Source organism: Triticum urartu, chromosome 5, assembly GCF_003073215.2.
Source record: "Triticum urartu cultivar G1812 chromosome 5, Tu2.1, whole genome shotgun sequence".
NCBI classification, from domain to species: Eukaryota; Viridiplantae; Streptophyta; class Magnoliopsida; order Poales; family Poaceae; genus Triticum; species Triticum urartu.
Window position 1 is genome coordinate 19,318,248 of NC_053026.1, and position 121,896 is coordinate 19,440,143.

The following is a 121,896-nucleotide window of genomic DNA, read 5'->3' on the forward strand; positions in this document are numbered from 1 at the left end:
GAGGCAAACCATGTGGGGCCTACCTTAGAGGCAAGGCTCTAGACACTGGAGTACTTTTGATGTGTCCCGTCAACTCGTAGAACGAGGAGAAGCTTGCTTAGTACGCTGTCTCCCCCGCCCACGGGCGCGGTGGATCGTAGGATGAGGTGAAGCTTGCTTACTACGCCTTATGCCCGCTCCCTCGCCCACGCGCGCGGTGGCTCACAGGATGAGGAGAAAAATTTACTAGTACTCCCTCCATTTACTCCTCGTCCCTACTACCTTGGTTAGAGAGATTATCATATTGTTTGGAATATATATGTCCTTTAGTAGATTTCAATATGAATTACTAGTACATACTCCAAACACTGATGTATATAGACGTATATTAGAGTGTAGATTCACTCATTTTGCTCCGTATGTAGTCCATATTGAAACGGATGTAATAGTACCCACTCTCCCTCGCCCCTCGACCCTCGCCACGTGGTGGACGTGCAGCAATTCATTCGGTCTCATATAGCCAGAACGATATATACTGCAGTACTATTATTGCTCGACTTCCCGAAGAGGCGAAGAGCCAATCGCAAGGTTAATAGTTTGGAGATGCCAAGCGCAAGGTTTATAGGAGAACGAGTAGTAGGTGCCGCGTCATTTATAGATAAAGTTTTTCTTCTTCAGTGGCACGTACGCAATATAAATAGGTTCATATGGAGAGAAAAGGAAACCGCTCCACTATATACATAGGCAGGACGAGCCTACACGGTTGCTTGCTGGGGTTGCTCTCTTCAGTTTTCACACTCTCGCACAAAACCACTGTGGCCACATCTCTAACATCCCGGCGGATCACGTCCGCCGGGGGAAGGGGTGGATGCTTAGTGTAGATGCGGTCGCCGTCGCCGACGGCGAAAACCCACTGTCGGCACGTCCCGATCAGGGGTCCCTGCCATTCTCTCTCACAAAGCCGGCGAGGTTGCCTTCGTCCATTGCTCACTGTCGCGACGTGGGTAGTTGCCTCCTCCCGCCGCCCTCCTCTAGGTTGAGCTACGTCCCGACATCCCTCAGGTACAACTCCCTTTACAGCCGGCTTGCACCACTGCTCTAGCTGCCCACATCACTCCATGTGGATATTTCTCTACTTCTTTGCCCCACACATACCTCTACTAACTTCTACGTACTGTATTTGTGATGATTTTATGTCTCATCAACTAGTCCCAGTAATCTTATTCTAATCACGCTTCTTCAATTTCTTTGCCACATGGATGCTCATCTCGATTTTGGTGAAACTGCACAAAATGATCCGATGGTCAAAGGGTTGCAAACTTCATTTCTTAGGAAGCGCCGATGTTGCCAGCAAATTAAAGCCTAGTTAGGGTTTACGGTTCAAGGGCTAGGGACTGCATGGATCGTTTTTTCTATAGCTGTCCTGTTTCAATGGCTAGGGACTGCATGAGTAGTAGTAGTAGTACTGTACGTCTTACGCCCGCTCCCTCGCCCATGGGCGCGGTTGCTCACAGGAAGAGGAGAAAATTTTACTACTCCCTCCGTTTACTCCTCGTCCCTACTACCTTGGTTAGAGAGATTATCATATTGTTTGGAGTATATATGTCCTTTAGTAGATTTCAATATGAACTACTAGTACATACTCCAAACACTGATGTATTGTGACGCCCCCGTTTTAATCGTACACTAATCATACATGCAAACGTGTACGATCAAGATCAGGGACTCACGGAAAGATATCACAACACAACTCTACAAATAAAATAAGTCATACAAGCATCATATTACAAGCCAGGGGCCTCGAGGGCTCGAATACAAGAGCTCGATCATAGACGAGTCAGCGGAAGCAACAATATCTGAGTACAGACATAAGTTAAACAAGTTTGCCTTAAGAAGGCTAGCACAAACGGGGATACAGATCGAAAGAGGCGCAGGCCTCCTGCCTGGGATCCTCCTAAACTACTCCTGGTCGTCGTCAGTGGGCAGCACGTAGTAGTAGGCACCTCCGGTGTAGTAGGAGTCGTCGTCGACGGTGGCGTCTGGCTCCTGGGCTCCAACATCTGGTTGCGACAACCAGGTAGAAGGGATAGGGGGAAAAGAGGGAGAAAGCAACCGTGAGTACTCATCCAAAGTACTCGCAAGCAAGGAGCTACACTACATATGCATGGGTATATGTGTAAAGGTCATATCGGTGGACTGAACTGCAGAATGCCAGAATAAGAGGGGATAGCTAATCCTGTCGAAGACTACGCTTCTGGCAGCCTCCGTCTTGCAGCATGTAGAAGAGAGTAGACTGAAGTCCTCCAAGTAGCATCGCATAGCATAACCCTAACCGATGATCCTCCCCTCGTTGCCCTGCGAGAGAGCGATCACCGGTTGTATCTGGCACTTGGAAGGGTGTGTTTTATTAAGTATCAGGTTCTAGTTGTCATAAGGTCAAGGTACAACTCCAAGTCGTCCTGTTACCGAAGATCACGGCTATTCAAATAGATTAACTTCCCTGCAGGGGTGCACCACATACCCCAACACGCTTGATCCCATTTGGCCGGACACACTTTCCTGGGTCATGCCCGGCCTCGGAAGATCAACACGTCGCAGCCCCACCTAGGCACAACAGAGAGGTCAGCACGCCAGTCTAAACCTAAGCGCACAGGGGTCTGGGCCCATCGCCCTTAGCACACCTGCACGTTGCGAACACGGCCGGAAGCATAACTAGCCCCCTTAATACAAGAGCAAGCTTACGTTCCAATCCGGCGCGCGCCACTCAGTCGCTGACGTCACGAAGGCTTCGGCTGATACCACGACGCCGGGATACCCATAACTACTCCCGCGTAGATGGTTAGTGCGTATAGACCAAATGGCCAAACTCAGATCAAATACCCAGATCTCGTTAAGCGTGTTAAGTATCCGCGAACGCCGACCAGGGCTAGGCCCACCTCTCTCCTAGGTGGTCGGAACCTGCCCTGTCGCTCCGCCTCAAAGATCCACTCGCGGGTGCTCCTACGAGCCGACCCGTCTTTAATCACCACATGTATCATGTATAAAGTAAATAGTATATACCCGTGATCACCTCCCGAGTGATCACGGCCCGATAGTATAGCACAGCAGACGGACAAGAATGTAGGGCCACAGATGAAAAAACTAGCATCCTATACTAAGCAAGTAGGGTTGCAGGTAAAGGTATCAACAGTATTAGCAAGGACAGGCTATGCATCAGGATAGGAATAACGAAAACAGTAACATGCTACACTACTCTAATGCAAGCAGTATAGAGGAGAGTAGGCGATATCTGGTGATCAAGGGGGGGCTTGCCTGGTTGCTCTGGCAAGAGAGAAGGGTCGTCAACTCCGTAGTCGTACTGGGTAGCAGCGGCGTCGGTCTCGATGTCTAGCGAGAGAAGAGGGGGAAGAAACAATAAATATAATGCAAACAAATGCATGACGTTGCATGACATGACAAGTATCGGTGCTAGGGGTGCCCTAACGCGGTATGAGGTGATACCGGTAAAGGGGGGAAACATCCGTAAAAGTATTCTCGGTGTTTCGCGTTTTCGGGCAGAGGATCCGGAGGGGGAAAGTTGCGAGTTGGGTATGTTAGGGGTGTGTGGCGGACGAACGGGCTGCCTTTCCGGCTTCGTCTCGTCGTTCTGAGCAACTTTCATGTAGAAAGTATTTTCATCTGAGTTACGGTTTATTTTATATTAATTTTAAAGTTTTAATTCATTTTCTGAATTTTCTGGAATTGTTTAAATTGAATTGAAGACAGAATGTGCATTTGTTACCTAGTGTTACGCTAGCCTATGTGTATGACAGTGGGACCCGAGGGGCTGGTCAACCATTTTACTTTGACTGGTCAAAAGGTGAGGTACGACCCACATGTCATAGGCATCTAAATTAAATTAGTGTCTAGATTAGAATGGGGCCACATGTCATAGGCTAATAGGCTAATCTAGCACTGATAGTAGTACTAACTAAACAGCAGAATTAATCCTAGGACTAATCTAGCTAATTAAATTAGACCTAAATAGTTTGGGCCGGCCGCACACACACTCACACACACATGCACTCACACGGCACACTCACACACACCACGCTGCATACACACACAGCACACAACACACAATGCTAGATGTTCTGTTTTCTGTTATCAGAAGATAGCATTTTGTGATTTTCATAGGACTTAAACCATGCATCAAATGTATTTGGTTCAGTGGGATAAAATGGAGTTTGTCAAGTATACTACCTTCCTATATTTTTTTTAGTACTGTTAACAATTGTTTTGGCAGAGTTTAGTGGCTGTCAAAAGGGTTACTCATCGTAGAATTAGAAAAGCTAGCCAGCGCTACAGTAACTGAATGTTACTGTAGCAGCAGCAGCAGCACACGCAGAGCAGCAGTTGTAGGCAGCGAGCAGCAAGGGAGCGACGCGAAAGGGAGAGGCCCGGCGACGAGGAGCGGGATGCGGCGGAGCCGAGGCGAGCGAGGTCAGTGGCGGGTCGGACACGACGAGCGGCGACGGCGCGTGCGCGACGGGAGCAACAACAGCAGGCGAGGCAGGCCGGCGCGGCATGTGGTGCAAGTGGCCGCCGAGGGGTACGGGCAGTTGGGGCGCGGCAGGGGGCAACAGAGCCGAGGGGCGCGCGACGTGCGTCGACGAGGCAAGCAGCCGGGAGGGAAGGCGCAGGGCAAGTGCGGTGGCTGCGGGCGTGCCTGCATACAAGAGGGCGGCAGGGCGCGCGACCTGGGGGGGGTCATGGGCGCGGCCGACGCAGGTGGCGTGCGGGGCCGCTAGGACGCGAGCGGAGCGCGGGCATGGGGAGGGAGCGGTGGCCGGAGTCAGGCGCGACAACGGCGGCGGTCAGAGGGCGGAACTCGACGGATCGGCGACTACGGGGCACACGAGCTTCCCTGGGTCCCCAGGAGCTCGTCGGCGGGATGAAACGGAGAGGGGGAAGGAAGCGGAGGCGCACCGCGAGCCTGTAGTTGTGCTAGCGTGGGCTCGGGGTAGGCGCGGGGTAGCCGGAATCGATGGCGATGGCGGTGGCGGCCGAGGAGGAAGAAGTTGGTGCGGGCATCGACGAGGTGGCCTCCCGTCTCCGATCCAGTGGCGAGGTAGACGAAGAAGACGTCGGCGGAGCTGATGGACACGGTGGTGCGGTGCGATGAGGAAGGTGGCCTCGGCTACCCAACGACCACGGCCATGGGAGCGTTCGGATGGGGCGGATCTGATGAGGGAGGAGAGAGGCCGAGAGGGAGCGCGAGGTGGAGTGGGGAGGAGAACCCGAGGAGGCGCGGGCGTGGCGTTCTTATCCGCCCGCCGTCGACGACGAGGTGGTCGGGTGGGGACGTGCCCCTGTTCCGACCCTGGTCAAGGGAACAGGCAAGGGAACGGCAGGGGGCGGGCCGGCTGGGCCGGTGTGGGCTGGCCGGCTGGGCCGTTGGCCCAGTTGGCCCGGGGGTTTTCCCTATCCCCCCCTTTTTTTTGTTTTAGTCTTTGTTTTTATTTATTTTCTTTTTTTTGCTTTCTATTATAGTTTCATTCATTTTAGTTTTATAAAATACCAAGTTAGCAGCTAAATTAGTATCTTTAATATAGGCCATTACCAAACCTGGTTTGGACCGAAATTAAGTTAGTTTAATATTTTCATAATATAAAAAGTAATTAAATTGTTATTTCAGCCACCGTTTCTATTTAGTTTATGGAATTTAAACATTTTGATAAAGGTTGGCTACACCACCAAAGTTAGTTAGGGATTATTTGCCATATCATGAACATTTTAGTTTTCATGTTTGAGAAGTTTAGAGTTCCACTTGTTATTTGAATTTGAATGGGACTTGATTCACCGCGAGACTAACAACAGTGACCGTGGTGATGTGGCATCATTAGTAAAGGGTTACTGTAGCTTAACTATCCGGGCGTCACATGTATATAGACGTATTTTAGAGTGTAGATTCACTCATTTTGCTCCGTATGTAGCATAAAGTTGAGACACTTATTTTGGAACGGAGGGAGTACATATTTGCTATGATCTGTCAATCATTGAGATGCAATAGCATGCATGTTAGTCTCCTTTGTATTTGATGAAATGTTGCAACGGGCAACCTTGGACGCAAGATACATGCAACATAAATTGGAAGCTTCATAGCATTGTACTATCCCGCTGATAAATTACAGTACATACTATACAAGTAGTACTATGTAAAGAGTTAGGTGTCGCACGGTGTCCAGAAAATATGGTGATAGTGTGAGGTGGGCCATGTAATCACTGAGCCTGCGTGTTTTCACTGCTCTTGCACTCCTCCGCCGTAAGAATGAAGAAAATTGTAATCTAGTAGTACCTCCTTTCGCCGAAAGCGTGGGACATCTAGCAGTCCTACCACCTCAGTTAAACCAATGAGCCGTAAAATCACATAGACCCAGCAGTAAGTTGAACGGACGAAGCAACCATCACTCTTGATTCCGCTTCTCCCTTCAACGCAGGCGCCAGTGAGAGGTCGCGTCCGCTCTGCCCGGGCATCAATGCGGCACCGATTCTTTGGAGCGGCTGACCGTTTCGGGCGGGAAGCGCGCGCGGGCGATGGAGGGTCTTTGGGTGGGCCATGCTGGTCAGGAGCGGGCGTGGCAGCTGTCCGCCTGTCCCTACCGGACGCCTGGAAATGAGAGGATGCACCAACTCTCCCGGCTAAAATCGTACACTACACACCATCTCTCTGTAGGAGTAGGTCGATCTGTCGCTCTCTCTAACACACACATGCTGTTAAACACACACACGCGCGCGCGCGCACACACACACACAGGTTCATGGAATAGGAAAATCGTGCGAGTGCGAAGCCACGGGAAGTGAGATACAAATGGAGTACGTACAAGAAGAGAAGAGGTATCTCTTAGTTGTTTGGATTAATTGTTGCGTTTAGAGACAGAAATCAGGGCTTTGATTGGAGGAATGGCCAGTCAAGTTTCTCCTCCTCCTCCAATCTGCTTGCACCTTGGTCCCGCTGCACCTTCTAACGAGACTTATTACACCTAGACAGAGGGAGTCGTACGAGATACGGTGGCACACTGACTTAGGTCGAATACAAGTGCCTAAAATTGTGTGCATGTTATAATAAGGATTCACTTAAAATAGTACGTGAGCGAACAGAGGGATCAATTGGACAGTGTTCCCGAGCAGTAGCGAGATGTGTGAGGTAAGATACACCGCTGGCGCTTTTAATTTTTCTTATTAATTTGTTTGTTTTACCCTCTGACTGGTGGGACCCAACGTACTATGTGGAGAGAGGTAAGGTGACTAAGGTTGCATTATTTCTGCACCACTGTGGATAGTCTTACCACCAAAGCTACATGACACGATTATGATTTAAATCCCAATGACTCCCACACACAAAAAAACACGGCATGGTTGTCACATGAATGTAGGAATTTATAAAAGGTTATTTTCCTCTCGTTGAACATAACAGGAGGGTCGTGTAGCTGGTTAGCCTCTTCGCTCATCAAACTTGAGGTCTCGGGTTCGATAACTACACTTGAGCATAATTCGTGCTAGGAGGATTCTTTGACTGGTTAAAATGGATGGATACGGATCTATACGATCTCGTAGTGACCGTATAATCACCTCATCACGTATAAGTTGCAGCCTCGGCGCTTGTTTTCTAGGGTTTGCACTCTTCACACTCTCTCCGGTATATATATACACGCTGGAGCCTCAGCGCTTGTAGTTTCTCTCTTCACACTCTCTCACCCTCTCCAGATCTAAACAAGACTTCGTTGGCCTCTCTCTCTCCCCTCACTGCTGGTCTGCTTGTAGTTGCTCTGTTCACACTCTCTCACCCTCTCCAGATCTAAACAACACTTCGTTGGCCTCTCTCTCTCTCTCCCCTCACTGCTGGCCAAAGAGCCGTCCGCTGGGAAGGGAAGGAGGCTTAACGCCGTCGCCGTCGGCGAGGGAGGGAATCCACTACCGGCACAGCTATTCACTTTCACCTAGTGGCGGCGCGGGAGGGCCTCCGACCCCTTCTTCTTCGCCGCCGTACATAATGTGGGTCGAACGGCCTCTGGTCGCCCACCGAACCACACCCCAAGAACCTTAAGGTATAATTAACTTATTCCACATGCATTGCTCTAGTTGCATGTGGGCTTTTTCCGCTTCTGCACTCGAATCTAGGTGTTGGATCAAACAGGAAAGTAGTGGGGAAAGTTGTATACCATGAATCTAGGACGTGGTTCAAAGAGGAAAGGAATGGGGGGAAGTAGTGAGAAAAGTTGTATAGCATGAATCTAGGACGTGGTTCAAAAAGGAAAGGAAGGGGGAAAGTTGTATCGCATGAATCTAAGACGTGGTTCAAAGAGGACATGAATGGGGGAAAGTAGTGGGGAAAGTTGTATAGTATGAATCTAGGACGTGGTTCACAGACGAAAGGAAGTGGTGAAAGTACTAGTACAGACTGGCTATCCAGCACCTATGTTGGTCGAAAAGGGAAAACAATGACAAACGCAGTACGCACATCTGTAACGAACTGATCTTTTGTTTTGGGGGACAAGGATGTAGAGTTTGAGCAGGACTAGATTTGCTGCGCTCACATAGGGAAAGGTGTCTAAAGATAACAAAACTGGGACCAACACAAATATGCTCCTTGGTTGTTTGTTCTTTGTTGCAACATACTATGCATCACCCCAGTACATCGGTAGATGCACATGGTGCTGGTGCGTCCACTGTCTCGTGCAACTCTTTAGTTGTTGTTAATCTCAGGCCATGTTTGGTTAAAAACTCTCTAGACCCTACCTGCTTGGTTCCAGGGACTAAACATGGACTAGAGGTTATTAAATGACATGCTAAAAGACCATGTTACCCCTAGTAGTGAACTAATAGAGACAAGGTGCGATGCGTGGCAGGGGCAACTGTTGGAAAAAGTCCCAAAAAGACTCCCTCGGGGTCTTCTTTATTTAGTCCCAAATGCCCACTTTTAGTCCCTAAAAGTCCCTCCTGTTTGGTTTAGATGGGACTGACATGGAGTTTTTTTAGTCCCTCCACCAAAATGTCCCTGTAAACAAACACCCTCTAATAATGCCGCTGGAAAATTGATGCAATGCCATAGTTAAAAGCAAATTACATGTTTAACGAATTTTATTGTTAATATAATCTCTCAGTTAATATTAATCAATGCCACCGTTTGAGAAATGCTACTGTCTTGCTTTCTTTCTCATTTAGATAAGGTAGATGCTTCTTTTTGTTGGTTTCTGTGTCATCCACCGTTATTGACCACTAGTTGTTTCCTTTGTACCTCTGTGTAAACAGGGTTATCTACTTCACCTCGTTGCCATTGTGACCTTTTGTTGCACTGCACAAAACACTTTTGTTTTAAGAGTGTTTTGTGCAGTTCAACCAAAATGTCACACCGACAATGTTGCTTGATTGCTTGATCTTAGTGGAACTGCACAAGAGGAGATCTTACTTCCTATCCGTGTTGGCAAATTTGGTTCAGATCTTCTTCTTGTGAGTTGTTTGAATTCCGCGTCATGAGAGGTCAGTACTAGCCTTCTTTCACATGATTCTGCAGTGTGCTTTCATATGTTGTGCTACTTGTACGGTAATGTCCCTTGATTTTAGTGAACTGCACAAATGGAGCCAAGACTTCCAATCTGTATATGCACCGTAATATCCCATTGAGCTAAGATAAGGGTATTTCACAACTGCTGGCCTGTATTTTGCCACTTTCATCAGAAAATTAATGTCATTGTTTAGTGCTATACTTGTGCAACCTAATTGACATGCCAAATCTTACATTGAAGGCGAACCTTGTCTGTTATTGAACCAAGTGATGAAGGGGAAGAACAAGCGGAGGAAAAACAAAAATCAACTCCTAGTGTTGTAAATAAGCACTGGAACTGTGATGACACAAGTAATGATATAGTTTTGCATCTTAATTTATTGCTATGGATGGAACGAGCAATTGTTTTGCCACTGATTTGATGCCACTCTTAATGTAATACGTAATTATCTCTACTTGTGCAAACAGGGATCTTCTTTGAAGATACCATATATTTTAGTGGAACTGCACAAGAAGATGTTGGAAACATTAATCTAATCGAGGAGTATATAGTAAGCATGGCCACCACAGTAGATAGCAACAGATGGTTCCGGAGAAGTGCTTCATCTGTATGCTCTACACAATAAGCCTCCTAACAAAGGTTGGTACTCGCCCACTGATTTCATCCATATGATTGAGCTTTGTCATCTCTATTGGTGTTGTGCTACTGTTTAGATGCTGTCATCAAAAAGTGGTATTGTCCTTGAGAAGTGCTTCATCTGTGTTGTTTTAAATATTTCTTTTCCATTTTTTCGAGCAAACAGGGATACTGGCATTTAGTTATCCTCTTGTCTTTGCACAACAGGATCATCATCCTCTGAAGAAGAAATGGAATACATGAAGTGACTAGTTCCGATTATTCCAGGATGAAGAAGCCATGTCTATCTTCTCATCAGAAGGAGCAGTTGAAGGATGGTTACATTACCCCCCACAAGACCAAACTAACTTCAGCTCAGAAGGACTGACAAATCTCCATTTTCTTGCTGTGATGCGCGAGTACAATGTTGTTCTAGGATTCTTTCCGGTGAGTTCCATTTTTGTAAAAGTGTGCTCTACATGGACCATGTAGGTGCCAGTTTAAACTATCAATTCATAGTACAGTTTGCTTTATACTAATCACTTTTTTTGTATTTGTGCAAACAGGGGTGCTCAGCTTGATTTCAATGGAAACTGCATAAAATGTTCATGAATACATCGAATCATTCATTTCCACCACAAGAAAGGAGGTGCCGAATTCGAAAAATGTTCACATTTTAGAAAAAAATTAGGAATTTGAAAAAATGTTCGCAATTTCAAACAAATATTTATGATTCCAAAAGAATTGTGCCCGATCTGGTCAAAACGGCTCAAGCCATCTCTTTCTCTCTCTCGCTCACTTACTCTCCTTCTCTTTCTCCGCTAAGCTTTGACGTTGCGCCGTCTACACTGCTCATCGCCTGTGCCATGCCCTGTTGGAAGGACAGGGAGGAGAGCACGGATGAGGATATCAACATGAGAGGCATAGACATGGAGTTTATCATAAGTTATTTCCTGCCCGTGGGTTAGGGTTCATTAGTTTTTCTTCTTTTTTTTGAATTGAGGTACAATTCGAATGCATTAGAAGGGTCCGTTGCATGATCTTGCTGGCAATGGTTGCAGGAGACCCTGATACCAATCCCGTGCCATCTTTCAGTGGTGCTGTTGTGGAATCGGCATTTAAGTGCATGATGCACCAGACGAGGCCCAACAAATGTGTAGTTTTTGAAGGAATTGACACTGGAAGAAGATTCTTTGGATGCGATGTGTAGGTGAGTTATCATGTAATTGGTTTTGCATTAGTGTCATTTATTTTCAGATGTAGCTTTGTTTGTGGCCCTGTAGTCATTGAACCTAGCACTGAAACTAGTATTATTTTCAGAGAACTATAAATTTGAGCAGGTAATTATGGCTATTTTTTAATTTGCATTAAGTAATATTTAGTGTGAAAATTGGTACTCAGTTTGCATGAAGGTGAATGAGTTAATGAATGACCAGTGAGCTAATTTACTACATAGTCAATGGCCACTACTTAGTATATATAGTAAGTACTGAGCTAGTGAATGAGCTCAAGTATTACTAAATTTGGTCACTGAGTTAATCTATAATATCTAAATAGTTCATCCCCATTATCCTATTTTTCTTGATATGCAGCCTATCCATCTCAGCAACCTTGCCACATCATCGGTTAGTTTTAATTATTTTGATCATGCAGCTCACCATGTCATCATTCTTTTTAGAAAAAATCGTGTGATTCTCTCGAAACCGAAGAGGCCTCTTTGGTCCGAAGAGTCAGTACCGATATAAAGAAGCCCAACAGAAGCCCAGCGCTTCATCTCTCCGCATCTCACTCTTCCCTCTACCATCGCAGAAGACAGGGCGGCGCAATCACCACCGGACAGTGCCCTGCAACCCGCAGCAGATTTGATGCAGGACGGCCACCGCCTCCGGCGACAAGGATTGAGGCCTCATGAGCGTCATCTCCCTCCCCGATTCAACCGCTCTTGCAAAGTCTCCGCGTGTGGCACTCATCTGGCACAATCCGCCTGTCCAGGATGAGCGGGGAACTGATACCTGTGTGGTTCTCATCATCTCTTGCCTCCCTTCCGGCAACGTTGTCTCCGGCTTCACTCACGGAGGCGGGTATCCATCCCTGTGTGATGGTGCTCGCATTATGGCAGGTTCACTGGTATTAAGTCAGGTGAGGAACTAACCTTCCACACACCTTTTTCTTCTTGGAAATTCAGAAATGGGAGGTTGGGTTATCATTTCCTTCCCTTCTTCTATAATCCGCAAGTCGTTGAGAAGTGATGGTTCTCCCGATCCTCCTTTCAGTGGTAAGGCAACCCTACTATATGTCTCTTTTTGGCTCTTATTTTTTTATGATACAGTTTTGTTTCCATGAATAGTTCATCTCCTTAATGCGGATATCTTAATTATGTTTGGCTCTGGGAGCAGGACGACGTAACCCAGTTCCATTGCTTCTTAACTTTAGATATTCACCTAACCATTAAAATCACAACTTCATGATTTTCTAGACCTGAAGGTAGTGTGCATCTTCTTCTATTATACATGCTTCATAGTACTAATTATAGCTGAAAAATATTGCTTTTCAGCAAGATTGTTTGAGTGCAATCTAAACCCTATTCGCAGTAGGCTGCTAGGCCACCAATCTACATACATTACAGTCTTTTTGTTTTTGCAACAGTTTATGAATTAATAATTCTGATATCAGTACCCTTCGGAGAAGGGATCATGGTTAGTTCACTGATGATAATAAAGGATTGTCTATGTTTTTGTTTGCAAGATTCCACATCTTTAGCTCTTTAATTTGCTATGTTAAACTAAAGTACATTTCATATTTGTAACACATCACTTTTTGTATTTATGTAGGATGGTGGAACTGGATGCAAAATTCTGTGTTGTGTTTATCATAAATTCAAAATACAAGCAACCGAAACAAACAAAGCACCATATTATTGTTTTGAACTTGCTAATTTCCTAAAGTTACTTTCCATTTTTCATATTAAACAGAGCATGACATAGAATCACACTTCTCCAACTTTTTTGTACTTATATGTGAGTCTCCCACTAGATTTTTTATGGTTTCTCAATTAGGCCCACTTCCAATTCGTGTTTTTTTATTACAGTTATGCTTACCAACAAGTTCTTGGTATTATTCTCTTAGAACATTTCATACCTTAAGAAATGGTTAACTAAACTTTATCAGTATGGCAGACAAGCTGGGAAACTTCATGATGCTATCAGCAATTCATTTTAAGCAAACATATATAGTTCTTAATTCGTGGTGATCTGAATGTGAATGATTTAAGGTACATGTTCCAAAATACCTTGCACTTACCTATGTTGTTTACATATGCTCATTTTATATTCATGCCCATATAACCACATCTCATCAAAATATATTGCATGCAATTCCCGCAGCAACGCGCAGGGTATCATCTAGTTTGTTAATGTGTAGATCCATCTTTGCTACCTAAATAGTATAGGATGAGCAAGTGAATGAGCTTATTGAGTAGTGCAAAATGAGCTAGTGGTAATATCTAATACACTATGCTCCCTATTTTTAGAATTGGGTCATCGATTTTGACTGGATCCATGATTTAAGGTGCTCTCTCTCTCTTCAATTCTCTCATTCAGTTGAGGTATTCAATTTTGGATTTGATTCATGAATTTGACTTGGTAAATGACTTCTCAAATTAATCGACAGCAACCATTATGTAAAAACACATCAGTACCATACACCCTCTCACCATCTAACAAAGAAGCGCCAGCACGTGCACTGTAGTACTGATATAGTACATGCGCCTACAAACTTCCCCACATATGGGTTGATTAGCATATAATACAGAATCACACTGCCGAAAAACCCACTAAAACATTACATTATAAAAAAGAAAACACATTCACTATCTTTCCCATGCTTCAAACCAATTTCTGTCGTTATGAAATCCCAACAACACAAACAGTGTAGCAAAGCATGCCCAACCCTTCTAGTTGATTATAAAGTGTGAAGTCTTATTTTCACTCGAAAATGCTTATTACTTTGAATGCTCTACAAGCTTAAATCATTGTGTCATTGTGCGGTCATTGCCTTGCTATGGAATCCGGAGTTTAGTTTCCCCCTCGGCATTGACATGAAGAAGCTGATCTTTTATGCAATTCGTTGCAAGTTAAACTAGGTATGATGCATGCTAGTTAGTTTGCTTTCCACTCAAGCGGTCGTGAGTATGGTATATAAAGGTAGCAAGGTAGTCATCTTCATATCTTAGAGCATCTCTAGCCAACCCCTTAAAAGGCGTTAGAGGAGCAAAAAATCAATTTTGAGCAGCTAAACCACACCTAACCGATCCTTTATCGGTGTTAGAGGATTAGACTTTTTACTATTCAGGTGCCCTGACTCTAAAAATATACTCGACCGCCCACTCAATTATAATTTCCTCCCTCCACCCCGCGTCGACGCCCTCCCTAGCATGCAGCGCATCTAGCGACCACACTTTGCCTCTGCCAATGCCATGTTGCCTCTGCCATCCTCAGAGGCGCTCGCCAGTTGTTGTTGTAGCTGGAATCCAGCTCTATCGTCGCCGCAGCCACAACAATCCCATCGCCGCAAGCATGCACCGCATCTTCGTCCTTTGAGCCCCTCTGTCTACTGCCGGCCACCACTAGCATCTTAGGCATCGGCTCAACGCCGCTGGCCGACCATGACATCTCCTTCGTCCTTCAAGTGTGACGGATTGTCTAGATGAGTTTCCATGTGCTTTTTCATCTCATTTTTCCTTTTGGCAATTGAACTGAACCTAGTCAATTCTAGTGTTAGTTGATATATGTTTTTTTCCTGAGTGACTACAGTTATTGTTAGTTGACTGAGAATTAGTTAATTCGAATTAGACCGAATGCTTGAAACAAAGGCTTGAGGAGATGATTACCCTGATGACTACAAAATATCTGCAGTACTGAAATATGAAAATTCATAAGAAGCCGATGGTCTTTCTCCTGCACGTTGCTAGAGAATGCCCTCTAATAAACTTTGATTCGATCTGGGAGAAGGTGGCACGCACCAAATATCCACATAAGTTTGTTCTTGTAGCAATATCCATAGAATATTGTATTAACACTATAAGCTCAATAAATTTATTTTGTTCTGGTGTTGATGCTCAATGAAGTTGGTGCATGATGATATCAAAATTACCGCTAAATTTGTCACCAAATACGTTATCATTTTTTCAAAAAGAAAAAGATGTTCACATAGACAAGTAGGCACTTATACCCATATAAACATCCACATCCACATCATATCCATATAAGCATCTACGATAAACTGAACCAATAGATCTTACTAAGCCACCACAAACACGGAAACACCTCATGGCACCTCGCCTAACACTAAGAAAAAAGTTCTGGTGCAAAAATATGCTAACTCTTGTTAGAGAAGTATATAGTTTCGAGATTCGGGCAGCGAGGGGAATCGAAGAAGGTATGTGGCACGAGGCTCTCATTGAATACTAAGAATGTTGCAGTTCTTGCAACACCGAAGGTGAAATCTCTGCAAATCACCCTCTTTTCTTTGAGATGGTACATCCGAGCCACCTCACAGTTGGGAGCTCCAATGAGAATGGCACCGTTCCCAACAGAGATGACCTTGCTCACTGATATTTCATGGTGGTAGTGAAATATGGGCATCGGGACATGGACCCGATGGCGCAGTGTCCATGTCTCGGCCTTGTAGTCTTGTAGGACCCATATGTCGAGGGACGTCAAGCTCTGCATAGCGGCGACCCTGAGCTCCCCATCGAGCTCAAACAAGGTCGTCCTCATGGTTTCATCTAGCGGTGGCCGCGACATGAGTCGGAATGTCTCAAAAGTCGTGTCGAATGCTAGCATCTTGCCGGTGCGGTTGGCTTGAGGGTGGTTAGAGAGCCAATGAAGGGTTCCACGATGAGCCACTGGAACCTCATAGCTAAGGTTTCCCGGGCTGGAAGGAGCTCGGCCAAGTCGACGCGGCAGGATGGCACCAGCTGAAAGGATGTAGTAGTAACGCTTCGTATCAGGGTCGAAGCTATTGTTATATTCTTCCGGGGCAATCTCAACAGCATGACATAAAAGGCGGTACTCGCCAGAGAAGCCGTGGAAGTAGAAGCCGCACTCGAAGACTGCGCAATAGGATTGCTGACGCAGCTCCGGCAGGTTGGTCCACTGCCTGGTAGTCGGGTTACAGATGACAAAGAAGCCATGATGTTGCGCCAGCACGAGCAAGCCGTCGAGAGAATACAACACATTGCGGACTTCGGCGGAGGGGGCGTAGTCGCAAAGAAAGCGATCCGTCAACTGCGCCGGGTCGTCGAGAGGGATGGCTTCCACCGCCCAGTGTGGGAGACTAGATTTGACGATCATCTCGAGTGGGCGGTTGGCGGCATGGGCGGCGAGGAAGGAACGGTCGACGGTGACACGCCGCCAGTCCTTGCAGACGGCACGGCAACGGAGCACGGAGACGGGAGGGAGGCGGACAAAGATGTGCACCAGAGCGTCGTCGCCTAGAGCGTGGATGCCTCCACCTGACATCTCCGTCGATTCTCCTCGATCTTGGAAGGGAAATAGCAGCAGCCTTTGCCTTTATTTCGAAGTCGTTGACAAGGATTCCTGATCCAGATCCCCGAGTCGAATCGGAGTTCCAACCCCTTCCGCCTCCCGTGCGATAAAACTGGAAGGACGTCCGATTCTGTCTAAACGTCGGATCGATCTGGCACGGTCAATTTCTGTTTCATCAGACGATCGAGAGCCTCCACCACTTTGCCGGCCCGTTATTCACGCTCCCTCCGGATGACTGTAGCCAGAATTCTTTCTTTATTTATGTATTTAATTTAAGGCGGCTGCTACAAATCAACCGGCTGATGAAATCAGCCGGGTCGCCAGCCATCCGATCTGTCTTATCTCAGCCTTTGAAAAACAGTCAACGCACATTCGATGTCCTCCTCCCCGCATCGCATCAGCCACCCCTGCTTCGATCATCGTCTAGGATGCCGTTGCAAAAGCATCACGGCTGCCGCCGGCAAAGCACTTTGCAACACCGAAGCCGCCGTCAGCCGCTGCATCGCAGTTCCAAGAGCCGCCGGTCCATTGGAGCGCTAGGAGTCGCCGGCGAGCGCTCCATTGGGGCACCGAGCTGCTGCTCTGCAACTTCGAGCTCGCCGACGAGAGTGCTGCAACGTCGCAATGGGAGATGCCGACGAAAGCTCCATTGGAGCACCGAGCGCTGCACTGCAGCTTCGAGAGCGCCGGCCGGTGAGATCCATTGGAGCGGCAAGCGCTGCAGCTTCGACAGACGCCGGCGGCAACACAACATCGGGAGGTGGCGGCGAGAGCTCCATTGCAGCACCGCAGCCGGCGAGCTCCACGGGGTCACAGCACCGCATGTGCTGCACTGAGAGCGCCGGCGAGCTCCATTGGAGCACCGAGCGCTGCACTGCAACTCGACAGCCCACCGACGAGTGCTGCAACGCAGCATCAAGAGCCGCCGGCGAGCGCTCCATTGCAGCACTACCGCTAACGAGCTCCACGGGGTCGCAACGCCGCTTGTGCTGCACTGCATCTCCGCCGCCGTTGCAAGATCCACGAGGACGCAGCTACCTCCGGCGGTGAGCGGCGCCCAACTCTGGCCTCCTGCTTCATGATGTGGCGCCGGCCTCAGGCCCTTTCTCTTGCTTGTGACGGTAGAGGAAAGGGGAAAAAGAGAAGGAGTGGGGGAGAAGGTGCGGAGACGAAGGAAAAGATAAGGCTTTGGCTGGTTGCGAGCGGTGTGTGGGGTCGGACATGTGGCGTGCGCTGTAGGTGGTTTGCGCGACGTGAAAATCATCCGGCTTAAAGAGAACGTTTTCCTTAATTTAATCTATCATGCCGTAGCCAGAATTTTCGATATGGTGGCAGGAACCATATCGAATTTTCGTTTTGTTTCTCTTTCCAGTTCTAACAAGATCCCACGGTTTCATCAAAAGAAAAAAGAGAAGCTTGGCAGGCACACCAACGCAATTCCAGTAGTGGAGCACACCACGACCGTCCAGACGTCGTCAGGAAGTCGATGCCCATGGACAAGAGCTGCTCAGCGACACACAGATACGTACCATGCTCGAGTCCTTCAGGTGCTATACCTAGCCATTGAGATCCGAATCACTGTAGTGGAGGTTATCGCCGACGCCTGCAGGCGACCATCGCCTTTGATTATGGACCGTGCTAAACGTTGTCATGCTTCAAAATCTAACATCAGTTTATCAACCGTGACAGTTGATTATTCTTTCTTTACTAAGAGCAACTCCGATAGCTCCCGTATCACAAAAAAAAAACTTTCATTTACAGAAAGTTAGGGCAAAAAAAGGCCTCCAACAGTCTCGTAAACCAGCAAAAAATTTACGGGATCCTCCGACTTCTAAGTTTACGGGAAGATGGTCTTTCTATATAATTTTAGGCCACTGTTACATGTAAACCGGCTGATGGCAGGGATTTTTAGACCGCCTTCCCAGCCGTTGATTTCCTTCGATTAGGGCCGCTTGATCTCTGGACCATCACTTCCATAGTTCCATCCCAAATACCGTTATACCTCTCTCCGGCGACGCCAACCAGCCATCGGATATATGCACAGCATCTTCGTTTCCGAGGTTGCGGCAGCCCCGTCACGGGCCATCTCACATGAAAACGCGACGAGCTCGCCATGCGCCTGGTTGCAACAATGCCGCTACTAGACCATCCTTGAAACACCGGCAATGCTCCACCACAACACCGGTGATGCTTCCTTGCAGCACCGGTGATGCTCCGACAGCTTGAACGATGCTAGCGGCAACGACGATGATCCGACAGCCCCGACAATGCTCCATCGCAGCATCGGTGATGCTCTGACGGCCCAAACAATGCTCCATTGCAGCAACGACGATGCTCCAATGGCCCCGACGATGCTCCGTCGCAGCACCGGTGATGCTCTGGTGGCCCGAACGATGTTCCATTGAAGCACCGGTGATGCTCCGACGGCCCCGATGATGCTCCGTCGCAGCACCGGTGATGCTCAGACGGCTCGAACGATGTTCCGCTGAAACAATGACGATGACGATGCTCTATCAGTGATGCTCCGACGGCTCAAAGACGCTCCATAACAACACCGGCGATGCTCCCCAAAGCTCATTAAAGCATGCCTCTTTACATGGCCGCGGACGTCAATGCCATCATGATATGCCTTGCCGTCATGGTTGTCGAAGCATTTGCTTCGTCGTGGTCATCAAAGCATTTGCGCAATCGTCGACGGTACTTGGTGGATTAGCTGGGGCATTGCTATTGGGGTGCATTTTCAAGATGCTCTTGGCGAATACTCCCTCCGTTCCAAAATACATGACTCAACTTTGTGCTAACTTTAGTATAAAGTTAGCACAAAGCTGAGTCATGTATTTTGAAACGGAGGGAGTAATATTTTCATCTTCTAGATTTTGTAAGTCACGGAATTTTCATAGGCCTATATGCCTAGCAAATACATTCTCACTTGTCAGATACATGTTCAACCATATTGAAGTTATTAGCTAGTCCACTGTACCCACTTCATGCCCCTTGTTTCTACTTGTCCTTTCATGTGCTGGTGTTGTTCTTCCTTTTCCCCCTTGTTTGGGAGTATTTTTCCCTTCGTAGTTTTCCACCGCATTTTAAGTTAACTTTCGGATTGGCCACCATATTTCTTAGGCGCACCAAAAATCTATTAGTTTCCTTACTAATTTTCTCAATAAACACTTATGACTAATTTAGGACAAATTAATCCAATTTTGGACATGTTGGGCCCGCTAATCAGGTCCACGTGGCACTAAAAGTCAACATAGACGGAGTTGACTGTTAAGTTAAAAGAAGGGGCCACCTGTCAGGGCCCAGTCCACAAATCTCGTCCACCTCCTCCCAGCCGAGCGGGACGCTGCCACCTCGCGCACGGTCCGCCGAATCCTCCGGCCGGGTGCGTCGCCGGCAGCCACGCCCCTTCTTGTCTTCTCATTCTCTCTCCCCCGCGCCTCCCCCTCACACCGTGCCAGTTCGCCCAACAGTTGCCGAGCAGAGGTGGCCACAGCTCAGCAGTAGCTCACGCTGCAGCAATAGATGGTCCCGCCATGGCCGGCTCTCGCCACCGCACCGGTAAGCTGCTGTGTCGGCCTTATCCAGCCAAGGAAGACCGTGCCACTGTCCCCCTCGCTTCCTGCTTCTGTGACGCGCTTGGCCGGTGTTGTGCTAGCCATGGCCGAGGTGTTGCGCGGCCGAAGCTTGATGGCGGCCATGGTGCCGTTTTTTGTGGCGGGGAGCAGGGGCACGGTAGGGTGTGGCCGTGGATGAAGCTACGGTCTTGCTCAGCTCCAAGAACCGTTGATGTTCGCCGGCAAGAACCGCCGGCCCTCTACGTGCAAGTTGTTTGAAGAAATGCCACATAAAGAAATATGGTAGCAAGCTCTAAAGGGTGGGTCCCACATCCAACTTGATGGTCAACTCTGTTTATGTTGACTTTTAGTGCCATGTGGACCTAACCAGCGGGCCCAACATGTCAGAAATTGGATTAATTTGTCCCAAATCGGTCATAAGTGTTTATTGAGAAAATTAGTAAGAAAACGGGTAGATTTTTGGGGCGACCAAGAAATTTGGTGGCAAATCCGAAAGTGAACTTAAAATGTGGTTTTTTGCAATTCACTCGGCTAAAGAACTTCAGTTATGTTTCATAGCTGCATTTTCTTTCTTTTTGCTTAAGATAGCAGCTGTTGCTGGCCAGTTATACTATGGGCAGAACATGTTGATAAATATTTTTTCTGACAATTTATATGAGTGAGCTCTAATATTTTCCTAGATATTTTACGTAGATGATAAATCTTTCCTTACTTACTGATATAAATTGTCTCTAATATGACAGATGTTGTGTAGCCTTACTCCATTTTCTTCTCTTTTTGAACTCCATTGTTTTTGCTCCTTGGTTCCTCAAAGTTCTCTGGCTCTTCAAGCTCGGCGCGTGTAACCACGCTTCTTGCTCTTCCTTCTGTTGCTGCCCTTATCGTCAGAATCAGGTTCAGACTCAGATTTGGATAACGAGGATGATGAAGACGTGTTATCCCTTCGGTGCCTTCTTTTCTTCTGCTTCGCGTTGCATCGATGCTTCCTATCATCCGAGTCCAATGGACTGTAGCTTGAACTACCGCTTTCAGAAGAATACTCAGAGCCACTCGATGATGATTTGGAGTCAGAGTCAGTGTCTGACACCGAAGCACGATGTTTTCTCTTACTCTTTACCTCCCTTCTCTCAGACTTCTCCTTCTGTTTTTCTCCCGTCAGCTTCCTTTCCTCCTCCATCTCCTTCTCAAGATCAGGGTTCACGAACCGAGAGGAAGCCGGCAGCGACACTTTCTTCTTCAGCCTGGGGTTCTTAAGCTGCTCAGTCCTCGAGGGCCGCGAGATGTAGACCCGTTCATTCTTGCACTCATACGTCCAGTGCCCGGGCTGGAAGCACTTCTGACATTGACAACCAGCGGAAGAAGTTGGTACTGCATTTCGCCTCACACCTAGCCTCACAGGCTGCTCCGTGCTCATCAGGTACATCTTCCTCTTGGCTTCCTTCCTCTCCTGCCAGTGGCTTGGCCCCTCTTCCTTCTGCCCATAGGCATTGACATTGCGGGCAGCAGCTTCCGCTGCACGTTCAGCTTGAGCCCTGCTCAATCCCTTAGCATTTGATAGGGCATGCGCCTTTATTCAGTCTGCCACGGCCTGGGAATTATTTCCAGACATCTTGATACACCCAACCCAAGAAGAAAAGGCTATATCCTGCATGGAAAACAAGCTCTATTGTTCAGTAGTGGAGTGATGTCCCAAAATAAAGATCCAGTTTGCAAAAATATCACACATACAGAGATTCAGACCCTCTTTTTTGTTGCAACTAAGTAAGTAGATATTCTACAGGAAATGAAAATTACATGCCATCAAGCACTGAAATATGCCATGATAATCCCCGCAAAAAAGCAATGATACCATGTTAAACTAAAGGAACAGAGTGGCAACTCAAGAGTATTCAGTAGCCAACACATTCAGAACTATATATATCAAAAGTCTTATTCCGTCTCTGCACCAATGTCCTTTGATGCACAGAAGTCTAACAAAACAACCCATTTGCATCGCACGACACAAAGACGAAGGACACAAACAAACAACAAAATACTTGTAAAACCACCTCTTGATTGGTAATGGTTATCAGAATGTAACACATATGAGCTATTTGCATGTTCCTTAAGCGACTATTTGCTGCACAATACTTACAAAACAACAAAGCCGACGACTGAAAACAAGAACTTGTATACTCCCTCCGTCCCAAAATTCTAAGACAAGAATTTTGGGATGGAGGGAGTATATAGTATACGCAACGGAATAAGTCAGTAACCAGTAACTTGGTGGGCACATAGGTTAAAATCGGACCTATGGAGATTTTAGGGCAACTTATCAATCTACTAGGATAAATACAAGTCAACTGACCAAACTCCTGTGACACAACTCCCAATCTACCACCGCCACGCCCCAATCCTGGGGCGGATCTAGATGAACAGTACTGTCCCGGAACGCCCAAAAATTGTGGAGTTGCGCGAGGTCTGATCAACTAATCTGCATGCCAAGAAACTCGTACCTCGAAAACCAATGCCCAGCTTGCCGACGGAGTGGAGACAGGAGCAGGGAGGCGATGAAGTGGAACAAGGACGTCGATGGCGGTGCGGCGACGAACGTCAAAAGTGAGGGGTGTGGCATCGACTGCGAGGAGGGAAGAGCGGTATCGAGACGGAGGCGGGCCACTCTTCGCAGGGGCTATGTCTCGCCCGTACGATTCCTAACAGGAATCGCCTACGGGCGAGCGAATCGGGCTGGCCCATTAGGGGGCAGCCTTTTGTAGGTCGCTCGCTGTGCTTCGGTTTTCTTCCTTTTTTGTCATTTTCTTTTGTTTTTTCATTTGTCGTTTTCTTCGGTTTTCTTTTGTTTGATCGGGCTATAAATTTTTTTAATACACATTAACATTTCTTTCAAATACATGATTTATCGGGTTTTTAACAGTTTTTTGGAATAAACAGTAACATGTTTTCCAAAATACACGTTGTACATTTTTAAGTGGAAATTAAAAATTCTAAACTCCATGATTTACGTTTGGAAACTTGTGAATGTCTTTCAAATGAATCAAGTACATGTTTATAATGGATATAAAGATTTTTTTAATCTACCGGAACTTTTTTTTACATTGTATAAATATTTTCGAAAATGTCATAAAAAATTGAAACACTAATTTTCTTTTAAATGTTGCGTACATTTTTAATGGACAAAACATGTTTTTTTAACATTATGAAAACATTATATATATATATATATTTGAAAATGTGACAAACATATTTTTAAACTTGTGAACATGTTTTGAAATGTAACCTACATTTTTCTTGAATGTATGAAACAGTTTTCCGAATTATGCAAACATTTTTAGAACTTCTAAATCGTACAAACATTTTTCTTAAATGTGATGTACATATTTTTAAGCATATGGCCTTTTTTTAATGTAACAAACATTTTTAGTACACATAATTAATATTTCTTTCTACACGTTTTAACATTTTCAAGTGCATTATTAACATTTTATTCATAATTTATGTAAAGCATTTTTGCAATACATATATTTAGAATATTTAGGAACATTAAATGAAATTTAAAATCGAAAAAATGAAAATGTGCATAAAAACGGAAGAAAAAGAAACACGAACACACTGTGAGAATGCACACAGTAAAGGCCGGTCCAACACGTGCTTCCAACGCCGGCCCATTGATGCACAGTAAATCTCTACTCCTATAAAAACCATGGGGTGGTGATGATGATATGCCTGTCATCTTTCGTTCACAACCATTCTATCTATATCTAACGCACACAAAGCAATTAGTGGCACTTTTGCAAAAAGACACACCCACTATCCCCTCTCAGCCTAGCCCTTGCCCACCTTATCCAACCACCTAAAATGGGGAAAATCTGCCGGGAGAACCTGCAGCCCGCCAGCCGGCAGCGTCAGAGACGATATGATGCGGTGGCCGCCGCCAGTTCCATCCGCCATCGGATCCTCTCATGCTTCCCTCAGCTCCACCGCACCACCACGACCACGACCCCCACCTCGCCGTCTCCTCCACCCCTTCCTCGTATCCTCTGTTGCTGACCTCGGCTGGCACGCCGTCGATGCCGTCCCTCCGCCGATGCCTCTACTGCCGCCTTCTCTACCAGACCAATGCCACCGACAAGCATCACAACCACACCCCCTCCTCCTCGTCATCCCCTCGGCGCCCCCCTCGCCCCGTCTCCTCCCACACAGGTAGGCAGGCCGCCGGCGACGTCCCTCTGACCATGATCACTAACTAATTAGGATCATTTTAGGGCAAGAGAGGACATGGTATTTATATATAGCTATTAATTACCTGGGTGAGATGGGTATGGACTGGGCAGTGAGCTCCCTTCCCTTGTTCTGCTCCTTCTGCTCCTTCTTCTGGGCAGGGGAATCAACAAAAATTAAGATGAGAAATTCCACAAGGGGAGGAAAAGAAGAAATAGAGAAGGAGAGGAAGGACCCTCAAAATGTTGCGCACTAACATTTCAGCAAGTACCAAAACAAATTTGATCCACTCATTGCTTCCTCAATATTTTTCTCTCAATTGTAGCAGGAAGCATGGGAGGAATCACATATGTATAGAGCATAAGTAAAATGAGCAAACAAACATCTAACTTGATGACAAGTTTGTTTGAACTTTGAGTGTCTTGAGACGGAAGATAAGAGCAAGATTGATTTTGCTTTACACACAAGCACTTGATAAGAGAATCATTTCACTACTCACAGACTGAATCAAAAGCAACTAGCTAACACTTAGTGTTTCTATCTTCTCTTCAATTTAAGCTAGCATGTAACCATTGTATTTGTATTAACATAAAAAAAGTGGACTGTAGCATCCTGGGTGTTTTTTTTTCTTCTCTTCAATTTAAGAAAGCAGAGATGTAGCTGGCAGGGAGGCATGGAGCCATCAGGAATGTATGTACCAAAACAGAAATGAATAAAACCAACATATGCATGCAATGCGCACACCTAATATCATGTTTTAGTACTGACATATGAAAACTCTAAATTGGAATTATCATGTCATGTGCAGACCTAATATACCAACATACTATCAAAAAGTAAAAAGTTTCAATGGGAAAAATTCCCCACACATGCCCGCCTCGCCTCGTCACGATGCACATGCGCCGCAGTTTGCGAGAATGAGACCAGCTCACATGTATGCACTTTATTTTCGCCGGTTGGGAATGGTAAATTAATCTCAAATTAATTAACGAGTCACTAACTGAAGTGTCACCGTCCGAGACGTTAGACCGTGGGCTCTTCATAGAGTTGGCTAGTGCGGTCGAAACACACACTCGTTCCCTCCTCGCGCAACCCTAACTGTTATTTACTGTTCCTTTCACTGTGCCGCCTCCGGCAATCCCATCCCGGCCACCATGTGCACGGTTCGTCGGAGAGCAGCTGCCTTCGGAACCCCGTCCTTTGAGATCTTACCCGAGAGAAGGGCAATAAGGTTTTGGGGAGCCTCTCCGCATGACTGCTCCTTATATGTCTCCGTCTCCGTCCTCATGTGCTTCGACTACTTCCATTGCATTGACCCCATGGCCGACGATGAAGCCGCCAAGAAAGAGGCCATGGACGACGCTGAGGATACTACTGCCACCGTGTTGGCCTAGCCAACCAGAGGGTATGACTTGTCAGTCCCCTATTTGCCCGTTCATGTGCTAGCCGTATATATTGTGTTCATAGATGTTTCGGTTCTATGTACTATACATGCTCACATGTTTGGGTATCGGTATGAGTTTCATACTATGATTGTCATATTTATTATCTACTCGTGGAATAGATTAATCAAAAAATGCTAAATTTTCCAGCAGTACCACAAATATTTCGTTCACCTTTGAAATTTTGGAAATTTCGTCCGTTTTCTTCCCTTGTAGCAGTGCTGCGTTTCTGTCGGAAAACATAGAGCAAGAGCTAGGCCACATTTCGGTTTGAGCTAGCTAGCGCAGGCCCCGATCGACCACTATTTGATACGACCTATAGATGTATTTTTTATTTGGGAAATGCTTACCTTCAGCCGGTGGATCGCATGCGAGTGATGTGCCGTCTTCTCTGTGTGACACGGGTATGCGTGTCCCTTGTGTCTCTCTTCTGTAACATTATGTGTGTTGCAAAAATTTCTTCCGCAACAACAGTCATGTTGCAAAAGATAAAGATGAAAAAAACTCAAATATTCTCTGCAACATTGTTTGTGTTGCAAATTTTTCCCGCAACAGCACCCATGTTGCAAAAAATAATGAAGGAAAAAAATCTACAACATCATCTATGTTGCAAATGATTTCTGCAACATACTCCCTCTGTTCCTAAATATTTGTCTTTCTAGATATTTCAACAAGTGACTATATACGGAGCAAAATGAATGAATCTATACTCTAAAATATGTCTACATACATCCGTATGTGGTAGTCTGTTTGAAATGTCTAGAAAGACAAATATTTAGGAACGGAGGAAGTAGTATTTATGGTAAAGTATTTCTGCAACACTATCATTGTTGCGATGACGAGAACAACGTCTGGATAGCTATACATCTGACGGTTGCCGACGCGTAGCTTTGCCCCCGCCTCCGATACGGCCGGGCCGCCGGGCAGTCCGACTCGTCCAGCCACCCACCCACCGGGCTCCGAGTCGCGACAGGCCACACCGTTAGCCTGTTATATATAGTAGTATAATATAAGTACGTAGCTAGGATCGACCAGACTAAACTACTTTCAAACACGAAAGGCGAAGAGCCTCCTACTCGATCGATAGAACCGCCTGCAAATTCCCATAAGAACCAGCGTATTATCGACCGACCATGAGCCGTTTGTGGTGCGCGCTCTCCCAGATGCTCCGCCGCTGCAGAGCTCCGGCCGCCCCGCAGCGCCTGCTTCACTGGTGTTCTTCTGCCTCCCGCGTCACGCCTGCTCTACTCCGTCGCCCAGCGTCGACTATGGCGCGGCAGTTTGGTCGGCAATACCGTTGGTACGACGACCCTCGGAAGGTCGCCGCGGCGATGGCGATCGGCTTGAGCGCCGCGATGATGGCCACATGCGACCGCGAGGTCGTGCCCTGCACCAACCGCTCCCACCTGGTCGTCCTATCTCCCAAGGAGGAGCGCGACCTCGGCGAGTCCCTTTTCGCCGAGGAGATGGCCAAGCACAGGCATAAGACAGTGGACCCATGCCATCCGGACAGCGTCCGCGTCCGTCGCATCGCCGAGAGAATCATCCACGCCGCCAACCGTGGCCTGGGCGTCTACAACAGCCGCGACGCCCCCATGCTCCGCGTCACTCAGAAAGGAAACAAGCCGTGGGCACCGCAGCCACACACGAGGCACCTCCATGGCCTCAACGGCAGCTGGGAGCTGGTCCTTGCGACACATGGTAACGCCACTGCAGGGTCCGCGCCCGGTGGCAAGATTATAGTCTTCACCGGACTGCTCGATTGGTATAAGACCGACGGTGAGATCGCCTTCGCTCTTGCACATGAGGTACGTACCCTAGGGTTTAAGGCTATGTACTAATACGTAGTGCAATGCTGGGTTAGGGTGTTCCTACTTCCTAGCAAGTGGATTCAATCTAACGACGTAGCGTTGTTGTCGCTCATTTTTGCTTAGGTTGGGCACCTCATTGCAAGGCACCAGGCGGATATCATGAGCAGGCTGTGGTTACCGGCAATCCTACGTCGGAGGTTCTTACATCGGTATGTATAATAGCCGCTTCACTTTTTTTTTCTTCTAGATAGATGTCACATTAATTGTTCGTATTGATGATTTAATACATAATGATATGTTTGTAAAATGACTGATCTGTGGCCAATCCTTGTTTTCATGTGAAATACTCTCTCTGTTTTTATTTACTTTGTATATTACTTTTGTCTTGGGTCAAATTTTTAATCATTGACCAAGTATATGACATGTGTGTTACACAAAGCATACAGTTAGATTCGTATTTGATAAGAGTTTCTAGTGATATAATTTTTATATCGTATATTTCATGTATTTTTAATCTTGTCAATGGTCAAACGCAACCTTGAAAACCGTATTAGACCCTATATATGTGGATAGATGGAGTATCATTTTATTTTGAAAATTGGTCATCCTGATTACGGAGTAATTAAGCCGACCCTCACCACATCGAACTTCGTGAGTTCAGCCTTAACTAGTATGCTAACGATCAGCCCCCCCCCCCCCCCCCCCCCCCCCATGGGAACTCTTTTGCAGAGTGAAATTTCTTACTTTGTTTAATATCAAGCACATGTAAGTATCTCATGTTAATTAGAATCTCTTCATGATTGTCTCTTATGTATGTAGTAAGGAGATAGAGGCAGATCGCATTGGAACCTTACTACTTGGTGCTGCTGGTTTCCATCCACTCAATGCCCTTGCATTCATTGGGAAGGCAACCGAGATCGTAGGAGATTATACTCTACGGAGAGAGATCCTGGAAGCTGATCATCCTCACCCCAAGAGAAGATTGTGGCATTTATCAAACGCCAATACAATGGAGGAAGCGCTGGAACTGTACAGAGAAGCTACTGCCATGGATAAAGTAACTGAAAAATATTTTGTCAACCCTACCATGTAAAGTTATACCGTTTAGGATGAATTCCACAAAAAGTTTCGCAAATGGTATTTTACATTTTAAAAAGGGAAATTTACGGTGCATTATATATAGTACACAAATGGGCGTGTATTATCTGGGTGATCCAACGGTTGAAGCGTTGGGTCATCTTAAAGCCCAAGAGCATAATTGTCCTATAAAAAAATCCGGCCCAACTGCAATTATACCATATCTATTTGTGTGTCTCTATATGAGTTTGGGTTAGCGGTCCCTGGTCTCCATACGCCGGGTTGACCTCACTCCCCGTCACACTCCATCCCCCCCCTCTCACACCGCATAATCCACCTCCCAGGCACGTCCCCTCGGGTTCTGCGGCGCCAGATTCACATACTCCACATAGGCAGCTGAATTCTTGCATTGCATGAATTTTCTTAGAATTCTTCCAACTCTTTCCATACCGGACGCCAAAGCCCATCTCTCAGTTGTATTAATTGTAGAAGTTATATCCCTCGGTGATAGTATTTAAGCATGTTCTGATAGATTGGCACATAATAGTTTCTGTTGTCCGTGTTGAATAGGCGTGTAATGATTTTTGGAGAGCACAAAACCGAGAATTCTCTGCTGGCTGAACATGTGGAACGGAATTGTCATGTGACCTGGTAAAGAATTTCAAAATTAGAAATATAGAGGCCAAGATTTATAAAGTCGTGACAGCAAATTTGTAGGAAGGTAGAGGATTTACATATGAGTTGCCAGTGCACATTTGCTCGAATCGGCATCATTTTTTCATCTATTGGCATAGAAGATGACAAGCGTTAATTGCCTATAGTGGAATCATCTGAAGCATGAGTATGCACTGATTGAGGTGACTGTGGTGAAGGCATAGAGTGAAACTGAGGAATGCCAAGGGAGGAACATCGGACAGAACATCAAGTGAATCAAATGAGACGTCGGTAGAATGAAGACTGATGTGCCATCTGAAATAATGTTAACAGAGGGCGTAAATAACAGAAAGAACCGTCATAGAAACAGGGTACGAAAGAAAGATACATATGACACAAATCACACGAAAGTATGTACCCTTCGAATTCTTATGAAAATCTGTTGTAGTCAGCAGTATCACGAGGATCTGGTTCCCCCTCATGTTCATCATCTATCGGCTGTGAGCAGATATGAGTATAATTTACATTCTCTTGACAACTGAAAAAAGTAAGCAAAAATAAGTGAGAAAGAAAACTAAAATTTTAGAACAATCCAATTGGTGATCAACATCTGTAGAAATGACTGGAATAGAAGTCTGTACCGAGAAAAACGTTGAGACAATCTATTATATTCGTTACTGACTGGGAGAGGTATATCAGATGAAGTTGGACTGGGAGGCATACTCATATTAGAGAGCGAAGACATTTGGTCTAAACTAGGAATCAGTATCACAATCAGCACTAAGTTTAGAACACATAAAATTTTCAAAGCTATAGTACATGATGACATTAAGAACTAGTTAAGTAACATGAACGAAACTTAAACGCAACAAGTTTCAGATAATGTAACTTGAGGATGCAGAAAGAAACTATTTATATGGAAGGAAAAGATTTCAGAATCACCTAGTATGTTGATGTTGTATTCAAAATAAACTCACATATCCATTGGCACTGAATCGAGAGAAGGTACAGATTCAGATTCCTAAATCTTATTAGTGCAGGGCATTCCTATCGGCACGATCTGGTGTTCCCCACCCCAGCTTTTCCCTACAAAATCATATTCAAACAAGCACCATGGGTCAAGTTTGATGAATCCCAAAAGCAAACAGATTAATACATTTTAGTCCAGTAAGGGTACAGTTGCGTACTGCACAAACAATTTCTTGCATGCATTTTGTCCTCTCCACATTCATTCTGCTCTTCCGTATCTTATTCAGAACCCCTCCTCCCAGCAGTAGAGATTGTAAAAATCCTTTCCCTAAAAGATATTTCGAAACCAATATGGTAGGAAATACAGAAATATAACTGTTGATAACAAATCCGGAAATGCAAATGCATGGTACACGCTGCTAGTTACATATTAAAAAGTTCTAAAAAGAGTATATTTTGGAAATTGTTATCATAACTACCTAGTGTTATTTATCTTAATATATAAATACTCCACTGTAAGTATTTACATATGATGCAAGTCAAAGGTAAAAAAAAGTTTAACCCACATGTTTTCAGGCCTCACCAAGTGTATCGAAGCTTGTACCAAGTGCAGGGACGATTACAATGTCACGCGGTTTCTCAACGAATCCACGAATTTCCCGTTTCTGCTCCGGTGCTCCCCCCCTGGGCTGAACGCGGGGTGGGAAAACACATCGACGGCCAGGATGAACCAAAAACGGTTCATAACGAGGGGCATGATCGTCTTTGTTGCCCCCGCGTATAGCCGTCAAGGAGCCCTGGGAGGCCCGTACGGGCCCGGTTAGATCGTATGCCCGGCCATATACATATGCCCATCCGTATACGGCGGCCTTTCGTGCACGCGTGAAGCCGCCCGCGCCCGCGCGCCCTCCCGCAAAAAAAAGAAGCCGCCCGCGCGTGGGGCAGCACGTGTCACGGGTAGTTGCCAAAACTGTCCCATCATATAAATGTGGACGGCAACCACCTCCGGCCGCATCGCCCACCATTTCCCCCCGCCGCATCGTCTTCCTCTCTCCACTCCCCACTCCCTCTCCTCTCCAACCTCCTCGTCTCCCTCACCGCATCCTCTCCATCGCAATGGCGGACGCAGGAGGCGAGCGCCCAGATTGGGGCGCAGATCTAGTGGAGCAGGCGCGGCAGATCGCTGCGGGCACCTTTGTGAGGGGGCATGCCGGCGTCCAGCGCGGTGCTCCCTCCGCTGGAGATCTGGAGAAGGCGGGGGCGGGCCGCAGCGGCGCGGTCCAGCCAGATGCGCCCGCTCTGGCCAACTCCGGCGAGGCGCAAAAGGTGGAGGCGGGCTCTGGCGAGGCGCAGAAGGTGGAGAAGGTGGAGGCCGGCTCCGGCGAGGAGGAAGCGGAGCAGAAGGTATCTGCGGCTAACTTTTAGTTGGTAGTTTTTAGATTGTAGGTTTTGTGGCCAGAACTTTGGCTTGGTTAGATTTGTTGGAGGTAGGGTTTTCTCTGCATTAGGGTTTTCCTGTATTTGATTCGTGCAAGAATGGTGGACCACATATGATTATTAGATTAGGTTAGAAGTAGCCAGATTGAGGGATGGGGTTTTTTCAGATGCTTATTAGATTAGTAGTGGAATTTTTGCAATTCTTTAGGTGTTTGGAGTCAAATATATACTTCTGTATTGGTTTGGGTTGGTGCCTGCTTTAGTTCTTTGGCTTGATGATTAATTAAATGGATGCTTAGTTCTAGGGATTATGGCTGTCATAGTTGCAATTCTTAGATGCTTGATTGATGCATGTTGTCATAGTTGCAGTTATTTGATGCTTGATTGATGCTTGTCAGGCAGAGGCTATGAGATGGGTTGTGCATGGCCTTGTGTTTTTGGAAATTGTCTACGTGAGGTGATTAGATGGTGCATTAGTTTGGTTGTAAATATAGTGAAGGATGTGCTCATGTACTGGGTGTTGTCATGTTAATCAAAAAGAGCTTCTCAAGGGCTGGATTTTTTTTGTGCTGGATTGGGGCTTCTGAAGGAGAGGGGAAGCATGGTCGAGGGGAAGGGGCAGTCTATGCTTATTTACTTTGGGTTAGTAGAGGAATTTTGTCGTTGCTTCAGAGATGTTGACAGCATTGAACATCCTCTGCAATGCCGTTGCTTCAGAGATAAAAGCATCTTGGGGTTTTTTCAGATGCTTATTAGATTAGTAGTTGAATTTTTTCTTGTTAGAATTTAATTAGTATGAGGATGAATACCTTATTTAAGGGGGAATTTAAGGTCAGATAGATGTCATATGATTATTAGATCTGTAGTTCAATGCTGCTGACATTTATGATTATTTGATATGATCCGTGGTTCAATGATACTGGATGGGAACATATTTGATTTGGAATGCATTAATTAAGATGTGCCAATGAATTGATTTAGATGATACAAGATTCATCTATATTATAATTTGTTGTTGTTTAGGTAAGTAATGAAATTTTAGATGTTTGTTGGAGATGTATGCATTTATAGTTGAAGTTGTACCTAATTAACTACTGCATTATGTTAATATGTGTAGGAGCTTTGCTGCATTGTCCCAAAAACAGTAATTTGTGCATATTAAAATTTGTAGTTGGCTTCTGTAATTAGTATATACTATATGTAAAGTGTGAAGTAAACATTTCAACGCAGGATCCTAGCAACAAAATATACTATATGTTTCCATTAAGTAGTGTGTGTGTGTGGGGGGGGGGGGGGTAATTCCCTCAAAAGTAAAGTGTTGGGTTTATCCAGGGAATGTCAAGAATCCAGCTTGCATTTTCATTAGCATTTATGAAGGACATCATTTGTCTGTTGATTGATTGCTTAGATTCTGTATTTATAAGGAAAGCATTTGGTCACTTGCAACATACCAATGTGGTTCACATTCACAATTTTGTTTGTAATGACATTCTGTGAACTGCAATTCAATTCATTCTAATTGATGTGCTTGTTTGACAATATAGCAGGAGGAGAAGGATCTTGTGGGCAACAAGAGGAAGTGGGACAAGACTGGGTTCTACCCATATGAGTCTGATGAAGATGAGCCGTACGAGGTAAGGCCTAGTTCAAATGTTATTTCTGCATTGAGTTAGTATTATGTGTTTATAGTTTTTGAATGCATAATGTATTAATGTCAGTCATTAATTTGTGCAGTATGAATCTGGAGATGATGTGGTCGAGGGGAACTTCGAGTCCTTTGAAGAGAAGGAGGTGTTGAAGATCAGGGCCCAAGGACCTGCCAAGTACTACAACTGGAGGAATGGAAAGTACCGGTGCCCCTATTGCAGCAAGCCCAAGCCCAGGTCTGGGTTATTGGAGCATCTGATGGAACATTGCCGGGCTACATCGATCTCCAGTCATGACTACAGGATCATTGGTCAGCATAAGGCGCTCCTGAAGGTCCTAAGAAACCCTGACCTGTAGTCGTACATCATGCTGATCATCGGAAGCTGGAAGCCGTACTCATCATCAGTATATTTGATGATGTTTTACTTTTGGGAAAGCTGCATCTGGGTCTGAACTGTGAGAAAACTTGATATATTAATGTAATGTAATGTATTGTGTGGTTGAACTGGATCTGTTGTGAACTGCCTGCTACCTATTAGAATGCAATCTATATATGTGTGGCCTTATCTTTAATGGTGGTGAATGCTTCCTTCATGTTTAGTTGTTGTTTCGATGGTGCGAAAAAAACAAATGGCGCTTCAGTGTTGCTTGAGACATGCTGCAACACTTGTCTATGCTGTGGGCAAGTGCAACATGCTGTGCCCATGTGCCAATTATACCAAATATTGAATGCCGCAATGTTCCAAAATGGCTGTCATGAATTATAGTACATGGGGTTTAGTAAAGTTACTGATAATTGTTCATCCTCACACATTCCACCAACTCATAATTTGAATAAGCAAAAAGATCAAATGTTCCATCATTTGAACCTATGTTGCAATTACAGAGCAAATATTCCATCATCAAAGTGTGAAGGAATTAAATATAAATTTAGAAGAAAAGAAAATATACATATTCAAAAAGATGTGTTTGATAAAAATACCTTTTGAATTTTTTGTATGTTATTATTTGAGGGGTCATGTAATTTTTATGTTATTTTTGGAGTGCTCAGGTAATTTTTATGTAAAGTGAAGGAAAAGGAAAAAAATAAACAAAAGCAAAAGCATGGGCCATCCTAGCCATCTTGTAAACCTAGTTCAATAAATAAAAAAATTCAAAAAAAATAAGAGGGCATTAAAAAGGTAAACAAATTTAAGAGGGCATTATAAATTCATATAATTTCAAAAATATAGAAAGAATTTTTTACAATGCCCCCCTTAGGTATAGACCGATGTTTTGACCAGTCAGTCTAGAGGGCATTATAAATTAATAAAAAATTCAAAAAAATATAAAACTTTTGGAACCCACCTTTGTTTGTGCAATAGATCATGTGTACCAAAGTTGAGGTCATTTGGAGGTGGTCGAAAAAATGACCGCATTCCGGAGGGGCCATTTGGTCTAACTTAAGCCAGTTTTTGAAAAAATGTGATTTTTCCCACCACCTCCAAATCACACAAACATTCTTGAACATGGTGACCCACATGTGCCAATCATGGCTATGAAAGAAAATTTGGAAAAAGAATTATTTACAATGCCCCCCTGAGGTATAGACCGATGTTTTGACCGGTCAGTCTAGAGGGCATTATAAATTGATAAAAAATTCAAAAAAAATATAAAACCTTTGGAACCCACCTTTGTTTGTGCAATAGATCATGTGTGCCAAAGTTGAGGTCATTTGGAGGTGGTCGAAAAAATGACCGCATTCCGGAGGGGCCATTTGGTCTAACTTAAGCCAGTTTTTGAAAAAATGTGATTTTTCCCACCACCTCCAAATCACACAAACTTTCTTGAACATGGTGACCCACATGTGCCAATTATGGCTATGAAAGAAAATTTGGAAAAAAATTATTTACAATGCCCCCCTGAGGTATAGACCAATGTTTTGACCGGTCAGTATAGAGGGCATTATAAATTAATAAAAAATTCAAAAAATATAAAACCTTTGGAACCCACCTTTGTTTGTGCAATAGATCATGTGTGCCAAAGTTGAGGTCATTTGGAGGTGGTCGAAAAAATGACCGCATTCCGGAGGGGCCATTTGGTCTAACTTAAGCCAGTTTTTGAAAAAATGACTTGATGGTCAAAACATTAACTTGTCATATATGCAAAAAAATATGTGTATGGAACGCAAGTGAGCATGTGTATAATTTAGTGTGTGATTTCAAGATCAAATCAATACACAATGGCAATATGCCAAAAAAATTGCCCACCTACCAGAGCAGGAGAATTCATACTCCACAGCCTTCTTACGACTAGGAACCCTGCGGTGCATGGGCCAGGGTGCAGGCCCGTGGTGCAGATTATCTCTGCTGCTAGTAGGGCCCACGGGGCAGAAGGGACGAGAGTTAGGCAATGTACTGCTTGCAATTGATAGGAGCTTGAGAGGGGAGTCGCAGCTGGGTATATAAACCGGTGCAGCGCTCCCTCGCTTGGCGAGGTGGGACTAAACTCCCACCACCCAACGGCTGTGCGCTGCGATGTGCCCTGTGCGGCTCCCCCTTGGGCCCAATTCGGGCGGGCTAGCCCAGGTCAGCCTTACTCCGCTCGCTGATACGTTTTAAATTTTCTTTGTTTCTTTTCTTGTTTATATTTGTAATATTTAAAATCAAGTCTCTTTTTTTCTATATTATTTCTAACAATGTTTACTAAAATTTAAAAAATATGCCAAATTCTGTTGTGTTTTATTTCATTTGTTCGTTCTATTTTGTATATTGATAATATTTACAAAATATAAACTAAAATGGTGTGTTTTATTTTAATTGTTAATTCTAATATTTCTTATCTTTATTATTTTTGAAATATTTTTAATTTGTAAGATAAAATGTTCTGTTTTATTTCACTTCTTCATTCTAATATTTGTTCTCTTCTTTATATTCGAAATATTTCCAAAATGTAATTGATAATATGTTAAGTTCTATTGCACTTCTTCATTATTTCAATTCTTCATTCCAAATTATAAATTTTATTTTCTGTTTGAAACTTCAAATATTATTAAATCAAATGTAGTTGGGACAGTCGCATGCATACCTCCACATGCACCATGTACTAGGTCTCACCAATTCAGACCAAACTGTATGCAAACCCTAGGATGACCATGGCAAGCATGCATGACAAGTATCGTTCATTTCCAAAACTGGATGCATTTTCTAGGGTTTTTCCGTTGACAAAACCCTACAACACTGCCCCCACGTGACACAACGTGTGTTTTGTGTCCGAACTCGTGCACACCTTGCCTGGGGGGAGGGGGCACATTGGCCATCCTCACATGCTCCCAAAAGTTGGGGTCATCTCATGCATGCCCCCACATGCACTATCTACAAGCAGGACCATTCGGGTCTGCCGGAGATCAGGTCTAAAATTGGTTTTCCTTGACGGTCCCACCAAATGGTCCCAAACTTCATGCATACCCTACGATGACCATGTCATGCATGCGTGACAAGTATCGTTCATTTGCGACACTGGATGCATTTTCTAGGTTTTCCGGCGACAAAACCCTACAACACTACCCCCACGTGACGCAACGTGCGTTTTGTGTCCGAATTCGTGCACACCTTGCTTGGGGGCCACATTGGCCAAGCCCACAAGCTCCCAAAAGTTGGGGTCATCTCATGCATGCTTCCACATGCACCATGTACAAGCAGGACCATTCAGGTCTGCCGGAGGTCAGGTCTGAAATTGGTTTTCCTTGATGGTCCCACCAAATGATCCCAAACTACATGCATACCCTACGATGACCATGGCATGCATGCGTGACAAGTTTCGTTCATTTGCGACACTCGATGCATTTTCTAGGGTTTTCCGGTGACAAAACCCTACAACACTACCCCCACGTGACGCAACGTGCGTTTTGTGTCCGAATTCGTGCACACCTTGCCTGGGGGACCAAATTGGCCAAGCCCACAAGCTCCCAAAAGTTGGGGTCATCTCATGCATGCTTCCACATGCACCATGTTCAAGCAGGACCATTCAGGTCTGCCGGAGGTCAGGTCTGAAATAGGTTTTCCTTGATGGTCCCACCAAATGATCCCAAACTACATGCATACCCTACGATGACCATGGCTTGCATGCATGACAAGCATCGTTCATTTGCGACACTCGATGCAATTTCTAGGGTTTTCTTGCGAGAAAACCCTAGAACACTGCCCCCACGTGACGCAACGTGCGTTTTGTGTCCGAATTCGTGCACACCTTGCTTGGGGGACCACATTGGCCAAGCCCAGATGCTCCAAAAAGTTGGGGTCATCTCATGCATGCTTCCACATGCACCATGTATAAGCAGGACCATTCGTGTCTACCGGAGGGCAGGTCTGAAAGTGGTTTATTCGTAACCTACGATCTCATGAAATGATCCCAAACACTCGATGCATGTATAATATTGTAGAAATGATAGAGATACTATAAATATTGTTGAACATATACAAGTATACAATAACTAATACGTGTCACAAATAGTTTTTTTACGGATGAACCAATGATATTTATTTTGAGGGAAGAAACAATGCAGGTAGGTGGGCCGGCCCAGACCGCAAATAAGTGTCGGATCCATATTGTGGAGCCCACAACGCTGCGCTTTCCATGCACGTCGATCACACGCACGTCGATCACGGGAGTAGTTGCCGTTCTGTTACACAATTCTGGGATCGTGCTAATCCATATGTTCCTAATCCCTACGATTGAGGACCACGTTCAGCCTCGGTTCAATGGAGGAAAATATAGATCGCGAGATTGGCCACAGGGAAGTTACGACGACCTAGGCGTCGACCTCGTATATAATCTACTCCTCCTCGCACATGTCGTCGACTAGATCGACTCCTGCCGGTGAGGCGTCGACAGCTCCGTGCGCCGCATCCCACACGCCACAAAAACCCCGAGAAGATCAAGGTCGTCCGCACGTGCAGGCCGACCTCGACGAACTACGTCGAGAACGCATCGCCGACTTCTTTCATCTTCGTCGACCGATCAAGTAAATTGTCCTCCTTCCCTCGCGCTTTCATAGCAAGCTACTTCCTCCGTCTCGTTGCTTTTCTGGACTTAGGTTTACCACATATTTTCAACTAGTATGAACTGGACTAGATGCGTTCTGACCAGATGGCATAGATGAAAACATTCTTTGGTTCTTTCATAGCATGGTAGAATAAGATGTTGTTTCTCGAGAAGCATGATGCAATACATTTTTTGTCACAAGATCCAAATATATTTTTGTCACACGATCCAATTATATTGTTGTGCACATAGAACATTAAAGATTTATTAACATTAGATGTTGATGAACCTCAAATAGGTACCATTGCTATAGACTCTAGTTTATTTACAGGTGAACAATTTGTCACCCTGTTAGTAAGACAACCAGACGAATAAGTAACAGTTTACCATATTAAATTTATTGATTATACAATTTAAATGATACTCAAAGAACTTGATCAGATGCAAGTAAATTCAATTACCAATTGTAGTTATTTTTTTATTGCCTCATGTCAGCACACACTTGGCTGCATGTTGCAGTATACATGGTGATAGTATTGTATTTCCATTAGTGTTATTTTTGCATTAGTGTTAGCTACTGCCAGAAAGTTTTATATTTTTGCATGCCTATTGTTATTTTTGCTTTAGTGTTAGCTAATGTCACGAAGTTATATATTTTCTTTCAACAGGATGGACGAGTTGAATGGAGAAATAGCATGCGCAGTTGAGAAATGGTGCAAGCTTGTTGCAGATCTATCGAGCGGTCAACACGCTAGACTGGTTGATACATCGTTGCGCAGCATGCTGCAAATACCATCTATTAAGATGCGCACCCTGCTGATTAGGTATATGATTGAGAATTTTCAGGCCAGCACGGGCAGATTCATTATACAAGAGCAGGTTGGGGAGGTGACTCTCGGTGCGTTCGACGTCGAGTGCATCTTTAATCTCGAGAACCAAGGACTGTCCGCTTCGGACATTCTGACTGAAGAAGGGGAGGACATGAAGGAGCGGGTGCCGCCACAATTTCTCAGTAAGACGTCAGAAAACATAGTGATAGATAATCTCATTGAGGACATAATTAAAAGTAAAGCCACCGACGACGATTTCCTTCGCAAAGTAGTGTTGGTCCTGTTAGGAACAATTATTGCTCCCATGTCGAGTAAGATTGTGCCAAAGCAGTACTACGCTTTGGTCTACAATGTGAAACGTATTTCAAAGATTAACTGGAATGCCTTCACCATGCGTGTTCTCCTTGATTGCCTTCGCATAGTAAAGAAAGGCAAACACCTCTGCCAATGGCCGAAAGGCAATTTGGCTCTCTTGCAGGTACACATATCAGACCTGTTGCATAATGTCAATTATCATATCATTGCAAATTTTATGTGATGTATTTTACTAACTCTAAATCCTTATATTTTTTTGTAGTACTTGTACTGGGAGAAGGTGCAACCGGTCAAAGGCGAATGCGCCTATAATCCCAACTTGTCCATACAACCTCTTATGAGGAACTGGACAGAAGGCGCAGCCACTAGGAGAGATAGGTTTGACTATGATAATGGGCGCGGCCTTGGTAACGTAAGGGTAAGTCATTGTGTTTCGTCTTTATTAAGTGTTTTGTAACTTAATACTATTTATTTTTTATTCATCACATGTACTTCAATATCGCATGCAGATCGAAAATAATATCACCCAGGAGTATAGGGCTCAGGAGCCCAACATCCCAAATAATGCGCCTACCATGAAGCCAAAAACCAAGCCTGCAACTGCAAATGCAAAGAAGTCGACGTTAGCCGCATTGTCGGAAGATTTCATGGATCTTCTAATGAAGCGGTGCATGGACTTCATACACACCGAGATGAGGCAAATCCCTGATCAAGTAGCTGAGGTATCACACCCAAACTTTATACTTTATAGTATGTTTCCTGTTTTAAACCATCCTAACATTACTAAGTTTATATTTCTAGTGCAGAGGTTGTTGGAGAAGTTGAACAAAGAAGGTTTCATGTACAAGCCGGCTGCTGCCGTGCGACCCACGGAGAATGATCCGGACGAAGTGGATTCGTTTGAGAATGGTCCATATGAAAAGAAGGAATTCGTGTACAAGGAAGACATGGACAGTGATGGAGAGCCGATCATTGACATGACGCAGCCTGAAGTGCTTCCCGACCATAAAACCGTACCTGAGGTACTATGTATTTATCTTTCTGTCTATAATTTTCTCGTTTAATTTTTTTCGTCCAGAAATGTTCACACGATTTAGTTTGCGAAACAAAAAACCCCATCGAAGCTGAAAGGACACAAGGAAGCTTCACCTATTAAGCGTAATGATGTATGTGGGGGTACACCGGAAAACCCTTGGGTGGTTGGTACTTCTACTCAAGCACCTTCATCGGACATAGACATTTGTCCATCTTCTGTCGGCAAGTTCATGGCTAAGGCAAATGGAAAAAAAGGTGGAACAATCGATAAGGATGAGGAGGTTATGTCCGGTAAGCGGAAGCGGACCGTTCCCATGAAATTTGATTCCCCCTACGCACTTGACAAGCCCGGCAGGCGTACTAGCCGTGGTCAGAGAACCTCTGGTACTAGTACTGCTACTAGAGGTCTCGTAACTAACATTCTTAATTTTTTTATTTACTACCAATGCATATGATCACCATTGTTGACGTTCATATTATTTCATGCAGCTCTATTTTCAAACAATAATGTGCCGGAGGATGTAGCAGATGAGTTGACGCTGGAAATAATTGATGCAGCTGTTTCATTTGTGAAGTTAGCTGCTAGCACTGAGAAGAAGAAGAACAAAAAAATTTACTACAGTGAAGGCCGTGGCATAACTCTGACTTCCGAAAGGATTCTACCGGTACTATCTCATAGATGGCTGTCGGACGATGTAAGTACTACTTGCATGTCCTCTTTATAAGATGCTCAAAAATCTATGTCTCAACTCTCAACATGTAATGCGCTGATATCCTATGCAGGTTATTGATGCTTATATGGGACATTTGGAGCTATGTGTTGGTCATGATCGTTACCTCTGTCCAGCGTGGAGGTCCAAATTCCTTGTAGATCGTGCTATCGCACATGACGATCCATTGCCATCGAGCTGCAACATGGATAGTGCTCTGACCAAAGCTGGGGCAGTTAATAGAGTCACGAAAGAGTATACTGTGTGTGATAAGGTACGTAATGTTTGTGATTCTTCACTACATGATAGTTCATCAAGTATTTCTTTTGATCCGTAATGGTTTTTTACACTGTAGACGTATATCGCGTTGAATATCGACAATAGCCACTGGATGACCGTGGTCGTGCACATGATCAAGAAAGAATTCCAAGCTCTCGATTCGCTCTATCCTCTGGACCTGGCTGAGAGGACTGTTAAAGAACTGGTAATGTAACCAACATTTGTACCATTGCTCTTACATATTGTTTATGATTGATCTTTACCACTATCCTCTTTATAGCGAATGGCTATAGCACACGATATGCGTCAGGCAAATATTATTACACCAGGGAAATATCCGGACGTAAGTAAGTGGCCTATCAAGGAGTATGACATACCCCAGCAAGAGGATGGGTGAGTTAATAGGACACTATGCACAATCAAACAACAACACACATGTTTGTATTGCCCACCGCTAATGTTTGCATATGTACCAGGAACTCTTGTGGCCTTTTTGTCACAGAATGTCTAGAACATTGGGACGGGGACAAAATCACCCGCAAATTTACACAGGTATGCTGTTATTTTCGTTTGTAGACTAGCTACTATGGTGGTGTAGCAACTTCGGTTCATGCAACCTTTATGTCATTTTTTGCAGGCCACCGTTAACACAAGGAGAGGACGTTTCGTCACAGAGTTGATTATGTCACCTTCAAACTCGATGGAGTGTGTGAAGAACAAAATTCGCGAAATCGCAAGCAAAACGCGCCTGAAGAATTCATGCGGCATGCAAGATTGAAGTTTTAGTGGTTTGGATTTAGTCCAGTCGAAGGTTTCGGCGGCAGGATTATCTTAGGGGTTCTATCATTTTTATGTAATAAACAGGGCACATGCATGTGTATTGTGTCTGTCAGACAATTCGCTTGTACAAGACAATTCGGTCATAAAATTCGCTCGGAGAAGACAATTTGGTCGTACCAATAAAGTTTTGGCTTCACTTATCAATTGTTCTTGCTTAATATTTTTCTCCTTCTCCAATTTTTCATAATTGTATTTTTCACGGCTTCACTTATCAAGTGTTCTTGATTAATATTTTTCTCCTTCTCCAATTTTTTATAATAGTCTATTTTTCTCTTCAACTGCTCTCGTAAGTTTCATATTAAAATTTTCACAATCTTAACTTTTTTTAAAACTCTACCAAGCTTAGCATTCTGCCTTAGCTATGTGCATGTCATCATCTTGCATAATCTCTTAGTAATTCCCCCTCATCACATTATTATGAAAAGTAGTCATGGTAGATAAGTAAATATATCGAGCCATAATGTAATATTACACTCATCAAAGTCATGTCAGCTCGTTGGCTCTATCGCGTGTTATCAGGCATCATGTTTTTCTAGTTTGTTTTACAAACCCGTCGTTTTTAATTATATGTATAATTAACTTTTTCTGTCCTCATCATAATGCCAGGCACGGCCCATCTAACCATGTGAGGGGCCCCACAGGCGGGCTATCTTCCCGGCAGCGCTCCACCAGCCCATTTTGCCAGGTTCACATCGATCTTTCCCCTTTTCTTGTTTCGCTTTCCAAATCCCTAGCCCTCCCTCTCTATTTGTGCATCCAAATCTCGATGGCGAAAGCATGACAGCGAGCTGGGCGTCGGGCGGCGGCGGCGGCGAGAAGAGCTGTGGCGACCGCAAGTTAGGTCGAACCCTGGGTCCTGCAAGCAGGTGGGCCGGATTCAGTGGCACAGGAGGCAGTGGCGGCGGATCTAGTGGAACAGGGGACGGGGGTTTTGTGGGCGGTGGCGGGCCGGGAGAACCCACGGCTAGGGTTTCTTTAGTGCTACACTTTGGTGGCAAAAAGGTAAGTTCTTTACCGTTGTTCTTTACATCCCAGCATTATCACCCATAATTCATCACCTGTGGCCATGACAAGCTTCATCTATGTGGTCATCAGGAAACTCCTAGTGGCCGTGTCTGCATAGATGCAGACAATTTTGGCAGCGCACTCGGGGGATGTTTGTTTCAGGTTAGTCTACTGACCATGATCTTCAAACTAGTACTGCTATTGCGGTCAAGCTGCAAAAAAGTTCAGTGTTTAACGCTTGCAGCGACAAGTTCAGTTATAAAATGACTTGAATTGCTCATGATTTATTTAGGATGATATCACTTCTGAGTATGTTGAATGGGTTGATGGGGAGTGGGATAGCAAAGCGAAGTCAGTCATTAAGTATCTTGCCATGAAGAACAAGAAACTGGAGACTAAGATTACAGAATATGAAGCTGAAATTAAAAGGAATGAGAAAGAAAAGAGGGCAATGGTTAAGATGCACAAGGAGATATTGCTCTATAGGGATAGGATTTTAGGATTTGGAGGTCTTCTGTATCTTGGCCTGCTTGCCATTATGATTGCTGTCATAGTTAGCAAGTAGATTGTTCATGAAGTTATTGACATCATTGTAATTGACATGATGAAATGATGCTGAATTATTTGCTATTCAGTTTATGGGCAAAGTGTAACAGAGATTGCAGCATAAATAACATGGGGCCATCATGATTGGTAGACAGTGCACTTTTGGCATGTTCTATATTTGGCAGACAATGCACTTTTGGCATGTCCTGTATTTGACAGACAATGCACTTTTGGCATGTTCTATATTTGGTATGTGATGCACATGGGCACATCACCTAGAAACACTACTGATTTATGTAGCAGACTAGTTCATTGTCTTGTTGCAACATAGGAGCAACATCTAGCAGCTTCCATGCAACACTGAAGCAAAGCAACAATACCTATTCAATAATCAGAAATTTAACTGAACTTGGCACTTAGGGTGAGCAGTAGATATCCAGTTCTTCAGCCACAAAGAACCTGATCAAACCGTACCGATTGCATAACTTATATGCTTACATATAAAAGCATACCTAACCAACATCAAACCCAAAATAATGTTAACTTATATGCTGAAATATATAACAGCATACCTAACTTAATATAAACAGCAGCTTCCTCCTCCTTCAGCAAATGTGCCCATCTTCACTTCTTCAGAAATTTGAGGCGGCGTGAGCGGCGCACCACACACGGAGAAGCCTTCTTCTTGACCACCGTTCTGTTGGACAGCTGCGCCACCTGATCCTGAGCCACCTCCTCTGCTTCCACCTTCACTATGTTAGGGAGGAGGGGAAGGAGCTTGACGTCGATGGGCATTGTCTTGCCACCCTCGACGGCGACCGGCGCTACCATCTGCACAGCGTCCTCCTCGCCCTCCTCAGCTCATCAGGGATGACCAGTACCTCCTCCACGTCGTCCTCCATGACGTCAGAGCCGAACGGCAGCACTGGCTTCGACACATGGCGCACCTGGTAGTCTGGGGTGACGGGCGCAGGGACAGCGAGCTCGACGTCGACGCGGCCCGCCCTCGACGCGACGCGTGCTGAATCTGGCTGCAGCGTCATGGTGGTGGAGCGGTACATCCACCACCTTGCACGCTGAACAGGGGAGTCGCTCAACGTGGCCTCTCGCATTGCCCACACGAGTAGGACAGCCGGCGGGACGCCGCGGCCGTAGGGGAAGGCGCGCTTCTTCTCAGCGTCGGTGAGGACTTTGACGAGGCCACGCGCGTGGTTGACCAACATCTCCGTGCTGGGGAACCAGCCGCACACCTCCATCAACCGCGCGCGCCACCCCTCGTCATCGTCGGCGAGGTCCAGCATCGCTCTCTGCCAGCCGAGGCTTCTCTCCATGGAGGCAGTTGCAGCGGTCGCCGGCGAGGGTATTCTCGATCTACTGTAGGTGGGGATAAGAGGGGAGTTCGAACCGGCGCCCGTGGGAGGTGGGTGAGTGTGTGGTGGGGAGGAGAGTGGTACAGTTACTTATTTAATGGCATTTAGGACGTGGGCAGGGTAAACGTACAATAATATTCTTTCTACCTCCCGCCCCGGTCATTACACAGTAAAGAATTTTTTTGATTTTTGTTTACAGGGAAACATCTTACTTTATTTAAACAAAGACTGGGATCTCGTCTGCTAATACACTAAGGATACAATTAGGGGGCCAAAGCCTCCGAGTATGAGTCGGCCGATTAACACAGTAAATATTTGAAGCAAGTGTTCTACTCTTGTTCCTTCTCCACTTTTCTGCACCTGATAGAAGACAAGCTAAGTTAATGAATGATACAAACTTTAATAATCCACAATGCATACAAACACTTACTTCTCATTTAGTTTGCATTTCTTGCTACGTCTAGTGTGTCCTACCAATTTGCAAGCACCGCACTGGGTTTTCAACTCATCAAAAGAGAGTGGTCTACCATTTTTCGAGACAGGGCGGCTCTCATCTGCCTTTGTTGCACCTTTGCTTGACACTTCCATAGGATCTTTAACCTCAATCATGTTGCCTTCACCATCGTCCACATATTCAACTGCACACTTACTGATGTCATTTGTTTGCTTCAACAAATTTTCCTCTAGCAGATCATACTCATGACTCTTAGCTATCACAGCCTTCAAACTCTCCTGTAACTGATCCCACAAAGCAGGGTGTTTGCATGCCGCATGCATAGCTTTAGACGCTAACACACTGACCTGGCTATATTTCATTCTTTCCCCGGCCCCAGTCCAACCAAATCCCAACAGATCGCTTGTGTGCCTCGCGGGCAGTCCCAACCTTGCTTCTTTCGTGAACCGAATAAGAACTAAACACTTTGGTATTTCAGATATGTTCAAGTGCTTCAGTACATGGAATATGTGCTTGCAAGGTAGACCCTTTCGAATCATTCTTCTGCAGCTGCACCTTATAGTTTCTGCAGAATTTACTGGTGTATACTCCACCAAAAAACTGCGCTTCCGGTTATTCTTCCAGGCCACGATGTACTGCTGTGATCCGTCTCCCAGCTTAATTTCTACAATCTCCATGCCGTCAATTTTTCTAAGATCATCCTGCAACATATAGAAGTTTGCTGGAGTGAAGACGTGAGAAACAGCTATCTCAAGTTCCCTCGAGCTAGTAACTGGCACCGGTAAACTCTGTGAGGCCGTGCAGTCATCTCGCGCCTCGTTTTCACGGATACGCACAATGGCGTTCTCATAGTGCAAAATCATATCCACCAGGGTCATTTCACCGTCTAGGTGGAGGTGAAGGCATGAGTTCAGGCTTTCACTCCGCTGGTTGCTTTTCATGCCAAGCCAAAACCCCTCTGTTAGATATGCCGCGGCCCACAGTCTTCTCTTCTTATACATCCGCCTCAACCATGTTACAGTTTTTTCCGACTGCCATTTTTCGGAAAATGCGTGCCATCTCTCCTCAAACGTTGCCGTGGACGTGCTGTAGTACAGAAGAGTTCAAAACTCCTTCAAGGACTTGTGACTGAGGTGAATCTTCATATTTTTCTCTATGTGCCACGTACATATACGGTGCCACACGTCTGGCAAGACTTCGCGAATTGCCTTGATCATCGCAGCGTCGGCGTCTGTGATTACACTCTTAGGCATCTTTTGACACATGGACCTCAAAAACGTCTGCAGAAGCCACACGTATGTCTCCTCGGTCTCGTCCGAAACTATGGCACAACCAAAAACAGTGGTCTTCCGGTGATTGTTAAGACCAACAAAAGGTATGAATGGCATACCATAGCGGTTCATCTTGTACGTGCTGTCAAATACAAGCGCGTCGCCGAAGTCCTCATAGTCATGACGAGACTGGGAGTCGCACCAGAACATCCTATTCAAATGTCCTTCCTTATCTAGCCTGTACTCGAAAAAGAAGCTAGGATCCCTCTGTTTCCTACTGGCCATGATGCCTATGGCTGCGGCAGCATCACCTTTTGAAAGCAGCTTCCTCTTCTCCTTGGCGCAAAGGTTGTATATTTCACGCCTGGTAAAACCAACACCGTCGTACCATACATGCTTGCTGATGAAGCAATCCATCATGTCGTGAATTCTAATCCCTGCAGCTCCCATGGACATTATCTCATGCTTCTGGTACTCTTTGATTTTTCTATGGGACCAAAGAAAAGGTACCTCGTCCGGTCCTGCCAACATATGGCTATGCTTGTCCTCAAAACTTTCAACATACCAAACCCCACGCTTTTGGTCAAGCTTGACGGTCAGGTGCGCTTCGCAAAAGCAGCGTGTCTCGGGTCTGAGCCTACGGCTGTGTCCTTCCTCGGTTAGCAACTTGCTGTCACGTTTCCCTTGTCTTGAACAAACAAACCGCCTATAATGCATATGACGTGACTCTGTTTTGCTATACTTGACCTTATTCTTTCTAATACTGAAACCATTATCTCTAGCATAGCTGTTGTAGAAATCATACGCAGCATCGTGAGAAGTAAAGGTCATTTCCATTATCTGCATGAACATATCCCTCTTATCATCTGCACTGGCAGTATCTTGGACATTCTTTGCACCATCATCTTGTGTCACCTACACAATCAAACCACAGCCATGAAAACAGATTTCTATGGTTTAACATTACTTACTTCCATAAAACATTGATTACACACATACCTCACTCATGATGACCGACGACTCAGACTCCCCAGAACCAGGTGCATCTAATGATTCGTCGTTAAGGCATGTCTCCGCGTCGGATTCACCATAATAGTCGTACGCATTATGACATCCAGAAGAAATTCGATTTGCATGCCAACAAAATTTTTCACTTACGTACCTGACTAATGTAATCTTCATTCGAGAGCTCCGAGTTGTTTTCCTGATCATCATCAAGCTCATTGATCTATAAATTTTCAACACAAAGAATTAATGTTGTCGGATGACACCAAAAAATTACAACATGACAATGCCACTCACATTAAGATTGTCCCATTCGTTCCCATTCTCTGACCGATCTTCACGATCTGAATTTTCATCATCTGACCAATCATCTATCCAGTCTTTCATCAGTTCTCCATACTCCATGTCTACCATGATATCAGTTAACTCCTCTTCCGCCATTTCCTACAACCAATAATATGTATCATCACATGTGCAAACATTATCAATGATGAAATATAAAACACATAGCACACGATCACAGCTGTTATGTAAACAACCGCAACCGAGGCCATTCAGATCTGCCAAACTTAGTAAGGAAGATGGCCACGGCACCTGTCGTGATCACTTTCAATCGCGAGGAACTGCACGATCTCAAAACCTAGCTAGATCTGTGATTATCTCTGCCGCCGGATACCTAGGTTAGCCGCCACATCAAATAACGATACTGGTGGTGCGCACAGCCGACGGCAACCGACGCTACGTGAACCCAGATCACGAGGAGCAGCACTACCGGAACAAAATCCACGATCGCATGTGCCGCCGGGTAGCTAGATTAACCACTGCCACTGGCGCGGCAGCAGTTCGTTCGATGTTGCCGCGAGCGAGACTAGAGGGGGACGCGGGATGTGGTACCTGTGCGCGATCGTTGGAGATTCACGACGTTGTCCCGCCCGCTGTCCGACGAGATCTGTAACACCCCGGATATAACTTTCCCAATTTGTACTCCAACTCTTGCCGTTTCCGGCGTTAAGTTGTTTTATTTTCTCGGGTTCGGGTTTTTGTCTCCGTGTGTTGTTTTCGTTGTCATGCATCTCATATCATGTCATCATGTGCATTGCATTTGCATACGTGTTCATCTCATGCATTCGAGCATTTTCCCCATTGTCCGTTTTGCATTCCGGCGCTTCGTTCTCCTCCGGTGGTCATTTCTAGCTTTCTTTCGTGTGTGCGGATTAAACATTTCCGGATTGGACTAAGACTTGCCAAGCGGCCTTGGTTTACTACCAGTAGACCGCCTGTCAAGTTTCGTATCATTTGGACTTCGTTTGATACTCCAACGGTTAACCAAGGGACCGAAAAGGCCTCGTGTGTGTTGCAGCCCAACACCCCTCCATTTTGGCCCAAAACTCACCTAACTCTGCTCCATCATCTAGATCGTTCGATCACGATCGCGTGGCCGAAAACCGCACCTCATTTGGACTCTCCTAGCTCCCTCTATGCCTATTTAAACACCCCCCCGATTTTCGGATCTCCTTCCTCCCCGAAACCCTAAAATTCCGCTCGCGCAGCCGCCGGACATGTCCGTTTCCGGTCGGACGTGCCGCGCCGTCACCCCGATCCCATGGGAAGCTACCACGTCACCGCCGCCGATCCTCTCTCTCCTCTGGCCCGAAGAGCCCGGATCGGGCCCTCCCGGCCCGCGCGCCGCCTCCTTCGCACCCCGCCGCCAAGCCGCCCGACGCCGCCTTCGCCAGTGCCGCCCCGCCGCCGCGCCGGTCGCCGTCGAATCCGCCCGCCGCCGCCTCGATCCGGCCGTCACCGCCCCGATCCGGTCGCCGCCGCCTCGGATTCGCGCCGCCCGCACCTCCCGGGGCCAGATCCGGCCGCCCCGCCGGAGTCCGGCCGCTCCCCGGCCTCCCACCGCCGCGCTCGAGCCTCGCCGTCGCCGGAGACGGAGGAACCGGCCTCTTCTCGCCAGAGTTGATTTTTTTTCTCGCGGGGTGATTTTTTCTACTAATTCCTAAAATCGCAGATCCAAGTGCCCATGTTCATAGCTCCGTAACTTTGCATCCGTAGCTCCGATTCATGCATATAGCATATCAAAATGTTCATCTCTGAGAGTACATCATTTCATTCCATTGCATAATTTTCATTTGAGTTCATCTTGATGCCCGAAATGCTGTTAGAAGAGGGCTACTTGAGTTAATTGTCAGATCTGCTACTCCATCTTAGACATTTGTCATTTTTGCCATGATTAATGGGTGCATGATATGACCTGATGCTCTACATATGTTTTGTTAAGGGTTTTGTCATCTTTCCAGAGGTGCAACCCATATATTTTTGTGATGTGCGTGGTGCCTAGTGCAAGCTTGCAAAGTGAGGCACTTGGTAATTCTGTTTTCAGGGACTTAGTAATTTCACTAAGTCCTGGGATTTGTTTATCTCATGATGCCATATGTTCATGTTGTTTCCTAGTGATCCGTGCCTCTTTTGAGGATGATCAGTAAAGGAGTTTTGTTAATATTGTAGTGATCTATCCATCCATGCCTTTTTTTGCAATTATGGAGCACCCTAGATTGAGTCAATCAAGCTCTACTTTTGCTTCGTTGTGAATCTGGGCAGATTGTCAACTTGTTTGCAATTTTGCCGGAGATGTTGTAGTTGATTCGTGCATGCTATGCTATTGTTCTTGCCATGTCTAGCTTGAATTTTGTGCCTTCTTAATGGATGTATGCTTGCCTTGCCATGAATTGCACCGTAGTGAGTGCATCGAGCTCGTAAACATGCCTACTTGAGTTATATTTCAGCATGTGCCAGTTTTCACTACGTCTGAAAACTGATTATGTTTTTGCTATGTTCATGTGCTTGTTAGTATATTTTCCGATCCCTTTTGGCTCAAGGTCACTAAGAGACTTTTATTAATCTATTTGAGTAGCTCCATGCCATGTTTTACTTTGTCATGTTTAGGTCGTGTAGCATGTTGTTTTGTTGCTCCGAAGAGTGCTACTTCGTCTGAAATTCCAGACAAGTGTTAATTTCACTAAGTCTGAGATTTGTTTACCATTTGCGTTTTTGCCATGCTTGTTTGAACCTGCTAATGGATGAATTGGCCGTAGCTCAGTGCTAGACTTTTGTTAAGCATCTTGAATTCTTCCCTGCCATGTATTTTGTTGTCTTGTTTGAGTGCTGTAGCATGTTCATCTCATTGCATTTAGATGCCTACTTGCTGTAAATCGCAGACCGGTGTCATATTTGAATCGCTTGCCATTTTCAAACCGTAATTCCGATTCCGGCGTTCTTTATATCGTTTTCAAGCGATTTCATCTCATCTTTCCAGTGGCACACTTGGAATTCCAAGTTGAGGCCAGGTTCATGCATTTCCTGTCATATCTTGCATTATGCATCCCGCATCGCATCCCGCATAGCATACCATCTTTGCATCGTGTTGTTTGAGTCTTGCACGTGGTTGATTGTATCCTTGTTGCTTGTTTGTCTTGTTTGGGTAGAGCCGGGAGATGAGTTTTCTTTCGAGGATCCAGTCAACTCTGACAGCTTTGCAGGCAAGATGGTCATACCCTCGAAATCACTACTATCTTTGCTATGCTAGTTTGCTCGCTTTTTTGCTATGCCAATGCTACGATGCCTACCATTTGCTTGTCAGCCTCCCAAATTGCCATGTTAAACCTCTAACCCACCATGTCCTAGCAAACCGTTGATTGGCTATGTTACCGCTTTGCTCAGCCCTTCTTATAGCGTTGCTAGTTGTAGGTGAAGATTGAAGGCCGTTCCTTATTGGAACATTTATTTACTTGTTGGGATATCATCATATTATCTTGCTATCTTAATGCATCTATATACTTGGTAATGGGTGGAATGCTCGGCCTCTCGCCTAGTATTTTGTTCCACTCTTGCCGCCCTAGTTTCCGTCATATCGGTGTTATGTTCTCGGATTTTGCGTTCCTTACGCGGTTGGGTTATAATGGGAACCCCTTGATAGTTCGCCTTGATTAAAGCTTTTCCAGCAATGACCAACCTTGGTTTTACCATTTGCCACCTAGCCTTTTTCCTTCCCTTGGGTTCTGCAGACTCAAGGGTCATCATTATTTTAACCCCCCCGGGCCAGTGCTCCTCTGAGTGTTGGTCCAAACTATCAGCCGCCGGTGGCTACCAGGGGCAACTCTGGGCTGGACTATCGGATGTTTAGACAATCTGAGTGTGCCTTGAGAACGAGATATGTGCAGCTCCTATCGGGATTTGTCGGCACATTCGGGCGGTGTTGCTGGTCTTGTTTTAACCTGTCGAAGTGTCTTGAATTACCAAGATACCGAGTCTGATCGGAACGTCTTGGGAGGAGGTCTATTCCTTCGTTGACCGTGAGAGCTTGTCATGGGCTAAGTTGGGACTCCCCTGCAGGGTTTGAACTTTCGAAAGTCGTGCCTGCGGTTATGGGCAGATGGGAATTTGTTAATGTCCGGTTGTAGATAACTTGAATCTTAATTTAATTAAATTGAATCAACCGTGTGTGTTACCGTGATGGCCTCTTCTCGGCGGAGTCCGGGAAGTGGACACGGTGTTGGAGTAATGTTTGCGTAGGTTGCTCTCTAGTTTCTCGCTCGCGCTTTGCCTCCTCTTCTCGCTCTCTTTTGCAAATAAGTTAGCCACCATACATGCTAGTCGCTTGCTGCAGCTCCACATATATTTACCTTACCCTACCTATAAGCTTAAATAGTCTTGATCGCGAGGGTGCGAGATTGCTGAGTCCCTGTGGCTCACAGATTACCATTACACCAGATGCAGGTCCAGGTGATTCCGCTCCAGGTGACGCGTACGAGCTCAAGTGGGAGTTCGACGAGGACTCTCGGCGTTACTATGTTTCCTTTCCTGATGATCAGTAGTGGTGCCATGTTGGGGGTGATCGGGACCATGTTGCTTGTTGGGTTATCTTTCATTTTGGCGCCGTAGTCGGGCCATGAGTGTTTGGATGATGTATGTTATTTATGTACCTGTTTGACGTGGCGAGTGTAAGCCAACTATGTTATCCCTTTGCATTATCTATATTACATGGGATGTTTGTGATGATTGCCTGACTTGCGACATATGCCTTCAATGTGATTATGCCTCTAAGTCGTGCCTCGACACGTGGGAGATATAGTCGCATCGAGGGTGTTACAAGATCGCCGGCGACGAGATAGCCGCTGGTGGAGATCTACTACTTATGGAGCTGCGTCAATGCTCGCGAGATTAATGGAGCTGCTCGCGTGAATGATTGGAATCGGTAGGTCTTATGTGGACGTGGGGTCGTATCTATGTTTTTTTCGGACCAGGGTACTGTACGTATACGGTCTGGGTTATACAGGGCTAGACAGGCTTGGATCTGGGCTGCGGCGGGCCAGGAAAAAAACAAATTCGCGGGGACAAAAATACCCTTCCGAAATTAGGTTAGGGGGGAGCACCGGAGCAGGGCCCCGAATTTCCTTCTCAAGGGTGCTTGCACGCCCAGGGCAAGGCGTCCGTATGTCCTGGAGCAGCTGCTCCAATTCTCACCCTGCGTTTTCATGAATCAAGCTTTATTAGCATGTTTTCTGATAAATAATGCTATATACATCAAGTGGTTTCGAGTTTCGACACTTTCTACATCATGCATTTCCATTTTACGATGGATGATCCTTTCGATTCTGCCCAACTCAGGTCTGTAATTACGTTTCCATCTCAAGTGTGCTATCTATTCACTCATGTCAGTATCTAGTATCCAGGAAACTAACCAACATTGTTATGGTTTTTTAATCATCAGGTGGATGACAGTAGCTCTGTCGCTGGTTACAAGGAAACAATACATGTTTTGCACAGAATCTATGTAACATTTTTAATTTCTACAGAAATTTGGATACTTCAAAAATCTAGGGAGGGTACAAAATGCATACCGCGTAGCCACAAACAATTTCCTGCGTGCATTTTGTCATCTCCACATTCAGTCTAATCTTCCCGTACCTTATTCCAAATCCTTCTCCCACGAGTAGAGACAGCTGTAAAGATCATACGCCTCCCCGAGTGTATCAAAGCTCGTACCCAGTGCTGACACGATACAATGTCGCCTGGTTTGTCTGCAAACCCCCTTTTGCCTTCTCAAGGGTGTTGGGTCGCCCAGGGCAACGCACCCTTCCCGGGGCAGCAGGTCCAATCCTTCGTTTTCATAATTCAATATGTGACAACATGTTTTTCTACTAAAACTAAACGGATGATGCACTTACTTTTTTACCTGTCATGACCCCTAGGATTGTGTTTAACTCAAGCTCCAATTCAAAAGCTTTCCCAACCGAATTCTGGTATTTATTTGCTCATGTCAGAGTAAATTATCCACAAAACTAACCAACACTGTTATGATTTTTTAATTCATTTGGTAGGTGATAGTACATCCAACACTGGTTATCAACATAATATGTATAACAATTTTAATTTCTTTACTTCTTTCCTACTCCCAAAATCTATAAATGAAATCTCTTTGCACGACTGATCACCCTATATGGAACTCGCTTAGTGCAAATTCTAAGTTAACCAAAAATTGGACAAACATTGTACAATCAAAACACCCATATCGAACAGGCTCTCTTTTAGTCCACCATACATTTTCTATGTTTTACGATTTTAGTTTGTAAACAGAAGTTTTCAGCTCAATTTTGCTATCTCTTCCCTCATACCAGAATCCAGTATCCATAAAACATGCTAACACTGCTTTGCTTTCTGTTAATCATGCGTTGGTGGAAAGAGTCAGGAAACCCTTCCCTCCCGCGCCGCCACCCGCGAGGCGGCCGGCGAGGGCCCCCAGATCCTCCCGCCGCGGGCCTCCCATCGTCCTCCCTCCTCCCTCGTCGCCGCCAGGGGGCGCGGCCGAGCGAAGCCCGGCCGGCGCAGGCGGGGCCTATTCTTCCCTCGGCGCGGGCCGCTTCTTCGGGTGCGGGCGCGGGGCGCCGCGGCGTGGCGGAGCGCGGCCTCCTGGCGGGCGTGCGTTGCGTGGCCGGCTGTGCGGTGGAGCGCGCCTCGCCGCGGCGGCCGGATCCGTCCGGCAGGCGGCGTGGGCGGCGGCGGGGGTCCGGCTTCGGGCCCCGGCTGCTGCGTTGGTTCCTCTCCGTCGCGGGCATGCAGTGGTGGTGCGGCTCGGCCAGTGGCGGTCCGGCAACCTGGTGGTGGTGGCCGGCGGTGCGTGTGGAGGCGGGGCTTCCACTTGGTGGCTCTCTGTGTGGGGAGGCAGGGCAGCGGCTTGGACAGGGGCGGCGGCGCTGACGGCGTGCCGGCTGTAGCGCGAAGGCGGGAACTTTACGGGCCTCCGAGATCCCGGCCAGGCCTGTGCAGCCACGGGCCTGGTTTGTTCCTGCTATTGCATTCGGTCAGCTACCGTCTTCGACGGTGGAGGTGGGGCCCTCCCACGTGCCGACGGTGCTGCTGCCCTAGTCCCGGCTCCTCTTCTTCATTGTGCAGGCCATGCTTCACGGTGCCGTGGTGAGACAGCGTGGGAAGCTTTCTGGCCGGGTTGGCGCAGGGTGGTGGTAAGTTTGGTGGCGAGCTCCAGAGTGCCTGAGGTGAAGGTTGGGATCGGGAGAAATCCCTGTTGGCTTGGCTGACACCGACGCGGTGGTGCATGAGGGTGCCGCCGGACCTTCCTGGAGGGCATCGGGGCTACCCTTCCTCTCTCCTCACCGCGTACTGGGGGAAACCCTTGGCAGCAGCGTTGTCATCGACGCGTCCCTTCTTGGAGGTGTTGATTGGTACCGCTGCTTCGGAGGCTCGGAGCTTGGTGGCGATCTCCGGTGTATGCAGTGGCCACGAGGCTTCTTCATTTTTTGTCAATCTGCCGTTGTCGGCATTTGTTTCTCTTTCTTTTTTTTGGGGCGTGACTGGTGCTGCTTCTGCCTCAGCACCTGTCGTTAGCTGTCTCGGTTGGTTACTTTGTATACAAAGCGGGGGAAAACCCTTTTTTGGTAATCATGCATTGGTGCTAGTATCTTCAGCATTGGCGAGGAGGAAAGCACACAAGATTTCCAAAAAAAATCTGTGTAACTATTCCAGTTTCTCGACGATCTACCCATTCCAAATTTTGTAACTAAATCCTCCAGCAAAACTGACCAGCCTATCTGCAAGTCAGTTCATGCGATTTGAAGTAAAACTAAAATCATACAAGCAGTCTCCAATCCAAGCACCATTAACCAAGAGGTTACCTGCGAGTCCAGCCTGGAGTTTTTGGATCAATCTGACCAATAGATTGATCAGATGCTTGCAGTTCAACATCACCCTCGGCTGCCCCCTCCGCTGCACAGATCTGCCCGTCAGCGCTAACTATCACATTGGGGGTAGCTGTTTAGCTCCTTTAGCCACCGCAGGGTATTGCAGCGGCTCCATTGGAAGCTGGTTGTCATTGACCTCTTCCATCACAGCAGTTCTACAGTCGGCCAAAATTTTAGATCAGAGACACAGATTGATTGCATCCACACGCAAAAACGAGCGGGCGAGGCATGGGGGTGGGAGGGGGTGGGGGATTCTATTACCTCCTAATGGGTTGCATCAGGAACTCCATTCCCACAAGCGGCACCATGTATACCTCCACCGCCAATCTCCGCTCCTCAAGATTGCGCGGGCGTCAATGGTGATCCAACAAAGCGTGGCCAGAGGTGGGAGACAGGTCCACCTTGGTCTCAGTCATCATTTGGGCGAATAGCTCCTATGCGACATCTTTGAGATGAATTGGATGAGGAGTGACGTAGTTGACGAAAATACCTCTATTGCGACGTTTTTCTAGACAACAATAGCTCCAATGCGACATGGCCCTGTTTATCCATGAAATGCAAAACACAAGGGGTTAGTGGTTTGAGTTATGACACGCGGGACCAATCAGTTATCCACATGAATGTGGGACCCACCACTTACTCACATGCGTGCGGGACCCACAACTTATCCACATAAGCATGCCCGTGCCCCGACCCAAGCCATCCACGAGTCCGAGCCAGCGCACCCCCCATTGCCTGCCCTTCCCCTTTCCCCTTCACCCCACCTTGTTCTTCCTCTTCTCCGGCAACGAAGCGCGCCGCCGGCGAGTGATGTCTAGCTCAACTTTGGCCTACCGCCAATCATGGCCGCGGTACGGTCCAGTGTCGTTGACAAGATGCCCCGATTGCCCGCGCATGGAGCCTCTGAAGCATTTGACTTGTGTGAAGGAGGAAAATGGCAACCATGGGCGCGAGTTCGTCAAATGCTTGAGCAGGCCATAGCCGGGGCAGGTTAGATCCATGCAGCTTATCTAAATTCTCCCAAATTCTTTAGTTTTTGGAGCTCATTTGGGCGGTGGATCTGACCTAGGGTTCATGCCGTCGTTGACCCCTGTTTACTCTGTTTTGTCAAGTTCTGAAGAAATGTGGACATCTCGAGTGGCTCGACAAGTACGTTGAGAGGTTGAAAATGCAGGCTTCAACACAAGAGCTCAATTTTAATTTTGGGGGGCAGCTTGGTGTGGAACACGCCTCACATTTGGTGGACAGAGCCGATCCGATGATGGACAGTGCTGAAGTGAAGTGTGAATTGAAGAAAATGGGCAAGCAACTAAAGCAACTGATCGATTTGAAGCAGCAATCAAATATGATAGCTGGAGCATTTTATTGTTGTGGCATTGCTATGGGTTTCTTTTACTTGATGTTCATCAATCGCTAGAAATTGTTACAGTTTCAGTTTGTGAGTCAAGCTAGTTTCAGAGTCTGGGGTCCCTAGTTTCAGTTATTGTGTCTAGCTAGTAGTTTTAGTAAGTCAGGGATCATTTGTTAGCTGAATTTGAATTTGTGTGAAGCAAAGCCTGAATTCTGGTAATGATATTCTGGACCCAATGATATTCTCAGTTAACAGAGTGCATGTCTGAAGCAATTGATGAATGAAATATAGCAACTCATAATATGTAGTAATTCTTCAGTTATAACAGAGTGCGTGTGTATAGTTCATGGTAAAAAAACGTTATTGGGTCGTACGCTGATGAGTACTGTGACAAAAAGCAGGCCCAAATAGAAAACAAGCCCACCCGCTTGGTGCACCAAATGTAGCGATTCATAAAATGGCTGCATGAACATATGTATGTATTGTAACTTTTTTGTTTTGCTTTACATATTTTTTTGCTTGTCTACGGTTCCATGAAACCCAAATTAAATGGGGATATGTGAAAGCCTCAGAAACCATTTTTGGAAATGATCACATTTAAATTCGCCAGGTAAAATTCAAATCAATATTTTTAGGAGCACATAAATCATTTTTGGGAATGATCAGGTCCAAGAAAATGTTCCTGTTTTGCTATGAAAATATTGGCCAGAGCTAAAATTCAAACCAATATTTTTAGGAGCACAGAAATATTTATTTGGGCATTTGAATTAATCCAATAATTATTTGCACAAATAAAATTGCACCCTACACCTACTAGCTACGGTGGCCCTAATAGCCAGGGCCTAGATACATGCATGCCCACATGCAGCACACCAATATATGATTTTTTTTTCTTTTTGCAAAAACATTTGGGTACTCATACACTTGCATGTCCATAGTGGAATCTTCCTTGTATTAGTAACACATAGATCAACTTGATAGAACATCAAGCACATATATCAATTGACCAATATGAACTAGATAGAAAAAACAAAAACTAGAAAGAAACCCAACAACCCATACCAACACAGGGAAACACACAAATAATAGCACGAAACGGGTACAACCAATAGCAACCCACAAATAATAGCACGAAACAACAATATATATAGTAGAGCGAAACCCAACAACAATATAACTCATAAATAGTAGCACAACCCATAGTTCCACGAAATAGATAGCATAGCCTTACAACTTAATAATAGTAGCACGCAAACATAAACAATTACAACTTAAAATACTAATATGATATATAGATAGCTAGATAGATCGGGGGCACCAAACGGGTTCTTCTCCTTTTCCTCCTCTTGGCGAACGCCACCTCGCTCCTCCGGGCGCCCTTCACTCCTGGTTGTCGACGGGGTACGGGAGGGTGTGCATGTCGTTGTTGGTGGGGAAGATGTTGTTGAAGTCGGTGAAGATGTTGTGGGTGGTGAAAGCAATAAACTCACACCCACACCAAAACACTCACCCGAGGAGGTAGAAGGCATCGAAGGGGTTGGTGAAGGTAGCAAGGAGCGCAACCACAACCACATTGTGATTGACCTCCTCGACATGGAACATCACTGGAGAGCCAGGGGGAGGTGGAGGCAGCCGGCCGAAAGGCAGAACTACATTAACTCCCTTGCGCCCTCCACCTTGAGATTGCCCACACCCTAAGGGTGTTCTCTACATAGACACCGGTGGGATAGAGCCTCTCCGGCACGGTGGAGGGGAAACGGTAGGTCGGGCCGTTGTACTGCATGGTGGCTTCTTTGTGGAGAAGAAGGAAGAAGGAGGGCAGATGGCGGCAGAGATGGGAGTGGATGGGGTTAGGGTATGGATGTGTAGGGAGAGGAAGATGATACGTCTCCAACGTATCTATAATTTCTGATTGCTCCATGCTATATTATCTACTGTTTTGGACTATATTGGGCTTTATTTTCCACTTTTATATTATTTTTGGGACTAACCTATTAACCGGAGGCCCAGCCCAGAATTGCTCTTTTTTTTGCCTATTTAGTGTTTCGGATAAACGGAATATCAAACGGAGTCCGAACGGAATAAAATCTTCAGAAACGTGATTTTCTCACCGAACGTGATCCAGGAGACTTGGACCCTACTGCAAGGGATCAAAGAGGAGGTCACAAGGGTGGGGGGGCGCCCCCCCTAGGGCGCGCCCCCTGCCTCGTGGGCCCCTCGGTGCTCCACCGACGTACTCCTTCCTCCTATATATACACACGGGCCCCCAAACGATCAGAACAGGAGCCAAAAACCTAATTCCACCGCCGCAACTTTCTGTATCCACGAGATCCCATCTTGGGGCTTGTTTCGGAGCTCCGCCGGAAGAGGGCCGTCATCACGGAGGGCTTCTACATCATCATAGCCCCTCCGATGAAGTGTGAGTAGTTTACCTCAGACCTTCGGGTCCATAGTTAGTAGCTAGATGGCTTCTTCTCTCTCTTTGAATCTCAATACAAAGTTCTCCCCCTCTCTTATGGAGATCTATTCGATGTAATCTTCTTTTTGCGGTGTGTTTGTTGGGACCGATGAATTGTGGGTTTATGATCAAGTCTATCTATGAATAATATTTGAATCTTCTCTGAATTCTTTTATGCATGATTGGTTATCTTTGCAAGTCTCTTCGAATTATCCGTTTGGTTTGGCCAACTACATTGGTAGTTCTTGCCATGGGAGAAGTGCTTAGCTTTGGGTTCGATCTTGCGGTGTCCTTACCCAGTGACAGAAGGGGCAGCAAGGCACGTATTGTATCGTTGCCATCGAGGATAACAAGATGGGGTTTATTTCATATTGCATGAATTTATCTCTCTACATCATGTCATCTTGCTTAAGGCGTTACTCTATTTTTAACTTAATACTCTAGATGCATGCTGGATAGCGGTCGATGAGTGGAGTAATAGTAGTAGCTGCAGAATCGTTTCGATCTACTTGTCACGGACGTGCTGCCTATATACATGATCATGCCTAGATATGCTCATAATTATGCATAATTCTATCAATTGCTCAACAGTAATATGTTCACCCACCGTAGAATACTTATGCTCTTGAGAGAAGCCACTAGTGAAACCTATGGCCCCCGGGTCTATTCTCATCATATCAATCTCCATCACTTTTATATTGTTTTGCTATTTACTTTGCCTTTACTTTTTACTTTGCTTCTCTTTATCAAAAATACCAAAAATATTCTATCTATCAGATCTCACTCTCGTAAGTGACCATGAAGGGCTTGACGACCCCTAATCGCGTTGGTTGCGAGTAGCTATCGCTTTGTGCAGTACGAGGGACTTGAGCGTGGGCTCCTACTGGATTGATACCTTGGTTCTCAAAAACTGAGGGAAATACTTACGCTACTCTGCTGCATCATCCCTTCCTCTTCGGGGAAAACCAATGCAAGCTCAAGACGTAGCAAGAAGGATTTTTGGCGCCGTTGCCGGGGAGTCTACGCAAAAAGTCAATATACCAAGTACCCATCACAATCCCTATCTCTCTCATTACATTATCTGCCATTTGCCTCTCGTTTTCCTCTCCCCCCAATTCACCCTTGCCGTTTTATTTGCCCTCTCTCTCTATCCTCCCTCTCTGTTTGCCTCTTTTTGTCCGCTTGCTTTTTGTTTGCTCATGTGTTAGATTGCTTGTTTGTCGCGATGGCTCAAGATACTACCAAATTGTGTGACTTCACCAATACCAATAATAATGATTTCCTTAACACTCCGATTGCTCCTCTTACCGATGCTGAATCTTGTGAAATTAATACTGCTTTGTTGAATATTGTTATGAAAGATCAATTCGCCGGCCTTCCTAGTGAAGATGCCGCTACTCATCTGAATAGCTTCGTTGATTTATGTGATATGCAAAAGAAAAAAGATGTCAATAATGATGTCGTTAAATTGAAGCTATTTCATTTTTTGCTTAGAGATCGTGCTAAAGCTTGGTTTTCGTCTTTGCCTAAGAATAGTATTGATTCATGGAACAAATGCAAAGATGCTTTTATCTCTAAGTATTTTCCCCCCGCTAAGATCATCTCTCTTAGAAACGATATAATGAACTTTAAACAACTTGATCATGAACATGTTGCACAAGCTTGGGAGAGAATGAAATTAATGATACGTAATTGCCTTACTCATGGTTTGAATTTGTGGATGATTATACAAAAATTTTATGCCGGATTGAATTTTGCTTCTAGAAACCTTTTAGATTCGGCCGCGGGAGGCACTTTTATGGAAATCACTTTAGGAGATGCTACTAAACTCCTAGATAATATTATGGTTAATTATTCTCAATGGCATACTGAAAGAACTTCTAATAAAAAAGTGCATGCGATAGAAGAAATTAATGTGTTGAGTGGAAAGATGGATGAACTTATGAAATTATTTGCTACTAAGAGTGTTTCTTCTGATCCAAATTATATGCCTTTGTCTACTTTGTGATTGAGAATAACAATGAATCTATGGATGTGAATTTTGTTGGTAGGAATAATTTTGGTAACAACGCTTATAGAGGGAATTTTAATCCTAGGCCATATCCTAGTAATCCTTCTAATAATTATGGGAATTCCTACAACAACTCTTATGGAAATTATAATAAGATGCCCTCTGATTTTGAATCTAATATTAAAGAATTTATTTCTTCGCAAAAGAATTTTAATGCTATGATTGAAGAAAAATTGCTTAAGATTGATGATTTGGCTAGGAACGTTGATAGAATTGCTCTTGATGTTGATGCTTTGAAACTTAGATCTATTCCACCTAAGCATGATATTAATGAGTCTCTAAAAGCCATGAGAATTTCAATTGATGAGTGTAAAGAAAGAACCGCTAGGATGCGTGCTTCCAAAGATGCCTTTATTAAAGCATGTTCTTCAATCTTATGAAAATCAAGATGAAGATCTAAAAGTTATTGATGTGTCTCCTATTAAATCTTTATTTTGCAATATGAATCTTGATGAAACTGAATATGATCTTCCTTTACCTAGAAGGCGTTCTAAAATATATGATCATACACCTACCATATACCTTCCTCAAAACAGCCACCATACCTACCTATTATGGAATTTCCATATTCCGAGATATATTGCCATGCAACTTTTCACCATCTAGTTCATCATGACACATCCATCATTGTCATATTTAGCATGATCATGTAGTTGACATAGTATTTGTGGCAAAGCCACCGTTCATAATTCTTTCATACTTGTCACTCTTGATTTATTGCATATCCCGGTACACCACCGGAGGCATTCATATAGAGTCATACTTTGTTTTAGTATCGAGTTGTAATCATTGAGTTGTAAATAAATAGAAGTGTGATGATCATCATTCAATAGAGCATTGTCCCAAAAAAGAGAGAAAGGACAAAGAAAAAAAGAAGGCCCAAAAAAATATAAATAAATAAAAAAGGGGCAATGCTACTATCCTTTTTTCCACACTTGTGCTTCAAAGTAGCACCATGATATAGCAAGTCTCATATATTGTGCTTCAAAGTAGCACCATGTTCTTCATATAGAGAGTCTCATATATTGTCACTTTCATATACTAGTGGGAATTTTACGTTATAGAACATGGCTTGTATATTCCAATGATGGGCTTCCTCAAATTGCCCTAGGTCTTCGTGAGCAAGCAAGTTGGATGCACACCCACTAGTTTCTTTTGTTGAGCTTTCATACATTTATAGCTCTAGTGCATCCGTTGCATGGAAATCCCTACTCACTCACATTGATATCTATTGATGGGCATCTCCATAGCCCGTTGATACGCCTAGTTGATGTGAGACTATCTTCTCCTTTTTGTCTTCTCCACAACCACCATTCTATTCCACCTATAGTGCTATATCCATGGCTCACGCTCATGCATTGCGTGAAGATTGAAAAAGTTTTGAAAAAGTTAGAGTATGAAACAATTGCTTGGCTTGTCATCGGGGTTGTGCATGATTTAAATATTTTGTGTGGGGAAGATGGAGCATAGCCAGACTATATGATTTTGTAGGGATAACTTTCTTTGGCCATGTTATTTTGAGAAGACATAATTGCTTTGTTAGTATGCTTGAAGTATTATTATTTTCTATGTCAATATAAACTTTTGTCTTGAATCTTTCTAATCTGAATATTCATACCACAATTAAGAAGATTTGCATTGAAATTATGCCAAGTAGCACTCCGCATCAAAAATTCTCTTTTTATCATTTACCTACTCGAGGACGAGTAGGAATTAAGTTTGGGGATGCCTGATACGTCTCCAACGTATCTATAATTTTTGATTGCTCCATGCTATATTATCTACTGTTTTGGACTATATTGGGCTTTATTTTCCACTTTTATATTATTTTTGGGACTAACCTATTAACCGGAGGCCCAGCCCAGAATTGCTGTTTTTTTGCCTATTTTAGTGTTTCGGGTAAACGGAATATCAAACGGGGTCCAAACGGAATAAAATCTTCGGAAACATGATTTTCTCACCGAACGCGATCCAGGAGACTTGGACCCTACTGCAAGGGATCAAAGAGGAGGTCACGAGGGTGGGGGGCGCCCCCCTAGGGCGCACCGCCAGCCTCGTGGGCCCCTTGGTGCTCCACCGACGTACTCCTTCCTCCTATATATACACACGTACACCCAAAAGATCAGAACAGGAGCCAAAAACCTAATTCCACCACCGCAACTTTCTGTATCCACGAGATCCCATCTTGGGGCCTGTTCCGGAGCTCCGCCGGAAGAGGGCCGTCATCACGGAGAGCTTCTACATCATCATAGCCCCTCCGATGAAGTGTGAGTAGTTTACCTCAGACCTTTGGGTCCATAGTTAGTAGCTAGATGGCTTCTTCTCTCTCTTTGAATCTCAATACAAAGTTCTCCCCCTCTCTTGTGGAGATCTATTCGATGTAATCTACTTTTGCGGTATGTTTGTTTGAGACCAATGAATTGTGGGTTTATGATCAAGTCTATCTATGAATAATATTTGAATCTTCTCTGAATTCTTTTATGCATGATTGGTTATCTTTGCAAGTCTCTTCAAATTATCCGTTTGGTTTGGCCAACTAGATTGGTAGTTCTTGCCATGGGAGAAGTGCTTATCTTTGGGTTCGATCTTGCGGTGTCCTTACCCAGTGACAGAAGGGGCAGCAAGGCACGTATTGTATCGTTGCCATCGAGGATAACAAGATGGGGTTTATTTCATATTGCATGAATTTATCTCTCTACATCATGTCATCTTGCTTAAGGCATTACTCTGTTTTTAACTTAATACTCTAGATGCATGCTGGATAGCGGTCGATGAGTGGAGTAATAGTAGTAGATGCAGAATCGTTTCGATCTACTTGTCACGGACGTGATGCCTATATACATGATCATGCCTAGATATTCTCATAATTATGCACAATTCTATCAATTGCTCAACAGTAATTTGTTTACCCACCGTACAATACTTATGCTCTTGAGAGAAGCCACTAGTGAAACCTATGGCCCCCGGGTCTATTCTCATCATATCAATCTCCATCACTTTTATATTGTTTTGCTATTTACTTTCCCTTTACTTTTTACTTTGCATCTTTATATCAAAAATACCAAAAATATTTTATCTATCAGATCTCACTCTCGTAAGTGACCGTGAAGGGCTTGACAACCCCTAATCGCGTTGGTTGCGAGTAGCTATCGCTTTGTGCAGGTACGAGGGACTTGAGCGTGGCCTCCTACTGGATTGATACCTTGGTTCTCAAAAACTGAGGGAAATACTTATGCTACTCTGCTGCATCATCCCTTCCTCTTCGGGGAAAACCAACGCAAGCTCAAGACGTAGCAGAAGACGATAGGTATGGCTTAAATAGCCCTAGTGTGACGTGTTTTTTGACTGGTTTCACCGGGTGGAAGTAATGACCGGGCGGCGTTTTGGTGGCATCGGGAGTGTGTACACACGCATGGGAAACGGCTACCTCTTGAGCACTGCGTTGGTTTTCCCTTGAAGAGGAAAGGGTGATGTAGTAAAGTAGTGTAAGTATTTCCCTCAGTTTTTGAGAACCAAGGTATCAATCTATTAGGAGATCACGCTCAAGTCCCATGCACCTACACAAAAAAATAAGAACCTCGCAACCAACGCGATAAAGGGGTTGTCAATCCCTTCACGATCACTTACAAGAGTGAGATCTGATAGATATGATAAGACAATATTTTTGGTATTTTTATGATAAAGAGAAATAAAAGATGCAAAGTAAAATAAATGGCAATAGAAATAACTAAGTATTGGAAGATTAATATGATAGAAGATAGACCCGGGGGCCATAGGTTTCACTAGTGGCTTCTCTCAAGAGTATAAGTATTACGGTGGGTAAACGAATTACTGTCGAGCAATTGATAGAATTGAGCATAGTTATGAGAATATCTAGGTATGATCATGTATATAGGCATCACGTCCGAGACAAGTAGACCGAAATGATTCTGCATCTACTACTATTACTCCACACATCGACCGCTATCCAGCATGCATCTAGAGTATTAAGTTCAAGAGAACAGAGTAATGCTTTAAGTAAGATGACATGATGTAGAGGGATAAACTCATGCAATATGATATAAACCCATCTTTTTATCCTCGATGGCAACAATACAATACGTATCGGTTCCCTTTCTGTCACTGGGATCGAACACCACAAGATTGAACCCAAAGCTAAGCACTTCTCCCATTGCAAGAAAGATCAATCTAGTAGGCCAAACCAAACTGATAATTCGAAGAGACTTGCAAAGATAAACCAATCATACATAAAAGAATTCATAGGAGAATCAAATATTGTTCATAGATAATCTGGACCATAAACCCACAATTCATCAGATCTCGACAAACACACCGCAAAAGAAGATTACATCGAATAGATCTCCCAGAAGATCAAGGAGAACTTTGTATTGAGATCCAAAGAGATAGAAGAAGCCATCTAGCTAATAACTATGGACCCGAAGGTCTGAAGTAAACTACTCACACATCACCGGAGAGGCCATGGAGTTGATGTAGAGGCCCTCCGTGATCGATGCCCCCTCCGGTGGAGCTCCGGAAAAGGCCCCAAGATGGGATCTCTCGGGTACAGAAGGTTGCGGCGGTGGAATTAGGTTTTCGTGGTGCTCCTGTATGTTTGGGGGGTACGTGGATATATATATAGGAGGAAGAAGTACGTCGGTGGAGGAACGGAGGGCCCATGAGGGTGGAGGGCGCGCCCAGGGGGTAGGCGCGCCCCCTGCCTCGTGCCTTCCTCCGTTGTTTCTTGACGCACATTCCAAGTCTCATGGATCATGTTCGTTGAGAAAATCACGTTCCCGAAGGTTTCATTCCATTTGGACTCTGCTTGATATTCCTTTTCTTTGAAACCCTAAAATAGGCAAAAAAAACAACAATTTGGGCTGGGCCTCCGATTAGTAGGTTAGTCCCAAAAATGATATAAAAGTGTAAAATAAAGCCCATTAACATACAAAATAGATAATATAATAGCATGGAGCAATCAAAAATTATAGATATGTTGGAGACGTATCAGAAAGCGAAGGCTACATCACATCAATAGCCACGCTGCGACATTTCACGGCTGCACGCGTCTGTGCCATCGGTCGAGGGTCAAGGGGTCACGCTGACCCGTTCTTCTGTGCGTGTGTCGCCCATGCATGCATGCAGCGTAGGCTGCGATCGAGCATGGCAACGTAGCCTGCTGGCTAGGGCCTGGCTAGACCCGAGGAGGCGTGGTTCGGTCCAAAGGTTCAAAGGGTGGGCTTCTTTCACCAGAGCCCAACGGCTAGCCCACTCGCTGCAGCGTGCGGATCAGAGCGCGGTTCAGTTTGCAAAAAATGTTTCTAAATACAACAAATCAGAGCTTAGCGCGCGGATCACTGACATAGCGTGATCCACACCGTTGAACGCGTAGTGATTCAGTGATCCAGAGTTGAGGCAGGGGGTTATCCAGCGTTGTCGACTGCAGCCAATCACAGAGCCTCACGCGGATCAGTGACGTAGCCCTAGCGCCTAATCTAGACCGTCCACTAACAGGGATCTAGCGGCGCGGAAGGGTGTGGGGTTTCAGATGGGGTTTGAGGGGTTTTGAGAGGGTTTTGAGGGCTAGGGTTGAGCATAACTAATTAAAAAAATCATAAAATATGAAACTTGCACTCATCATCATTTTATGTGAGTGAGTTGCTGGGAAAAATAAGAAACTTGGTCTATGGGTATTTTCATGAAAAACCCTTCACAAAACATAGCTATCATGAACGAGGTTGCATGGGATTCAAGCTAGGGTTTAAGGCTAAGCATGTCATAATTTATCCAAACGATCTCATATTGGGCATGGACCCTATATTTGCACACCAGATGTCAAGTTTTGATTTTTGGCCCATTTAGAAAAGGTCAAAAAAATTTGCTTACGAATGGGGTGTTTAGTCTAGCTTCGGAGCTCATTTGAAGCCTATTTTTTGTGACTAGTGTTTCACATCAACAATAAGTGCTCGGATTGATCGCTTAACATGCATATATATGACTAATATTTGAGAAAGCATTGTAACATCAATACCACATACTAAACAATTGCAAATTTGAATTTTGGGTCAAACTTAAATTTTGGGTCAAATTTGAAATTCAACTAGAAATTGAATAGCATTACACAAATACCATTTTACACAAATTGAGGCAAGTTTTTTATTCTACACATCACCATAAGACAAGTTTGACAAAAGAAGTTTTCACTTCTTCTTCTTACCACTCGATTTCTTCTTCTTCTTATCACTTTTTGATCCTACCACACCTAGTTCACTCAAAGTCTTGATTTTCTTAACTGGACTAACTGGGACAGCTTCAGTTGACACCACAACATCTACATCAACTCCAATAGCTTCAATTGGTAATACAACTTGCAATATAGGCTCAGTTTGCAGAACGTCTGGCGCAACAGCTTCAGTTTGTAGAACATCTGCCGCAACAACTTCAGTTTGCACCACATTCTGCACCACATCATCATCCAAATGTTGCTCATGATGCTCACAAGATCAAAGGATGCCTCATTTTGCACTACATCATCCAAATCCTGATCATTTTGCATCACAACATCATCCAACTCTTGCTCATTTTTCACCGCAGCATCATCCAACTCTGTTTCCTCACCAAAATTTCTCTTTTTTCTATAGCCATTGATTCTTGCCTTTTTGATTGCCTGCAATCTTCAACAACAAGGGTTGACCTCCACGCTTCCTTCCAGTCTTGGTATCTCTAACTTCAGCACTCCACAATGAAGTTTTTTCCACAGACAAATGTGTAAGATTTCTGCTCCTGTTCACCACCTATTGTACCACTGCAGGAAACTTATCCCCTTGCAGACAATCACCAATCCTTCTTCTCAATTCCCACATGCGCATGATCATGATCCTGATTTGGTCAACCATGTCATGCACAAACAAGTTCTTTAACTATTTTATCTTATTGTTAAAACTCTCTGCCAAGTTATTCTTGATATGATCACACTTGATGGCAGTGTTAAATCATGACCTGTACCAATAGAGAATGATATGTGTTCAACCATGGACCAAACTCACTGCATGCTGCTTTTATCTTATCAAGGTGATATGAATGTGTTTGTTTTGTGTAAGATCTTGTTGTTGGCCACATTCTCCCAAATTCCCCCCCCCCTCTGAATTTTTTTTATCAAATTCATCCACATATGGCCGAAGCACTCCCTCTGCTCACAATGAGGAAAAACATTCTTCGCTGCATTTTCTAGCCCTTTACATGCATCTGTGTGTACTGCTAGAGGTGACACTGGCCCTATGCATCTTTTCAACTTCATCATGAACCATGTCCATGAAACCCATGTCTCTGACTGAAATAAATCAATAGAAACAGGGAACATCCAGTTGTGTCCATCTAAAGCATTGCATGCTGCCAATTGACCATTCTATTTGCCTGTCAAAAAATATGAGTCTATGCTCAAATATGGACGGCACCCTGCTTTGAAGCCATCTATGCGAGGCTTTAAAGCCATAAAGAACTTGGAGAAAAGAACTCTACAATCCCCTGTTACCTCGGCATCTATCTCCACAACACCGCCAGGTGACCTCTTTTTCACCTCTGCTTTGAAGTTATAAAGCATCCTAAAAGTATTTGCCCAATCACCATATAATTCTTTCATTGCCCTCTGTTTTTGCTTTCCACACTGTGGTATACTTCACCTTAATGGGGTACTGCTTTTCCAAGTCCACTTTATGTTTTTTTGTTGTAGTGTTTGGTTTCTTGGCTAAAATTGGAGTGATCTTTTCTGCAATCCAAAGCTATGATGTCATGGTTGATACTCTCTGTGAACTTGTAATACAAGTATGTGGATTTGGGATTTGATTAACCCTAATGGTAATTCCATCAGGTTGAATTCTAGTAGATATGTACCACTTGCAAGGCCTAACGCTTCCATTGAAACCTCTGCACCTTGCATAAAATTTCTTTATGTCAGTCCACATAGTCTTGGCATCAAACTCATGTTTGACTGCATAAGTCTTGAAACACATCCTAAACTCCTTCATGCTTGGGAACAATTTGCCTACTTCAATAACATGATTTTCTTTGTCATACACACTTACAAGCTCATCATCATGTGCATCATCTACATCATCTGCATCATCTTTCATCAGTTGTTCACCCACATCTTTACAAGCATCCATGTTAGCATCATTAGGCAAACTCGATTCATCCCTTTCTTCCTTATCTTGATCATCTAATGGATCTACTGGAATGCCAATTTTTGTGGCCATCTCAGTGTCAGCCATTGGTGCAATGACCAAATCAGTAGTGCCTTCTAATTGTACTGAATTCCAATCAACACAGACAACCCTTGGAGCACCATCACAGCCCTCTTCTGCATCTTGCTCAGCCTCCTCTATTACTGTCACTTCACCCGTAAACATGGGAATTATATGTCTTTGTGAAGCCCAATCATCATTTACCATCCGCGAAGCCAACTTTGAGGGCACATATCCAACCTTAGAATCTGATTTCAGATCAACGAGCTATGCATGAAAGGTAGTCTGTTTGCTTGCCCAGCCATCTTGCCGATCGATTTCATCAACCATCTCTTCACCATTCTCAATTCTCACATACTCACCCTTCCAATTATCAAACCGTAACAATGCCACCTCTTGCTCTGGACCCAAAAAAATACTTTCCCCAATTTTCTCTACAACATTCCTCACGGCCCTCTCTTCCATGCTCTGTATTTCCTATGGATCAATCTCTTCAAATTCAACCTTACATTTCACAATTGTATCTCTCCCTATGTCTCGCACGCTACCATCAACTAACTTTGCTTTAGGTGGTAAGAATTCAACACTGAATTTCGAAGGTCCGAGCAACATTGCCCCTGTTTATCAATGGCGGGCTCTGTGAGGCAGCGAAAGCAGACGAGGCACACATTGCAGGGTTGAAGAGGTTGGACATGGTGATTACCTGGTCGACGTAGTCTCTCTTGGCTCCATCTCGTTCAGCCCAACGCCGCCCCGCCGTCGCTCCCCAATCCCACCCAACTCCACAATCTGGATCTCTTGGAAAACAGGGACAAACAGAGGCTCACTTGGTCAGATCTAACTCAAGACGGAGGGGAATGGTGCTGAATAAACTCACTACATGCGCAGCCACGACCGTGGATGAAAGCTTCGCCGCCGCCACCACTGACGACAACGAAGAAGAGAGCAGCAACCAGAAGCAGGGGAGAAGCACGTGCTCAGTCAGGCGGGGAAGTGATGCACTGCCTAGTGGGACCCACCACCAGACGCACTGATTAGTTTGACCCCCTGTTTTTATCTTAACCACAGTCCCATTGATGACTGAACCCGTGTTTTAACCACCTGATCGCATTGTGGCTATTATTACCATGTAAGACAGCGCATAGGAGCTATTTATGGCAACTATGTCGCATTCCTTTTAATTTACATGAAATGTGTTGCATAGGAGCTATAAGCCCGTCATCATTTACTAGTCTGCACACCGCCGCCTACTGGAAATCCCAATTCCGGAGCTACGGATCAGGACTACAACAGCGTCCCGAGCCACGGCTCTGCGAATCTTCGATCACGGCGACATCTGCGGGCTCCGTCACCGGTGCGGCGTACGCCACAGCTGTATACCGTAATTCCTGTTTCCATGATTTAAAAAGGAGCTATTGGCTGGCTTAGTAATTCAACGCTACACATCCCGTTGCCATGTCTAGCCGCCTAGATAAAGCGCCCACTATGCTCGCGAGCAGATCAACCACGTCGGTTATAGTAGTTTAAATTACAGTAAGTATAAATTGTAACTCTATGACCCTTGCTACTTGCACAGGTAGTGGAAACTAGTACAACTGGAGTGGATTTTTGCTAATTTGGTTTTTGAATTTTGCTGCAACGCATTACTTCCGTGTGTGCAACCATAAGGTAGGTGTAGAAAATGATATTCTCAAGACCATCAGAAAAAAATGATGAGATCGAAACATTGATTAATTTATGTTTTGTTAAATTTCTGAAACTCAACATGTCCAATTTTCAGTAAAGGACATGAAAAAATCATCAATTTTAAAATGTTTGTACTTATTATTATAGTTCTCCGCTGCCGTCAGACATGTCATAGCCGTCGTCTCCCCTGAGGTACCATGGTGTAAGGAAATGACCAAGGGGCACGTGGGGAATATGTCACCACCCAAACATGGACATGCATGCACTAGTGGCTTGGCACATTTGCTACGACGGAGGATCCGTAGCTCCTCGTCGTGAACCACACATTCTTCTAGTCAATGGAGGACGAGTGCCAGAGGGACCAAAATGATGGGTAGATCATTCGCGAGAACGTTGAGGGTGATGTGATGCTCGATGCAATCCATGGCGAGGTCACCCACCAGGAGGGCAGATGACGTGGAGATAGATCACCGTCAACAACCACAAAGCCAGCCCTTCCGGCGGGGATGGGGGCGGTGAAGAATCCTCCATTGACGACTACTCCGACTTGGAGTTCGACGCCTACTACAACGAGCACAAAGATTCACCCGGGGGTAGCTTTAGTGTAGTACTGTTTAATTTATGCATGTTTTATGTTAACTTAATGTGCAACCAATCATACTAGTGTTTAAATTACACAATGAACTATGTTTGTTCATAATGTTTATTTGAATATGTGTTTTGTTCATGTTTCTTAGCATTTTTGGTTCAACATTTCTTTATCATAAACTCTGATTTGTCAACATCAATGTAGCAAATAGATCACGTGTGCCTGAAGTGTGGTACAACAGGGTAAGGGGGCATGCTCTCAAGTGGTTCGATACCCTAAGTTTATGTGCCTGAAGGATAAATTCTTCTACCTATAGCTTCTAGAACTTCCTATCTAAGACATGCACCTTGACGAACATGGTGATGAGATCATGTTGTGCCTGATATATTCACAGTTGAACCCAAGAAATGTCTGATTATATTTTTCTTTTATTTTGTTGAGAACATCCCCTACCTTGCACAATGTGAATTCCTGCAAAAGCTCAATGTTGGATTTGATGAGGGGACCAAAACTGTGGCTGATCTATCCATGTTAATGAAGGGTGAGGTCTTTAGAGTTGTTGTCACAAACGAAGCATACTGAACCTTTCTCGGTTGCCCTCATTGGAGAGAACCCGATGAAGCCTACACTTTTGAAGCTACGAGGAGGGTCTACATGCATCTTGATGAACCTAGTGATGAGTTCATGGTGGACTACTATGTATCCAACTCATATAGTTCTTGGTGCTGAAGAATTCGTAGTCATGGTTCTGTTTGCAATTGAACATGCATGTGTTTGCAATTGTTTATACTCAATGTTCAACATGCTATATGGTACTAGTGTTACGGTTTGAAGTATTCAACTTAAGAGTGGTTGCTTAGACATGGTATATACTACTGTTAAACTAAAAAGTGATGTCATGGGAACATTTTTGGCTAATTTTTGCTGTCGTGGCAGCATTTTGGGCCCGACTCAAAATTCTGTCACGACAGCAAAAACTAGTCATTTGGCTGAAAAACATTGTCATGGCAGCGAAATGCATCGTTATTTTCTTAAATAATCGATAATGGTACTATTGCCGTTCGTTTCTGAGGCCACACCACCAGTAGATGAGATATTACTGACGTGCAATTCTGGGCACACCGCTACTATGTACTCCCTCCGTTTTTATTTAGTCCGCATATTAGGTTTAGTCAAAGTCAAGCTTTGTAAACTCTGACAAAGTTTATAAACAAAGATATCACTAGTAGAAAACGGAGCTTTAAAACCGGTTCGTAAGGGCCTTTAGTGCCGGTTCCATAACCGGCACTAATTGGTGGGCACTAAAGCCCCCCCTCTTTAGTACCGGTTCGGCACGAACCGGCGCTAAAGTGCCACCACGTGGCGTGAGCTCGCGCCCTGGTATGGAGGACCTTTAGTACCGGTTGGTGTTACCAACCGCACCAACCGGTACTAAAGGTTTTTTTTTAATTTTTTTTTTGAAAATTTTGGAAATTTTTCTTGATTTTTTTTCGATTTTTAATTTTTCTGAATTATTTGGTGATTTAGTCTCTAATCACCTCTCTTAGCTGCTTAAGTGTGGATCACTCATTCCAAATCATCTAACTTCCCGACCGGTCACCCATCCCTCTCACTACTCCAGCCCGAGCACGCTTAACTTTCGGGTTCTATTCTCCTTCGTTTCCAAGTCTGCACTTGTTGTTTTCCTGACAATAGTAAGATGACAATCCTATTAACCCTCAGAAGTTTAGTTTGAGCATCAAGTCACACATTTCACTGTTTGAGTTTGAAACTATTATTCTAAAATAACAGTAATTATTTAGTAACACTAATATTTCTTGAATAAGCTTAACCACAGTTTGACCACAGTTTGACCATAGTTTGACCAGATTTGATCAAAATTCAAAAAATTGAAATATTATTTAGTAACACTAATATTCTTGAATAATTATGTAGTAACATTAATACTTCTTGAATAAGTAGTTTGACCAGATTTAACAATTTTTTTAAAAAAAACTGAAATTTGACCATATCTTTTTTTCCTTTTGGAATTTGAGGATTCTAAAAAATTGCAAACAGGCCGTAGGCGGTCTCCATTGGATGCGGATTTTCATGCTGAATTTTTTGATATATTATACGTTTTTTTCCGACATCATATGCAAAAGTTATAGCCGTTTTACATTTTCCCTACACTTTTTGCAAAACATGTCCAAATTTAAGTTTTCAAATTTTCCTAACTAGTAGATGTAGTAATATAACTACCTCTCGAAGGATTTTATTTTTTGAAGTTTTTATCATTTTCTTTTGATTTTTTCAGAACTGAAATGGCGACACACCGTGGGGGGGTAGAGTTTGAAAATTGCCCTATAGTGCCGGCTTGTGTCACAAACCGGTACTATAGGTCAGACCCCTTTAGTACCGGTTCGTGGCACAAACCGGTACTAAAGGTTAGCCCTTTAGTACCGGTTGACCGGTACTAAAGGTTCAACACGAACCGGCATTAATGCATAGTCGTTCGAACTGGCACTAATGGTACCATTAGTGCCGGCTCAAATTCAAACCGGCACTAATGTGCTTCACGTTTGACCCTTTTTCTACTAGTGTATTGACATATATAATAATAGATCAATAACATTAGATTTATTATTGAATATACTTTCACATCATATAGTGTTGTTATGGTAATATTTGTATTGTTTTCTATAAATTTGATCAAACTTTATAAAGTTTGACTTTAGTTAACTCTAATATGCAGAGTAAATAAAAACGAAGAGAGTATGTTACTAAGCGTGCGGAAGGCATCCCACTAGTAACATTTATCAGCGGCGTGCCACCCAGACGCATTAATGCCTTTTTTGGCACGCCACTACTAAGCTTTTCAGTACTAGTAGATGGAGAACGGCTAGATAAGAATGGGGTGAATCCGGAGGTCCAGGGGTGGCGCCTAGGTCGGAGATGGGTGGCGGTTGCTCGAGGAGGAGCCGACGGAGAACATGGGGAGGAAGGCGGCGGCGACAACAGGCGGTCGCGAGCTGGAGCAAAGGCGGCGGTGACTAGGGTCTTGGGCGGGGGCATGGCCAGGGTGATGGTGATCACGTCGATCGTCCCGACGGTTGTCCTTGGTGACGGCGGAGAAGGCGGGGATGAGAGGGAGGCGCAGATCGCGAAGGTCGGTCGGTCACCACCGGAGGAGTCGCCGGCACCGGCGGACGGGCATTAGGGAGGGCTGCGTAATGTGAGGAGAGAGGGTGCTCGGGAGCGATGAGAAAAATGGAGAGGGGTAGGCCTTCATGGGTCATGGAGGGAAGGATAGGTAGCTAGGCCGCAATGTGAGGTTTTCGTGGGTTCAAGTCAGCCATGCCAGCCCTCCGTTACGTACGTCGTCGCCATGTATGCACGTCCAGAATGCAGGGCAGCCTTCTTCCCGAACCGTAACAAGGAGCTATAAATTGAATCCCCATCCTCCTTCCTCCTCCATCCGTGCCACAAACTTCCCCACCGCCCTCCTCCAACTCCAAGAAACCAAGAAGATCAATGGAGTCGTCGCGCTCGCAGCTGCGCACCCTCCTGCTGCCCCTCCCTCGCCGCCCGCCTATTCTCCTCCCTCTTCCTCGTGCACTGCCTCTGCTCCTCCCCGCACAGCTCCCTCCTCGCCCGGCCGCGACCTCCGCCGTCGCCCCCATGTCCGCTCGGACCCTCTCGATCATGAGGAATCTTCTGGACAAGAAGAGTTTGGAGCTCGCCAAGAAGTGTCTCGACTTCGTCCTGGGCAACAGGACGCCGGCCAGGAGTCAGCGCCCCCTCCTCCGCCTTCGGCGGGCGCGGGTCGTGCAGGCGTTCGACTTGCGCCGCCTCCTCCTCAACCTCCTCCGCAAGGCGGAGGCTGTCGACGTGGTGATGGCAGCGGCCATCATCGCCTGCGGAGCTTCTCTGTTCTTGATCATCTACGAGGTGAGGAGGCGAGCAGCGGCTGCGCAGAGGGCAGCCGCCGACGACGACGACGACGAGGAGGAGGACGACGAGGAGGCCCAGGCGATCCTCGTCGCCGGGAAGCTTCCGCCATTTGTCCGGCGCCAGCTCTCTCTCCTGGCCCTTTCTTTGGTGCCAAGAGGACCCGCCAGACCGCGGGGTGCTCCATGGATGTTGATCTTGCGCGGCCACGTCGCCGGCGCCCTTCCACTTCCCCCCGTGCTCCGAGGTAAGTCACGCAACCGAATCTTGGAATCTTGGTTGGTTTCTTGGTTTCTTGCTAGGCGTTCTTGTCAGACGGCCTAATGGTGTGGAAGCTATGTCTATCGCAGGGGTGCCCCGGCACTAGCAGCGGCCAGCGGCTGGAAGATGGTCGACGATCGGGAAGACTGCACCCGCACCGCCGCCTCCAGCTTTTTGAGCTGTCTCATAATCGGAAGCTTAGCTTTTCCTTGTGTTTGGTTGCTGAAACAGACATGATCGACGGGTGATGAACTAGCAGCTTTCTGTTTTGCCAAAAGTTCTAGGGATTCTAGTTCTAGTTCTAGTATAACTGCGGTGTTGCGAACATTCTTTTGAGTATATCTTCGATCACTGTATTGTGTTCGCATTATCGGTTAACAAGCACTGTAGCATTCTTCCCTTGGAGATACGAGATACATAGTTACATACACATGCTGATTATGCGGTTGTCTTGCCTGTTTTTGAGATACAGGTCCATGCATGTTCATGTTGCCGTTACTTTCTTCCCAATAATTTTACCTCCGAATTTCGGCCGTCTTGGCCTGGGGCAAAAGTAGTCCCTTAATTTCTGCTAAATAATTTCAGCCGGTCAAATTTTGGTCACATTTATGTTAAATTTTAGCGAAATTTCCGTCTATAATTCAAATTTGGTTTCGCAAATTCGTCCAGATTTTACTGAAACTTTTGAAATGGCCGAAATTTGGCCATCTCGTCTCGGGGTGAAAAAAAACACAAACCGAAAATCAAAACTCCGGTTCGTACCTGATCTGGTAGATCGATCCATTAGCATGCATGTGTGTGCTTCCATGTTCGCTTGGTTCGCAGACACAGAATACCTGTCTGAATTGATCAACCGAGGAATAGAGCACGTACAATAGTAGACAGTAGGAGGAATGGAGCCACGTCTTCGAAAAAATATCCCCCGGTGGCTGTGCCTTGGTCGGACTGACACCCAAGGAGGAGAAGGACGACAACCACGGGTCAGACAACTCCGGAGACGAGCAAATCTAGCACGATCCCTACTGCGTCTTCGATCGGTACTTCCGCGAGAAGGACGGCAAGGGCTCCGGGAAGGGCAAGGGCAGCCGTGGATGAACTTCCCCATCATAACCAAACATACCAAATTTTGGTAGTCCAATGGCATGTAGTGATGTAGTGGTCGGACGATGTGTGTAATGAATCCTGAGGTGTGAGGAGCATGTGTAAAAAACCCGGAGATGTGAGGAGCTGTTAAACCGTGATTTGGTGTAAACTGGCTCAACGCATCTGGTGCGTGGCCTATCACTTTATATAGGGTACCAAGAGGTACAATACAAGTACAAATACAGTTGTCATACAATATACAGTCTAACACCCTTCCTTAATCTTAACTGTGGCCTGAGGTACTTAGTAAGTTAAGATTGCGTCTACAACCTATGAACAAAGGAAGAGACAACGGTTTGGTGAAGATATCAGCAAGTTGATCCTTGGAGGAGATGAACTTGATCTGCAGGAACTTCTGTGCAACACGTTCTCTCACAAAATGATAATCAACTTCGATGTGTTTCGTTCGGGCATGAAATACCGGATTCGATGAGAGGTATGTGGCGCCAATGTTGTCACACCAAAGGACAGGAGGCTGACTGTGAGAGATCTTCAATTCTCGAAGAAGGGACTGGACCCAAATAAGCTCAGCAGTGGCATCAGCAATCGCCTTGTACTCAGCTTCAGTGCTACTCCGAGAAATTGTAGCCTGTTTCCGAGCACTCCAGGCGAACAGATTAGGACCAGAGAATACTGCATATCCCCCCGTGGATCGCCGGTCATCTGGGTTACCAGCCCAGTCCGCATCACTGAAGGCCGAGAGCACACTAGAGGGCGCCGACCGGAGATGAAGTCCATAAGAGACAGTGGAGCGAACATAACGCAGAATACGCTTGACGGTAGTCAAGTGAGGCTCTCGAGGGGCATGAAAATACTGGCAGACACGGTTAACTGCATACGAAATATCAGGCCGTGTGATGGTAAGGTACTGAAGAGCCCCAACAAGGCTTCTGTACTTGGTAGCATCATCAGCGGAGAGGAGAGTCCCATTAGTAGCAGAAATAGTCTCAGTGGAGGACATGGGAGTAGTAGCAGCCTTGCACTCCAACATGCCAGCACGCCGCAAGAGATCCTGAGAGTACTTCTGCTGAGAAAGAGCAAGACCATCTTGTGGATATGTGACCTCCAGGCCAAGAAAATAGTGAAGTTTGCCCAGATCCTTGACAGCAAAATCAGAACTGAGAGCCGGAACCAAACGATCAGTCGCCGCAACAGAGCTGACAAGGATGATATCATCAACATAGACCAGAATGTACCTAGTGACTTCCGGTCGCTGAAGAATAAACAGGGAAGTATCAGCAGTGGAGGGCACAAATCCATGAGCACGAAGTGCAGAACCCAGGCGAGCATGCCAAGCACGAGGAGCCTGTTTGAGACCATAGAGCGCTTTCACCAAGCGACAAAGATGTTGAGGACGATCAGGGTCAACAAACCCAGGGGGGTGACGCATGTAGATGTCCTCCTAAAGAACACCGTGCAGAAACGCATTCTGAACATCCAATTGACGAAGGGACCAACCTCGTGTGAAAGCGAGTGACAGAAGCAGTCGAATAGTGGTTGGCTTAACAACAGGACTGAAGGTATCTTCGTAGTCAAGACCATACAGTTGCTTGAAGCCCTTAGCAACCAGCCGAGCCTTGTACTGCTCAATAGAACCATCTGCATGTCGTTTGACCTTGAAGACCCATTTGGAATCAATGACGTTGATACCTGGACGCGGAGAGACCAGCTGCCAGGTGCCATTCTGACGAAGAGCCTGAATCTCGAGGTCCATAGCAGCACGCCAGTGAGGAATACTCATCGCTGCTTGATAGTGTCGGGGTTCCGCAGTAGGATCGGACTGCGCTTGAGCCAAGCAGACAGCCATCCATGCAACGGTGCCATCATTGTGTACCTTGGGCCGGTGAATACCGCTCCGGCTGCGTGTATGCGGCCGAAGAACCACAGGAGCTGGAGGCGGGTCATCAGCTACCTCGTCGGGAGAAGCAGGCGATGGTGCAGGAGACGGGCTCCCGAGTAGCGAGGCCGCATGCGAGACAGACGCTGGCGAGTCCGGCCCAGGCGGGGAAGCTGATGCGGGCGAAACAGGCATGGAAGAGGCGAGCACAGGTGAAACCGGCCGAGGTGAGGTGGGCGGTGACGACATGCGCGGTGAAGACCACGCAGGCGAGGCGGGAGGCATAGGAGGCCCACAGCAAGCCGACCGCGCGGGTGACGGAGTGGCTGGGCCAGGCGGAGCTGAGGGGGCGGCCTCGGGACGTACGCCCGCTGCATGTCCCATGCAACAATCGACATCGCAATCTTCAGAAGCAGGTCCGGGCGACTCCGGTCCGGCAAGGAGCTCGAGGCAAGCGCCACGTTCGGTACATGCACCGTGGTTAGGTAATTAACACAGGCGAATATGCAACATCCTCAAGTTGATCAGGCGAAATAAAGGAGATATTAGTGGATGATGACAACGGTGGGGAAGATGGCATATTCGAAAAAGGAAACAGATTTTTGTCGAACACGACATCACGGGAAATATAGACTCTATTTATTGGAACATGGAGACATTTGTAGCCTTTGTGAAGAGCACTATACCCAAGGAAGACACACTTTTTGGAGCGAAACTCAAGCTTGCGACTGTTATAGGGCCGAAGGTGCGGCCAACAAGCACAGCCAAAAACCTTGAGGAAAGTATAGTCAGGGAGTTCATTAAACAACAGTTCAAGCGGTGTCTTCATATTTAATAATCGAGTAGGATTTCGATTAATCAAGAAACAAGCAGTGGTAAAAGCATCACTCGAAAATCGAAAGGGCACGGAGGCATGAGCAAGAAGTGTAAGGCCAGCTTCAACTATGTGGCGGTGCTTGCGTTCAACGGCACCATTCTGCTGATGTGTATGTGGGCATGAAACACGATGAGATATCCCAAGCTTATTAAGGAAAGAACTGAGGTTGCGATATTCACCCCCCCCCCCACCAATCGGACTGAACATGAATGATCTTATGCTGTAGGAGTCTCTTAACATGCAATTGAAATTGTAAAAACACATGAAACACATCAGCTTTGCTTTTGAGGAGATAAAGCCACGTAAAGCGACTGTAGGCATCAATGAAACTGACATAATATTTATGACCACTGACAGATGTTTGGGCAGGACCCCATACGTCCGAAAACACAAGCTCTAATGGAGTAGTAACAACTCGAGATGAAGACACAAACGGTAACTGATGACTCTTTCCCTGTTGACAAGCATCACAAACTGCTAAATTCTTGGAACTAGACGACGTAGGGAGCTCATGTCGATGCAAAACATGACTAACTATGGGAGACACGGGATGCCCAAGCCGGGCATGCCAATGGGACGTCGACGTGCGAACAACGCTGAAGACCTCCGGAAGGGATGGCGCCTCCAACGCATACATGCCCTGATGGATGCGACCTCTAAGCAAAACCTCCCGTGTGGCTCGATCCTTAACGAAGAGATGAAACGGGTGAAATTCACAAAACACATCATTATCATAAGTAAACTTATGAACAGATAGTAATGGACGAGTGACAAGTGGGACGCGAAGGACATTACGAAGGCGAAGGCGACGAGAGGAACTAGACAAAAGGGAGGCCTAACCAACATGAGTAATGGGCATACCTGAACCATCAGCGGTGCGGACCTTGTCACAGCCGCGGTAGGGCTCCTGCGCCTAGAGCCGACCAGCCTCATTTGTCATGTTCTCGGTGGCACCCGTGTCGAAGTACCAGGCGGGGTCGATCGGATACGACGGCGTGTACCCGCCTCTGCCGGGATAGGTACCACCGGGATGGCCAACGGAACTCTGTTCGGCGATGGTGGCTTGCTTCTCGTTATCGCGCCCATCGTTGCCGATGCCAAGGAAATCCCTCTTGAAGCGACGGTGGCATTTAGAGGCATAGTGCCTGTGGATGCAACACAGCTGGTAGTCGACGTTGGGGCGCCCGCGGCGATCGGTGGTCACAGGAGGGCCACGGGACGGCGGCGATGGAGGAGGCTGGCGGCCACCACCTCCCATGGGCGGGCCAGCAGTAGGGCGAGGTGGACGATGGCCACCACAGTAGGCGGCATGGGCCTGAGGGTCGTTCAGCTGCATCTCGGCATGGCGGGCATCAACGCGTTGCTCGGTGGAGATGAGGCGCGCATACAAGTCCCGGGAGGACAGGGGCGTCTCACGGCCCCGCACCGCCTCAACCAGGTTGTCGTAGTCCTGATCGAGGCCCCGAAGAACGAAGTAAGTGAACTCCGTATCACGGAGCGGCTCCCCGATAGCGGACAGGGTGTCGGCGATCGTCTTGATCTTGTTGAAGTAGACGTGCGCAGAGGAGTCGAGCTTCTTTGCACTCAAGGAGTTGTTGACGAAGGGCCGACGCGCGAGCCGAGGAGTGAGCCGAGAAGCTGTTTGCCAACGTCGCCCAGACGTCGAGGGACGTGGCGGCGAACACCACCAGCCCAGCAACTCCTTCCGTCAGGGAGGACTGAAGCGCAGACAGGATGGCCTGGTCCTGTGCGACCCAGGCGCGGTACGCCGGATTCTCGGCCGAGACCCGGGCTCCGGTAGCTGTGACCGCAGGGACGATGTGGGGCGGGCACGGGTGTCTCCCGTCGACGTAGCCTTCAAGATGACTGTTGCGAAGGAGCGGTAGGATCTGCGCCCGCCAATACATGTAAGTATCCTGCGTGAGGCGCACCGTGATGAAGTGCGTGAGCTGATAGGGACCATTGCCCGGGCCGTCGGCGACCGGGGTTCCAGCAGGGGCGACGACATCGGCCGCGGTGGAGATGATGGGCCGCGTCACGACCTCGGGCACGACCGAGTGGGGGCCGAGGGACGGCGAGGCCGGGGGCGCCGATGGGGCCGGGGGTGGCACCGCGCCAAACGGCACCAGCGGCGCCGACGCGTAGGACGGCAGCGGAGGGAAGAACCCTGGGGCGAACTGCGACGAGCCGAGGTACAGAGGGCGCGAGGTGGTGGACGTGGCCATCTGGCTCGTGGTGCTGGCGGCGAGGATCGCCGCGAGCTGGGGCGGGATAAAGGGCGCCACCGCGGGTGAGGTTGCGGAGGCGGGCAGGGCAGCGGAAAAGGCCGAGGGAGCGCCAGAGGAGCTCATGGCGATGGAGATCTTGGCGGCGGCGCGGCAACCAAAGAGGCGGCGGCGGCGGCCAAGGACAGGGGGCGGCGGCTAAGGTTGGCGAAACCTAGTCTGATACCATGTTAAACCGTGATTTGGTGTAAACTAGCTCAACGCATTTGGTGCGTGGCCTATCACTTTATATAGGATACCAAGAGGTACAATATAGGTATAAATACAGTTATCGTAAATATACAGTCTAACAGGAGCACCCTACAAAAAAGTGACATGGAGCCACGTCTTCAAAAAAATGTCCCACGGTACTTTGGAGTCAGCCACGGTCGCTGCAACATGGACCTCGAGGCGGTGGCAGCAGGGCAGTCAGGGTGGCTGTGTGAACCAATTACGGATGAAACGGGCTCCGCGGTGGCCCTTCTCGTCGACGAACTCATGGCAGCGGTGGCTAGTCCCTCTAGCCGTCCAGGTTGACACCGCGAGACTTTCTTCCACGTAAATTGTAGTCAACCATGCCGTTGTATGACAGATCACGTTCTCGCTCATCTGGTTCGAAGGTGGGGATTGGGGAAGTAGTTTTTTCTTGAACATGTCACCGATCTCCATTCAAAGAAGATGATCCGCGTAGGACGGTAGAAGGCGGCGCTGGAGTGGAACATCGTCCTTGGCGCTCTAGAGGTCCGTGCATGTTCCTCTTGCCGTTCCTTTCTTCCGAATGATGTTGTCGCTCCTTTGGGTCCAAGGTTTAGAAGGAGAAATAGTAGTTGATGGTGGAAAAAGAATCTTCTATTCTATATATATATATATATATGGTTGCGTAGAGGGATAGGGAGAAAGGTATCCAGGCATGGTACATCAGCATGAGGTGTGTGTGTGTGGAGAGAGAGAGAGAGGATGAAGTCGTGAGAGCAAAGGAGACGAAGAGGAAGTGAATTTCACATTTCTACTCTTAATACACATTAAATTGAAAAATATGGTCGAGTGTTTTGGGCTACACCAAGATTCAAACCTCGGAATCTCAACAAATAGATGTATGCAGAGAACCGCACTCGACAAAACGCACAGCACAACAAAGAGATGTTGCCGTGTGTAAGCAAGAAAGAACACGGCGACGACACAAGACTTTGGCAAAAGACACATATGCCGAGAGCCAATACGGCAAATAGATGCCACATGGCATGTCCATTTGCGCTTGGCGGCTTCGTGATGTGGGGTGTGTTTGCCGAGAGTTCAGATAGGGCACTCGGCATATATTCTCAAAAATCAATTTTCTTAATGTAATTTACGACAACCAATGCACGGGCCTCGCTTGTCGATGACGTATTCGTCCATGTCTCATCAGCAGCACCGTCACCGAACCATGGCCTACTTGTCAGCTGAGCGCCGATATCTTTCGCGAGGGGGCACCTCGTAAATGTTGGCCTTCGCCAAGATTCTTTCATCGGCTCTCATGAAAGATTGTGTCACATCCTTGAAAAATATGGTGAACATGGTTAACATAAAATGATGAAAAATATATTCATTCGGAACAAGAAAAAGGGAGTGAGCACTGTTGCTGTGACGAAGAGACACCGCTCCAATCCCCTTCTCGCTCCTGCTTTTTATAAACCTCGTGTGCATAGGGACTTCTCCAGCTCCTCCTGCCAAGGCTTTCTTCTTCTCGTCACACCACCTCTTCCATGGCACCGTTGTTGTGACAAAGCAATGGATTAATACTATTGATATTACCATTATAAAAGAGAGAAAACAAACTAAGAAAGTAAATCAAATTAAAATAATGAAATTTTCTAAGAAAGATTAGTGGCTTTGATATTACCCTTTAAAAAGAAAAACAAAAAAAACTAACACAAATAAAAAAATAAAGTTTTCTAATAAAGAATGAATTAGTGGTTGTGGTATTACCCTTTAACAAGAAGGAAAATAAGAATATATAATAAAACAAACAATGATAAGACAAGTCGTCGGCGTTCTTGCCCACAGGCAAGGAGCAAGGTGGCATACCTGGGGGAGAAGGGCATGCGGCGGCGGCACGAGTGAAGCTCTCCTCTGGCCATGATCCATCTCATGAGAGAGACGTGCCGAGAGGGAGGAGGTTGTGGCTGCGGCCTAGAGATGGGCCCCTACCGGCCACCGGCACAGGTTTCAGCGCGCACCGAGACGGACCGGGTTGACTCGAGGTTCGACCGAGTCATGCTGATCAGCAGTGACCACTGAACATGATTGATACGAAGTAAGGTGTGGCCCACATGGGACATGGCTTACACTCAACTAAACAAACCTTATGGTGATCTAAAGAAAACTTATGGTCGGTTTTTAGAAGAAAAAAAATATAACTTGAAAACTTTGTTAAAAAATCATTTTGCCAATCCGTGATATGTTTTGGCCTTTTATTTTTTCTTCTTTGTTAAAAAATCATTTTGCCAATCCGTGGTTTTTTTAAAAAATCATGAATATTTTTTCATATCTTGTGATATTTTTTTTCATTTCTTTTCAAAATCACATATTTTTTCAAATGCGTGAATTGTTTTTCAAATTCATGAACTTTTATTCAAATCCGTTACTTTTTTGTGTCAAATTCATGATCTTTTTTCATGTTTTATGATTTTCTTTCCCAATTTTGTGAACTATTTCTAATTGGCAAACATTTCGTCATGGTTGTGAAATAAATTGAATTTGCGAACTTCTTTTATGGGCAACGATCTTGGTCAAGGTGCTTTGGTTAATGGTCATCTGTTAACTGGCATTCGCGGTCGCGAGGTCCTATACCCCGCTCAGTGCGGCAGCTACGCACAGGGCAAGCTTGACCGGGCCGGCCCACTTACAGATGCGATAGTAAAAATTCCCAAAAACAAGTGAGCCCAACAGCACATCCTGCTACTGACCTCACGTCGCTAGCTAATTAAGCTTATGAGGGATCGTGGCATCACAGAACATTAAGTGTTATCACGGGCAAAAGATCTGATACATTTTTTGAAATTTAATAATAATAATAATAATGAATATTTTCTAATCACGAACCTTTCTAAAAAATGTGAATTATTTTTCAAAAACTCGAACATGTTTTCGCAATCAAATAACTAAAAATAAGACATGTACATTTTAAAACTTTTGATCCTTTTAAAAACATGTTTTTTAATGGAGAAATTTTTAAACCTTTGAATAATTTCTTAAAAGCAGGGACAATTCTTGAAATTTTGAGAAAAACTTGAAAACGTGAATTTTTTTGGAACTCACAAAATATGAAAACACAAAAAAAATCTTGATCTGTGAACAAAATTTTCAATTGGGAATATTTTTTGCAATTCTTAACAGAAAATATATTTGGAAACATTCGAACAGTTTAGAATCTTGATCTGGGAAAAAAAATCTGCACACATATTGAAAAAATATATTTTTAGAAACATTCGAACAGTTTATTTAATTTGAAAAAACTTTGAAGATTTGGAACATTTTTGGCAATAAGTTAAGATATTTTGGCACACAATTTTTCTTTTGAAATTCCCTTTTTTAAAGGACCAATTTCTTTATATTTGAACATTTTCTGAAATTATGATTTTTTTCAAATACGAGTAAAATTAACAAAAATGAAAAAAGAGGAAAAAGATAATTAAATTTGAAACAAGAAAAAGAAAGAGGAAAGAAAGGACAAAAAGAAAAAGGAAAATAGAAATAAAACTAGCAATGTGCTCGTGCGTTTGCAACGGATCCAAAGTAGAATAATACATGTTCACAAACTTGAAAGAAAAACACTCTAGTTTTCGTATACATATATATCACTAAAAATATATTGTGTTTCACTCAAAATATATTCCTGGGATTGTTTTGACGAAGTGAGGGAGGGATGTGGTTAGTTTCAAGATACTAAGGGGTTTTCTGCAAATTGGAGCAGAGAAGTGGGGTATTCTTGCAAAAATGCCACAACTGACTTCACAGCCGTTAGATGCATATCTAATGGTTAGAAAAGACGGATGACAGACACACCATCATCACCAACTGAGTCTTTTATAGTAGTAGATAAAAGGCCTGGCTAGTCATGGTAATCGGTGCATCAAAACGTGTTTTCCTTGTGGTCATCGATGCCAGATGAGCAACAAGAGCGCGGGATTGACCACTATGGGCTGCCGGCCTGCTTAGATGGTGCACAAGCACCGGTTAAGGAAAGAGCGCTGAAGGCACCAATAAGGACATCTCAAAAATAGTGCTCCCTCAACAAACCATCTTTTGTTTTGTTTTCTCAACATCGATGTTTGTGTCCCTCAACATCGATGTTGACGCACTCTAACCCGCTTTGGGCCAGTATCCTGGATTGCTACGTTTCAGGAGAACACACATCCTTTTTTCCTCTTCGTGGGCGACGGGGAAGGGGAAAGGTTGTGGTTGTTAAGGCATATCTCTCTCGATGTAGTTTTGGTGATTGATGACAACATGTTTGCGGACTAATCATGTGCTTTGAGCATTTCAGAGATTCACCCTTTGGCACGAGATGGTTTCTTTCCCCTCGGAGTGTTATTCAAGACGGTGTAGCTCTTTCGTTTCTTGTTTGGTGGACTAGTTTCGTAAGAGTCACCGTACTATCAAGAGGAGGTCCACTTTAGTAGGGCTTGGGTGGAATCAACACGTACACATCCTTTCCTCACCCTCCGAGCTTTTCCGCTTCGTCTAGAGAGCTCATTCCCTCTGCAGTTGTGTTGTTTTCTGTCCGAGCGGTAGTATCGCGGTACCCAGCGGTAGTACCGCTTGTGGTTGTCAGCCGCAGTACCGCTGCGGTACCAGGCTACTACCGCGTCGACTCGAGGGGGTCACATCTCGTGTCGGGTTGAGCGGCACTGTGCAGCGGTGGTAGTTGCGGCAGTACCGCTCGTGGGCGGTAGTACCGCCCTACCACCACGGCAGTACCGCGCTGGGCACGTTTCCTGCTCTCTCTTAGAGCCCTCCCAGGCTGGGCGGTAGTACCGCAAGGGGGAGCGGTAGTACCGTTGGGTCCAGCGATAGTACCGCTGCCTCCTGCGGTAGTACCGCCTTGTGCGGCGATGTTTTGGGGGTAACGGTTGGATGGGATCCCCTTCTATAAAAGGGGGTCCTCTTCTTCTTCGTTGACTTACCTCTTCCCCCAAAAGCTCCATTAATGCTCTAAGCTCCATTTTCACCCGATCTCTCTCCCTAGCCAATCAAACTTGTTGATTTGCTCGGGATTGGTTGAGAAGGCCCCGATCTACACTTCCACCAAGAGAAATTTGATTCCCCCACCAATCCCTAGCGGATCTTGTTACTCTTGGGTGTTTGAGAACCCTAGACGGTTGAGGTCACCACGGAGCCATAGTCCATTGTGGTGAAGCTTCATGGTGTTGTTAGGAGCCTCCGATTAAGTTGTGGAGATTTCCCCAACCTTGTTTGTAAAGGTCCGGTCGCCGTCTCCAAGGGCACCAATAGTGGAATCACAGCATCTCGCATTGTGTGAGGGTGTGAGGAGAATACGATGGCCCTAATGGCTTCTTGGGGAGCATTGTGCCTCCACACCACTCCAACGGAGACGTACTTCCCCTCAAAAGGAAGGAACTTCGGTAACACATCCTCGTCTTCACCGGGTCCACTCTTGGTTATCTCTTACCTTTACTTGTGCAAGCTTATTAGTGTTACGTCTCTTGTTTGCTTGTGTGCTCGTTGTTGTTGCATCATATAGGTTGCTCACCTTGTTGCACATCTAGACAACCTACTTTGATGCAAAGTTTAATTTGGTAAAGAAAAGCTAAAAATTGTTAGTTGCCTATTCACCCCCCTCTAGTCAACCATATCGATCCTATCAATCGGTATCAGAGCCTCATCTCTTTACTAAGGACTTCTCCGTCCGAAGAGTATGGTTGACACCGTAGACGGTGTGGAGGAGCACTCCGGTGTGAATCCGATCTCGTCTACGGGTGATGGGGGAACCTCGGTCTCCTGTGAGGAATTCAATGTAGCCTTGGAGACATTGAAAACCTCAATGACGACCAAGGTCGAAAGCATGTTTACTAAATTCATTGAAGGGCTTAAACTATCCACCGCACCATTGAAAGTGGGTGATCCCACTGACAAGGTGACAGATGCTAACTCTGACAAGGGGGAAGCTAGTAGTGAAAAGGCTCCTTCTTCTAGTGGTAAAAATGGCACCGACATCTTTGCCCATGTGGAACCACCACTTGTTTATGGTGGACCGATTCCTTCCACTCATTTGAATCATGCCGGTCCTCCCCCTAAGATTGTGAAAAATGAGGACTTTGATTATTGGGTTTATCGCTTTAAGCATCATTTAAATCATGTGAATACTAATCTTTGGAGAATCATTGAAGAAGGTTTCTATCCGCATGACCCAAGCAACATCACTCCTCAAGAAGCCGTGGATAATCAATTCAATGAGAATGATCTCTTCATCATCCAAGGTGCTATTCCACCCGAAGATCTACCTCATCTTCGGCCATTCACCTTGGCCAAAGATGCATGGATTTGTGTTGTCTCTCTTTACCGGGGAAGCGCAAGCATTCAACGCTCCAACTATAAAGTAGTGCCAGATGAAGCCGATGAGTTTGCTATGAAAGAAGATGAAGAACCTCGTGAGCTTTATCGGAGAGTAACCAAACTCGCGGTCTCACTCCGAGATCATGGGAGCAAGGACACAGATGACAATTGGATCAAGTGCAAATTCCTCAAGGCAATGATGCCTTACTAGAAGGCCATGTCCTCCGTCATTCGTCAAAGGCCAGACTTCCACATCTTAACCTCAAGTGAAGTGTTGGATGAGTTTGTGGCTATGAACATCTTGGACAAGACTGCCGACAATGCGGTGCTTCGCTCTCAAAGGGCAAAGAAGCCCAACCTTGCATTGAAGGCCAAGGTTTGTGTTGAATAATAATAATAAAATAATAATAATAATAATAATAATAATAATAATAATAATAATAATAATAATAGTAGAAGAAGAAGAAGAAGAAGAAGAAGAGGAAGAAGAGGAAAGCAACCCCGAAGATACAAAGTATGCCTATCATGAACACATGGCACTTGCTTCAAGGAAATTTTGGAGCAAGAAGAACTCAAGGCCAAACTTCAACAAGAACAACTCAAGTGGCACGAAGAGCAAGCAAAGTGTGAGGACTTTCTACAATTGTGGCAATGTGAGCCATTTTGTTGCGGAGTGTCCGTATGAGAAGAGGGAAGACAATGGTGGCAAGCTCATCCGAAAGGACAAAGCCAAGTCTTTCCCCAACAAGAGCAACTTCACCAAGAAGACCCCTCACAAGGCGTTGGTGGTTCAAGAAGAGTACCATGAGGATGATGATGATGATGAAGATGGTGAGTCGGTTGCCATGGCCTCCGTTGCCATTGCAAAAACTCCACGAGTGTCTCTCTTCGACTCACCCAATGAGAACATCACCGCCAAGTGTCTGATGGCTAATTCCACCAACAAGGTAACCCCTAAATTCAAAACTACCATCATTAATAATCTTTCCTTGACGGATTGCATTGATGAATATGAGGGATCCAATGTGGAGGAAAATGATTTTGAGTCCTTTATGGGTATAAATAAACTCAGGGGTAAATCCAAGAACCATTTTGTTGCTCTCTTGGAACAACTTGGTGAAGCCAATGACATGATCGAGGCTCACGAATATACTATCTCCAAGATGGAGGGGCATAGTCATGACTATGCCGATGAGATTTCGGATCTTTCCAATGCTCTTGAGGAAGAGCGTGGTCTTCGTTTGGCTCTTGAGGAGTCACACAACGTTGATCATGCTAAGTTAAAAAAAGATTTTGATCGTGCTCTTGTTGTCTCCCGTGTGCTAAACTCCGAGATGGCCAAGCTTGGGGTTGATCTTGCTAGACTCAAAGAGGAGTTTGATGTACTTGACAAGGCTCACAAGGTCTTGAAGGGTGCTCATGCTAGCCTCAAAGAGTCTCATGATCAACTTCAAGTAAAGCTAACCAAGGAGAAAGCCACTTTTCCTCGTATGATGTTAATTGATAATGCAAATGCTACTAACCCATGTTGTGAGCATGTGCATCTTGTTGAGGAGAACGCTAAGCTAAAGGTGCAACTTGAGAAAGGTCTTGTGTCTTGCATACAAGGCGAGAAGAATGTCAACGACCTTTTGACCAACCAAAAGGGAGTTGTGGCCAAGGAAGGGATTGGGTACGTGCCTAAGTCCAAGGACAAGAAGAAGAATGACAAGCCCAAACGACCTCCTCCTCTCAAGCAAACTTTTGTGAAGGAGGGAGAGGGTGCTACTAAGGAGAAGGAGAAGAACTCCATGAGGGGTAGTGATGCCAAGAAAGGCAACGCTTCCATTCCCAACAAAGCCGGCAACTTTAACCTTTCTTATGTGTTGTGTCGTGCTAGAGATGGGCATGTTTATGCCAAATTCGTTGGTTCTCCTTATGAGTACATTGCATGGTCTATTTGGGTTCCTCAGACCCTTGTGACTAACATCAAAGGACCCATTACAAAATGGGTACCTAAAACCAAGCATTGATCTCTTGTAGGTGTTTGCTTCCGGTGAGGGATCATGGTTTCTCGATAGTGGAGCTACTAATCATATGACCGAAAGCAAGGACTTGGTGGTGGACGTGCAAAAGATTCCATCCATGCCCACCAACGTCGAGTCGGGTGACGCCTCGTCCCCTAAGGTATTGGGACTTGGCAAAGTTGTCATTTCTCATGATCTTACGACCGAGAAGGTCATGCTTGTTGAGTCCCTTGCATACAATTTACATTCCGTTCGTCAACTAGCACTTATGGGCTTTGCCACTTTCTTTGATATTGATACCGTGGCCCTCTTGTGGAGCAAGACTCTTAAAGTAGCCTTTGTTGGGAATGTCGAGAACGGTCTCTATGTGATTAACTTTTCGGAGCGACCCACTAAGACCGCGACATGCCTAATGGCTAAGGTTGACGTGGGATGGCTTTGGCATCGCCGTTTAGCCCACGTCAATATGAGATCTTTGCAAAGTATTCTCAAGGGGGACCATGTCCGTGGACTAACAAATGTTAGTTTTGCCAAAGATCGTGCTTGCAGTTCTTGTATCGAAGGAAAGCTACATGAGAAGGCTCACCCTCCCATGACTATCATCTACTCGAAGAGGCCTTTGGAGCTCCTTCATTTGGATCTCTTCGGGCCTCCATACTTTGATAGTAGTGGTGGTAGAATGTATTGCTTGGTGATTGTGGATGACTATTCAAGATACACTTGGGTATATTTCTTCAAGAGGAAGAGCGAGACCCGACAAACCGTCATCGACTTTGCAAATGAAGCTCAACGACAACACAATACAAAGATCTTGACTATAAGAAGTGACAAGGGCTCCGAGTTCAAGAACTACACCTTGGATGAGTTTTTGAGTGATGAGGGAATCAAGCATCAATATTCCGCACCTTATACCCCTCAACAAAATGGTGTAGCGGAGAGGGAGAACCGGACGTTGATGGATGCGCAAGGACCATGATGGCGGAGTTCAAGTCTCCCTACAACTTTTGGGCCGAAGCCATCAACACCGCGTGTCATGCATCTAATCGGCTCTACCTCCGCAAAGGCTTGAACAACAACTACATATGAGATACTCACCGGTAACAAGCCCAACCTCAAGTACTTCCGAGTGTTCGGGTGTAAGTGTTTCATTCTCAAGAAAGGTGTTTGTTTGTCTAAATTTGAGGCTAGAGCTTATGAGGGCATATTTGTTGGTTATGCTACAAACTCTCATGTTTACCGTGTTCTCAATAAGTCCACGGGACTTATTGAGGAAACGTGTAACGTGGAGTTTGATGAGAATAACGGCTCCCAAGTGGAGCAAAGTGGTACTTGTGGTGTAGGTGATGAAATTCCTCCCTAAGCCATAAGAAGAATGGGTGTTGGTCATATCCTACCCATTGAGGAACCCCTTGTGGCCGAAGGAGAAAGGGGGTAAGCACTCATAGACAATCAGCAAACTATTGTGAACATCACGCGTTTTTCTCTTGTGTTGAACCCCAAAAGGTCTATGAGGCGCTTGAAGATCCGGATTGGCTCAATGCCATGCATGAAGAACTCAACAACTTCAAACGCAACAAAGTGTGGAGATTGGTGCCAAGGCCAACGGAGAACCACAATGTCATTGGAACCGTGGATATTCAAGAACAAGCAAGATGCTCATGGGATTATCATTCACAACAAGGCTTGTTTGGTAGCACAAGGCTACTCCCAAGTCGAGGGTATCGACTACGGTGAAACCTTTGCCCCTGTTGCTCGTCTTGAATCCATTCGCATGTTGATTGCATATGCTTCTCATCATAACTTTAAGTTACAACAAATGGATGTGAAGAGTGCTTCCCTTAATGGTCCGATTAATGAATTGGTATATGTCAAGCAACCCCCCGGGTTCGAGGATCCCTACTTTCCCGATCATGTGTATCAACTCGATAAGACACTCTATGGCCTTAAACAAGCCCCATGTGCGTGGTATGACCACCTTACCGAGTTGTTACAAGACCGTGGTTTTGAAGTTGGGCTAATCGACCCCACTCTTTTTACTAAGAAGGTCAAAGGGGAGTTGTTTGTGTGCCAATTATATGTTGATGATATTATCTTTGGTTCCCCTAACAAAGCTTTCAATGAGGAATTTGCCGCTCTCATGACCTCAAAGTTTGAGATGTCTTCCATGGGAGAGTTGAAGTTCTTTCTCAGGTTCGAAGTGAAGCAAAGGAGAGAAGGAACCTTCATCAACCAAGCCAAATACACTAAAGATATGCTCAAGAGATTCAAGCTAAGTGATGTCAAGCCGGCTTCCACTCCCATGCCCACCAGGTGCCAACTTGACATTGATCCCAATGGTAAAGTGGTGGATCAAAGGGTATATCGCTCCATGATTGGCTCCTTGCTTTACCTTTGTGCATCTAGACCGGATATCATGTTGAGTGTGGGAATTTGTGCACGGTTTCAAGCCGCACCTAAGGAAAGTCAATTTGTGGCAGTCAAGTGAATCTTTCGATATTTGGCTCATACCCCAAACTTTGGCTTATGGTACCCAAGGGGAGCAAACTTCAAGCTTGTAGGTTATTCGGACTCGGATTGGGCGGGAGACAAAGTAGATAGGAAGTCCACTTCCGTAGGGTGCCAATTTCTTGGTTGCTCTTTGGTGAGTTGGTCTTCCAAGAAGCAAAGTTGCGTATCTCTCTCGTCCACGAAAGTGGAGTATGTGGCTGCCGGTAGTTGTTGTGCACAACTTCTATGGATGAGGCAAACTTTAAAAGATTACGGTGTCATTTGTGACGAAGTGCCTCTTTGGTGTGACAATGAAAGTGCCATCAAGATCTCTCTCAACCCGGTGCAACACTTCAAGACAAAGCATATTGAGATTCGGTATCACTTCATCCGGGATCATATTAGGCGAGGGGAGATCGAGCTCAACTATGTCAACACTCTTGATAATCTTGCATATATTTTCACGAAGCCTTTGGATGGAGCAAGATTTCGCGAGTTAAGGCATGAGCTAAATATCATTGATTCAAGCAATGTGACTTGAACCCTTGCACTCCCCACCACACTCAACTTGTTGTCTAGTTTAGGTGTAGGCATGGACATAGGGGGACTGTTGTTCTCTCAATGAACTTTCCCTCCCCCATAATGCATAAACTAATAAAACTCTTCCACATTAGCCATTTTTTATGGTACTTGTGCTTCAAAGATGAGTGTTGGTCATGGGCCCAAGGTTAAAATCTTCGCAGCGCCATACCTCTGGACTCAAACATAGGTGGCCTCGGTCACCGCCCTCTCTTGGAGAGGTTTGTCTTTGTCGGTTTGTGTGTGTGCTAGTTCTCGCTTTCGTTTCAATCTCTTTTTCTTGAGCTAAGCCTTTTGGCCTGTCCTCTTTGCGGCAGAGCGGTACTAACGCCGCGTGCACGGTACTACCGCTGATAAGCGTCAAGCGGTACTACCGCGCACCCCAGCGGTACTACCGCTGCGGGGCGGGCAGGGGGGTTATGTCAGGGCAGGGGGAGTTGTTTTCTCCCCCATACCCATTCGCCCCCACTCGCTCGCCTTCTTCGTCGCTCCAGCGACGCCTCGCCGTAGGAAGGCCTCGGCCGGCCGCCGTCTTGTGCCGTCCCTCTCCATTTCCTCCGGTGGAGTCGATCCCCACCACGTCCTCTAGCCATGGATGCTGGTATTGCCTCCGATCCCATTCCCTTTGCCTAGATCTTGCATCTAGTTTTTAGGGGCAATAGGCATTGTTTTACTCGTCTTTTGGCTAAGTCGAGGCTTGAGTAGGATGGAGATGGCTTCTAGGCCCTTTGGATTGAAGTTTGGTAGGCTTATTTTCAAATTTGGCATCTCCGGTAGTGCTGGATCTGTCCACGGCAGTAAGGGAACCGCCGTTCCTCGCCTCGAGCGGTACTACCGCGCAAGCGGTACTGCCGCGGTTGGGTCGCGGCACTACCTCTCCATGCCCAGTTCCATCATTTCCTACCATGTTTTGATCCTTGTTGTTTTGTTTGGTGGCTTATGCTCTTTCTTTCGTGTTGTTTCTTTTGCTCGTGTGTTTGGTTCTAGGTGATGATCATCCTGAGCAGCAGATCCGCCGTGTCAACCCCGGTCGTGCAACGTCAAAGTGCTACCGCACATCTGAGTTAGCAGGTGGTTCCACTAGTGCTCCACCGCCGCCAGCGGGTGCTACCTCAAGTGCTTCACCGCCGCCTCATCTCACGAAGAGATCGGCAAGTAAGCCAAAGGCAAAGAAAGTGTCTGAGATGACTACCAAGGAATTTTGGGCAAAGCGTTGCTGCAACCCCTATGAGGAAGACCAAGATCCCACTTTGGTCAACCGCCCGTTCTGGAATCGCTTTCAGTTCGCCATCTTCTTTGATGTGATCAAGGCTAAGAAGAATCACTTTGTTGATGTTCGTTCCATCGACACCGATCCTATGGAAAAGGACCCTGAGTACTTTGGCGAAGCCCTTCAAATGTGCACTCAGTTGAACATTCTCAGAATCATGTAGTTCAACAAGGACTTTGATGCCGATATCATATGCCAGTTCTATGCCACTGTCCATCTTGGAACTGATGCAGAAAGGACTCTGACTTGGATGACAAATGGCAAGTTGCTCACTGTCATGTGGAAGGCCTTCATGGAGTTACTTGGGGTGGAAGATCACGGGCTTGAGAATCCAGTCGGCTTCCATCCTCACCGCAATGTCACCTCCACTCACAAGCAAGCCCTCTGGCCCTACTGTTCTAAGAAGGTTAACCCCAAGACAAAGAAGGTAACCTATGAGCTGTCTACCTATCTGGACATCCTTCACCGTGTCTTCCGAGAGACTCTTTTCCCGCGCATTGGGAATCTGGATATGGTCCACTCCTATCTCGTGGACATGCTTCTCTTCTGCCAGCATGAGAAGGAAGCAAACACTGGAGAGTCCCTGGACATTTGTCATGTTATGTGGTCTGAACTTCTTTCTTCCGTTTCTGAGCGCAAGTGCCCGATCTATGGTCCTTTCATCATGCGGCTCATTGAGAAGGCCTGGGGACATCACTATCCCAGGACTGCGCTGGAAACTAGAGAGTTGATTTCTCATGATATCAAGCGTCTGAGGAAGAAGGACAACTGGGGCACCCAGGCCCCTCGATCTGATGATCCACCTTCTAAGGCTGACATGGAGTCCGAGGACGAGGCTGGGGCCGACAAGGATGAGGACTATGAGCCCTCCGGTGTGGAGCCCTCATGGGCTAAAAGGATTAAGCGCAAGATGAAGAAACTTTTCTGCATGGAGTCTCATGGCCAGTACATGTCTCATGTCTTTGAGAAGAAGGCCCGCAGACGTCACAAGGAGCTCATGCGCCAGTTGGGTGCCACTGTTAACAGCGGATCTGAGGAGAGGATCACTGATGAGGAGGAGTGGGTTCAGCAGCATTGCCAGTGGACCGATTCAAACACAGAGCAGTTTTCGACCAATGATGGAGGTGCAAACGATCCCGCTGGGATATGATGTTTGAGATCCTCAGCTTGCTATCACCTGGAGCCGTAGTAACGCTCTTTGCCCTTTTGGTGTCTCGATGCCAAAGGGGGAGAGAGTTTAGGGATTTGTGTTGTTGCTGTTGCGAGTGTGTCTTTGTGGTTTGTGGTGTCGTTGTGTTTTCTCGCCGTTTGCTTTGTTTGGTTTTGTGCCAGTGAGACCTAAGTTCCAGACATATGGTGTGAGACATATGCTACCTTATCTTTATCTTATCATTATCTATGTCTATCTAGTACTTTGGTATCTTATGAGTTGCATGCTTATCCTGTTATATACCCTGCTCTCATGCAGACCTAATATACCAACATACTGTCAAAAAGTAAAAAGTTTCAATGGGAAAAATTCCCCACACATGCCCGCCTCGCCTCCACTAGTAGAAAACGGAGTTTTAGCGCCGGTTCGTAAGGGCCTTTAGTGCCGGTTCCATAACCGGCACTAAAGGGTGGTCACTAAAGGCCCCCCCTTTAGTACCGGTTCAGCACGAACCGACGCTAAAGTGCCACCACATTGGGACTGGTAAATTAATCTCAAATTAATTAACGAGTCACTAACTGAAGTGTCACCGTCCGAGACGTTAAACCGTGGTCTCTTCATAGAGTTGGCTAGTGCGGCCGAAACACACACTCGTTCCCTCCTCGCGCAACCCTAACTGTTATCTACTGTTCCTCTCACTGTGCCGCCTCCGGCGATCCCATCCCGGCCACCATGTGCACGGTTCGTCGGAGAGCAGCTGCCTTCGGAACCCCGTCCTTTGAGATCTTACCCGAGAGAAGGGCAATAAGGTTTTGGGGAGCCTCTCCGCATGACTGCTCCTTATATGTCTCCGTCTCCGTCCTCATGTGCTTCGACTACTTCCATTGCATTGACCCCATGGCCGACGATGAAGCCGCCAAGAAAGAGGCCATGGACGACGCTGAGGATACTACTGCCACCGCGTTGGCCTAGCCAACCAGAGGGTATGACTTGTCAGTCCCCTATTTGCCCGTTCATGTGCTAGCCGTATATATTGTGTTCATAGATGTTTCGGTTCTATGTACTATACATGCTCACATGTTTGGGTATCGGTATGAGTTTCATACTATGATTGTCATATTTATTATCTACTCGTGGAATAGATTAATCAAAAAATGCTAAATTTTCCAGCACGTACCACAAATATTTCGTTCACCTTTGAAATTTTGGAAATTTCGTCCGTTTTCTTCCCTTGTAGCAGTGCTGCGTTTCTGTCGGAAAACATAGAGCAAGAGCTAGGCCACATTTCGGTTTGAGCTAGCTAGCGCAGGCCCCGATCGACCACTATTTGATACGACCTATAGATGTATTTTTTATTTGGGAAATGCTTACCTTCAGCCGGTGGATCGCATGCGAGTGATGTGCCGTCTTCTCTGTGTGACGCGGGTATGCGTGTCCCTTGTGTCTCTCTTCTGTAACATTATGTGTGTTGCAAAAATTTCTTCCGCAACAACAGTCATGTTGCAAAAGATAAAGATGAAAAAAACTCAAATATTCTCTGCAACATTGTTTGTGTTGCAAATTTTTCCCGCAACAGCACCCATGTTGCAAAAAATAATGAAGGAAAAAAATCTACAACATCATCTATGTTGCAAATGATTTCTGCAACATACTCCCTCTGTTCCTAAATATTTGTCTTTCTAGATATTTCAACAAGTGACTATATACGGAGCAAAATGAATGAATCTATACTCTAAAATATGTCTACATACATCCGTATGTGGTAGTCTGTTTGAAATGTCTAGAAAGACAAATATTTAGGAACGGAGGAAGTAGTATTTATGGTAAAGTATTTCTGCAACACTATCATTGTTGCGATGACGAGAACAACGTCTGGATAGCTATACATCTGACGGTTGCCGACGCGTAGCTTTGCCCCCGCCTCCGATACGGCCGGGCCGCCGGGCAGTCCGACTCGTCCAGCCACCCACCCACCGGGCTCCGAGTCGCGACAGGCCACACCGTTAGCCTGTTATATATAGTAGTATAATATAAGTACGTAGCTAGGATCGACCAGACTAAACTACTTTCAAACACGAAAGGCGAAGAGCCTCCTACTCGATCGATAGAACCGCCTGCAAATTCCCATAAGAACCAGCGTATTATCGACCGACCATGAGCCGTTTGTGGTGCGCGCTCTCCCAGATGCTCCGCCGCTGCAGAGCTCCGGCCGCCCCGCAGCGCCTGCTTCACTGGTGTTCTTCTGCCTCCCGCGTCACGCCTGCTCTACTCCGTCGCCCAGCGTCGACTATGGCGCGGCAGTTTGGTCGGCAATACCGTTGGTACGACGACCCTCGGAAGGTCGCCGCGGCGATGGCGATCGGCTTGAGCGCCGCGATGATGGCCACATGCGACCGCGAGGTCGTGCCCTGCACCAACCGCTCCCACCTGGTCGTCCTATCTCCCAAGGAGGAGCGCGACCTCGGCGAGTCCCTTTTCGCCGAGGAGATGGCCAAGCACAGGCATAAGACAGTGGACCCATGCCATCCGGACAGCGTCCGCGTCCGTCGCATCGCCGAGAGAATCATCCACGCCGCCAACCGTGGCCTGGGCGTCTACAACAGCCGCGACGCCCCCATGCTCCGCGTCACTCAGAAAGGAAACAAGCCGTGGGCACCGCAGCCACACACGAGGCACCTCCATGGCCTCAACGGCAGCTGGGAGCTGGTCCTTGCGACACATGGTAACGCCACTGCAGGGTCCGCGCCCGGTGGCAAGATTATAGTCTTCACCGGACTGCTCGATTGGTATAAGACCGACGGTGAGATCGCCTTCGCTCTTGCACATGAGGTACGTACCCTAGGGTTTAAGGCTATGTACTAATACGTAGTGCAATGCTGGGTTAGGGTGTTCCTACTTCCTAGCAAGTGGATTCAATCTAACGACGTAGCGTTGTTGTCGCTCATTTTTGCTTAGGTTGGGCACCTCATTGCAAGGCACCAGGCGGATATCATGAGCAGGCTGTGGTTACCGGCAATCCTACGTCGGAGGTTCTTACATCGGTATGTATAATAGCCGCTTCACTTTTTTTTTTCTTCTAGATAGATGTCACATTAATTGTTCGTATTGATGATTTAATACATAATGATATGTTTGTAAAATGACTGATCTGTGGCCAATCCTTGTTTTCATGTGAAATACTCTCTCTGTTTTTATTTACTTTGTATATTACTTTTGTCTTGGGTCAAATTTTTAATCATTGACCAAGTATATGACATGTGTGTTACACAAAGCATACAGTTAGATTCGTATTTGATAAGAGTTTCTAGTGATATAATTTTTATATCGTATATTTCATGTATTTTTAATCTTGTCAATGGTCAAACGCAACCTTGAAAACCGTATTAGACCCTATATATGTGGATAGATGGAGTATCATTTTATTTTGAAAATTGGTCATCCTGATTACGGAGTAATTAAGCCGACCCTCACCACATCGAACTTCGTGAGTTCAGCCTTAACTAGTATGCTAACGATCAGCCCCCCCATGGGAACTCTTTTGCAGAGTGAAATTTCTTACTTTGTTTAATATCAAGCACATGTAAGTATCTCATGTTAATTAGAATCTCTTCATGATTGTCTCTTATGTATGTAGTAAGGAGATAGAGGCAGATCACATTGGAACCTTACTACTTGGTGCTGCTGGTTTCCATCCACTCAATGCCCTTGCATTCATTGGGAAGGCAACCGAGATCGTAGGAGATTATACTCTACGGAGAGAGATCCTGGAAGCTGATCATCCTCACCCCAAGAGAAGATTGTGGCATTTATCAAACGCCAATACAATGGAGGAAGCGCTGGAACTGTACAGAGAAGCTACTGCCATGGATAAAGTAACTAAAAAATATTTTGTCAACCCTACCATGTAAAGTTATACCGTTTAGGGTGAATTCCACAAAAAGTTTCGCAAATGGTATTTTACATTTTAAAAAGGGAAATTTACGGTGCATTATATATAGTACACAAATGGGCGTGTCTTATCTGGGTGATCCAACGGTTGAAGCGTTGGGTCATCTTAAAGCCCAAGAGCATAATTGTCCTATAAAAAAATCCGGCCCAACTGCAATTATACCATATCTATTTGTGTGTCTCTATATGAGTTTGGGTTAGCGGTCCCTGGTCTCCATACGCCGGGTTGACCTCACTCCCCGTCACACTCCATCCTCCCCCTCTCACACCGCATAATCCACCTCCCAGGCACGTCCCCTCGGGTTCTGCGGCGCCAGATTCACATACTCCACATAGGCAGCTGAATTCTTGCATTGCATGAATTTTCTTAGAATTCTTCCAACTCTTTCCATACCGGACGCCAAAGCCCATCTCTCAGTTGTATTAATTGTAGAAGTTATATCCCTCGGTGATAGTATTTAAGCATGTTCTGATAGATTGGCACATAATAGTTTCTGTTGTCCGTGTTGAATAGGCGTGTAATGATTTTTGGAGAGCACAAAACCGAGAATTCTCTGCTGGCTGAACATGTGGAACGGAATTGTCATGTGACCTGGTAAAGAATTTCAAAATTAGAAATATAGAGGCCAAGATTTATAAAGTCGTGACAGCAAAATTGTAGGAAGGTAGAGGATTTACATATGAGTTGCCAGTGCACGTTTGCTCGAATTGGCATCATTTTTTCATCTATTGGCATAGAAGATGACAAGCGTTAATTGCCTATAGTGGAATCATCTGAAGCATGAGTATGCACTGATTGAGGTGACTATGGTGAAGGCATAGAGTGAAACTGAGGAATGCCAAGGGAGGAACATCGGACAGAACATCAAGTGAATCAAATGAGACGTCGGTAGAATGAAGACTGATGTGCCATCTGAAATAATGTTAACAGAGGGCGTAAATAACAGTAAGAACCGTCATAGAAACAGGGTACGAAAGAAAGATACATATGACACAAATCACACGAAAGTATGTACCCTTCGAATTCTTATGAAAATCTGTTGTAGTCAGCAGTATCACTAGGATCTGGTTCCCCCTCATGTTCATCATCTATCGGCTGTGAGCAGATATGAGTATAATTTACATTCTCTTGACAACTGAAAAAAGTAAGCAAAAATAAGTGAGAAAGAAAACTAAAATTTTAGAACAATCCAATTGGTGATCAACATCTGTAGAAATGACTGGAATAGAAGTTTGTACTGAGAAAAACGTTGAGACAATCTATTATATTCGTTACTGACTGGGAGAGGTATATCAGATGAAGTTGGACTGGGAGGCATACTCATATTAGAGAGCGAAGACATTTGGTCTAAACTAGGAATCAGTATCACAATCAGCACTAAGTTTAGAACACATAAAATTTTCAAAGCTACAGTACATGATGACATTAAGAACTAGTTAAGTAACATGAACGAAACTTAAACGCAACAAGTTTCAGATAACGTAACTTGAGGATGCAGAAAGAAACTATTTTTGCTTACCTAGTATGTTGATGTTGTATTCAGAATAAACTCACATATCCATTGGCACTGAATCGAGAGAAGGTACAGATTCAGATTCCTAAATCTTATTAGTGCAGGGCATTCCTATCGGCACGATCTGGTGTTCCCCACCCCAGCTTTTCCCTACAAAATCATATTCAAACAAGCACCATGGGTCAAGTTTGATGAATCCCAAAAGCAAACAGATTAATACATTTTAGTCCAGTAAGGGTACAGTTGCGTACTGCACAAACAATTTCTTGCATGCATTTTGTCCTCTCCACATTCATTCTGCTCTTCCGTATCTTATTCAGAACCCCTCCTCCCAGCAGTAGAGATTGTAAAAATCCTTTCCCTAAAAGATATTTCGAAACCAATATGGTAGGAAATACAGAAATATAACTGTTGATAACAAATCCGGAAATGCAAATGCATGGTACACGCTGCTAGTTACATATTAAAAAGTTCTAAAAAGAGTATATTTTGGAAATTGTTATCATAACTACCTAGTGTTATTTATCTTAATATATAAATACTCCACTGTAAGTATTTACATATGATGCAAGTCAAAGGTAAAAAAAAGTTTAACCCACATGTTTTCAGGCCTCACCAAGTGTATCGAAGCTTGTACCAAGTGCAAGGACGATTACAATGTCACGCGGTTTCTCAACGACATACATCATTAGCTGGGAATGGTCCCGCCTGCTTCGACCGGTTGATCCCCCCCTGAGAGCGCTTGAACGCTCTGGCTGGTGGTAAATCCATCTATACGTTGTGGAGCAAGTGCCAGTGTACTTACACAAGTCCATAATAAAGTGTAACAGGTTTTTTTCCAAAAACCAAGAGCAGGCGAGGAGGTCGGGGGGTGCCACTCGTTTTTGGTCCCCGGTATATCCCGATCGTAGGTAGCGCCTCTGGATGGCCGGCTCACGGGCCTCTCGCGTGTTTCGGTCGCTGATCTTCCGGCATGATGACTACGATTCACGCCATCCGGATATTACGCGCGTCCTTCCTCCATTTCGTGACAGCGCACGTGTAATCCCGCCCGCGCGCCCGCGCGCCCTCCCGCAAAAAAAAGAAGCCGCCCGCGCGTGGGGCAGCACGTGTCACGGGTAGTTGCCAAAACTGTCCCATCATATAAATGTGGACGGCAACCACCTCCGGCCGCATCGCCCACCATTTCCCCCCGCCGCATCATCTCCCTCTCTCCACTCCCCACTCCCTCTCCTCTCCAACCTCCTCGTCTCCCTCACCACATCCTCTCCATCGCAATGGCGGACGCAGGAGGCGAGCACCCCGATTGGGGCGCAGATCTGGTGGAGCAGGCGCGGCAGATCGCTGCGGGCACCTTTGTGAGGGGGCGTGCCGGCGTCCAGCGCGGTGCTCCCTCCGCTGGAGATCTGGAGAAGGCGGGGGCGGGCCGCAGCGGCGCGGTCCAGCCAGATGCGCCCGCTCTGGCCAACTCCGGCGAGGTGCAGAAGGTGGAGGCGGGCTCTGGCGAGGCACAGAAGGTGGAGAAGGTGGAGGCCGGCTCCGGCGAGGAGGAAGCGGAGCAGAAGGTATCTGCGGCTAACTTTTAGTTGGTAGTTTTTAGATTGTAGGGTTTGTGGCCAGAACTTTGCTTGGTTAGATTTGTTGGAGGTAGGGTTTTCTCTGCATTAGGGTTTTCCTGTATTTGATTCGTGCAAGAATGGTGGACCACATATGATTATTAGATTAGGGTTTTTTCAGATGCTTATTAAATTAGTAGTGGAATTTTTGCAATTCTTTAGGTGTTTGGAGTCAAATATATACTTCTGTATTGGTTTGGGTTGGTGCCTGCTTTAGTTCTTTGGCTTGATGATTAATTAAATGGATGCTTAGTTCTAGGGATTATGGCTGTCATAGTTGCAATTCTTAGATGCTTGATTGATGCATGTTGTCATAGTTGCAGTTATTTGATGCTTGATTGATGCTTGTCAGGCAGAGGCTATGAGATGGGTTGTGCATGGCCTTGTGTTTTTGGAAATTGTCTACGTGAGGTGATTAGATGGTGCATTAGTTTGGTTGTAAATATAGTGAAGGATGTGCTCATGTACTGGGTGTTGTCATGTTAATCAAAAAGAGCTTCTCAAGGGCTGGATTTTTTTGTGCTAGATTGGGGCTTCTGAAGGAGAGGGGAAGCATGGTCGAGGGGAAGGGGCAGTCTATGCTTATTTACTTTGGGTTAGTAGAGGAATTTTGTCGTTGCTTCAGAGATGTTGACAGCATTGAACATCCTCTGCAATGCCGTTGCTTCAGAGATAAAAGCATCTTGGGGTTTTTTCAGATGCTTATTAGATTAGTAGTTGAATTTTTGCTTGTTAGAATTTAATTAGTATGAGGATGAATACCTTATTTAAGGGGGAATTTAATGTCAGATAGACGTCATATGATTATTAGATCTGTAGTTCAATGCTGCTGACATTTATGATTATTTGATTTGATCTATGGTTCAATGATACTGGATGGAAACATATTTGATTTGGAATGCAATAATTAAGATGTGCCAATGAATTGATTTAGATGATACAAGATCCATCTATATTATAATTTGTTGTTGTTTAGGTAAGTAATGAAATTTTAGATGTTTGTTGGAGATGTATGCATTTATAGTTGAAGTTGTACCTAATTAACTACTGCATTATGTTAATATGTGTAGGAGCTTTGCTGCATTGTCCCAAAAATAGTAATTTGTGCATATTAAAATTTGTAGTTGGCTTCTGTAATTAGTATATACTATATGTAAAGTGTGTAGTAAACATTCCAACGCAGGATCCTAGCAACAAAATATACTATATGTTTCCATTAAGTAGTGTGTGTGTGGGGGGGGGTAATTCCCTCAAAAGTAAAGTGTTGGGTTTATCCAGGGAATGTCAAGAATCCAGCTTGCATTTTCATTAGCATTTATGAAGGACATCATTTGTCTGTTGATTGATTGCTTAGATTCTGTATTTATAAGGAAAGCATTTGGTCACTTGCAACATACCAATGTGGTTCACATTCACAATTTTGTTTGTAATGACATTCTGTGAACTGCAATTCAATTCATTCTAATTGATGTGCTTGTTTGACAATATAGCAGGAGGAGGAGGATCTTGTGGGAAACAAGAGGAAGTGGGACAAGACTGGGTTCTACCCATATGAGTCTGATGAAGATGAGCCGTACGAGGTAAGGCCTAGTTCAAATGTTATTTCTGCATTGAGTTAGTATTATGTGTTTATAGTTTTTGAATGCATAATGTATTAATGTCAGTCGTTAATTTGTGCAGTATGAATCTGGAGATGATGAGGTCGAGGGGAACTTCGAGTCCTTTGAAGAGAAGGAGGTGCTGAAGATCAGGGCCCAAGGACCTGCCAAGTACTACAACTGGAGGAATGGAAAGTACCGGTGCCCCTACTGCAGCAAGCCCAAGACCAGGTCTGGGTTATTGGAGCATCTGATGGAACATTGCCGGGCTACATCGATCTCCAGTCATGACTACAGGATCATTGGTCAGCATAAGGCGCTCCTGAAGGTCCTGAGAAACCCTGACCTGTAGTCGTACATCATGCTGATCATCGGAAGCTGGAAGTCGTACTCATCATCAGTATATTTGATGATGTTTTACTTTTGGGAAAGCTGCATCTGGGTCTGAACTGTGAGAAAACTTGATATATTAATGTAATGTAATGTAATGTATTGTGTGGTTGAACTGGATCTGTTGTGAACCGCCTGCTACCTATTAGAATGCAATCTATATATGTGTGGCCTTATCTTTAATGGTGGTGAATGCTTCCTTCATGTTTAGTTGTTTTTTCGATGGTGTGAAAAAAATAAATGGCGCTTCAGTGTTGCTTGAGACATGCTGCAACACTTGTCTATGTTGTGGGCAAGTGCAACATGCTGTGCCCATGTGCCAATTATACCAAATATTGAATGCCGCAATGTTCCAAAATGGCTGTCATGAATTAGTACATGGGGTTTAGTAAAGTTACTGATAATTGTTCATCCTCACACATTCCACCAACTCATAATTTGAATAAGCAAAAAGATCAAATGTTCCATCATTTGAACCTATGTTGCAATTACAGAGCAAATATTCCATCATCAAAGTGTGAAGGAATTAAATATAAATTTAGAAGAAAAGAAAATATACATATTCAAAACGATGTGTTTGATAAAAATACCTTTTGAATTTTTTGTATGTTATTATTTGAGGGGTGATGTAATTTTTATGTTATTTTTGGAGTGCTCAGGTAATTTTTATGTAAAGTGAAGGAAAAGGAAAAAAATAAACAAAAGGAAAAGCATGGGCCATCCTAGCCATCTTGTAAACCTAGTTCAATAAATAAAAAATCCAAAAAAATAAGAGGGCATTAAAAAGGTAAATAAATTTAAGAGGGCATTATAAATTCAAATAATTTCAAAAATATAGAAAGAATTTTTTACAATGCCCCCCTTAGGTATAGACCGATGTTTTGACCAGTCAGTCTAGAGGGCATTATAAATTAATAAAAAATTCAAAAAAATATAAAACTTTTGGAACCCACCTTTGTTTGTGCAATAGATCATGTGTACCAAAGTTGAGGTCATTTGGAGGTGGTCGAAAAAATGACCGCATTCCGGAGGGGCCATTTGGTCTTTTAACTTAAGTCAGTTTTTGAAAAAATGTGATCTTTCCCACCACCTCCAAATCACACAAACTTTCTTGAACATGGTGACCCACATGCGCCAATCATGGGTATGAAAGAAAATTTGGAAAAAGAATTATTTACAATGCCCCCCTAAGGTATAGACCGATGTTTTGACCGGTCAGTCTAGAGGGCATTATAAATTAATAAAAAATTCAAAAAATATAAAACCTTTGGAACCCACCTTTGTTTGTGCAATAGATCATGTGTGCCAAAGTTGAGGTCATTTGGAGGTGGTCGAAAAAATGACCGCATTCCGGAGGGGCCATTTGGTCTAACTTAGGCCAGTTTTTGAAAAAATGTGATTTTTCCCACCACCTCCAAATCACACAAACTTTCTTGAACATGGTGACCCACATGTGCCAATCATGGCTATGAAAGAAAATTTGGAAAAAGAATTATTTACAATGCCCCCCTGAGGTATAGACCGATGTTTTGACCGGTCAGTCTAGAGGGCATTATAAATTAATAAAAAATTCAAAAAAATATAAAACCTTTGGAACCCACCTTTGTTTGTGCAATAGATCATGTGTGCCAAAGTTGAGGTCATTTGGAGGTGGTCGAAAAAATGACCGCATTCCGGAGGGGCCATTTGGTCAACTTAAGCCAGTTTTTGAAAAAATGTGATTTTTCCCACCACCTCCAAATCACACAAACTTTCTTGAACATGGTGACCCACATGTGCCAATCATGGCTATGAAAGAAAATTTGGAAAAAGAATTATTTACAATGCCCCCCTGAGGTATAGACCGATGTTTTGACCGGTCAGTCTAGAGGGCATTATAAATTAATAAAAATTCAAAAAATATAAAACCTTTGGAACCCACCTTTGTTTGTGCAATAGATCATGTGTGCCAATGTTTAGCTCATTTGGAGGTGGTCGAAAAAATGACCGCATTCTGGAGGGGCCATTTGTTCTAACTTAAGCCAGTTTTTGAAAAAATGACTTGATGGTCAAAACATTAACTTGTCATACATGCAAAAAAAATATGTGTATGGAACGCAAGTGAGCATGTGTATAATTTAGTGTGTGATTTCAAGATCAAATCAATACACAATGGCAATATGCCAAAAAAATTGCCCACCTACCAGAGCAGGAGAATTCATACTCCACAGCCTGCATACGACTAGGAACCCTGCGGTGCATGGGCCAGGATGCAGGCCCGTGGTGCAGATTATCTCTGCTGCTAGTAGGGCCCATGGGGCAGAAGGGACGAGAGTTAGGCAATGTACTGCCTGCAATTGATAGGAGCTTGAGAGGGGAGTCGCAGCTGGGTATATAAACCGGTGCAGCGCTCCCTCGCTTGGCGAGGTGGGACTAAACTCCCACCACCCAACGGCTGTGCGCTGCGATGTGCCCTGCGCGGCTCCGCCTTGGGCCCAATTCGGGCGGGCTGGCCCAGGGCAGCCTTACTCCGCTCGTTGATACGTTTTAAATTTTCTTTGTTTCTTTTCTTGTTTATATTTGTAATATTTAAAATCAAGTCTCTTTTTTTCTATATTATTTCTAACAGTGTTTACTAAAATTTAAAAAATATGCCAAATTCTGTTGTGTTTTATTTCATTTGTTCGTTCTATTTTGTATATTGATAATATTTACGAAATATAAACTAAAATGGTGTGTTTTATTTTAATTGTTAATTCTAATATTTCTTATCTTTATTATTTTTGAAATATTTTTAATTTGTAAGATAAAATGTTCTGTTTTATTTCACTTCTTCATTCTAATATTTGTTCTCTTCTTTATATTCGAAATATTTCCAAAATGTAATTGATAATATGTTAAGTTCTATTGCACTTCTTCATTATTTCAATTCTTCATTCCAAATTATAAATTTTATTTTCTGTTTGAAACTTCAAATATTATTAAATCAAATGTAGTTGGGACAGTCGCATGCATACCTCCACATGCACCATGTACTAGGAGCAGATTTATCTTCTCGGTCTCACCAATTCAGACCAAACTGTATGCAAACCCTAGGATGACCATGGCAAGCATGCATGACGAGTATCGTTCATTTCCAAAACTGGATGCATTTTCTAGGGTTTTTCCGTTGACAAAACCCTACAACACTGCCCCCACATGACACAACGTGTGTTTTGTGTCCGAACTCGTGCACACCTTGCCTTGGGGGGGAGGGGGCACATTGGCCATCCTCACATGCTCCCAAAAGTTGGGGTCATCTCATGCATGCCCCCACATGCACTATCCACAAGCAGGACCATTCGGGTCTGCCGGAGATCAGGTCTGAAATTGGTTTTCCTTGACGGTCCCACCAAATGGTCCCAAACTTCATGCATACCCTACGATGACCATGTCATGCATGCGTGACAAGTATCGTTCATTTGCGACACTCGACGCATTTTCTAGGGTTTTCCGGCGACAAAACCCTACAACACTACCCCCACGTGACGCAACGTGCGTTTTGTGTCCAAATTCGTGCACACCTTGCCTGGGGGACCACATTGGCCAAGCCCACAAGCTCCCAAAAGTTGGGGTCATCTCATGCATGCCTCCACATGCACCATGTACAAGCAGGACCATTCAGGTCTGCCGGAGGTCAGGTCTGAAATTGGTTTTCCTTGATGGTCCCACCAAATGATCCCAAACTACATGCATACCCTACGATGACCATGGCATGCATGCATGACAAGTTTCGTTCATTTGCGACACTCGATGCATTTTCTAGGGTTTTCCGGCGACAAAACCCTACAACACTACCCCCCACGTGACCCAACGTGCGTTTTGTGTCCGAATTCGTGCACACCTTGCCTGGGGGACCACATTGGCCAAGCCCACAAGCTCCCAAAAGTTGGGGTCATCTCATGCATGCTTCCACATGCACCATGTTCAAGCAGGACCATTCAGGTCTGCCGGAGGTCAGGTCTGAAATTGGTTTTCCTTGATGGTCCCACCAAATGATCCCAAACTACATGCATACCCTACAATGACCATGGCTTGCATGCATGACAAGTATCGTTCATTTGCGACACTCGATGCAATTTCTAGGGTTTTCTTGCTAGAAAACCCTACAACACTGCCACCACGTGACGCAACGTGCGTTTTGTGTCCGAATTCGTGCACACCTTGCCTGGGGGACCACATTGGCCAAGCCCAGATGCTCCAAAAAGTTGGAGTCATCTCATGCATGCTTCCACATGCACCATGTACAAGCAGGACCATTCGTGTCTGCTGGAGGGCAGGTCTGAAAGTGGTTTATGCATAACCTACGATCTCATGAAATGATCTCAAACACTCGATGCATGTATAATATTGTAGAAATGATAGAGATACTATAAATATTGTTGAACATATACAAGTATACAATAACTAATACGTGTCACAAATAGTTTTTTTTACGGATGAACCAATGATATTTATTTTGAGGGAAGAAACAATGCAGGTAGGTGGGCCGGCCCAGACCGCAAATAAGTGTCGGATCCATATTGTGGAGCCCACAACGCTGCGCTTTCCATGCACGTCGATCACACACACGTCGATCACGGGAGTAGTTGTCGTTCTGTTACACAATTCTAGGATCGTGCTAATCCATATGTTCCTAATCCCTACGATTGAGGACCACGTTCAACCTCGCTTCAACGGAGGAAAATATAGATCGCGAGATTGGCCACAGGGAAGTTACGACGACCTAGGCGTCGACCTCGTATATAATCTACTCCTCCTCGCACATGTCGTCGACTAGATCGACTCCTGCCGGCGAGGCGTCGACGGCTCCGTCCGCCGCATCCCACACGCCACAAAAACCCCGAGAAGATCAAGGTCGTCCGCACGTGCAGGCCGACCTCGACGAACTACGTCGAGAACGCATCGCCGACTTCTTTCATCTTCGTCGACCGATCAAGTAAATTGTCCTCCTTCCCTCGCGCTTTCATAGCAAGCTACTTCCTCCGTCTCGTTGCTTTGATGGACTTAGGTTTACCACATATTTTCAACTAGTATGAACTGGACTAGATGCGTTCTGACCAGATGGCGTAGATGAAAACATTCTTTGGTTCTTTCGTAGCATGGTAGAATAAGATGTTGTTTCTCGAGAAGCATGATGCAATACATTTTTTGTCACAAGATCCAAATATATTTTTGTCACATGATCCAATTATATTGTTGTGCACATAGAACATTAAAGAGTTAGTAACATTAGATGTTGATGAACCTCAAATAGGTACCATTGTTATAGACTCTAGTTTATTTCCAGGTGAACAATTTGTCACCCTGTTAGTAAGACAACCAGACGAATAAGTAACAGTTTACCATATTAAATTTATTGATTATATAATTTAAATGATACTCAAAGAACTTGATCAGATGCAAGTAAATTCAATTACCAATTGTAGTTATTCTTTTATTGCCTCATGTCAGCACACACTTGGCTGCATGTTGCAGTATACATGGTGATAGTATTGTATTTCCATTAGTGTTATTTTTGCATTAGTGTTAGCTACTGCCAGAAAGTTTTATATTTTTGCATGCCTATTGTTATTTTTGCTTTAGTGTTAGCTAATGTCACGAAGTTATATATTTTCTTTCAACAGGATGGACGAGTTGAATGAAGAAATAGTATGCGCAGTTGAGAAATGGTGCAAGCTTGTTGCAGATCTATCGAGCGGTCAACGCGCTAGACTGGCTGATACGTCGTTGCGCAGCATGCTGCAAATACCATCTATTAAGATGCGTACCCTGCTGATTAGGTATATGATTGAGAATTTTCAGGCCAGCACGGGCAGATTCATTATACAAGAGCAGGTTGGGGAGGTGACTCTCGGTGTGTTCGACGTCGAGTGCATCTTTAACCTCGAGAACCAAGGACTGTCCGCTTCGGACATTCTGACTGAAGAAGGTGAGGACATGAAGGAGCGGGTGCCGCCACAATTTCTCAGTAAGACGTCAGAAAACATAGTGATAGATAATCTCATTGAGGACATAATTAAAATTAAAGCCACCGACAACGATTTCCTTCGCAAAGTAGTGTTGGTCCTGTTAGGAACAATTATTTCTCCCATGTCGAGCAAGATTGTGCCAAAGCAGTACTACGCTTTGGTCTACGATGTGAAACGTATTTCAAAGATTAACTGGAATGCCTTCACCATGCGTGTTCTCCTGATTGCCTTCGCATAGTGAAGAAAGGCAAACACCTCCTCCAATGGCCGAAAGGCAATTTGGCTCTCTTGCAGGTACACATATCAGACATGTTGCACAATGTCAATTATCATATCATTGCAAATTTTATGTGATGTATTTTACTAACTCTAAATCCTTATATTTTTTGTAGTACTTGTACTGGGAGAAGGTGCAACTGGTCAAAGGCGAATGCGCCTATAATCCCAACTTGTCCATACAACCTCTTATGAGGAACTGGACAGAAGGCACAGCCACTAGGAGAGATAGGTTTGACTATGATAATGGGCGTGGCCTTGGTAACGTAAGGGTAAGTCATTGTGTTTCGTCTTTATTAAATGTTTTGTAACTTAATACTACTTATTTTTTATTCATCACATGTACTTCAATATAGCATGCAGATCGAAAATAATATCACCCAGGAGTATAGGGCTCAGGAGCCCAACATCCCAAATAATGCGCCTACCATGAAGCCAAAAACCAAGCCTGCAACTGGAAACGCAAAGAAGTCGACGTTAGCCGCATTGTCGGAAGATTTGATGGAGCTTCTAATGAAGCGGTGCATGGACTTCATACACACCGAGATGAGGCAAATCCCTGATCAAGTAGCTGAGGTATCACACCCAAACTTTATACTTTATAGTATGTTTCCTGTTTTAAACCATCCTACCATTACTAAGTTTATATTTCTATTGCAGAGGTTGTTGGAGAAGTTGAACAAAGAAGGTGTCATGTACAAGCCGGCTGCTGCCGTGCCATCCGCGGAGAATGATCCGGACGAAGTGGATTCGTTCGAGAATGGTCCATATGAAAAGAAGGAATTCGTGTACAAGGAAGACATGGACAGTGATGGAGAGCCGACCATTGACATGACGTAGCCTGAAGTGCTTCCCGACCATAAAACCGTACCTGAGGTACTATGCATTTATCTTTCTGTCTATAATTTTCTCGTTTAATTTTTTTCGTCCAGAAATGTTCACACGATTTAGTTTGTGAAACAGAAAACCCCATCGAAGCTGAAAGGACACAAGGAAGCTTCACCTATTAAGCGTAATGATGTATGTGGGGGTACACCGGAAAACCCTTGGGTGGTTGGTACTTCTACTCAAGAACCTTCATCGGACATAGACATTTGTCCATCTTCTGTCGGCAAGTTCATGGCTAAGGCGAATGGAAAAAAAAGGTGGAACAATCGATAAGGATGAGGAGGTTATGTCCGGTAAGCGGAAGCGGACCGTTCCCAAGAAATTTGATTCCCCCTACGCACTTGACAAGCCTGGCAGGCGTACTAGCCGTGGTCAGAGAACCTCTGGTACTAGTACTGCTACTAGAGGTCTCGTAACTAACATTCTTAATTTTTTTATTTACTACCAATGCATATGATCACCATTGTTGACGTTCATATTATTTCATGCAGCTCTATTTTCAAACAATAATGTGCTGGAGGATGTGGCAGATGTGTTGACGCCGGAAATAATTGATGCAGCTGTTTCATTTGTGAAGTTAGCTGCTAGCACTGAGAAGAACAAGAACAAAAAAATTTACTACAGTGAAGGCCGTGGCATAACTCTGACTTCCGAAAGGATTCTACCGGTACTATCTCATAGATGGCTGTCAGACGATGTAAGTACTACTTGCATGTCCTCTTTATAAGATGCTCAAAAATCTATGTCTCAACTCTCAACATGTAATGCGCTGATATCCTATGCAGGTTATTGATGCTTATATGGGACATCTGGAGCTGCGTGTTGGTCATGATCGTTACCTCTGTCCAGCGTGGAGGTCCAAATTCCTTGTAGATCGTGCTATCGCACATGATGATCCATTGCCATCGAGCTGCAACATGGATAGTGCTCTGACCAAAGATGGGGCAGTTAATAGAGTCACGAAAGAGTATACTGTGCATGATAAGGTACGTAATGTTTGTGATTCTTCACTACATGATAGTTCATCAAGTATTTCTTTTGATCCGTAATGGTTTTTTGCACTGTAGACGTATATCGCGTTGAATATCGACAATAGCCACTGGATGACCGTGGTCATGCACATGATCAAGAAAGAATTCCAAGCTCTCGATTCGCTCTATCCTCAGGACCTGGCTGAGAGGACTGTTAAAGCACTGGTAATGTAACCAACATTTGTACCATTGCTCTTACATATTGTTTATGATTGATCTTTAACACTATCCTCTCTATAGCGAATGGATATAGCACACGATATGCGTCAGGCAAATCTTATTACACCAGGGAAATATCCGGACGTAAGTAAGTGGCCTATCAAGGAGTATGACATACCCCAGCAAGAGGATGGGTGAGTTAATAGGACACTATGCACAATCAAACAACAACACACATGTTTGTATTGCCCACCGCTAATGTTTGCATATGTACCAGGAACTCTTGTGGCCTTTTTGTCACAGAATGTCTAGAACATTGGGACGGGGACAAAATCACCCGCAAATTTACACAGGTATGCTGTTATTTTCGTTTGTAGACTAGCTACTATGGTGGTGTAGCAACTTCGGTTCATGCAACCTTTATGTCATTTTTTGCAGGCCACCGTTAACGCAAGGAGAGGACGTTCCGTCGCAGAGTTGATTATGTCACCTTCAAACTCGATGGAGTGTGTGAAGAACAAAATTTGCGAAATCGCAAGCAAAACGCGCCTGAAGAATTCATGCGGCATGCAAGATTGAAGTTTTAGTGGTTTGGATTTAGTCTGGTCGAAGGTTTCGAAGGCATGATTATCTTAGGGGTTCTATCATTTTTATGTAATAAACAGGGCACATGCATGTGTATTGTGTCTGTCAGACAATTCGCTCGTACAAGACAATTCGGTCATAAAATTCGCTCGGAGAAGACAATTTGGTCGTACCAATAAAGTTTTGGCTTCACTTATCAATTGTTCTTGCTTAATATTTTTCTCCTTCTCCAATTTTTCATAATTGTATTTTTCACGGCTTCACTTATCAAGTGTTCTTGATTAATATTTTTCTCCTTCTCCAATTTTTTATAATAGTCTATTTTTCTCTTCAACTGCTCTCGTAAGTTTCATATTAAAATTTTCACAATCTTAACTTTTTTTAAAACTCTACCAAGCTTAGCATTCTGCCTTAGCTATGTGCATGTCATCATCTTGCATAATCTCTTAGTAATTCCCCCTCATCACATTATTATGAAAAGTAGTCATGGTAGATAAGTAAATATATCGAGCCATAATGTAATATTACACTCATCAAAGTCATGTCAGCTCGTTGGCTCTATCACGTGTTATCAGGCATCATGTTTTTCTAGTTTGTTTTACAAACCCGTCGTTTTTTAATTATATGTATAATTAACTTTTTCTGTCCTCATCATAATGCCAGGCACGGCCCATCTAACCACGTGAGGGGCCCCACAGGCGGGCTATCTTCCCGGCAGCGCTACACCAGCCCATTTTGCCAGGTTCACATCGATCTTTCCCCTTTTCTCGTTTCGCTTTCCAAATCCCTAGCCCTCCCTCTCTATTTGCGCATCCAAATCTCGACGGCGAAAGCATGACAGCGAGCTGGGCGTCGGGCGGCGGCGGCGGCGAGAAGAGCTGTGGCGACCGCAAGTTAGGTCGAACCCTGGGTCCTGCAAGCAGGTGGGCCGGATTCAGTGGCACAGGAGGCAGCGGCGGCGGATCTAGTGGAACAGGGGACGGGGGTTTCATGGGCGGCGGCGGGCCAGGAGAACCCACGGCTAGGGTTTCTTCAGTGCTACACTTTGGTGGCAAAAAGGTAAGTTCTTTACCGTTGTTCTTTACATCCCAGCATTATCGCCCATAATTCATCACCTGTGGCCATGACAAGCTTCATCTATGTGGTCATCAGGAAACTCCTAGTGGCCGTGTCTGCATAGATGCAGACAATTTTGGCAGCGCACTCGGGGGATGTGTGTTTCAGGTTAGTCTACTGACCATGATCTTCAAACTAGTACTGCTATTGTGGTCAAGCTGCAAAAAAGTTCAGTGTTTAACGCTTGCAGCGACAAGTTCAGTTATAAAATGACTTGAATTGCTCATGATTTATTTAGGATGATATCACTTCTGAGTATGTTGAATGGGTTGATGGGGAGTGGGATAGCAAAGCAAAGTCAGTCATTAAGTATCTTGCCATGAAGAACAAGAAACTGGAGACTAAGATTACAGAATATGAAGCTGAAATTAAAAGGAATGAGAAAGAAAAGAGGGCAATGGTTAAGATGCACAAGGAGATATTGCTCTATAGGGATAGGATTTTAGGATTTGGAGGTCTTCTGTGTCTTGGCCTGCTTGCCATTATGATTGCTGTCATAGTTAGCAAGTAGATTGTTCATGAAGTTATTGACATCATTGTAATTGACATGATGAAATGATGCTAAATTATTTGCTATTCAGTTTATGGGCAAAGTGTAACAGAGATTGCAGCATAAATAACATGGGGCCATCATGATTGGTAGACAGTGCACTTTTGGCATGTTCTATATTTGGCAGACAATGCACTTTTGGCATGTCCTGTATTTGACAGACAATGCACTTTTGGCATGTTCTATATTTGGTATGTGATGCACATGGGCACATCACCTAGCAACACTACTGATTTATGTAGCAGACTAGTTCATTGTCTTGTTGCAACATAGGAGCAACATCTAGCAGCTTCCATGCAACACTGAAGCAAAGCAACAATACCTATTCAATAATCAGAAATTTAACTGAACTTGGCACTTAGGGTGAGCAGTAGATATCCAGTTCTTCAGCCACAAAGAACCCGATCCAACCGTACCGATTGCATTACTTATATGCTTACATATAAAAGCATACCTAACCAACATCAAACCCAAAATAATGTTAATTTATATGCTGAAACATATAACAGCATACCTAACTTAATATAACCAGTAGCTTCCTCCTCCTTCAGCAAATGTGCCCATCTTCACTTCTTCAGAAATTTGAGGCGGCGTGAGCGGCGCACCACACACGGAGAAGCCTTCTTCTTGACCACCGTTCTGTTGGACAGCTGCGCCACCTGATCCTGAGCCACCTCCTCTGCTTCCACCTTCACTATGTTAGGGAGGAGGGGAAGGAGCTCGACGTCGATGGGCATTGTCTTGCCACCCTCGACAGCGACCGGCGTTACCATCTGCACAGCGTCCTCCTCGCCCTCCTCATGCTCATCAGGGATGACCAGTACATCCTCCACGTCATCCTCCACGATGTCAGAGCCGAACGGCAGCACTGGCTTCGACACATGGCGGACCTGGTAGTCCGGGGTGACGGGCGCAGGGACAGCGAGCTCGACGTCGACGCGGCCCGCCCTCGACGCGACGCGTGCTGAATCTGGCTGCAGCGTAATGGTGGTGGAGCGGTACATCCACCACCTTGCGCGCTGAACAGGGGAGTCTCTCAACGTGGCCTCTCGCATTGCCCACACGAGTAGGACAGCCGGCGGGACGCCGCGGCCATAGGGGAAGGCGCACTTCTTCTCCGCGTCGGTGAGGACTTTGACGAGGCCACACGCGTGGTTGACCAACATCTCCGTGCTGGGGAACCAGCCGCACACCTCCGTCAACTGCGCGCGCCACCCCTCGTCATCGTCGGTGAGGTCCAGCATCGCTCTCTGCCAGCCGAGGCTTCTCTCCGTGGAGGCGGTTGCAGCGGTCGCCGGCGAGGGTATTCTCGATCTACTGTAGGTGGGGATAAGAGGGGAGTTCGAACCGGCGCCCGTGGGAGGTGGGTGAGTGTGTGGTGCGGAGGAGAGTGGTACAGTTACTTATTTAATGGCATTTAGGACGTGGGCAGGGGAAACGTACAATAATATTCTTTCTACCTCCCGCCCCGGTCATTACACAGAATTTTTTTGATTTTTGTTTACAGGGAAACATCTTACTTTATTTAAACAAAGACTGGGATCTCGTCTGCTAATACACTAAGCATACAATCAGGGGGCCAAAGCCTCCAAGTATGAGCCGGCCGATTAACACAGTAAATATTTGAAGCTAGTGTTCTACTCTTGTTCCTTCTCCACTTTTCTGCACCTGATAGAAGACAAGCTAAGTTAATGAATGATACAAACTTTAATAATCCACAATGCATACAAACACTTACTTCTCATTTAGTTTGCATTTCTTGCTACGTCTAGTGTGTCCTACCAATTTGCAAGCGCCGCACCGGGTTTTCAACTCATCAAAAGAGAGTGGTCTACCATTTTTCGAGACAGGGCGGCTCTCATCTGCCTTTGTTGCACCTTTGCTTGACACTTTCATAGGATCTTTAACCTCAATCATGTTGCCTTCACCATCGTCCACATATTCAACTGCACACTTACTGATGTCATTTGTTTGCTTCAACAAATTTTCCTCTAGCAGAGCATACCCATGACTCTTAGCTATCACAGCCTTCAAACTCTCCTGTAACTGATCCCACAAAGCAGGGTGTTTGCATGCCGCATGCATAGCTTCAGACGCTAACACACTGACCTGGCTATATTTCATTCTTTCCCCGGCCCCAGTCCAACCAAATCCCAACAGATCGCTTGTGTGCCTCGCGGGCAGTCCCAACCTTTCTTCTTTCGTGAACCGAATAAGAACTAAACACTTTGGTATTTCATATATGTTCAAGTGCTTCAGTACATGGAATATGTGCTTGCAAGGTAGACCCTTTCGAATCATTCTTCTGCAGCTGCACCTTATAGTTTCTGCGGAATTTACTGGTGTATGCTTCACCCAAAAATGGCGCTTCTGGTTATTCTTCCAGGCCACGATGTACTGCTGTGATCCGTCTCCCAGCTTAATTTCTACAATCTCCATGCCGTCAATTTTTCTAAGATCATCCTGCAACATGTAGAAGTTTGCTGGAGTGAAGACGTGAGAAGCAGCTATCTCAAGTTCCCTCAAGCTAGTAACTGGCGCCGGTAAACTCTATGAGGCCGTGCAGTCATCTCGCGCCTCGTTTTCACAGATACGCACAATGGCGTTCTCATAGTGCAAAATCATATCCACCAGGGTCATTTCACCGTCTAGGTGGAGGTGAAGGCATGAGTTCAGGCTTTCACTCCGCTGGTTGCTTTTCATGCCAAGCCAAAACCCCTTTGCTAGATATGCCGCGGCCCACAGTCTTCTCTTCTTATACATCCGCCTCAACCATGTTACAGTTTTTTCCGACTGCCATTTTTTGGAAAATGCGTGCCATCTCTCCTCAAACGTTGCCTTGGACGTGCTGTAGTACAGAAGAGTTCGAAACTCCTTCAAGGACTTGTGACTGAGGTGAATCTTCATATTTTTCTCTATGTGCCACGTACATATATGGTGCCACACGTCTGGCAAGACTTCGTGAATTGCCTTGATCATCGCAGCGTCGGCGTCTGTGATTACACTCTTAGGCATCTTTTGACACATGGACCTCAAAAACGTCTGCAGAAGCCACACGTATGTCTCCTCGGTCTCATCCGAAACTATGGCACAACCAAAAACAGTGGTCTTCCGGTGATTGTTAAGACCAACAAAAGGTATGAATGGCATATCATAGCGGTTCATCTTGTACGTGCTGTCAAATACAAGCACGTCGCCGAAGTCCTCATAGTCATGACGAGACTGGGAGTCGCACCAGAACATCCTATTCAAATGTCCTTCCTTATCTAGCCTGTACTCGAAAAAGAAGCTAGGATCCCTCTGTTTCCTACTGGCCATGATGCCTATGGCTGTGGCAGCATCACCTTTTGAAAGCAGCTTCCTCTTCTCCTTGGCGCAAAGGTTGTATATTTCACGCCTGGTAAAACCAACACCGCCGTACCATACATGCTTGCTGATGAAGCAATCCATCATGTCGTGAATTCTAATCCCTGCAGCTCCCATGGACATTATCTGATGCTTCTGGTACTCTTTGATTTTTCTGTGGGACCAAAGAAAAGGTACCTCGTCCGGTCCTACCAACATATGGCTATGCTTGTCCTCAAAACTTTCAACATACCAAACCCCATGCTTTTGGTCAAGCTTGACGGTCAGGTGCGCTTCGCAAAAGCAGCGTGTCTCGGGTCTAAGCCTACGGCTGTGTCCTTCCTCGGTTAGCAACTTGTTGTCACGTTTCCCTTGTCTTGAACAAACAAACCGCCTATAACGCATATGACGTGACTCTGTTTTGCTATACTTGACCTTATTCTTTCCAATGCTGAAACCATTATCTCTAGCATAGCTGTTGTAGAAATCATACGCAGCATCGTGAGACGTAAAGGTCATTTCCATTATCTGCATGAACATATCCCTCTTATCATCTGCACTGGCAGTATCTTGGACATTCTTTGCACCATCATCTTGTGTCACCTACACAATCAAACCACAGCCATGAAAACAGATTTCTATGGTTTAACATTACTTACTTCCATAGAACATTGATTACACACATACCTCACTCATGATGACCAACGACTCGGACTCCCCAGAACCAGGTGCATCTAATGATTCGTCGTTAAGGCATGTCTCCGCGTCGGATTCACCATAATAGTCGTACGCATTATGACATTCGGAAATGAACTGAATAATACAACACAAATACATAATTACTTATCATATAATATTCCAGAAGAAATTCGATTTGCATGCCAACAAAAATTTTCACTTACGTACCGACTAATGTAATCTTCATTCGAGAGCTCCGAGTTGTTTTCCTCCTCATCATCAAGCTCATTGATCTATAAATTTTCAACACAAAGAATTAATGTTGTCGGATGCCACCAAAAAATTACAACATGACATGCCACTCACATTAAGATCGTCCCATTCGTTCCCATTCTCTGACCGATCTTCACGATCTGAATTTTCTTCATCTGACCAATCTTCTATCCAGTCTTTCATCAGTTCTCCATACTCCATGTCTACCATGATATCAGTTAACTCCTCTTCCGCCATTTCCTACAACCAATAATATGTATCATCACATGTGCAAACATTATCAATGATGAAATATAAAAGACATAGCACACGATCATAGATGTTATGTAAACAACCGCAACCAAGGCCATTCAGATCTGCCAAACTTAGTAAGGAAGATGGCCACGACACCCGTCGTGATCACTTTCAATCGTGAGGAACTGCACGATCTCAAAACCTAGCTAGATCTGTGATTACCTCTGCCGCCGGATACCTAGGTTAGCCGCCACATCAAATAACGATACTGGTGGTGCGCACAGCCGACGGCAACCGACGCTACGTGAACCCAGATCACGAGGAGCAGCACTACCGGAACAAAATCCACGATCGCATGCGCCGCCGGGTAGCTAGGTTAACCACTGCCACTGGCGCGGCGGCAGTTCATTCGATGTTGCCGCGAGCGAGACTAGAGGGGGGACGCGGGATGCGGTACCTGTGCGCGATCGTTGGAGATTCACGACGTTGTCCCG

General features: G+C 45.3%; 1 protein-coding gene and 2 pseudogenes across 1 annotated transcript; all 3 read right to left on the minus strand.

Moving 5' to 3' along the window:
• Positions 1 to 21,091: 21,091 nt before the first annotated feature.
• LOC125506650 lies at positions 21,092 to 21,874 on the minus strand (annotated as a pseudogene).
• A 23,927-nt stretch (positions 21,875 to 45,801) lies between these two features.
• Positions 45,802 to 48,643, minus strand: LOC125506651 (protein FAR1-RELATED SEQUENCE 5-like). The gene is made up of 6 exons (XM_048671421.1): positions 48,500 to 48,643; positions 48,361 to 48,425; positions 48,197 to 48,323; positions 47,135 to 48,112; positions 46,482 to 46,627; positions 45,802 to 45,832 (listed from the first exon to the last, which is right to left on the minus strand). Exons 1-6 carry the CDS (start codon positions 48,641 to 48,643, stop codon positions 45,802 to 45,804), a joined length of 1,491 nt encoding a protein of 496 aa, XP_048527378.1.
• Positions 48,644 to 54,949: 6,306 nt separating this feature from the next.
• On the minus strand, positions 54,950 to 121,405 carry LOC125506652 (annotated as a pseudogene).
• Positions 121,406 to 121,896: the final 491 nt, after the last annotated feature.

Coding starts and splice junctions, on each gene's coding strand:
- LOC125506651 (XM_048671421.1), bottom strand. CDS start 48,643: ATGGCGGAAGAGGAGTTAACTGATATCATGGTAGACATGGAGTATGGA. Junction 48,324..48,360: donor AATGAAGATTACATTAGTCA/GGTACGTAAGTG, acceptor GCATGCAAATCG/AATTTCTTCTGGATGTCATA. Junction 45,833..46,481: donor AATTCTGCAGAAACTATAAG/GTGCAGCTGCAG, acceptor GTCTTCTATCAG/GTGCAGAAAAGTGGAGAAGG.